The following is a 117,109-nucleotide window of genomic DNA, read 5'->3' as shown; positions in this document are numbered from 1 at the left end:
CTTAGAGCATGGAGATTAAAAATGCATATTACCTAAAACCAACATAGTTCAGATTATTATTAATTTCAATAGTATACATAAATTTTTTTCCAATATAGGGCTCTGTCCTCCCCCCCATCGTGATATATTACCTCACAAATTTTTGCTTATAAACTCAACAATGCAGTTTTATAATTATTATTTCAAATAACTGCCTTTTAAAATGAGCTGAGGACTATTTAAAAATATATTCGTATTTTCTATTGTATTTTCTTGTGTAATTACTTTTACGGGTTTTCTTTGTATAGATTCAAATACCATCTAACATTTATTTTCCACCTGAAATACTTCCTTCGATATTTCTTGTTGAGTAGGTCTATTGTAGATTAATTACTCCATTTTTATTTACCCAGGAATGTCTTTACTTCAGTTGCCTTTTGGAAGGATAGTCTTGCTTGATCACAAGTCCTTTGATGTTGATTTATTCTTGAGTGTGTCAGACCTTGGCTGTGGCGCGAGGGCTCTTCCCTGGCATTCAGACCCCAGACCCCATGGGCTCTGAGTTGCTGCAGGCAGGCAGGCTCTCGAGTTGCCGTCTGCGGTCTCAGTAGCTGCAGGGAACGGGCTTAGTTACTCTATGCATGTGGGGTCTTTGTTCCCGTCAGGGGTGGAACCCGTGTCCCCTGCATGGATTCTTACACACTGGACCACCAGGGAAGCCCCTAGAAACTTTGACTATTATTCTTCAGTATTTTTCTTCTTCCTATCTCTTTTCTCCTTCTAGGACTCATGAATATTTCATAGACATTGATCTATTTGATGGTGCTTTACACGGATCTTCCAAATCTCCCAGTGGTAAAGAATCTGCCTGCCAGTGCAGGAGACATAAGAGACGTGGGTTCGATCCCTGGGTTGGGAAGATCCCCTGGAGAAGGAAATGGCACCCCTTCCAGTATTCTGGCCTGGGAAATCCCATGGACAGAGGAGCCTGGTGGGCTATAGTCCACGGGGTTGCAAAAGAGTCGGACACGACTTAGCGGGTAAACAGCAACACTGAGTGTTTCAGTTACTGTACTTTTATTTTTATTTATTTTTTATTTTTCCGTTTATTTTTATTAGTTGGAGGCTAATTACTTTACAATATTGTAGTGGTTTTTTGCCATACATTGACATGAATCAGCCATGGATTTACATGTGTTCTCTATCCCGATCCCCCCTCCCACCTCCCTCTCCATCCCATCCCTCTGGGTCTTCCCAGTGCACCAGCCCTGAGCACTTGTCTTCTGCATCCAACCTGGGCTGGTGATCTGTTTTAAACTACAGAGTTTCTAGTTGATTCTTTTTCAAAGTTATTTCTCTTTATTGCTGTTGTCTATTTTGTGAGACAATGTTGTCCTACTTTTCTTTAGTTTTTTTATTTTTTAATTTTTTTTTAAAAATTTTAACTACAAAAACATTTTGTGTGGGGGTATAGCCGATTAACAATGTTGTGGTAGTTTCAGGTTAACAGTGAAGGGACTCAGCCACACACACACATGTATCCATTCTTCCCCAAACCCCGCTCCCATCCAGGCTGGCATGTAACACTGAGCAGAGTTCCATGGGCTATACAACAGGTTTTTGTTGGTTATTGATTTTAAGTGTAACAGTGTATACACTGTGACCTTGGTGTCCTTTAGTGCTTTGAACATATATATAAAAGCTGATTTAAAGGCTGCCACTACCCTGAACATCTGAATATCCCAAGGTTAGTTTCTTTGAATTGTTTTGTTTCCTATATATAGGCTATACTTCCCTGCTTCTTTGTATATCTCATAGTATTTGTTGAAAACTGGGCATACTAGATTATTTTAGTAACTTTGAAATCCAGTCATCCCTTCTGCTCTGCTGGTTGTTGCTATATTTTTTTATTATTGAAAATTAGATCTTTTTTTTTTTTTTTTTGCTGTTGTTTGGTAATTTTCCTTGACTGGTGTTTGTATTTCCTGTAGTATGAACTTTAATTTTGTTTAATTTTTAGTTTTGGCTTTGTAGGTGTCATTCTTGGATCAGCATAGCTCTGTGCTCTTTCTTTACTGTTCACACAGCCCTGAGCATGCACACGAGTTTCCAAATCTAGCAACATGTCAGAGGTTTTCATAGTCCACTACGGACATGTGAGTCCCTACATTATCTTTTTACATTTTTGGCTGGACTCTTTTTAGCCCCAGCTCACATCACAGCCTGAGGAGCCTGTACAGTTTACCTTCCCTAACTGCTACTGATTTTTATTGTTATCAACACCACCCTGGGAATGAGGCTTTGCTGTGGGGCTGCAGGTCAGGACAAAAGGTGCCGCTGGTCTCCACGGGTGTACACAGGGAACTGGCAGGGAGGGGGAAAGTGTCACAGGCAAAGTGTCACAGACTCCACTGCTCTCACTGAGGTCAGTAGTTTTCTTCAATAAACACTTTAATTTGTTGTGTGCCTTTAGCTAAATATCCAGAGTTCTGAGATGGTTGCTTTAACAATCGTGCCAGACTTGTCATTGCGTTTTGAGGAGAGAAGATGTACTGAGGTGCTTGCTTCACCATCTGGAAGTCTCACCTCTGCATAGTAAATTGTATGGTTATTTACCTAAAGGGTCTGCCTGCTACTCAGGCCAAGCCAATTGTTGCTGTTTAGGAGGTTGTGTTCCCAGTGTTATTATGTGGACTAGGAATAGGTTTGCAAAAATTTCAAAAATCTTATTTTATAAACTCTAACCCAAAGAGGTTGCATCACATCCAGTCCACCTACTTTCCAATATTCTCTCCCTTCATCAATTTACTGTCACTGAGCACCTGTCACTGGCCTGGAATAGTGTTCACTACTAGGGAGACCACACATAGAACATACAATAAATTGGACTTAAATTACTATATTGAGTCAATTAAACCTAATTTCAAATTTTCCTTTTTTAAAAATTTTATTTTCAATTGGAGGATAACTGCTTTACAATATGGTGATGGTTTCTGCCATACATCAGCATGAATCAGCCACAGGTAAACATATGCCGCCTCCCTCTTGAACCTCCTTCCCACCTTCCTTCTCATCCCATCCCCTCAGGTTGTCACAGAGCACAGATTTTCCTTTTAAGGATGTACACTGTAAAATGTAGTATCTGATATTTGGCATTTTGTTGTTGTGCAGAAGCTCAGCTGTGTCCAACTCTGCGACCCCATGGCCTGCAGCACGAAAGTCTTCCCTGTCCTTCACCATCTCCCAGAGCTTGCTCAGACTCATGTCTATTGAGTCAGTGATGCCATCCAACCATCTCTTCCTCCTTTACTTGTCTTTCAATTTGAATTCAGAAAAACTAAAGAAAACCCTTTCTTCAGACTTTTATATTAGGGAAATTCTAAGCAGTAAATATTTTTCAATCACAAGTTTCCGTAAAGAACCCATGCTCATATTGTAATTAGCCTCCAACTAATAAAAAATAAATGAAAAAAAATAAAAAATAAAATAAAATAAGCTACAGAGCCACTGAGATTGGAGTTGAGATATCTATTGAAAATGGCATCAACAAACACATAATCATGTAAATCTTTGATGAAATGAACCTTTTTGCACACTTCAAAAGGATTACATCACTGTAAACCTGGCAAGTAATTGCAATGATCAAAGTAATTCATATTCAAATATTCACCATGTTTGTTTATGGTGTTGATAGTCCCAGATGTGCTAGTATTGTAGAAGAGACATTAAGAATAATTTTTAAATATTTAAAATACTGTTTTCACTGAGAGAACTATAGTATTTCCAATTAAAAAAAAATAAAGTTCTTTGTGATTTCAAGCTAGTTCTTACAGTGGAGCTGTATTGCTTGAAGACTCTCTGTCATCATAGTTCTGCTTTCTCCTTGAGTAGACCCCCCCCCCCACCCAGTCACCTTAATCATTTGCACGGGTGCTCAATGAGGAGCAATCACATCCAGACACTGGGTTCTAGCCAGTCAGTGCTCCTCACTCTTTGCTCCCTGCAGCCTTGCTCCTTCCTTCCTCTCTCTCTCTGTCACATGAGGAGAGTGCTACCATGACAGGTCTATTCTATCAAGAGGAGTTTCTAAGATCACAGAAGCACAGAAATCTTATATAAGAAGGAACAGACTTAAAAGTCACATTTTCAGTATAAAAAAATATTATCCAGAGCATTCTTAATAGATAATCGGATAATCATTCAACCAGTGCTTAAAGCAAGATTTTCCAATTTAGTTTACATTTTTGTTCTAAATCAACTTCCATCTGGAGGCAATTGGATGGTATTGTGAAGCCAAATTTAGAAACTATGAGAATTGAAATATATTTTTTCCTAATATGTGATAAGATTTGAGCCAATGGATTAGCCTGTTCGTGTTTCAGTATCCTTACTGGCTCAATGGACCTGAGTTTGAGCAAGCTTCAGGAGTTGGAGATGGACAGGGAACCCTGGAGTGCTGCAGTCCATGGGGTCGCAAAGAGTCAGCATGACTGAGCAACTGAACTGAACTGATCCTTATTTGTAAAATAGACATTTCTCATTTACCTTACTTATTTCCCCTAACTTATCCCAAAGGAGACACAGAGTCTTATTCCTAAAGCATCAACATAACAAAGATATTAGGAGATTTACATAATCCTTGTCAACATTAAATGCAAGGTGTTGCTGTAGCATTTTAACTTAGATAGTTACTCTAGGAATATCTGAACCAAATTGTTGTATATAAGCATTTAGGTCAACTTTCACCACAGCCTGCCCTAAATAGACCCATCTCTTTCTGAGAAACAGAGAAGTAATACTGATTGCTGACTTATTAGAATATTCTTTCTATTTAGGGTGATGTCAAAAGAGATATGTTAAATACTCTGGTTCTAAAAGTAGGGCAGTGTAATTTATAATTATTTTCAAAAATTTTATTTCCTACCTGGTTATCATTTTTCCCAAGGTGGTTCTTCATGATATCCTCATTAAAAATAACAAACACTGAAATATCTATAGTACAAAATCAACAGAAAACTAATATGATCCTTTTCACTAAATTTTGCTCAGATTTAAGACTGAGCAGCATATAAATGTAGCAGTAACCTCAAACTGGAATTCCCCTAGCAGGGTTCTGAGGGTTTCCTGTAACAAAGGCTAGAATTTGTCAAGAAAATTATTGCAACCTAATGTTGAAGATAACATTTCCCATTAGGACTGAGATGTTCAGAGTGTTTGTGTGGAGCCTTTTAGATCCAACCTATACTATATTTTTCTCCAAACTATAATGCAAAGCTAAAATGTGAAGACTACATAAACAAATATAAATAAACAGTAAATAAAAACAGAAGTTGCACAGTCAGCATCAGATTTGCCTTTGGTTTTGGCTGATTTTATGCTGTGGTATAGTCGAAAGTGAAAATGAAAGTGAAAGTCACTGAGTCGTGTCTGATTCTTTGTGACCCCATGGACTATACAGTCATGGAATTCTCTAGGCCAGAATAATGGAGTGGGTAGCCTTTCCCTTCTCCAGGAGATCTTCCCAACCCAGAGATCAAACCCAGGTCTCCTGCATTGCACCCAGATTCTTTAATAGCTGAGCCACAAGGGAAGCCCAAGGATATCAGAGTGGGTAGCCTATCCCTTCTCCAGTGGATCTTCCTGACCCGGGAATCGAACCACTGCAGGTGGATTCTTTAGCAATTGAGCTATCAGGGTATAATGGAAAGCACAGATAGTTCTATAAATATACCACTATTTGCAAAAGAGAAACGCTTCTTGTGTGAAGTTTTAAGAGCATCCTTTTTGTTGACCTTTACTATTCTATTATGATAGCCTGAAACAAGGCAGAGAAGGGGCAATGGAACCTCTATATATTTAATGAACCAGGGATGCCATAAATGGGCACCAGTCTTTTTGAAGAATGTAGTAGTTCTGTGCATCTCTCACACTACTGTGATAAAATATAATCAGTTCAGTTCAGTCTCTCAGTCATGTCTGACTCTTTGTGACCCCATGGACTGCAGCACGCCAGGCCTCCCTGTCTATTACCAACTCCCGGAGTTTACTCAAACTCATGTCCATCGAGTCAGTGATGCGATCCAACCATCTCATCCTCTGTCATCCCCTTCTCCTCCTGCCTTGAATCTTTCCCAGCATCAGGGTCTTTTCCAATGAGTCAGTTATTCAAATCAGGTGGCCAAAGCTGGAGTTTCAGCTTTAGCATCAGTCCTTCCAATGAACACCCAGGACTGATCTCCTTTAGGATGGACTGGTTGGATCTCCTTGCAGTCAAAGGGACTCTCAAGAGTCTTCTCCAATGCCACGGTTCAAAAGCATCAATTCTTCAGTGCTCAGCTTTCTTTATGGTCTAACTCTCACATCCATACATCTATATAGGAAAATATAATACTTGATCTTGAATCCTGTGGAAATATTTCTCAGAATAAGTACTTGGGAGTTTTCAGTGAGTGGATGCTATAGGCATTTATATAATTATTCAAGATAAAAGACTTCTGAATATATGCCTTTACATATGTCCATGTCCATGTCCATGACCATATATGTGTCCATCACCCATGCCAAGGTGTATGAGTTTTTTAAGTTCCATGAAATAGTCAGTTTTGGTGCGTTTAACTTTGATACATGAACCGTGAACTTCCAGATGTTCAAGCTGGTTTTAGAAAAGGCAGAGGAACCAGAGATCAAATTTCCAACATCTGCTGAATCATTGAAAAAGCAAGAGAGTTCCAGAAAAATCATCTATTTCTGCTTTACTGACTATGCCAAAGCCTTTGACTGTCTGGATCACAATAAACTATGGAAAATTCTGGAAGAGATGGGAATACTAGACCACCTTACCTGCCTCTTGAGAAACCTGTATGTAGGTCAGGAAGCAACAGTTAGAACTGGACATGGAACAACAGACTGGTTCCAAATTGGGAAAGGAGTACGTCAAGGCTGTATATTGTTACCCTGCTTATTTAACTTATATGCAGAGTACATCATGAGAAACGCTGGGCTGGAGGGAGCACAAGCTGGCATCAAGATTGACGGGAGAAATACCAATAACCTCAGATATGCAGATGATACCACCCTTATGGCAAAAGGTGAAAAACTAAAGAGCCTCTTGATGAAAGTGAAAGAGGAGAGTGAAGAAGTTTGCTTAAGGCTCAACCTTCAGAGAACTAAGATCATCACATCCGGTCCCATCAATGGAAACAGTGGCTGACTTTATTTTTGGGGGCTTCCAAAATCACTGCAGATGGTGATTGGAGCCATGACATTAAAAGACGCTTGCTCCTTGGAAGGAAAGTTATGACCAACCTAGACAGCATATTAAAAAGCAGAGGCATTACTTTGTCAACAAACGTCCATCTAGTCAAGGCTATGGTTTTCCAGCATTCATGTATGGAGTGTTGGACTAGAAAGAAAGCTGAGTGCAGAAGAATTGATGCTTTTGAACTGTGGTGTTGGAGAAGGCTCTTGAGAGTCCCTTGGACTGCAAGGAGATCCAACCAGTCCATCCTAAAGGAGAACAGTCCTGGGTGTTCAATGGAAGGACTGATGTTGAAGCTGAAACTCTAATACTTTGGCCACCTGATTCGAAGAGCTGACTCATTGGAAAAGACCCTGATGTTGGGAAAGATTGAGGGCAGGAAGAGAAGGGGATGACAGAGGATGAGATGGTTGGATGGCATCACTGACTCAATGAACATGAGTTTGGGTAGGCTCTGGGAGTTGGTGATGGACAGGGATGCCTGGCATGCTGCGGTTCATGGGATCGCAGTCAGACATGACTGAGTGACTGAACTGAACTGAACTTTGATACCATTTGCTAATAGTCATAAAATCCCTTTTATGAGAGGAAAAAGAAACTGTTCCTTTCATACATGTTATCCTCTAACAGTAAACAGATGGTCTACATGCATTTCTTTGTATCACTCTTCACAAACAGCAGAAGGAAAGGCATGGAGGACTCTGCAGTAACCTTACCTTCAGGGAGCACTCTATCAGAGACTGGTGGAGCACTGTATCATGGAGATGCACGTGATGGAAAGAACTTCTGGTTCTACCTGTTCACCTCATGGTGGTTGAAGTCAGCTTTCTCTTTACATGCCACCCAGAATCAGACTGGAAGAGAGATGAACAGCTAAGTAAGAGGCTTTTTTCCCAAGCACTTTCATCATGATGATGGGTTTCCTTTACATCATCTTTAGAAAATGAGTCAGTACACCCACCAAAATCTGAAATATTTTCAGAAAATGACATTTTCCCACAAGATCAGTTTCATTTTTATTTTTTAATGAACATTTAAGGTTCATATACAAAAGCTTACAGAGCAATAAGTCAATCATGAAATAACATACAGGGAAATAAAAATGGAAAATAAGTCATTTACAGTTTCTCACCACTGAAGCACTATACTCTGGCTGCAGTGAATTGTGGTCAGTGTTTCAGACAGTGGATGCTCAGGTCAGATGCCAAGACTGTCATCACACTACTTTTTGTTTTAAGATCTTTTCTTTCTTGGTCATTGTTCAGTTAGTCGGTCGGGGGTGGGTGGTCAGAGGGAGAGAAGTAAGTTTCCCTCCCACTCCACCAAAAAAATTTTTTTTTAAGCAGTTAAATTTTAACTTGGGGAAATATTTTATCTGTTAATCTAACATACTATATACTTCTATTATTAAATGTCTGCATAAATATTTATTTCTTAACATAAGATCATGCAGTAGTTTTAATTTCAGAGCAATTAAATTCTTTAATTTCAAAGAATTATCAAAGGCAATTAGTTTTGTACATAAATGCCCACAGTTTCATTTTCAATGCAAAATGTGCTTTGTGATATCTGTTTCTTGTGAGAGTTGGTCAAGTAATAATCATGGAGCATTTCCTAAAATATTTATTTGCTGGGAAAATTTGTATGAAATGACATCTGAAGTATAAAAAACATTGTTAGGTAACACTTGGAACAGTTAAAAATATACCTGTTTGTAAACTATCAGTGTAAGGTGCTGAGCATCTGAGTGTCAGTGCCATGACTCCTGTTTTTCTAGAAAGTGGCTTGATTTATTTATCAATGTGTCATCTCTGAAACATCTGACATTATATATAGAAACACCAAGGCAATATTATTGGTACATATAATTAAACATGCAAAAATTTCCTGAAAGATAGTGCCCAAATAAGGGAGGCCCCCCAAGTTCAACCTCTCCTTGGTGCCGTCACTGACAGATGGCTCTCTTGGAGTTTGGGAGCACGAAAGCTCACTTTGGAGAGGTAGCCCCTTTAATCACTGGCTCCCTATTCAAATATGTTGCCCAGTAGACAAGGTTGAAAGTGCCAAACAGAACTGGGAATATAATTCGGGACATTTTGTCAATCTTGCTGATGCTGTTGTAAGTCTTTTTGTTTTCAGAAGTCTTGTCTTCAGGTTTAACTGAGGCTGAAGAGGCATTTGTGGTCCCTGCAGGGGTCTGCTCCTTCGGGATGTTTGGGGGGTGGGTCATCTTCCCAGTAGTGTAAGCATTTGTTGACTTATTTATTGTAAGTTCACGCTCCTTTTTCTGCAAAATAGAAGAAAAATGTAAGAGCATGATGTTTGCAAGCAACTATCAGTTCTCTTCTAAGGGTTTCTCTCTCTAAAGAGACAGAGACAGACAGGGGGATCAGCTGATCTCTGGTGGAGGACAGCCTTCCACAGACTTCTAAGCTCAGAACCCCCCATGGCCAGTCTTGGATGTGAAATTCTAGAACAGGCAAAATAGTTTATGGTAGAAAGGTTAGGAAATGGCTCCCTTTGGTTTGGCAAGGACAGGAATGGACTGGGAAGGGGCCTGTGGCCTGGAGTGTGACGACATGCGCTGTGTTCACGGGGTTTGGGTTATACAGGTGAGCATGTTCTCCTGCAGTGTGACCACGTGCTCTGTGTTCACAGGGTTTGGGTTATATAGGTGAGCATGTTCTCTGAGTGTGACCACGTGCTGTGTTCACGGGGTTTGGGTTACACAGGTGAGCATGTTCTCCTGGAGTGTGACCACGTGCTCTGTGTTAACAGGGTTTGGGTTATACAGGTGAAGGGTTTGGGTTATACAGGTGAAGGGTTTGGGTTATACAGGTGAAGAGTTTGGGTTATACAGGTGAGCATGTTCTCCTGGAGTGTGACCACGTGCTCTGTGTTCACGGGGTTTGGGTTACACAGGTGAGCATGTTCTCCTGGAGTGTGACCACGTGCTCTGTGTTCACAGGGTTTGGGTTATACAGGTGAAGGGTTTGGGTTATACAGGTGAAGGGTTTGGGTTATACAGGTGAGCATGTTCTCCTGGAGTGTAACCACGTGGCTCTGTGTTCACAGGGTTTGGGTTATACAGGTGAGCATGTTCTCCTGGAGTGTGACCACGTGGCTCTGTGTTCACAGGGTTTGGGTTATACAGGTGAGCATGTTCTCCTGGAGTGTGACCACGTGCGCTGTGTTCACAGGGTTTGGGTTATACAGGTGAAGGGTTTGGGTTACACAGGTGAAGGGTTTGGGTTACACAGGTGAGGGGTTTGGGTCATACAGGTGAGGGGTTTGGGTCATACAGGTGAGGGGTTTGGGTTACACAGGTGAGGGGTTTGGGTTACACTGGTGAGGGGTTTGGGTTACACAGGTGAGGGGTTTGGGTCATACAGGTGACGGGTTTGGGTCACACAGGTGAGGGGTTTGGGTCACACAGGTGAGGGGTTTGGGTCACACAGGTGAGGGGTTTGGGTCATACAGGTGAGGGGTTTGGGTCATACAGGTGAGGGGTTTGGGTTACACAGGTGAGGGGTTTGGGTCACACAGGTGAGGGGTTTGGGTCACACTGGTGAGGGGTTTGGGTCACACAGGTGAGGGGTTTGGGTCATACAGGTGACGGGTTTGGGTCACACAGGTGAGGGGTTTGGGTCACACAGGTGAGGGGTTTGGGTCACACAGGTGAGGGGTTTGGGTCATACAGGTGAGTGGTTTGGGTCACACAGGTGAGGGGTTTGGGTCACACAGGTGAGGGGTTTGGGTCATACAGGTGAGGGGTTTGGGTTACACAGGTGAGGGGTTTGGGTTACACAGGTGAGGGGTTTGGGTCACACAGGTGAGGGGTTTGGGTCACACAGGTGAGGGGTTTGGGTCATACAGGTGAGGGGTTTGGGTCATACAGGTGAGGGGTTTGGGTTACACAGGTGAGGGGTTTGGGTCATACAGGTGAGGGGTTTGGGTTACACAGGTGAGGGGTTTGGGTTACACAGGTGAGGGGTTTGGGTTACACTGGTGAGGGGTTTGGGTTACACAGGTGAGGGGTTTGGGTCATACAGGTGATGGGTTTGGGTCACACAGGTGAGGGGTTTGGGTCACACAGGTGAGGGGTTTGGGTTACACAGGTGAGGGGTTTGGGTCACACAGGTGAGGGGTTTGGGTCACACAGGTGAGGGGTTTGGGTCACACAGGTGAGGGGTTTGGGTCATACAGGTGAGTGGTTTGGGTCACACAGGTGAGGGGTTTGGGTCACACAGGTGAGGGGTTTGGGTCATACAGGTGAGGGGTTTGGGTCACACAGGTGAGGGGTTTGGGTCACACAGGTGAGGGGTTTGGGTCACACAGGTGAGGGGTTTGGGTCATACAGGTGAGGGGTTTGGGTCACACAGGTGAGGGGTTTGGGTCACACAGGTGAGGGGTTTGGGTCATACAGGTGAAGGGTTTGGGTCATACAGGTGAGGGGTTTGGGTCACACAGGTGAGGGGTTTGGGTCACACAGGTGAGGGGTGTGGGTCACACAGGTGAGGGGTTTGGGTCACACAGGTGAGGGGTTTGGGTCATACAGGTGAGGGGTTTGGGTTACACAGGTGAGGGGTTTGGGTCATACAGGTGAGGGGTTTGGGTTACACAGGTGAGGGGTTTGGGTTACACAGGTGAGGGGTTTGGGTCATACAGGTGAGGGGTTTGGATTACACAGGTGAGGGGTTTGGGTCATACAGGTGAGGGGTTTGGGTTACACAGGTGAGGGGTTTGGGTTACACAGGTGAGGGGTTTGGGTCATACAGGTGAGGGGTTTGGGTTACACAGGTGAGCACGCTCGTCAAGCCTTCTCAGGAGTACCCTTAGTGTTTGTGGACTTCACACTGTCAATTTTGCTTCAAAAGAATCAAACAGTAAATGAATATTGAACTCTAATTAGTGATATGCTTGCTGAAGTATATAGTGGGAAATGCACCATTCACTTTGAATCCATCAAGAATTAAGATGCATTGACGGACTGAGGAGGGGTGGATGGATGAAGGATAGACAGATGTTAAGTGACATAAATGACAGATAGGTGGTGAAGACACAAGCATTGTAAAGTTAATAGTAGAGGTTTTCATTCTGTAATTCTTCAAAATTTCCACATGTTTGAAAATTCTCATGACAGAATGTTGAGAAAAATTCTGTTCTTTTATCAAGTTAACACAGTCTCATTGAATTAAATTTAATGAGATTTAAATTAAATTTCTCTGTCTTGGTGATCAAGACAGAACACCATCAGCACTCCAGGTCACCATGCCCCTTCCCAGTCCATTTCCATCCTCACCACAGCAAAAGGAACCACTATTCTGGGTTTTAATACCATAAACTATTTTGCTTGTTCTAGAATTTCACATGCAAGATAATAGCAAAGATTGGTAACAACAAGTATCCATCAATAGACGAACAGATAAACAAAATGCACACACACTCACACATATATATGCATATACACCTAGCTGAAGTGACTGACCATGAATATACATATATATGAATGCACTTTGGTTGCTAAGTTGTGTCTGACTCTTTTGCAGCCCCATGGACTGTAGCCCACCGGGCTCCTCTGTCCATGGGATTCTCCAGGCAAGAATACTGGAGTGGGTTGCCATTTCCTCCTCCAGGGAATCTTCCCGACCCAGGGATTGATCCTGTGTCTCCTGCATTGCAGGTGGATTCTTTACTGCTAAGCCACCAGGGAATCCTTATACTATATACTAATACACACACACACACACACACACACACACACACAGTGGAATACTATTCAGCCATTAAAAATGAAGAAAATCCTGCTATTTACATCAGGGATAGACCTTGAAAGCACTGTTCTAAGTGAAATAAATCAGACAAGACAAATACCGTATGACTTCACTTATACGTAGGATCCAAATAGGTCAGGGTAGGGTGGGGAGCAAAGTGGATGAAGGTGGTCAAAACGTACAAACTTCCAGTTATAAAATAAATAAGATCAGGAAATATAGTGCACAGCCTGGTGACTCTAGTTTTAAAACAGAAAAGAAAATATATTAACTGTTAAAAATATGTGAAAAGTAAAAAGCAGAGAGGAAGGACATGGAAAGGGAGCAGGAAGCCACGGTGGAAAGTGAGGTTGAGTAAGTGCGCGTACAGACCCAGCCCCAGGGAGCATGAGAACCCGGGCCCAAGGCGAGGATGACCATGAGCCTCAGGGCAGAGCAGGGCCTGTGAGCAGCTTTCCAGGAGGGCCCTTTGCGGACCCTGTGGTTCTGTGTGCACACGTGCGGGGCTGCCGCCAGCCTGACAGACTAGGTCCGTCAGTGTCTTGTGCAGCCTTCATGTCCTGGGGTAACCAGGGCAGAGCAGACACTGGAGGACAGAAGGGTGGTCTCAGGAGCGGGAGTCCTGCTTGGGGGAGGCAGCGCACGAGCCTTAGGACCGCCACAGTGGTTGGAGACGGGCCCCTGGTGCTCTTTCGGGGAAGACTTGCTGCCCAGCTGAGGGCACAGTGGCCAGCAGACCACTCCCTTCACAGTCAACTTGAACTTTTTCCTCTATCCTTTCACAGGTGTTCACCCCTAAAAACTGCCTGGCACCCCCAACTCTGAAGACCCCAACAGGTAATGATGGCAAACAGATTGGTGTTCAAGTTTTCTCCGCTTATAAGTAAAAGCCAGTTCACGCAAAAAGAGTAATGATACACTTCCTTATTCGTGCTCACCACACGTCTAAAGTATGGCTTGCTGGCCGGGATGCCTGCAGATACCCTGATGCCTCCACTGGCCTGGGGCATGGGACCCCCTGCTCCACACCTCTGGGGGCAACACGCAGTCTTCTGGGAGATCAGTGCTCGTCTGGAGTGAGACAAGCTACTTTACCTCCAAGCCCTCCTCTCCCTTCTGGTCTGTGTCCAGACCTGTGATGAGTGGGAAGGACAGGGAGGCCGTGTGTGGGAGAATAAGGTGGCTGACGATGATGACAACCCACCTGACAACATTCAGGGCCTCTCTGCCACTCTGCCTTCCTCCCAGGCTCACAGACATAAGCCTGACGCCTCAGCTCCTACCACACCTCCCAGCTGGCTGCCCCACTCAAGGGGGCCACCTCCAGTTGACCCTCACCAGGCCCATAGCACACATTTACCTCCCGGCAACACAGCGCCGGGAAGCCCCTCTCCCCAGACTTCAGGCTTGTCGGTGTACGAACATCCCCGTGGCTCTGCCTACTGGGACCCTTCAGTCAAGAGCCCCCTGTCTCTGCGGTGTTCTCCCAGCTCTCTGCCAACCGCCCGCTCTGCTCAGCTGGCCCCTGCCCCCGTCACCTCCCCCAGACACACCCATCTGGGAGCTTCGCGCCTGTCAAGGCCTGCCCGGGCACCTCTCCCCTCCCCTCCTGCCCTCAGGGGCCTGATACGGGCCCACTAGGGCCCCTTCCTCCATCTCCATACAGGTGAACTGGGCCTGGAAGCAGGTCTTTCTTTCATGACTGAAACCTCGGCGTGGGAGTGGACTCATGGTGCTTGGAAGTAGGAAGAATCTGATGGGCCAGGTCAAGTCAAAACTTTGGACTTTTCGTAAGAAAAGAACAGCTGTGTTGAATGCAAAAAAAAAAAAACCAGTTGTACTGTTGTGGGTGTGCACCCCTGAGTGCCCTCAGCAGCAGCAAACTATCTAGGCACCATCATGGGTCTGGGGTCTAGTCTTCAGGAAGGCCTTCCAGGACTGCCTTCGTGATGATTTCCAAAGGACAGATGGAGTTTCACATTCAAGTCTGCTCTGACAACTCTGGCCTGCTCATCTCTCATCTCTCACTTGCTCGTTTGTTTTATGTATGGTATAATTAGCGCTTTACCATGTGCTATTTCTTTTCTCTTCCATGTATGTTATTTTCTTTTCCCCAAGGACCTGGTTCAATTTGGAATATTGCACAACCTTTTTCTTCAAATATTTTTTAGATTCAGGCACCAATCTCTTTCTATATACTCAGCACTTAATTGCTCTGCACAGAAAAATGCTTCCCACAATAACTCATGCCTCGTTTAAGCAAGCCAGATCATCTCATGAGTAGAATCAGGTGTGTTTGCGGTTGTGTTGCTTTCAATAATTCAAATGCTCCCTTCATGACCTTCAGCCACCTTACAGAAGACACACTGCATGGTGAAGTGGCAAAAGAAAGAGCAGAACAACTGGGTAATTCAAAACTGGGTAAGTAGTCCCTGAACAGACAGAAGGTACTTCATCAAAAGTAATAGGCCTGAGTATAAACAAGCCCAAACCATCCACATGAAGTCAGATCTTTCCCTTGAATGAAGCTGGTGACTGAAAATAAAGTTAAAACAGGACCCGTTATAAGACTTTGTAAGGTCCGTGAATATAAGCGAAGGAATCATTTTTCAGGGGGAGGGATGTAGGGAAGAGAAACATTTGGTCTGATGGTTGGACATGAAATCCGGCCTGTTTTCTCTGGAGTAAGGAGGAAAATGAAGTCAGTACCTTAATCTTGGCTGCTTCCAAGGCTTTTTTTCCATCCCAGGCCCAGCCTCTCTTTGTGAAATAGTTGACGGTGGCAAACTCGATCAGCGCAGAGAACACAAAGGCGTAACACACGGCTATGAACCAGTCCATGGCTGTTGCGTAAGCCACTTTGGGCAGAGAGTTCCGGGCACTGATGCTGAGGGTCGTCATGGTCAGCACTGTGGTCACCCCTGGTCAATGATAAGGGGGGACAATTGGAACAAGGGTCAGCTCTAGCACCGGACCCCAGCATAACAGCCCAGCATGAGACAGAGACAGAAACAGTCTCTCAGCCCAGGTCTCTCCTCTTTGTACGATTCTCACAGCAGAACACGTTCATTTAAAATACTGCTTAGTCTGCTTATCTTGTCAGTTGTCTCCTTCGCTAGAATATAGATTGAGGCAGGCAGGGATCGGGTCTGATTTGTACACAGGCCCTAACTGCGTCCCTGTTGTCCTGACCTGACCCTGCAGAGAGCGGATGCCCAACACGGGTAAGTTAGGAGACTGGGGCATCTTTGTGTTCCTCAGAGAAGTCCAGCTGAGATGGGCAGGGACGTCCCCCCGGCTCTGGGGAAGCACTTCACAAAGACTCACTGCACCTGACAAACTGTGGGCTCCAGAAAACTCATGCAGCAGACTTGCTTTCACATGGACGAACGGAGCCTGCAGACTCTGAGGACCCGAGTGCAAGAGAAGTGCCACATCTGAATCTAGGTCTTGGCGCTCCCTCTAAGAAAGATCTGGGTCACCTTGAGGCTGCTGTGTAAGATGCCTGTAGCCATCTGCCTTGTCTTCTAGGGACATCTGCAGTGAGCATACAGCAAGTCTAGGTCCTCAGAGGGAGCTGTTGAGCCTTTATTGGGCGTCTGCTAGGGGCCAGCCCCTGACCTAAGCTACATTCTGGATGGGTGTCAATATTCACATTTGGCAGGTGAGGAGCTTAAAGATTTAAAATTAGTAATGCGCTCAAATTCACCAGCTGGCAAATGAGAGCCAATACTAGGATCCAGGTCTGCTGAACACTTACAGCCCATGTAGTTTCCACAAGCTCACAGTTTTGCTTGCATAAGGGTGCGTATCTGTGCATGGGGTGTGAGTGCAATGCAGCTGTTCCAGTGGAACTGTGTGCCACTCTCCCCAAATTCAGAGGCTGAAGTCCTAATCTCTACAACTCAGAATTACTTTCCAGATCTTACTTAGAAATATGGTGATTACAGAAGTAATCAAGTTACAATGAGGTTACAAGGGTAGGCCTTAATCCAATATGATTGGTATCTCTCTCTCACACACACACACACACACAGGGAAAACCCCATGTGAAGACCAGAATTATGTTGCCACATGCCAAGAAAAAACCAGAAACTAGGAGAGAGGCCAGACACAGAGCCTTCCTTCAGAGAAAACCAACTCTGCTGATTTGGGACTTGTAGCTTCCAGAACAGTTAACTCCAGGCAGTTGATTCTATTGCTTAAGCCCTCAGTGTGAGGAACTGTATTAGGACAGCCCCAGAAAACAGCATCAAAAGAGTGTATTGCTGCTGCTGGTCATAGCAGCTTAGTGTCCATTCAGTGTCATCCTTCAGAGATATTTACATACCCTCACTGAACATGGCACTGTGCATGGAATTGACGCTTAATGAGAAATCAGTGGTCATCTTTGATTTTTCTTAGAGATCCATTTCATCATTGTGATAGAAAGCAGTGCTCTGTGTGTGACCTTAAACAGGCTTCTTGTGTCTCCTTGAGTCTTTTAACGTCCTAACACTAGGTGAAAATCTCTATGAGGAAGCAGACTGGAATATAAGGCATTCTCCAAACTTTTTTCCTTGCCCACCTACTAATGTTCTCCTAAAGAGCTGGGGGAACACTGTCTAGCCACAAGCCAACCCCCACACCTTCCTGATGCTAAACCAGATGAGGCAGATGAAGCACGTGGTTGGAGGCAGAGAGCTGGTTGCACAGGAGGAGTCCTGGGCCCTTCCTGGGAATCTCCAGGATCCCCGGCTTCTTCCACCTACAGGAGTTTTGGCAGGAAATGCAGGGCACCTTTCCTTTTTTGGAAGAAAAAGTACAATAGGAAGAGCTGAGGTGGGAACAGTACTTTACAGTTTAGAATGATGTGAATATCCATTACAACTCACCCATGAAATCACTTTTAATGTTGAATTTGATGAAATGAGCTTCCAAGTAAGAGTTAAACATTGGATCACGTCTGCTGTGTCAAGGTACCAGCTAGCTGGATCTGGCTAAACTTGATTTATGTCTCAGGGATGTCAGATAATATTCTAGATTCTTATCATACATATATATACATATACACACATATCATATATGCATATATCTCATATATGTGTTTATTTACACATTTGTTGTTCTTGTTCAGTTGCTCAGTCGTTTCTGAATTTCTGTGGTCCCGTGGACTTTAGTCTGCCAGGCTCTTTCGTCCATTGAATTTTCCAGGCAAGAATACTAGAGTGGGTTGTCATTTCATTCTCCAGGGGATCTTCCGGACCCAGGGATCGAACCCACATTTCTTGCATTTCCTGCATTGGTAGGTGGATTCTTTATCACTAGCATCACCCAGGAAGCCCATATTTATACATACATATGGCAATATATAGAGTTTGCCTGGTGGTTCAGTGGTAAAGAATCTGCCTGCAATGGAGACTTGCGTTCAATCCCTGGATCGGGAAGGTCCTCTGGAGAAAGCAACAGCCAAGTATTCTTGCTTAGAAAATTCCATGGGCAGAGGAGGCTAGCAGGCTATAGTCTATGAGGTCGCAAAGAATTGGACATGGCTGAGCAACTAACACACACACACACATATACACAGTAATATGTATTATATTTTATATATATAATCTATTACTATCATATTATATTTTATATATATAACCTATTACTATCATATCACATGCAACATATTGACTGCAACTTGGGAGTTAATTTTGAAGCGGCATGCATATTTCAAGGAAAATTGCCTGATAACATAGAAAATAGTACTTTATGAGACTTGTGAAAATATTGTAGCAAAATCTCATGTAAGAGATTGCTGGAGATTTCAAAAACACTGTCCTTCTCTGCCCCACCCCCCACCCCCCCAAAAAAACCAGGCTACTGGTGGCAGGCTTTTCAGGAGGGAAACGATGATCAAATTGCTCTGAATCCTCGTTCAGAAAGCAGCCCTAAATCTAGTCCTTAAGACTGAATTTGTTTTCAAGGCCACAGAATAGACAGGCAGCTCTAGGCTGTTGTTTTGGGATGTTAGGCTAGGCAGAACACAGTCTGCAGGCCTGGGTCAGGTACACTCACCAAACACTGTCCTGGCGGGAACTGATTCTCGGTTCAGCCAAAAGGACACTTGTGACAAGATCACGGTCATTATGCAGGGGAGGTAGGTCTGGATGACAAAGTACCCGATCTTCCTCTTCAGATGGAAATGAGCTGTCATGATTGTGTATTCACCTGCAAATAAGCAAGTCTGTGCGGTCAGCCACCTAAAGGAAGCCCTACAGTCCCGCCCTGTGGTTCCTGCCCCGAGTCACAGTCTGCTCGGGAGTCTCCCTTCTCTCCACCTTCTCTTTGGACAAGCATTTAATCGTGTTGTTCGGGTGAAGGAGAGGCTGGTTGTTTTATGAGTCTCCTGACCCCCAGCCTCTGAAGAGCCTCTGCTGGCGGATGCTTTTCTGGGGAAAATCAGATTTGTGTGTTTTCCTAATCCCTGGATACAATCTGTGCCGCTCTCCACCTGCCCCCCTCACTGCTACTGCCCTCGGGATTTCAGGATTTAGCCTCTCTACATACAACTCAGGACATCACAGAGCCCTGTCGCGGGTGGAGGGTTTTTCATCATTTCCCAGCCAGAGAGGGCTGGTAGGGGTGGTGGGCTTCCAGGCCCCCACAGGCTCAGCGCCGTGCCCCTGGCTGGGGGTGAGAGGCAGCAGACCCAGAAGGCGGTGGGTCCTGACTGCGCCGAGCTCCCGCGCCTCCCAAGGAGAGCGAGGGTGTCTCCTCGGCGATGCCCCAGTGCCTTCTCTGGATCTGCCTGGTGGTGTGGGAGGCGAGCGCCGACCTCCCCTTCATCGCGGAGAACGACGCTGCACTGACGGTGAACTGGTAAGGAGCCAAGGCAGCTAGAGGGGGAGAGGGTGAGATGGGATCCTTTGTTGTGTTGAGTCTGCATCTCCCTGGGGAGACGGGAAGGAAACTTCCAGACGTGAAGGCAGAGCTGAGTTGATCTGAGGACAAGAGTCCTTTGACTGATTGGAAAAATCAGATGGTGTGGCCAGCAAGCCTGGCAGAACTGTGGACGCGGGTGGAGGGTCGGGGGCCTCTGCTGATGTGGACCCCAGATGGGGCCATCTGTTTGAGGTGGTCAGACTGCAGCACGGGCACAGTGTTGAGACATTTGAAACTGGTTGAAACGTGGACGCTCGCTGCTGGAATCAAAGCCCAGTGCTCAGTAAGGTCAGCTGTGCACGTGTCCCTATGTGCCTTGCCTCACAGCACGAATTAATGTCACGTGTGGCAAAACCTGCTCCCTACAGAAGAGGAGACCACAATTCCCGCAGGGTCGAAACGCACCACGCCCAGCCCACAGCCCCAGGAAGGGGAGAGGAGGGGAACAGGCTCCATCCCGCAGAAGGAGACAGGGACAGAGAGAGGGAGGTTATGTTAGTAGCAAAGACATCTTTACCATGATCTGATTTTGCCTCTCAGTGCTTGAGAAGAGGGAAATCGCCATTCTGTTTCTTTGCATTCGGATTTGAAGTGACTCTCCTACTTATAAATTCTTTTGCTGTATGGTTCTTTTCGTTCTGTTTTATTTTTGTGTCGAGGATAGCAATATAAGATAACATTCAAAAAAGGTCATTTTTTCTAATGCAAATAGGGGCGGAATCCCATTGAAAAATGTTCACAGAATGACATGAAACAGTAGCACTCTTTACTAGCATTGCAGCCATGCCACCTTCCCACTTGTTCCCGTAAAACTGGGCCTGCTGACTCTTCCTTTCCCTTGAACGCAGCAGCCTCTTCCCAGGCCTGCCAGGCCCTTTCCGAGGAACCAGCCCTGTCCAGTGGACCGGCACGGAGTGGAAGGCTGCAATGTGCGTCCCTTGCTTCCGGCCAGCTCCCAGGGGTGGTGATGCTGACAGGGCGATGCTGGATGCTGACTGGGGGACCATCTGGGGCTTAGAACTCATGCTCCAAGCAGGACTCACTCCATCCTTGTCCCACATTTCTCCTGCCATTTGGCACCCTGGAGGGCCCTCCCCTGCTCACAGCCAAGCTGGTGACTGTGACCACTGGGGCTGGGGTGTGAGGACACCACATGTCGCTGTAGGCCAGGAATGCACTGTGTTCCTTTGGAGACCCTGCCCACTTGGCATCAGGTGAAGCCAGGCTTGTGCTGCCCTGCGGGTTCAAGCCCGCCCGGTGCCTGTGGGAGTTAACTGCACCCACAAAGGCCTTGGCTATTTCTACGCAGCTCACTGTGATTTCCAAAATTCAACCCCTGGGGAAATCCCTGAAATGTTCAAACAGGGAAACAGCAGAGCAGGTAAACGGGAGGATGTGCAGGGAGCTCTCTGACTTTGCTGCAGAGGCTGCCGCTGGCGGTGCTCGGCAGGACTGTTACATAAGCAGGGCCCCGGGTCACTGATGCTCACATGTGGGCAAACGCACTTCGGATTAACGGCCCTCGTGACCCTCAGTGCCGGGACGCCACAGCTGTGCCTCCGTGCGCGCTGGAGGAAGGGCTGGACGTGGTGGCTCCCTGTGGCTCACGAGAGCCGGGGCTTCCCCGGGCGTGTGCCCGCGCAGGGTGTGCGAGAGGAGGGCTACTACCTGTGCTGGTGCTGATGTTCTCCGTGCCCACGGTCTGCCCCATGAGGTGGTACTGGTTCAGCCTGGAGCCGTCTTCTGCCACCACCACTGACTTGGCGGTGCCGTTGGTCCAGACATAGACGACTTCGGAATTAGGATATGCGTCTGCATGGCAGGGGACAGAAAATGGTGCAAGCCTGGAACCGTTTGCAGCCTGGCACAACCACACATGTTTATAAAAGTAGTGACAGGGATGACTGAAGAGTGGGATGCCCTACAGAAAGCACAGGCAGGCAGACCAGGGCAGACAGCTACGCGGTCGCAGCCCTTCTCGTTTCTACAGGGCTGAGCGCTCAGAAGTCAGGCCCGGTGCTTCCCACGGACTGTGCAGGGGCTGACCACAGGGCCTGAGGCTCTCCCAGCTCCATGGTCTGGGGCAAGCCTCCTGTTCTGTGCTCAGTGCTTTTACCTGAGAATGGGATTGTGACAATGCCCGCTTCTTAGGCCAGCAGTAACAATGCCTGCTGTCCACTGTTACAATGGAGCTGGCGAGAGCTCCGTCAGGGTGTAACTCGTAGAGCACCTTGTCCATGGTTCATTAAGAGTCAAAGTAAACACGATGAATCACCCAAGAAGCAATGAGTCAGTTCACTGTGCACACACCAAAAAGACAGTCTGCAAACCCGGAGCACTCAAATCAAAGCATGGACTGAGGCTCAGAGGTACACTATCATAACGCAGCTTGTGTAGCTGGAAAGAGTTGATGGTTTATCCAAAGTGGTTGCTTACAATATTAGAATTTTCTTAAGTGATACAGAATCGGTCAGTAGTTACCTCACATCAACCCTGGGAAACAGTTTAAGTTTTGCTTCTAATTCTTAGAGTTCAAGTTAGCCTTACAAAATAAGCTAAATTAAGCTTCATTTGTAGGACGAAGCTGGTTGTCTGCTCAGTGAGTTTTCATGTCTGGTCTCCATTTGTTTGTGGTTCTAACAACTTGGAGCAGCGGCTGACTACATCAGCTCCTCTAAAGGTCTCACTTTGCAGAAGGCACTTGTCTGATTGTCTGCACTGTCCTGGCAGGCAGGTGACGCAGGCAGCAGGAAGTTTAACCCTGGTGTCATGTCTGTGACTGTTTCCTTACATTGCAAAAGGCACTGTGCAAATGGGCCTCAAAATCAGGAAATTTCCTAGATGTTCCCAGTGGCCCCAGTATAACCACTTTAGTCCTTAAAAACAGAACTTTCTCAAGTTGAGGACAGTCAGAGAGACCCAGCTCCTAGAGATTCGAAGAAGAAAGAAAGGACTCAACTTCTATTGCTGGTTTTAGAGGTGTAGGAAGGGGCCATGACCCAAGGCATGGGGGTAGCCCTTCTATGGGCAAGAATGACTCTTGGAGACAGCCAGCAAGAAACAGAGACTTCAACCTGCCGATCATGGAACTGAATCCTGCCCGCAGCCTGAGGGGCTGGATGTGGACTTGTCCCTAGAGCTTCTAGAAGGGAGGGCAGCCTTGCCGACACCATGATTCTGGCCATGCGAAACCCAGAGCTGAGACCCCAGGCAGATTCACTGTCTGACCTGTAGAACTAGAAGATAATACAAGTGTTGTTCTGTTTTTTAATGTTTTAACTATTGAGATACAATGGACACATGTCATTGTATAAGTTTAAGGTGTACAATGTCATGATTTTATACATGTATATATTATAAAATGATGACTACAATAAGGCTGCTTAATAAATACATTGTTTCAATTAAATTGCTAAGTTTGTGATAACATCATGGTAGCAGAACACTATAACAGGTGGATGGAAAATAAACAGAAGACTGTCTCCCAGAGGAGAGAGACAAATATACATGAACATGTTATATGTGAGGTAGTAGTGAGTGCCACAGGGAGACAGACGCTATGCCAAGGGGAGAGGTGCAGTTCTCAGGGGGCAGTCTGAGGAGGTGAGGAGGTGACATCGTGGGGCATCAGCACACGGACATCATGGGAAGCAGCAGCTGGAGTGTGTGTTGGTGGAGGGGAGGGGACTGCAGGGCCCAGACGCTGGGAGGCACAGTGGCTCCTGCCCTGGGAGAACCAGGAGCATGCTGCTGGGGACCTGGGTCACAGGTTTCAGGGGACAGCTGGGGTCGCCTATGCATGAGCAGCTCCTGGGGAGCGGCTGGAGTGAAGGAACTCGCACGCGCGAGTGCACCTTGTGTCTCTCGAGGCCCCCGATGGTGAACCCACACACCACAGCCTGTGGATCTGCACGGCTGCCACACACAGCACTCAGCGCCTGCTGCACAAGCCTGTGTCCTTGGCTCCCTGCCTGACGTTGACCCCAGACACAAAGAGCTGTGTGCCCTTACAGGGAGGCCTCGCAGGCATCTCCGGAGACGGGCGGGACGGCAGGTTCTGGGATGCCACCAGCCAGGGCCTGGTGCACGGCTCATGGGCCCTGTGCAGCCACTGCTGGGCAGACAGGCAGGGGTGCACGTGTGGCCACAGGCCTCCACAGAAGGTGCCAGAAGAAGGGTCACGTCAGTGGTGAGCAGTGCTCCTTCCTACCAGTGTGCGAGTTTCTCTGCTGGTGCACATCACTACCCGTATCCTTGATTTACGTGTAAAAGAGCATTCCTAGTGGTCATGTATGGATGTGAGAGTTGGACTGTGAAGAAAGCTGAGCGCCAAAAAATTGATGCTTCTGAACTGTGGTGTTGGAGAAAATTCTTGAGAGTCCCTTGGACTGCCAGGAGATCCAAACAGTCCATCCTAAAGGAGATCAGTCCTGGGTGTTCACTGGAAGGACTGATGCTGAGGCTGAAACTCCAATACTTTGGCCACCTCATGCGAAGAGTTGACTTATTGGAAATGATCCTGATGCTGGGAGGGATTGAGGGCAGGAGGAGAAGGGGACGATGGAGGATGAGATTGCTGGATGGCATCACTAACTCAATGGACATGAGTTTGAATAAACTCCGGGAGTTGGTGATGGACAGGGATGTCTGGTGTGCTGCGATTCATGGGGTCGCAAAGAGTCAGACACGGCTGAGCGACTGAACTGAACTGAATATTTGAAAAATAATAAAACAAACAAGTATGGAGCAAACACTGAGTTAACACAGAGGGAACTTCCAGGCCCTCTGTGAACTCACTTTCCCCCCACAGATTCTATTCCAAACTTGACGAAAATCACATGATCAGTGCATTGTTTGCTCTGGAGTTTTACAGACATCACTAAACAAAAAATTTTTTTTCCTATATTTTCTTCATAAAATCTGATTGTGTTTTTTACCCATTTGAATCATGTTTTCTTTACATATTCTGATATACATAATTCTTTGGTTCCATGTGTTGTAAACGTCTTCTTCAAGTTGTGCCTATATCACTTTGCTCACTTAAAAAAAAATTTTTTTTGATAAATGGTAGTTTAAGTGAGTTAAATTTATCAACCTTTTAATCTCTGCATCTTATTTCGGAGGCCCTCCTGATGTTATACATTTAGGATCAAAGCTGGAATGCTCCATCTTTAACCATTAGGGCCTTGATACAGGGAGCTGACTTCTGCACATATTTTCCTTTATAAGTATCCAATCGCACCCTCTCCATGAGATTTTCTGTGCTGCCACCAGAATCATTAAGCAGTTCCTCCCACCCACATCCTTGCAGGGCCTGTTCTGACAAGTAAGGTCTCCTTCGGGCACAGACTCTCTCTGTGGAATTGTCTGTTCTGCCTTCTTTTCCTATCACTGTTTCAAGCCCCTCGTCTTAACCACACAGAGTGTAGAATTCGAGAAACCAGCAGCTGGAAGAGCAAGGAGTTCCCTTTTCATCTTCACCCACACACATGTTAGAATCAGGCTTTCCCCAAAATATTCTGATGAGATTTATGCTGGACCTGAACTGGATCTACAGATTTAGATTGGGGTGACATCACATCTTAGGTATCGAATCTTTTTACCAGGGCCATGATGTGTATGTAGGTCTCTGGAGTGCCAGTGACTGATAATAAGCTTTTTTTAGTTGTAGTGTTAAGTGCCTGGCACCAAGCTTTCAATTGCTGATTGCCAAGGCCCTTGTTTAAAAGGCACTCACCTCACATGAGCATGTTCCCAGATACTCCACTAGATAAAGGACCAACCCACCCATGCAGTTCCCCTTCAGGAAAACCCAAGGTGACCTAGATAACTGACCGCTTGAGGACCCCAATTCTCCCTAGTTAGAACACCGAATTCCCCTTCTTACGTTTTGAGTTTGCCAATAAAAATGGAACTGGTGAAAGCCTAAGCACCCTGCCCTGGGCCCCAGTGAAGGCAGAGCCCCACGTCTGTGTCCCTTCTCTCTCCCTTACCCGTGACGGTGCTGTGTGGTCTGGCTGTGCCATGTGCTGTCTGAGATCTCTGAGTGATAAACCTGGTCTTTTCAAAGCTCCCTCTTCCTGGCGGTTGCTGCTGAGTGTGTCATGCAGTCCCGAGAGGAAGCACGAAGGCCCGTCCAGCTCAGCGCTGGATCCCGTCAGAGAATGTGTGAGTGAGCTGCCATACCTCATATGGGCCCAGATGGGCACCCCAAGCATTCCGAGTCACAGTGTGTGTCTGGCTGCTAATGATGACCTGAGGGCAATGCAGAACAGTGCTCTAGCCGGACACAGCTTCCAGTGAAGTTGCATCACTTTCCTCTTTCACTGGGTGTTCTCCCCTCAGTGTGTTATTCAACATGGTTCCAAAACCCAGCGCGTCCTGTCTCTGAGAAAAGCCGCAGCTCCCAGAGTTGGGAACCCAACTTCTCAGGAGGCTCCTTGGCGAGGGGGGAGTTAGAACCCTGAGAATTAGTGACACGATTCCAGTGCCATATGTGTATTAGTAAGATATCAAACAGAACGCCATAAATAGAGCAGAGTGCTCACCAGTTAATGGGATACCAGGGATGCCACACTTGAAGGGGAACAGCAAGTGGAGGCTGAGTGTTCTTGTCATGTGTTTTTAAAGTCCATGACCTTCCAAGTCTCAGGTAACACAGAAGTGTGTTTTCACATGGGCTGCACTTGAGCCCTCCAGCACAAGTGCGTTCTGCTGCAAGTTCCCTTCTCTGTTGGGGGGCATGTGGCCGGGGTGGCGTGGGGGGCTGATGATGCACTCCACCCTGGCAAGCTGCTTTCCAAGTGTCTGGCCACAGACACAGTCAGGCTTATGCTGATGGCTCCCTGAGTGTCCTGTACACAAGGTGAGATTGCCCTCTTTCTATTACTCACACAGTACAGCACCCTGAAGACTGCAGGGCCATGGCCTGAGACATGGACTGGAGCAGAGTGGCCACGCCGGGTTCTGGCTGGGGCTGAGTGTGGAGTGGGTGGTGGACGGTGATGAGGCTCCCCGCTGTCCCCAGACTGGCACAGGCAACTTGCATCCTGCTGTCTTGAGCCCCATCCTTCCCCAGCGCCTGTGCCCCAGGGAAGGCCGGGCTGCTGCTCTGTGAGGCTGGCCCCACCCTGGCCACGTTCACACGGAGGAGGGCTGCCCATGTCCCACCAGCACCCCTCATCCCGGCCCCAACCCACAAACCACAGAGGCTGTGAGTCTGTCCCCTGCCCCAAAGAAGTATGGGGGCCCCCACAACCCCTGGAAGATGTGAGCTGGCTGGCAAACGTGAATCCCAGAGCTCAGAAAGGACTGCAAACATTGGGGCAATAGGTCTCAGTGACCTGGGCAGTTCTGAGAGCCAAGGATGACTGGGTGCAAAACGTGTCAGAGCAGAGAGCACAGAAAACGATGCTTCCCCTGCACCTTCCCTCCTCCCTCAACCTGCGGAGCTACCTACTCAATGCCCAGTGTCCTTGAGGAAGATGGGGAGAGAGCAAAGAGCAGGTGACATGGGGAAGAGGGGGGCCTTTGGGACGAATGAGGCTTTCGGGAGGGGAGAGGGTGCCCGCCTGGGTGGCCTGGAGAGAAGCCAACTAGGATGCGGGGATGTGGGAGCTCTGGGGTCGTGGAGGTGCAGCTGTGGCAGGGTACAGACCGGACTGCTGGGCACACGGTCCTGACTCTGTGGAACTGGGTGTGGCTGGGCAATGGTCCTGACTCTCTGTGGGACTGGGTGTGGCTGGGCAATGGTCCTGACTCTCTCTGTGGGACTGGGTGTGGCTGGGCAATGGTCCTGACTCTCTCCGTGGGACTGGGTGTGGCTGGGCAATGGTCCTGACTCTCTGTGGGACTGGGTGTGGCTGGGCAATGGTCCTGACTCTCTCTGTGGGACTGGGTGTGGCTGGGCAATGGTCCTGACTCTCTCTGTGGGACTGGGTGTGGCTGGGCAATGGTCCTGACTCTCTCTGTGGGACTGGGTGTGGCTGGGCAATGGTCCTGACTCTCTCCGTGGGACTGGGTGTGGCTGGGCAATGGTCCTGACTCTCTGTGGGACTGGGTGTGACTGGGCAATGGTCCTGACTCTCTCTGTGGGACTGGGTGTGGCTGGGCAATGGTCCTGATTCTCTGTGGGACTGGGTGTGGCTGGGCAATGGTCCTGACTCTCTGTGAGATTGGGTGTGGCTGGGCAATGGTCCTGACTCTCCGTGGGACTGGGTGTGGCTGGGCAATGGTCCTGATTCTCCGTGGGACTGGGTGTGGCTGGGCAATGGTCCTGACTCTCTGTGGGACTGGGTGTGGCTGGGCAATGGTCCTGACTCTCCTCGTGGGACTGGGTGTGGCTGGGCAATGGTCCTGACTCTCTCTGTGGGACTGGGTGTGGCTGGGCAATGGTCCTGACTCTCTGTGGGACTGGGTGTGACTGGGCAATGGTCCTGACTCTCTGTGGGACTGGGTGTGGCTGGGCAATGGTCCTGACTCTCTCTGTGGGACTGGGTGTGGCTGGGCAATGGTCCTGACTCTCTGTGGGACTGGGTGTGGCTGGGCAATGGTCCTGACTCTCTGTGGGACTGGGTGTGGCTGGGCAATGGTCCTGACTCTCTGTGGGACTGGGTGTGGCTGGGCAATGGTCCTGACTCTCTGTGGGACTGGGTGTGGCTGGGCAATGGTCCTGACTCTCTCGGTGGGCCTGGGTGTGGCTGGGCAATGGTCCTGACTCTCCGTGGGACTGGGTGTGGCTGGGCAATGGTCCTGACTCTCCGTGGGACTGGGTGTGGCTGGGCAATGGTCCTGACTCTCCGTGGGACTGGGTGTGGCTGGGCAATGGTCCTGACTCTCCGTGGGACTGGGTGTGGCTGGGCAATGGTCCTGACTCTCTGTGGGACTGGGTGTGGCTGGGCAATGGTCCTGACTCTCTCGGTGGGCCTGGGTGTGGCTGGGCAATGGTCCTGACTCTCTCCATGGGACTGGGTGTGGCTGGGCAATGGTCCTGACTCTCTGTGGGACTGGGTGTGGCTGGGCAATGGTCCTGACTCTCTGTGGGACTGGGTGTGGCTGGGCAACAGTCCTGACTCTCTCCGTGGGACTGGGTGTGGCTGGGCAACGGTCCTGACTCTCTCCGTGGGACTGGGTGTGGCTGTCCTTGAGTTCTGGGGCCAAGGGGCATGCAGACCTAGAAAGCCGGTCTGTGCTTCAGGCTGAGGAGAGGCTGCCTCTGTTACCTGCAGGCTCACTGGCCTCCAGGCCTCTTTCTCCACTGCTGATGGGGATGGGGTGGGGTGGATTATACCACTTATCTTATAATAAGGACCCCAGAAAATGAGAATTGTAACTAGATAAAAGTTACTTGAAATCACAAAGTAATGCATGAATGTCAACTACAATGCTCACTAATAATTCATATCCTCTTGTTTTTCAAACTGCTAGTATTAAATGGCCTATTGATATCAATGACATTTAGCAGCACTAAATTCTGCTCTTTGTGTCAGATGCGTGGCAGCCAATCTCTTAGCTGGTACAACAGTAAACGAGGCCATCAAGTTTGCCATGGCACCATCATCTGTCATGATTTAGAGCACCAAAAACATAACGCTTGCCTTCCTCCAACTATACATCAGCAGAGCTAGGCAAGAAGGTTCAAAACATTTTCACCCACAGCCAACTTGGCAATTCATCACTGCTTCCTGAGCAGCTCTGTTCCCGGGTTGACATTTCCTATCTGTGCTCTTCTGGTGCTGCAAATCCTGAATTAAAGGCCACAATGGCACATCAACCCCTTGTTTACAAAGCCTTTTAGAAGCCGCGAGTTTTTGTCTAACTATGAGAGGAACATTTTGGCATAATCCCGACCTTCACTGTGGGATGACCTTCCACAACCTCTTTATGCTCTAAGCTCTGCTTTCTCATCTGCAGATGGAGAGAAACAATCTGGAGGTGCTTCACGGTCACATGAATTCATGACAATCAAGTATTTACCATATGCCTGATACACAGTAGATCCAGAGTAAATAGCAGCTGTAAGGAACACAGGCACAGGTTGGATAGGAGTTTTGTTTGCTGTCAAATTCAGTCTCATGAGAAGATCTTTGTACATGAATTCACTTTCTAATTGTCTATCAAAAGCAAACCAAGTGTGTGGGAACTGCTGGTGAGTCTTATGTGACAGGCTACAAGACAGCGAGGAAACCTCTTCTGCTCTGGGCGTTTACTGCCTATGTTAGAAGAAATACAGGTTATGAGGTAATTAAAATTGTGATGATTTACAAAATGTATAGGATTTTAGTTTTCTGACACCGTGTCCTCAGTGTTCCTCCTTCTTCTAAAACTTCGGTAGGAATAGGCAGAGTACCTGTCCCAGGGGACCTCACCAACCATCAGCTGTGTGACCCACCTGTCTTCAACCATCAGCTGTGTGACCCACCTGTCTTCAACTGCCCAGTCAGTCTCCTGAACCGAAAACCAAATCAACACATGACACATCAATTCCATAATCTAAATGAGAAACTTTGTAAAACGTAAATGTCTGTGGATACATGATCTCTAATGACCTATGAGACATTCCGCATCCCTCCTTTCAATCAAGCAGGTGCCAATGAGATCAGTGGGGCTCTGCCAGGCCTCTTTCCTTGTCCAGAATCAGCTAAGAAGTGAGTGCAGCTCTCTGCAGATGGAGATGAACAGTTAACACTGTTGCTTTGTTACCCAGAAAGCAATAGTGGAAGAGTGAGATTTGCTAGTCAAATGGTCCATCACCACCCCACAGTTGGGTCTCTGTAAAATTACCTGGGGTCACTGACTACCTGCTGGTCTGAGGCAGAGTTGAGAGACCATGCTGTCTGTGTCTATAGACTTGAGTGGAACCAAGTCAGGGAAGAAAACAGACTGTCACCCTCAGAGTAGAAGGGCTGCTTCCTTTGTGAAGAAGAGAGGGAAGCAGGTCAAAGGCCAGGAATATGAGGATCAAACCCCTCCACACACTTTCCTGTCCCCTTCATAAACCAATTAGCTTTTTACACATTCATACCAGTAGCTCCTTCCAATCACTTTCCAATTTCTCATAGAAAATAGTATTTTGCAAGTCACTTGGTCTTAAACCACGATGCTGTCTTTAACTCATACATGGGCCTAGAGCCCATCTCGTAATCCACTTCTCACACCGGCCACAACCCTGCTCTCAGCTCTCATCACCTCCACTGCTTCGTGACATTCCAAGCACTTGTTTTCACTTCCAAAACAATGACTTCAGCACATCCTCCTCTTACTTCACATCACTGCTCTATTTCTACATTTTGGAATTTAAGGCCCTTTCTAGCTGGGAGCAGAGAATAAGATGTTAGATGGCATCACTGACTCAATGAACACAAATTCAAGCAAACTCTGGGAGACAGTGGAGGACGAAGGAGCCTGGCGTGCTGCAGTCCATGGGGACTGACTTGGCGACTAAACAGTAACAACGTATAACAACGACAACAACAACAACAGCACCGGGTCACAAAGAGCCATGACTGAGTGACTGGACAACAATGACAACATCTGAACCGTGACGCTGCCCTGTCTCTTCCCCAAAGGGGGGTGTCCAGTGCCTCCACGAACTGATCCTTTATCCATGATGCCTTCTTCCATCCAAACCCTCAGGCTCAGTTCAAAATATGACCCCATGAGGAGCTTCCCTACACGGCCCTCAGTTTCACAAGGGTTTTCACCCGGTTATTTAATCTGCCCAGCATTAGCTCCTGGAACACTGGCCACGCCTGTCTCCCACTGTACCTCACAGTTGCGGAGGGCAGACCACACCCGACACCGCTGCTGGATGGTCAAGGGCAACGAACGCACAGCACAGACAAAGCTTCACCGTGTCTCTGAGGCCCCACACCAGGCTCTCTGAAACCTGCACTCTAGACACCCGCGACCAGCGGAGTCGCTCCGTCCTGGCATGACCAAGGCAGTAGCAGCACTGTAATCTCACATGTCTGAACTCGAACAGCTTGACCTCATGACACTTACCCCTGACGGCCCGAAATTCTGTCTACTGGAGATCCACCAGAATAGTGTCCATGTCCACTTCAGAATACATTTTCATAAATCCAGATGTTTTCTCATGACACTTGGTCTAATACTTAGGCATAACTTCACAAATAAAATGAACAACAAAAAAAGGACCGTTTCCTCCTTCGCTAAATAGTCTTGATTTGTATAAGCACTTGCTTCCAAATTTAAGCCATGCCATTAGATCCTGATGCTGGGCAAGATTGAGAGCAGGAGGAGAAGGGAACGACAGAGGATGAGATGGTTGGATGGCATCACCAACTCAATGGACACAGATTTGGGTAAACTCCGGGAGTTGGTGATGGACAGAGAGGCCTGGCGTGCTGCAGTCCATTGGGTCGCAGAGTCAGACATGACTGAGTGACTGAACTGAACTGAACTGAATTATCTTTAAGGAATTTCCTTATAGACTGGGAAATACAGCTCTAGAAGCCAGGACTAATTTCAGTAACTGTTTGAATTCTTGAGAGTAGATATAACAATAAGAGAAATGTATGTTAATTCATTTCTGCCTGAGAGAAGCCAGAGCATGTGGCTCATCAGAATAATGACGACTGTCTGCATTGCTTTGTCTCCTAACAGCAGAGAGCTGTTAGATTGCGTAATTTGAAACTCATTATCACATTTAGCCTCTGCAGCCTTGGATGCCAAGGGTAGAAGTGAGCTATTTGACCAAGCAGCTATTTTTAGTAAATCCAAAAGATAAAAGAAAAGTAAGAAAAACACTTCACTGAATAGTATTTCTCCTCTTAAAACTAGTCCTGAGCTGATGAGGAAAATCTTTTAAGCTGCCTTATATATCATAGTAATGGTAGTAACAGCAAATATAAATAAGTGATCACATCTATTTCAAACCAATTTTAAAATATCAGGCAGATAAAAAGAAATTTGGTATGAGAGTTCAGTATCGCCACTGAGTTCAAGAAATGTTTATATTGATTTTGTCTATGAAGTTAAAGAAATGAGTACATTTGTGTATACACAAATTTATATATATATATATATATATATATATATATATATATAAAAATTGATCTTTTTTTGTTTGGTTGAATGTAGAAATGAAGAGGTCCTATTAGATGCATATTTTAGCTTTGAATATGATAAATTATATACCCATAGTTGGGGAATCGCTGAATATGAGATGATATGAAGCAGGGTTAAAAGCTCACATACGTTCTTTCACCAAAAATTGCTTTGTGCTGCCTGCCCTGCACATCAATGCCATTAAATCTGAACATCACATTGACTTGAATTTATTTAGATAATGATGAAAAATAACAATCTTTGACTTTTAGTGTTCTACCTTTGATCAAATGAATAGCGCAATTTTCAGGTGCAAAGAGTGGCAAGATTTTAAGTGCCTGCCATAATGACTCAGTGTTTCCTAAATGAGGTGCCCTAGGGATCTTTTGAAGAGTTTGTCCCAACTACTGATGTGCACAGCCACCCCACGGCAGTAAATTCTGGTGAGAGTCTCTATTATACTACTTTCCCCAAGTAAATGTATGTGCTATCTCTATATGGCATTTGAAAAAAAAAAAATGATTTATTCCCATGCGACTTAATTTTGGTTCATCATACATACTTACTTCTAATCCCCCAAATCCCTTTGGAACTATAGAAGGAAATTAATTTTAAAGGAAACCCTCAGAAATAAAGGAAGCTCCCTGCCAGTAATGGCAGAGTGGCTATTAGTAGGTAATAAATATTAACTTTGGACACCACATGAAACATAACCCCTTGAAGGCAATGGAGAGTGAACAAGGGCAGGAGGGCCCCAGAGAGGAGCTGGTACTTAGATGCAGGGAGGGGCTTCTCTTCAAAAAAGACAGAAAATAATCACTTGACTCCAGCCAAATACCACAGAAAAGATGCTGCCCTGCCCCAACCCAGGCCCCCAAAGAGAGTGGGGAGCTAGGCTTTCCCCTCAGCAGGTATGTAGACAGGTCCAGCCTGAGGGGGCAGGGCAGCACAGAACCCATTCTCTGCAGGGGCGAGAGGACGAGGGGAGCCTGGACCCCCACCAATGAGCAGGAGCAGTCCTGCTGATACTTGCTGGGGCTGCATCACAGGAGGCTCAGTGGAGGCTCCGACGCCTACCACCCCAAGGCCCCCCTCCCGTGTCAGGGGACACGGGTACAGAGCCTGAGCTCCTGTATCTACCCAGCAGCAGCCAGAACCCAGGCCCACTTCTGTCAACAGAAGCTGAGGGGAAGCCTCAGTTCAGTTCCGCTCCGTTCCATTCAGTTGCTCAGTCGTGTCCGACTCCTCGCGACCCCATGGCCTGCAGCACGCCAGGCCTCCCTGTCCATCGCCAACTCCTGGAGCTTGCTCAAACCCATGTCCATCGAGTCGGTGATGCCATCAGACCGTCTCATCCTCTGTCGTCCCCTTCTCCTCCTGCCCCCAGTCTTCCCCAGCATCAGAGGGGAAGCTTACCTGGCAGTAATAAGGCTGTGCTGTACCTTTCCCTGCAGAGCAGTGATTGTAAGTCTAGCCAAAACACAAGGTGTCAATAAATCTAGAGTGTCATAAAATACACAAAATGTCCAGGTTCCAATAAAAACACATATGTCCTAATCATAACCAGGAAGATCAAACTGGATTTTTTGAAAAATCAATAGATGTCAAGGAAGATATGATAGAGACGTTAGAATTACCTGCCAAAGAGTTTTTGAAGCAGCCACCATAAAATGCCACAATGATCAATTACAAACATGCTTGAAACAAATTTAAAAAAACAGTCTCAGCAAAGAAATAAAAGAGAGAAACAAAAACTAAACATAAGTTTTAGTATTTGTGTTGGTCTGCTTGGGCCACCATAACGAAGTATTATAGACTGGTTGACTTAATCAAATTTATTTTCTCACAGTTCTGGAGGCGGGCAAGTCCAAGATGAAGGTGTTAGCGAATTCTGGTGAGGACTCGTCCTGGCTTACAGAGGGCTGCCTTCTCTCTGTGTATTCATATAGCCTTTCCTTGCTGCATGCATGTGGAGACAGAGAGATCTGTCTCTTCCTTTGCTTATAAAGGCATTAATCCTATCAGATGAGGATACTTTTATGACCTCAATTAACTTTAGTTACAAAGGCTCTAGTTCAAATGCAGTAACACTGAGGATTAGGGTTTCAAAATATGAATTTGGGAGGCATAATTCAGTTCATAACATTCTACTACTGGCCCCCACAAAATTGATGTCCTTCTCACATGCAAAATATACTCATTCCATCCTAGTAAGCCCCAAAGTCTTAAATCATTCCAAGCATCAACTCCAATATCTGAAGTCCAAAGTCTCATCTAAACATCTAAATCAGATATAGGTGAGATTCAATTCATCCTGAGGCAAAATTTGTCTCCAGCTGTGAACTTGTGGAACAAGTTATTTTGTTCTAAAATACAATGGTGGGATGGGTATAGGATAGACATTCCCCTTTCAAAAGGAAAAGAAGGGCTGATAAGTCTCAAGCAAGTCCAAAACCTAGCAAGCCAAGTTCCACTAGATCGTAAAGCTCGAGAATAATGCTCTTTGGTTCCGTGTTCTGGGGAGCAGCCTCACTCACACTGCCCTGCAGGGAGCAGCACTCGGAGCTCTGCCGATGGCAGAGGAGAGGCCGTCTCGCTGCACGCTGCACCTGGGCCAGGACTGGCAGCCCTGAGGGTCTCTGAATCACTTCGGGGCTCATTCTTCCTGCTTCTGTTGAGATGGCTTATAACACCTTGGGTAACCTTTTATTTTGGTGTTCCGTCATGAACAAACTTCCTCATTTTTGCAATGTGAGTATAAGAATTTCCCAAATCTTTTAAGTTCTGGAATTTTTTTTTTTTTTTCATTTTGGCTTAACAATTCCTTCTTTAATTCATCTGTTGTCTCTCAAGAGGAACCAAACAACTTCTCCAGCACTTCACATAGAAATTTCCTCAACTAAACATCCAATTTCATTACTAACAAAGTTTACCTTCTACAAAACACTAGAATACAAAGTAGTCAAGTGCTTTGCCAATTCATAATAAGAAGCATCTTTCCACCATTTTCCAAAACCTGTTTCACATTTCTTTCTGAGACCTCACCGGAAAACCTTTAACATCCAAGTTTCAAGCAGCATTCTATTCATGATTATTTGGGTATTCTCTAAGAAGATGAAAATTTTCTCTCTAGTGCTTTTTATTTTTCTTTCTGAGCCCTAACCAGCATCTTCAATATCCTCATTTCAGCCAACAACCGTCCCTTCATAGCAATCTCAGCTTTTTTAAACATTCACCACAAACTTTCCAGCCTCTATCCTGTACCCAGTTCTAAAGCCACATCCACATTTTCAAGCATTTGCTAGAGTAGCATCCACTTCTCAAAACCAAAATCTATATTGGTAAGGGTTCTCCAGAGAAAGAGAAACAATAGGATATGTGTGTGTATATCATCTCTATATAGACATATGTGTGTATATATATATATATATATATACACATACACATATATATGATCTATTATAAATATACACATTTATGTATTTGATTTATTATAAGGTGTTGCCTCATGAAGTAATAGTAGCTTGAAGTCCCAATCTGCAGTCAGCAAGCTGAAGACCCAGGAGAGCTGATGGTGTAGTTCCAGTTTGAGAACTGTTAGGTTGGAGACCCAAGACGAGCTGTTTCAATTTGCATCCAAAGGCAGGAAAAGTCCAACATTCCTGCTGAGGGCAGTTAGGTAAGGAGGGGTTTCTTACCCATGGGAAAGTCAGCTCTTCTGTTCTATTTCAGGTCTTCAACTGATTGAACAAGTTCCACCCACATTAGGGAGGGCAATCTGCTTTATTCAGTCAACCAATCTAAATGTTAATCTTATTAAAAAATATCCTCACATGCACACCCAGAAAAATGTTTGACAAGTATCTAGGCATCCTGTGGCTCAGTTAAGTTGACACATAAAATTAAAGAAAATAATAATCATAACAAGAAGCTCACTAAACGGGTTCATCAGCAAGGTGGAGGGAACAAAAGAAAGTATCAGTAAAATTAAATATACAACAATAAAAATTAATTAAGTTTATCTGAAAAATAGAGTATTGGCTTGCACCTCTTAGGCCTAAGAAGCCTGTACTCAACCATCCTCTAGACTGGAGAAACAGTCAGTGACAGAGATGTCAATGGTTTAAAGGATGGGGGAGCTTACACGTCTGAAGCAAGGTCCTGGGGCAGCACCCCACCATGTGTGCTGGGTAGCCAGCAGGACATGGCAGCCACCTTTGCTTAGGGGGAAGGGGAGACCACAGGGGGAAATAGTACCAAGTTGGCTCATCAGTTACCAGGGAAACCACCAAAGGGACCCAGTCCCCACCACCCCTTTGATAAGAGGAGTGGAGTTCTGACCTAAAGCTAGAACAGTCATTAGCTGGGGCCTGGGACAAGTATGTAATTCCATCTTGTGAGTTGGGTGTAGGTGTATATCCACTGGTCAGGCAGGGGATATACACAGAACAAGAGAACAGCCATCCTGAGGAGCCTGACCATACACAGATGCAATAGAGAAAAATGCAAAGAGCCTCAGAAGTTTCAGGAATATAACAAAAGATTTAATATTCACGTCATTGGAATCAGGAAAGAAGAAAAAGAGGATGGGGCAGAAAAAGTATTCAAAGTAATAACTGCTGAAACTTCCTAAATTCGACCAAAACCTATAGATTCAAGAAGTAGAGCAAATCTCAAATCAGATAAACCCAAAGAAATCCACACTAATACACACGATAGTCAAACTTCTGTAAAGACAAAAAAAAAAAAAAAAAAAAAAGAAGAAGCTGGAAAGCAACAAAGAGAAAAGATATCTCACCTATAAGGAAAATATGATTTGAATTACAGCAGATTTCTCATCAGAAACCATGGAGGCAAGAATAAAGTAGCACATTTTTCAAATGCCACAAAACTGTCAGTACAGAATCTTATATTCATTAAAAATGTTCTTCAGGTATGAAGAGAGAAATCAAGGTATTTTCAGATTAAGAAAAAATTAAGTATTTATTGCCAGAAGTCTATCCTAAAAGAATGGCTAAAGGAAGTTTGCTAAGCAGTTATAAAGGAGCCTGTAGCCCCCCAGGCTCCTCTGTCCATGGGGATTCTCCAGGCAAAAATACTGGAGTGGGTTGCCAGGCCTGCCTCCAGGGGATCTTCCCAACCCAGGGATAGAACCCAGGTCTCCCGCATTGCAGGCGGATTCTTAACCATCTGAGCCACCAGGGAAGCCCAGTTTTAATATAACATTTATTTCAAAAATGTTTTCTTTTATTTTTATGATAAAATAATTTTTAGTTATAAAATAAGATATTTTGGGACACTGGGAGTACAATAAAAGACCACCACAAGTAAAAATAGAGAAAAAATATCCATTTTCTCTTGAGCTTTCAGAATTAAGTTTGATGGTTCAAATGAACACCACAATACTCTATGACATGATTCTAGGTGAATACAGACAAAATGTTTCACTATCTTAGGATAAAGGAACTTCGCTTTTCTATGAACTGGTAAAATAAGAACAGTAAACTGTAATAAGTCATGTATGTATAAAGTAAAACCTACAGCAATAACTAAAAATATATATAAGAAGATACAAGCAAAACATTATAAATTTAAAAAAATGGAATCATAATAAATGTTCAGCTAACCCACATGGAGTCAGGAAAAGGAAAATAGAGAAACATAAAGCACAGCAGAAAACCAAAAAATCAAATAAAGTGGCAGACAGGCCTTCCAGAAAGTGTAAATTATGAGAATACACCAATTAAAAGATAAAGACTGGCAAAGTGAACTTAAAAATATGACCCAAATATACATCAACTACAAGAAATTCATTTTAACATGATGATTAAGCAAATGGAAATATATATATATATATATATATATATATATATATATAATTCAAATGTAATCAAAAGAAAGCAGGAGTGGCCATATAGATTTCAGGTAAAGTAGACTTCAAAAAAAAAGAAAATTACCACAGACAGAGAAGAACATTATGCAATCATAAAGGGTTGAGTCACCCAGAAGAGACTATAAGCCTGAATGTGTGTGCACCAAAGAACAAGTGAGAAATACATGGAACAAAACAGTACTGAACTGAAAGTAGGAACAGTTACTTGCACAATTAGTCAGAGACTTCAACACCTCTTGCTCAACAACTGATGTAGACAGAAAATCAGGAAACAGTATAGAACTCACAACAGCATAGTCAACAGGATCTAATCAGTACTTGTAGAGCATTCCACCAAGTAACTGCAAAATACACAAGATTTTCAAGTGTTCAAAGAACAAATGCCAAGATGAATCCTCTGGGTCATGAAATAAACCTCCATAAATGTAAGAAAGGTGAAGTCATATAGAGGTGTCCTCTGATTATAATGGAATTAAACTAGAAATCAATAACAAAGATAACAGGAAAATCCCAAACTGTTTAAAAATTAAATAACCACATACAAATAATCAAATGTTCACATGGATCATCTGAGAAGTGACTCAACATAGCAACGACTACCATGCATGAGGAGTTCTGAGGTGGGTAATGGAGATTGAGCCGTTCAGGGCCCTTGGAGGAGGTGACCTGCAATCTGAAAAGTGAAAACAAAAAAGAGCAGCCTGCTGCAGGTCTAGGGGTAAGGCGTTGTTTCCCCAGGAGCATGTTCTAGAGGGCGAAAGCCTCCACTTGCCTTCTCTGTTACAGGCGGAAAAATCAGTCTGAGAGGACAAGTGTGTGTGCCCTACTGACTCTCCAGCTTTCCCAAGCAGATGAGACTGAGGCTCATCTTGAGTTTATTTACATATAGTATCTAAATGCTTCTGAATGAATGTGGAAATAACACCAAAGTATATCCATGGTTCTTACTTGTGAAAATAACTTACAGCTGCCAAATTTCAGAGGGCAGGCATGGGCATCCATTGGGAAGTCTTCAAGTTGCATTGGGCACTCTGCAGAGATGGTCAAGCTGAAAAACAAGAGATGGGGACCTTTAAATGACTCATCAACTCTGTTTATTAGACACCATGCTCCAGAAGGAATGTTAAGTACTCCACTCATTTTAATTATTTTATCAAATTGTCTAAACTGTTGCATCAAATTACATAGGATTGTATTGTAGGTAAATATCATTTAGAAATAAGGTTTAAATCAAATCTACTCAGGAGTTCTGTGGCTTGATGTATCTGTACATACATTACCACTTGTAAAGCAATTTGAGATGCTTTTAAAAATAATTTATTCTTTTATTCTCCCATCACTTACCAAGAGTAATCTAAAAAACTTCCCTTGACAAGACTGAAAACATATTTTTTCTGAAATAATTTATAAGCTCAAAAATATAAATGTGGAATAAATGCACAGTCCATGTTTTGACCCCTGAATATTCACTGGAAGGACTGATGCTGAAGCTGAAGCTCCAATACTTTGGTCACCTGATGAAAAGAGTCAACTCATTGGAAAAGACCCTGATGCTGGGAAAGATTGAGGGCAAGAGGAGAAGGGGGTGGCAGAGGATGAGATGGTGGATGGCATCATTGACTCAATGGACAGGAGTTTGAGCAAACTTTGGGAAACAGTGACAGACAAGGAAGTGACCGGCAGACAAGCGTGCTCAGTGCATGGGGCTGCAAAGGGTCGGACCCGGTGAGTGACTGAACAACAGCAAGAAGCTTTAACCAGAAGCTGGCTATAATTATCAGGAACTGGGCTTCGGCCACTGAACTTCAGAGTAAGTGAAAAAACAACTTTCTTACTGTTTTTAATCCAAGGCTGGTCTTCCAGATAGCAATACCATCCATTGCCATCATCACTAATGACTAAAACAGCACTGGTCATAAAACATACTGGTCTGTGCCAGGCACTGTGTTAAGTGCTTCACCTGTATTAACACATCTAATTAGAATAGCATGATTTATTGCTATTATCATCCCAGTTTCCAGGTAAGAAAGTAAGACACGGATGTTAAGGGATCCCAGCAAGAATACACAGACTCTAACGACAAGTCCTCCCACAGGCTCTGTGACCTGAGTCTGTCTGTATTTGCAAAGTTGTCACTGTGGTGCTTTTATTTCTCTATAGAGCTACTAATTAGGTAGTAAATATAAATTTCTTTAGGAGTTAATCTTCTGTTTCTCAATGTTTAATTCTATTATTTAAAATGAAAAATAATTACATAAAATGAAATCAAATTGCACAATTTTCTCTTTCTTTTTCATTTATTTTTATTAGTTGGAAGCTAATTACTTTACAATATTGTAGTGGTTTTTGCCATACATTGACATGAATCAGCCATGTATTTACATGTGTTCCCCATCCTGAACCCCCATCCCACCTCCCTCCTATGGATGTTACAATTCTATTTTGTTATATTAAGTCTGGATCTTGCCTATGTGCCTGGGATGAAAATCAAAATATACAATCATTTTTGTCTTTACTGCTTCCTTCTTTCAAGGTAGATTAACATTTTTCTCTTTAATTGGGCACATAATTCACACTTGACAATTCCAGATGGAGCAGTCAACGCATGTATTCTCTGAATGGAGCTAAAACATGTGTCAGTGGAAGGAAGGTGTGTGTCCATCACAGAGATGAAATTTTCTGGTGGTCTGGGGGGGACCACTCTCCCCAAAATGGAGTCAGTTCCAAGGGATGTGAGAGCGCATGGATGAGAATATACCATAAAAGTTTCATATTCAGGCAGGGAGACGATATTTAAAATTATATGCCACCAATGTTCATATAAGAATATGGAAAATGCAGAAAAATTATAAGTAAGAAAATTATAAATATATATCATTTCACTTATAATTTCACCTTATACATTTTGTCCAGATTTTTTCACAGGTATATACATTCTTGTTTCATTTTTCTTGGTTTATAAAATTCAGTCTTTTGGTTACCCAACATTACAGTAGAGGTATTTCCCAAATCATTAAAATCTCTACAGAATCACAACTTTGAAAGGTGCAATATTTAATTGTAGCATGCAGATGTGTAAGTATGTGTAGGATATGGATATATCTGTATATGTGTGGACATCTTCAAGCACAAACTATATAAAATGGATTATTATTAGAGACTACAAAGTAAGTAAGGTAAAGGAATATTTATTTAGTAGAACTAAGAAAACAGGACTTAAAAACCACAGCCTGTGAGGAGGACATTCAGCCAACATAAAAGAAAATAGTGTTACTTTATTCATTTGTTAGTAAACTTAAGCCATTTGTTAAAAGCAATAGTGGGACACAAAACTTCAGTGAGTCAAATGTGTTCTAGAGAATAAAATCACAATGACCCAGTAAATTTAGAATTTTCTTGAGAAACAAATTCATAGCAGGGAAATAGAAAGCAGATACAAAGCTACAGTGCCGTGTACAAAGCAATAAATGTGAAAATAAGCACATGAAGAAATGGTGATGTGGGAGCTCAGAGAACGCTGATGACTGGGAAAGTCTGTCTCATAGACAGCCTTCGTTCCAACAGCGGACGGCCCTGGTGTAAGGAAGATGCTGGGCTCAGCCCATGGGAACACTACAGGGCGGCGGGCGGGGTGCTTCAGGTGGAGCCGACTGTCCTAGCCCTGCTGCTGGGCGCGCAGACCCCAACCAGCAGACCCAGTGCTGCAGTCGCAAGTCGCCCCCACCCAGGTCAACAACTTCTGGCTGCACTCCCACCACCAGAGTAATGTAGAGAGGGTCCTTGCGTGGCAGAATCTCCTCTCAGGACACCAGCATGTCTGTGAGCTCACACAACTGGGCTTCCGTCCCTTGGAAACCATCCCTTGGCCCACTGGGTCTGGAGGCTGCCTTGAAGCCAGATGTGTTGTCTGGGTTCTTGATAATGTGGTGAGTCGTGGTTAACTCCTCTGCCCCTTGCTTGGAGCTGGTTCTCTGCTTCAGTATCCAGGCCCACGGGGGCCCCTGCATTCCTGCTGTTCGCCCTAATCTGTCAGAGAAGACCCCCGCAGGGAGACTTGGGCTCCCACCTTTGTCACTCTGCCCACCCCTGACTTTTCTCCTTTTCTTCACATACTCCTTTTTCTTGGCTAACACCATGTGTTTACAAGAGAGGTGAGGAGCCATTCCTTCTGTAACTGTGGTCTTAGCATCTCATGTCTTGTTTTATTCTGGCTGTCTGGCCCTGAGATCTAGGCCAAGACTACTGCACTGACATTTTACAATGGCAAGAATTGTATACCAAGGAGTCTGCTTTTAGCATACAGCAGGAGAGAGGGTGGGTAGAGACAAGCAGAAAGAACTTAACTGGATCTAAAAAGAAAACTCTTTTGAAGAAAAAAAATAATTCCAGTAAAAATATAAAAAAGATTCTACAATTACCATCTCAATAAATGCTATCATTAGAGTCTCACAGATTGTTTCCCAATTTAATAGACTTCCTTAGAATTAGAATTCCAAACATCAAAAAAATATACTTCATTTGTGGTAGCATCTCTCCTCTAAGGGATGAATGTATTATTCAGATAAATTCCCCAATAGCAAATGTTTCAACCTTCAACCTTAGTAAGAGAACATTTAAAATTCTGATGCCTTTAAACATTTTTTTTAAAGGCTTTTATAGTACTCAAACAATATCTCTAAATAAGAGAGACCCTTCCATTCACGGGATCCTTAAAATGTAGTGTCCCTTAATGTATAATCAACCTTCTTCACACAAAATTGAGATCAAAGCAATCCACGGAATACGGACTGTCCTAGCAAAGGAGCTAGTCAGGGCACCTCCTAGAAACACTTTTCTCAAAAGGTTAATGAATGTGTTTATGGAAAAACTTCAGTGAATTACTGGTAGATCCAAGAATATGGTTTTCTTCCCCAAAGGTTATATTTCTGTTTTACTTCCAATTTCTAAAGACATTCAAGCATTAACTTATTGGAACATAAGGTTCATTTTTAATATCTTAATTTTAGGGCTGGGAAAAGGGCATTTTGTGACTTAAGCTGTTTGCTTCAACTTGGATGTAAACTCCTTAGAGAGCTCTTTGTTTGCGCAGGGGCAGCCCACAGTGCAGCATGCTTTAAGATGCTAAAACAGCCAAATTCTAGAGTAGCTTTGCCATTAAGGAACTGTGAGACCTTTGTAAACTGCCTAACCTCTCTGGTCCAGCCTTTCCAAATGGAAAAAAAAATAACAGCTGCTTTATTCTCTGGGGGAATAAAAGAAAAGTTAATAGGTGTGAAGAGAGATTTCTACCCAATATGCTCTTCAGATCCAAGCCTTCTTCATTTACATGAAAATACTGCATGAATGCAATAGAAGATGTCCTGGCAGGCAGCATAATGTTCCTGCAAAGATGTCCATATCCTAATCCCCCAAACCTCATGATTTGTAAATATGTTACCTTAAATAGCAGAAGGGCTTTGAGGATGTGGTTAAGTAAAGGCCTCTGGGAGATGGGAGATTATCTTGGATTATCCAGATGGGCCCAGCAGAATCACACAGGTTGAGTGTCAGAGGCAGAAGCCATGCAATGGGAGATTGGTTCAAGATGGCAGAGTAGAAGGGTGCATGCTCACCTCCTCCCGTGAGAGCACTAAAATCACCACTAATCATTGAACACTCATCGACAGGAGGATGCTGGAACCCACCAAAAAAGATACCCCATGTCCAAAGACAAAGCTGCAAGAAGATAGTAGGAGGTGTGCAACCATAATAAAATAAAATTCCATAACCACCAGGTGGGTGACCCACAGATTGGAAAACAATTATCCTGTAGAGGTTCTCCCACTGTTATGAAGGTACTGAGCCCCAGGTCAGACTCAGCCTGGGGATCTGGCAAAAGGATTAGGAATCCCCAGGGAATCTGACTTTAAAGGCCAGCAGGATTTGATTGCAGGATTTCCACAGGACTGGGGGAAACAGAGATTCCACTCTTGGAGGACACACAGAAAATCTTGTGTGCACCAGGACCCAGGGAATAGGAACAGTGACCCCACAGGAGAAGGAACCAAACCTGCCTGCTAGTGCTGGAGCATCCCTTGCAGAGGCATGATTGGCAGAGCCCCCCTGGGGACAAGGGCACTGGCTGCAGCAGTTCCAGATGTACCTGTTGGCATGAGCCCTCATGAAGGTTGTCACCATCGCCCCTACGATAAAGCCTGTTGAGTCCAGGGCTGAGTTGTCTCAGGTCAAACAACTAACAGGGAAGGAGTTCAACCCCATCCATCAGCAAACAACTGAATTAAAATTTTACTAAGCAAAGCCCTGCCCTCCAGAACTAGAACCAGTGCTATCCATGGTCAGTCTCTCCCATCAGGAGCTTCATCCACCAGAGGGCAGATAACTGAATCAAGGCTAAATTACTAGAGCTGCAGAATAAAAACCACAGTCACAGAAAGTTAACCAAAATGACAAGGCAGAGGATTATTTTCCAGATGAAGGAAAAAGAGAACACTTCAACTAAGTGAACTAAATGAAGTGGAGATAGGCAACCTTCCAGAAAAAGAATTCAGAATAAGAATAGTGAAAATAATCCAGGATCTCAGAAAAAGAATGGAGGCTATGGAGGAAAAGATTGAAAAGATGCAAGAGATGTTTACCAAAGACCTAGAAGAAATAAAGAATAAACACACAAAGATGAAAAATACAGCACAATACCTGAAATGAAAAATACACAAGAAAGAATCAATAGCAGAATAACTGAGGCCGAAGAATGGATAGGTGACCTGGAGGACAGAATGATGGACATCACTGCCACAGAAGAGAATAAACAGAAAGGATGAAAAGAAATGGAGACAGCGTAACAGACCTCTGGAACAATACTAAACAAACCAACATAGCATTATAGGGGCCTCAGAAGGGAAAGAGAAAAAGGACCTGATAAAATACTTGATGAGATAATAGCTTGTTTAACATGGAACAGGAAACAGCCAGCCAGGTCCAGGAAGTGCAGAGACCCATGCAGGATAAACCCAGGGGGGGCATGCTGAGACACACAGTAACCAAACTGACAAAAATTAAAGACAAAGATGAAGATATAAAAAAACTGCAGAGGAAAGTTCCCAAACTCATTCTATGAGGCCACCATCACCCTGATACCAAAAACAAAGATACCTAAAAAATTATAGGCCAATATCACTGATGAACATAGATGCAAAAATCGTCAATAAAATACTAGCAATTCAAATCTAACAATACATTAAAAGAACATAAAGGGAACATACCTCAACACATAAAGGCCATACAAACCTACAGCTAACATCATACTCACTGGTTAAAAGCTGAAAGCATTTCCTCTAAGATTAGGAACAAGACAAGGAAGTCCACTCCTGCCACTTTTATTCAACATAGTTTTGGAAGTCCTAGCTATGGCAGTCAGAGAAGAAAAAGAAGTAAAGGGAATCCAAATTGGAAAAGAAGAAGTTAAACTGTCATTGTTTGTAGATGACATGATACTATACGGGCTTCCCAGGTGGCGTCAGTGGTAAAGAACCCATCTGCCAATGCAGAAGACATAATGAGACATGGGTTCAGTCCCTGCGTCAGGAGGAGGAAATGGCAACCCACTCCAGTATTCTTGCCTAGAGAATTCTATGGACAGAGGAGCCTGGCAGGCTATAGTCCATGGGGTCTCAAAGAGTCAGACATGACAGGAGCAACATAGCATGCATGATACTATACACAGAAGATCCTAAAGATGCTCTGAGAAAATTACCAGAACTCATCAATGAATACGGTAAATTGCAAGTTACAAAATTAACACACAGAAATCTGTTGCATGTCTATACACTAACAAGAAAAGACCAGGAAGAGAAATTCAAGAAACAATTACATTTACCAACACATAGGAAAGAATAAAATAGTAGGAATAAACCTACCTAAGGAGACAAAAGACCTGTACTCTGAAAACTATAAGAAACTGAAGAAGACTCAAACAGGTGGAAAGATAAACTGTGTACTTGGAATGGAAGAATCAATATTGTCAAAATGACTATACTACCCTAAGCAATCTACATATTCAATGCAATCCTTATCAAATTACCAATGGCAATTTTTTAACAGAATTAGAAAAAAAAATTGTATAGAAAGGCAATAGACCCTGAGTACCCAAAGAAATCTTGAAAAAGAAAAACAGAAGTGGCAGAATCAGAATGGTCTCTGACTTCAGATTATACTACAAAGACACAGTCATCCAAACAGTATAGTACTGGCACAGAAACAGAAACATAGATCAATGGAACAGGGTAGAAAGCCAGGCATCTATGGTCAATTAATCTCTGACAAAGGAGGCAAGGCTACACAATGTTGGAAAGACTGTCTCCTCATCAAATGGTGCTGGGAAAACTGGACAGCTATATGCACAAAACAAAAGCATATCCTTCTCTAACACCATAAACAAAAGCTCAAAATGTCTAAAGACCGAAAACACCTGAATGTGAAACGAGACACTGTAAAACTCCTAGAGGAAAACATAGGCAGAACACTCTCTGACATAAACCACAGCAATATCTTTTTAAATGCCTCCCATAATAATGGAAATAATAACAAACATAAATGGGACCTACTTAACCTCAAAAGCTTTTGTACAACAAAGGAAACAACAACCAAAACAAAAAGACAACCACAGACTAGGGTAAAAAGATTTGCAGACAATGTGACTGACAAGGGATTAGTCTCCAAAATCTACAAAGAGCTCATGAAGCAAGCCAATCAAAAAATGGTCAGAAGATCTAAACAGATCTTTCTCTAAAGAAGACAAACAGACGGCCAAGAGGCACATGAAAAAGTGTTCAACATCACTAACAATAAGAGAAATGCAAATCAAAATTACAATGAGATATCACCTCACACCAATCAAAAGGGCTATCATCAAAAAACCCACAAGCAATAAAAGGTGGAGAGGGTGTGGAGAGAAGGGACCCCTCTTACACTGTTGGTGGGAATGTAAGCTGGTACAGACACTAATGGAGAACAATATGGAGGTTGAGCCAGACATCCTGGAATGTGAAGTCAAGTGGGCCTTAGAAAGCATCACTATGAACAAAGCTAGTGGATGTGACGGAATTCCAGTTGAGCTATTTCAAATCCTGAGAGATGATGCTGTTAAAGTGCTGCACTCAATATGCCAGCAAATTTGGAAAACTCAGCAGTGGCCACAGGACTGGAAAAGGTCAGCTTTCATTCCAATCCCTAAGAAAGGCAATGCCAAAGAATGCTTAAACTATCGCACAATTGCACTCATCTCACATGCTAGTAAAGTAATGCTCAAAATTCTCCAAGCCAGGCTTCAGCAACATGTGAACTGAGAACTTCCAGATGTTCAAGCTGTTTTTAGAAAAGGTCGAGGGACCAGAGATCAAATTGCCAACATCCACTGGATCATTGAAAAAGCAAGGGAGTTCCATAAAAACATCTATTTCTGCTTTATTGACTATGCCAAAGCCTTCGACTGTGTGGATCACAATAAACTGTGGAAAATTCTGAAACATATGGGCATACCAGACCACCTGACCTGCCTCTTGAGACACCTGTATGCAGGTAAGGAAGCAACAGTTAGAGCTGGACATGGAATAACAGACTGGTTCCAAATAGGAAAAGGAGTATGTCAAGGTTGTATATTGTCACCCTGCTTATTTAAATTATATGCAGAGTACATCATGAGAAACGCTGGGCTGGAAGAAGCACAAGCGGGAATCAAGATTGCCAACAAAAATATCAATAACCTCAGATATGCAGATGACACCACTCTTATGTCAGAAAGTGAAGAGGAAGTAAAAAGCCTCTTGATGAAAGTAAAAGAGGAGAGTGAAAAAGTTGGCTTAAAGTTCAACATTCAGAAAACTAAGATCATGGCATCTGGTCCCATCACCTCATGGGAAATAGACGGGGAGACAGTGGAAACAGTGTCACACTTCATTTTTCGGGACTTTAAAATCACTGCAGATGGTGACTGCAGCCATGAAATTAAAAGATGCTTACTCCTTGGAAGGAAAGTTATGACCAACCTTGATAGCATACTAAAAAGCAGAGACATTACTTTGCCAACAAAGGTTGGTCTGGTCAAGGCTATGGTTTTTTCAGTGGTCATGTCTGGATGTGAGAGTTGGACTGTGAAGAAAGCTGAGTGCCGAAAAATTGATGCTTTTGAACTGTGGTGTTGCAGAAGACTCTTGAGAGTCCCTTGGACTGCAAGGAGATCCAACCAGTCCATCCTGAAGGAGATAATTCCTGGGTGTTCATTGGAAGGGCTGATGTTGAAGCTGAAACTCCAATACTTTGGCCAACTCACGCAAAGAGTTGACTCATTGGAAAAGACCCTGATGCTGGGAGGGATTGGGGGCAGGAGGAGAAGGGGATGACAGAGGATGAGATGGCTGGATGGCATCACTGACTCGATGGGCATGAGTTTGAGTGAACCGCAGGAGTTGGTGATGGACAGGGAGGCCTGGCGTGCTGTGATTCATGGGGTCACAGAGAGTCAGACAGGACTTAGCGACTGAACTGAACTGAACATTAGAGCTACCGTATGACCCTGCAATCTCATTCTTTGGCATATATCCAGAGAAAAAAAAACTGGTCTGAAAGGATACATGCACCACAATATTTATTGCAGCACTGTTTACAATGGCCAAGACATGAAAGGAACCTAAATGTCCATCAACAGAGCAACGGATAAAGAAGATGTGGTACACATACACAATGTAGTATTACTTAATACTACTCAGCCATCAAAAAAGAATGAAATAATGTCATTTGCAGCAACATGGATGGACAGCATACTCAGTGAACTAAGACAAAGCAGAAACATCACATCACACCCCTTTTATGTGGAATCTAAAAAGACATGATAGAAATGAATGTATTTATAAAACAGACTCAAAGATTTAGAGAATGAACTTGTGGTTGCCAAGGGGAAAGGCTGGGGGGAAGGGAAAGCTGGGGAGTTTGGATGCACGCGCACACTGCTGCATTTGAAATGGTTAAGCAAGGACCTACTTACTCTATAGCAGAGGGTGCTCTGCCCAACGTTGTGCAGCATCCTGGATGGGAGAGGAATCTGGGGGAGGATGGACACATTTATATGGGTGGCTGAATCCCTTTAGTGTCCATTTGAAACTGTAACAACATTGTTAATCCGTTACACTCCAATACAAAATAAACAGTTTTTTTTTTAAGAAGAAAGTTAGCAGAAGGGAAAGTCAGAGAAATTTGAAACATGAAGACTAGACCTCATCATTGCTGGTTCAAAGACAAAGGGAAACATAATGAGGAATGTAAGTGCCCTGAAGGAGCTGAGAGAGGAACCCAGGTGACAGCAAGGATACATCCTCAGCACCACGACCACAAGAAACTGAATTCTGCCAACAGCCCTATACTGCTGATCCTTCCGTGATAACCACTGTCTGGTTCCCTACATTTCGCTGAAGGCAGGTAGACCAGGCGCCATCTAAGAGGCTGGAAGGAAACTCGAGGAGCCGCGGGAACTGCAGAGGCATCTATTCTCTCCCGGCTGGCGCAGCAGGCGTGGCAGCAGACACGCTATACTCTCTCCTCTAGTGGCTGACCCACGGACACAGCGCGTTGCAGCAGTAATGCCGCTGTTTTCTAGGTGGAGCTCACATGCGCCGACAGCAGGAAGTAGCTCGTGAGCAAGAGAGTACTTCGTGGCGTGCACGCGCGGTGCTGAAAATGATCTCAGCTGTTACCTAGCCATTATCGACAAAACGTGGGGTGAGAGAGCTGAACACGCCATCCTGGCCAATTTGCTTTCTCCCCACAAAGCCGAGTGAGGTTGGGAACAGATTCTGCCCCACAGTCTCTGGCTAACAGGCTAGATCATCAAACATCTTGATTTCAGCTCTGGGAGACCCAGAACAGAGGAACTAGATTTCTGACCTACAGACCCATGCTATAGTAAATTTGTGCTGTTATAGGACACTAAGCATGTGGTCATTTGTTATTATATTACAGTGAAAGGAGAGTATTGCAGCAGATAATCAACCCAAACTTTCCTTCTACTTCAAGACCCATCAGAATCTACGCCTACTTGACTAAGCTCAGCTAATTTCCCTCTGTTCACAAACACTGGCTTTTGATTTCTGCCAGGTCAGGCTCAGCTCTGTACACAGAACTTTTGTTTTTTGAAGGAGAAAAACAAAACAAAACAGTAGATGATGACTGTATGGTACAAATTCAGAGAGTGTGTGGCGTATGCAGATCTGTGCTGACCAGATCCCTTTCAAGGAAGGCCTTCTGCCCCGCTGCAGGGGTACAATCAGTGGACAGCCCCGCTGTCAGCTCTTGGAGGATCCAGTTGAGCTGCAGGGAGCCAACTTCCTCAAGGCCATACTCTTCCCAAGGAAGTCTGTACCTGTGACTAAGCAGGGAAGTGGACAGAGAGAGGCTCAGCCATTTGGGCTCAACATGGGCCACTCTGACAAGTTCTTCATGAGGCTGGCTGACTCCCTATAAGGCCCAAGTTGCAGGCTGTGTCCAAACCTGCTCCTCACTTTATTCATCGGTTAATTCCTAATAAACAATTTGAAACTTGTTACCCTCCAAAAGAAGTGATGTGATGGCAAAAGCAGAAGTTAACGGAATTGCTGTCACGAACCCTCGGGATGCAGGTGGTTTCTTGAAGCTGGAAGAGGCAAGGAAAGGCTTCTCCCCTAGAGAGTCCAGAAGGAATACAGTCCTTCTGCCTGAAACTTGATTTCAGCCTCATAAGACCTTTTTTAGCCTCGTTTTGGACTTCTGATCCAAAGAACTGTGGGATAAATTGTGTTTTAGCCAATAAATTTGTGATAATTTGTTACAACATCAATAGGAAAATAATACAAAATCTGATACCTGGAAGTGGGATGCTACGGTAACAAATAACCTAGAAAATGGGGAAAATGATTTGGAACTGGACAATAGGAAGAGGCTGGAAGAATTCTGAAATTCATCACAGAAAACACCTGGACTACACTGAACTTGAAATGTGAATGTTGATGATTCTGTAATGAGAACCTGTAGTGAGAAGCAAGGTAGTTGAAACCTACATTAATAAACACACTGTTTCCTAGCAATATGAACATTAAAGGCCCTAATAATGAGGGCTCAGAAGGAAATTAGGAAACTGGAAATTGGAGGACAGGCGATTTCTCGCTGTACAGTGACAGAAGGCTTATGTGGAAAGCAGAACTTATAAAAGATTATAGTAAGCTAAACAATGACCCTCAAAGATAGCAGGTCCTAATTCTGGGAAGTTGCAAACATTACCTTATACGGGAAAAGGGTCTTTACAGATGTGATTAAGTTAAGGGTGTTGAGAAGGGGAGACTGACAAGATGGTCACGAAATGCATCATAAAGACACTTAACAGGGAAAGGCAAAGGAGATCTCACACAGACAAAAGAAATGTGCTGGATGAAAGCGCGGCTATTTGAAGATGCTGTGCTGCTGGCTTTGAAGATGCAGGAGGGTGTCCTGAGCCAAGGAGTGGAAAAGGCAGACTCTGGCCCAGAGCATTCAGAGGCCTGCCAAAACCTTCATTTTGCCCCAGTGACACAGATTCCAGACTCATGGTCTCCAGAAATGTAACAGAATAAATGTGTGTTGTTTTAAGTTGTCAAGTTTGTGGTAAAATTTTTTGTAGTAGCTACAGGAAACTGATACAATAATGAAATTAGACCCTTACATGAGGAGAGTGCAAGTGAAGTGTTAAAGTTGTAGCCTCTTCCTATTGCTCATAGTAAAATGTGAGAAGAAATAGATTAAGGCAAGAACTGCCAGTGAAAAAGGGATCAGGACTCGATTTGGGAAAATTCTCAGTTTATCCAGGTTGCAAAAGATGCTATAATTAGGTGATTCATTGTGAGGAAAACAAATGCTTAAGAGGAAGCCAAGGGTGTGGTTGGACAACCTTCTGCTACTGCTTCAGACTCATTGAGGAAATTAGGTGTGTGATTCACGGATTGTCTCAACCATGTTAGCAAAAGCCAGGAATAAGGAATGAATTATTCATAAAAGATTTATGGAGGAGGTCTAGTGGTATAAATTCTTGAGACATATGCAGAAGACCTACATGATTCTTAAAAATTTTTACCAGCGGAAACACTGTCAGTTTAGACTGAAAAGGACAGACAGAAGCCAAAATGAAAGAAGGGTATCAGAACCCCAACATTCTATATGCAGGAAATAGGTAGGAAATAAACTACTCAACTGGAAACATGTGCTATCTTTCATGAAAAAGAAAGGATGACTCCAAGGGCAGAGTTTTAGTCACAGGTAATTAGTCCCAATATCCGCTGGATCATCGAAAAAGCAAGAGAGTTCCAGAAAAACATCTATTTCTGCTTTATTGACTATGCCAAAGCCTTCGACTGTGTGGATCACAATAAACTGTGGAAAATTCTCGAAGAGATGGGAATACCAGACCACCTGACCTGCCTCTTGAGACACCTGTATGCAGGTCAGGAAGCAACAGTTAGAACTGGACATGGAACAACAGACTGGTTCCAAATAGGAAAAGGAGTATGTCAAGGTTGTATATTGTCATCCTGCTTATTTAACTTATATGCAGAGTACATCATGAGAAATGCTGGGCTGGAAGAAGCACAAGCGGGAATCAAGATTGCCAACAAAAATATCAATAACCTCAGATATGCAGATGACACCACCCTTATGTCAGAAAGTGAAGAGGAACTAAAAAGCCTCTTGATGAAAGTGAAAGGGGAGAGTGAAAAAGTTGGCTTAAAGTTCAACATTCAGAAAACTAAGATCATGGCATCTGGTCCCATCACCTCATGGGAAATAGATGGGCAGACAGTGGAAACAGTGTCAGACTTTATTTTTTTGGGGCTCCAAAATCACTGCAGATGGTGACTGCAGCCATGAAATTAAAAGATGCTTACTCCTTGGAAGGAAAGTTATGACCAACCTAGATAGCATATTAAAAAGCAGATACATTACTTTACCAACAAAGGTCCGTCTGGTCAAGGCTATGGTTTTTCCAGTGGTCATGTATGGATGTTAGAGTTGGACTGTGAAGAAAGCTGAGTGCCAAAAAATTGATGCTTTTGAACTGTGGTGTTGGAGAAGACTCTTGAGAGTCCCTTGGACTGCAAGGAGATCCAACCAGTCCATCATGAAGGAGATAATTCCTGGGTGCTCATTGGAAGGACTGATGCTGAAGCTGAAACTCCAATACTTTGGCCACCTCATGAGAAGAGTTGACTCATTGGAAAAGACCCTGATGCTTGGAGGGATTGGGGGCAGGAGGAGAAGGGGACGACAGAGGATGAGATGGCTGGATGGCATCACCGACTTGATGGGCATGAGTTTGAGTAAACTCCGGAAGTTTGTGATGGATAGGGAGGCCTGGCGTGCTGCAATTCATGGGGTCACAAAGAGTTGGACACGACTGAGCGACTGAACGGAACTGAACTGAATTAGTCCCAGGCCTTGAAAACTGCTGTTTGCCTAACTGGATTTAGAAATTTGGGAGGAACACTGCTTCCTTTTGTCCTATTAGTTTCTTTGCTTTCAAATGGCAATATCTTTAACTGCTATCCTATGCTTGTCCTACCATTGTATTCTGTGGGTAATATCTTGTGGGCTGAAGCTGAAGCTCCAATACTTTGTCTACTTGATGCGGTAGAACCAACTCCTTGGAAAAGACCCTGATGCTGGGAAAGGCTGAAGGCAGGAGAAGGGGGTGACAGAGTAAGAGATGGTTAGATAGCATCACCAACCCAGTGGACATGAATCTGAGCAAATTCTGGGAGATAATGAAGGACAGGGGACCCTGGTGTGCTGCAGTCCATGGGGTCACAAAGAATCAGACATGACTTAGCAACTGAGGACAGTGAACAACAACAAATTTGTTTCTTGAGCTCCACAAATTCACAGATAAGAACCGTGCCTCAGGGAAGCTCATACAGCTGATTTAGATGATTCAGATTTGGAACTTGGGAGCTGATAAGATTTAGTTGAGATTATGGACTTTAATTTGATTCTGTAATTGCTTGAGACTTTGAAGGATACTGGCATGTGATTAATGTTTTTTTCATGTGTGACAGACATGAATTTGGTGGGCAGAACATAGACTGTGGTAGGCAAAACAATGATTTTGCCAAAGATGTTCATGTCTTAATCCTTCCTCTTCCTACTTATAAACATAAAACCTACTATGGCAAAAGGGACTTTTCAGATGAGATTAAATTAAGGATTTGGGGATGGGGAGATTACCCTGATTATCTGGGTGGGCCCAGTAGGCACCAAGGCTACTGATAAGGAGACAGGAGTGTCTGAGTTGGAGGGGGAGATGTGGTGCTGGAAGCAGTGATGGTGGGAGCAGTGATGCTGGACCATGAATCGAGGGGGGCAGGCAGCCTCCAGAAGTTTGGGAAGGTAAGAAAAAAACTTTCCACTAGGGAATCTGGAACAGACACAAACCTCCCAAAGTGAGACATGTTTCAGACTTCTGGTCTCCAGAACAGTGAGATAATAAATGTGTACAGTTTAAAACTGTACAGTTTAAAACTGCCACTAAGTTTGTGGTAATTTGTTACAACAGCAATAGGAAACTAACAGATTAGTTTCAATAAAGTAAAATAATAATTACTAATCCAATAACCAGCTGCCAAATAATTTTCACAAAGTTGAAAAAGAAATTTTCATTTCATCAACTTATAAATAGCTCACAAAGTGTTCAATTCTGTATAGTTCAGTTCAGACACTCTTATGTCTGACTCTTTGTGACGCCATGGACTGCAACACGCCAGGCCTCCCTGTCCATCACCAACTCCAAGACCTTGCTCAAACTCATGTCCATCAAGTCAGTGATGCCATCCAACCATCTCATCCTCCGTTGATCCCTTCTCCTCCTACCATCAATCTTTCCCAGCATCAGGGTCTTTTCCAATAAGTCAGTTCTTCGCATCACGTGGTCAAAGTATTGGAGCTTCAGCTTCAGCATCAGTCCTTCCAATGAGTATTCAGGACTGATTTCCTTTAGGATGGCCTGGTTGGATCTCCTTGCAGTCAAACGGACTCTCAAGAGTCTTCTCCAGCACCCACAAAAGCGTCAATTGTTCATCAGTCAGCTTTCTTTATGGCCCAACTCTCACATCCATACATGACTACTGGAAAAGTCATAGCTTTGACTAGATGGACCTTTGTTGGCAAAGTAATGTCTCTGCTTTTTAATATGCTGTCTAGGTTGGTCATAATTTTTCTTCCAAGAAGCAAGCATCTTTTAATTTCATGGCTGCAGTCATCATCTGCAGTGATTTTGGAGCAGAAGAAAATAAAGTCTCTCACTGTTTCCCCATCTATTTGTCCTGAAGTAATGAGACTGGATGCCATGATCTTAGTTTTTTGAATGTTGAGCTTTAAGCCAGCTTTTTCACTCTCTTCTTTCACTTTCATCAAGAGGCACTTTAGTTCCTCTTTGCTTTCTGCCATAAGGGTGGTGTCATCTGCCTATCTGAGGTTATTGATATTTCTCCTGGCAACCTTGATTCCAGCTTGTGTTTCATCCAGCCCATAATTCACATGATGTACTCTGCATATAAGTTAAATAAGCAGAGTGACAATATGCAGCCTTGACATACTCCTTTCCCAGTTTGGAACCAGTCCATTCTCCATGTCAAATTCTAACTGTTGCTTCTTGACCTGCATACAGATGTCTCTGGAGGCAAGTAAGGTGGTCTGATATTCCCATCTCTTGAAGAATTTTCCACAGTTTGTTGTGATCCACACAGTCAAAGGCTTTAGCATAGTCAAAGAAGCAGAAGTAGATGTTTTCCTGGAATTCTCTTGCTTTTTCTATGATCCAACAGATGTTGACAATTTGATCTCTGGTTCCTCTGCCTTTTCTAAATCCAGCTTGAACATCTACAAGTTTTTGGTTCATGTTCTTTTGAAGTATAGTTTGGAGAATTTTGAGTATTACTTCGCTAGTGTGTGAGATGAGTACAGTTGTGAGGTAGTCTGAACATTCCTTAGGATTGGAATGAAAACTGAACTTTTCCAGTCCTGTGGCCACTGCTGAGTTTTCCAAATTTGCTGGCATATTGAGTGCAGCACTTTCACAGCATCATCTTTTAGGATTTGAAATGCTTCAGCTGGAATTCCATCACTTCTACTAGCTTTGTTCATAGGGATGCTTCCTAAGACCCACTTGACTTCACATTCCAGGATGTCTGGCTCTAGGTGAGTGATCACACCATCGTGATTATCTGGGTCATGATGATCTTTTTTGTACAGTTCTTCTGTGTATTCTTGCCACCTCTTCTTAATATCTTCTGCTTCTGTTAGGTCCATACCATTTCTGTCCTTTATTGAGCCCATCTTTGCATGAAATGTTCCCTTGGCACAGAGTGTTCACTACCATGAAAATCACAGCCTGGGTAATGAAAGGTACTGGATGTCTCATGCAGAGTACCCTGGCTTGATCAGTGACTGAGGTCCAGGCTGCACCTCCACCCTTTTTACCCCCTCCCTCCCCATCCTCCTTGGCAACCACAGGTCTGTTCCCTATATCACTAAGTCTGTTTTGTTTCTTAGATATGACTTGTGTCATATTTTAGATTTCACACATAAGTGGTATCATATGTATTTGTCTTTCTCTGTCTGACTTACTTCACTCAATATGACAATCTCTAGATCCATCCATGTTCCTGAAAATAACATTATTTAATTCCTTTTGACAGCTCAGTAATATGCCTTCACGGGTCACTCAGTGGAAGCATCACCTTCCTATCACAATGCTGCAGTGACTCTCAGGTAATATGTGGAATTTACTTGAGGACTCTTGAAATTCAGTACTCACACAGTACTTAATGATTGGTGTTATGGGGAAGAGGCAAGGCTTAATTTGGCTGTGACATGTTTCCAAGTGAGCTTTCGGAAGGGACATGCATGTGTGTGTTAAGTTGCTTCATTTCTGTCTGACTCTGCAACCCCATGGACTTTAGCCCACCAGGCTCCTCGGTCCATAAGATACTCCAGGCAAAAATATTGGAATGGGTTGCCATGCCCTCCTCCAGGGGATCGTCCCAACCCAGGGATCAAACCCCAGTCTCTGTATTGGTAGGCGGATTCTTTACCACTAGTGCCAACTGAGAAGCCGCTTGGAAGGAACACAGAAATGCCTAATACACAAGTTTCTACTGGCAGTGCCTGCATCCATTGGAAGCGCGGCTGGGGCTGGAGGTGGCGGAGGTCTGGCACTGCAGGTGGCGTTACCACATGCAGCACCATCACTGTTGTGTGGCCTCCCCGTGCTGCTCTGGTTATTCCCGTCAGGTGGGGCTGTGCAGGGCCCCTTCAACGCTCCGGAGACTCTTCCTTGCTCTGCACCTGAGTCACGTCCTCAGACAGAAAGCTGCAGATTCATATCTGCATGAGGAACATATTTTGTGCTGGGTAGAGACGGGGGAGGTCTCTGAAAGAAGCCTAGCTCTGAGAATTATATGCTTCTTTTCCTTATATTTGATTTACCACTAGACTAGCAAATAACAGAGGTTTACTCAGGTATTACAAATAGTTGGTCTTTTTACTAGTATAATATGTGCTTATTTACATGTCCATATATTATGTATTTATTAATTCACTGGTGCTAGGTACAGATAGCCCTACTTCTGCTTCAGAAACTTCCCCATGAGCCCTGCTTAATGTAAAAATCTTATTTATTGGAGTTTTCTCCTTTATACTCCTATGCTTAGAAGAACTGCAAACTTCTTCAATGAATACAAGAATACATGAATGCATTTCTCTTCCTGTAAACAATCACTGTTCTGTGTGTCGTGATAAACACTGAAATACCAAGTTCACTATCTGTCAGCTAGGTATGGCTGGTGTTCCCAGAAACTAACTGTGATTCATAATAATGTTTTGAGGAAAATACACTCTAAAGCTCATGTATAAAAAACATATATATATATATATATAAAACTAAAGCTCAGTTCTCTAAAACAGAACTTTTAAGCCCTAAACAGTAACAAATTGGGAGCAATGTATGTTGGAACCCAAAGGTCACTGCCAGGAGCAGCTGCCCCCACCCTGTCTTTTCACTAACTAACCTGTGCAAACTGGTCCCTTCGGGGACAGTCATAGACCTACTGAAATTGTGTTTGATCCAAATCAGAACTGCAAGCCTAGTTTTATTCCGGGTCTGGCTATGATGCCTGTTCTGGTTAGTTGCCCTCCTGAGGGATCTTTGCCTTAGCACTTACCCTGGCCTAACCAAATCTAACGAAGGGGTTTGGTCTGTGATAAAGATGAGAAGAGATACCAAGTTTAGCAGGTACAGTCCAGGTGGGGGTGGGGAGCAGTCCATGAACAAAGGGTGCAATGGCTTGTTTAAAAGCAACAGAATTTAAATTCAGTGGATAGCCTTGTAGAAAGAAAAACTTAGGGCCTTATCTGAAAGTTCCAATAATACTATACTAAAATGATCTGTGTTTTTGTTTCTACAACTGTAAACTTCCACACTTAAAAAAAAAACTGTTATTGAAATAACATAATGAAACTCTTCTTTTTAGCAATGAAATTAAATGCTACAACTTACTTCCAGTTTGAGTTACACTTTTCATGTCATCCTAAAGCTAACTGATTCATTTTGTGCTCTTCAATGTAACAGGAATGTACAAGGGACCAATCATCAGAATTATATTCTGCTAAAAATCCTCTTTGAACTTGCACTGTTCATTAGGACTATCATTCCCCTTCAGCTGTTGGAAAGAAGATGCCAGAAATTCTTCTATCTTTTTGGAAAACTAGTAGATGAGTGACAATTTTACAAACAGTTATATTTCTTAGCAAAAAGGGATATAAGCTTTATTGATCTACTTGGATTAACATAGCTATTTCTTTTTTAATGTTTGTGTTTCTCAGGAAGACACTATGATTGATGTGAGATTGGAAAATTTTGGTTAATTTTTTATGTGTATCCACACACCCAGCAATAAACCGTCTTAATAAATCAAATGTAGGAAGATAAACACAAGCCTGGGCAATAAAAATAATGCTTCAAAAAAGAAACAGCACAAATATGCAAAGACATTCCTTTCTCAAAGTGAAATTCAAGTACATCTCTAATCACAAGGCATAATGCAATCAACAGTGTCATGGGAGAATAGATAGTAAAACGGAACAGACCCAGCTCCAAAGCTCAGCTCAGTCTCCATGTGCCCACATTCCCTATAAAGGGGATTATATTGATATAAAGCTTATCTTACAGTGTTAAGTCCCAACATACCAAATACCAATACAGATGTGTTGTACAAAGGCTGACAAACAGTAAATGCTTTGAAAATTCTAGAGGAGAAGTAAAGGTAACATCAGTAGAAGTGAGGGACTAGGGAACAAACACAGTGAATAAACTGCAAAAACGGTCAGCATCAACTTTTTATGAAACTCGGGCATCAAAAAATAAAAAATAGCCAGAGAATATTTTGTAAAAAAAAAAAAAAAAAAAAGCCTGAAAACCTGTAAGCAAGTTCTGTAGCATTTTAATTTTCCCTGGTACCAGGCCCCACTCTCCAGCTCTGCAGTGCTCTTGAAAACAGGAACGCATGTTCCTGGTGCAGGTTACTGGTAACAGGAAGGATATGGACCTTATTCTTACAGAATGTTAGTTGCTTCTTTTGATCTGTCTTGTGGGTCCTGCAGGACTGGCTCAAAGGCTTGCCTTTGTTTCAACTGACTTAGAGATGTCCTCCTAGGGTATTTAGGTTGAAAACATCTGAAGGTAAATGTATTCAGCACGGTCACAGGGGCAATGGATATAGACGGGGCAAGCAAGAAACAGATGGAAAGCCTAGAAGGAGAAGCTGAAGGGGAGATACTTGGGGACAGAGGGGGTGTAAAGTGCCCACATATTCCAGAGAGTCTAGAAGGCCATGTGCATGCTCAGGACTGAATACATGCTCAGAAGAGACTCAAGAAGACCCTAAGTTCTCATATCCAGCTGACCCTCAGGCTCTGAACATGCAGGAAGTGAAAACTATGGCAAAGTTGTAAACTGCTTGGCTGAGCTTTAAAAAGCACTCCAACAGACACATGAGCTGATCCACAAAGACTGAAAGAGTTTTTATTTTCTGTTTTTTTGCTCCAGGTTATTAAGGAATCTCTATCAAACCACTAGTTGACCATTAATCTAATGAGTGACCACACATGACAAAGAATACAGATTTTTAAAAGTTGTTGAGAAAACTCACTAAACAATACCACAGAAAGCAAAGCAGGAAACTCTATTTATGGAGCAGGATTTGATTTCCTGAGATACTATATTTTGACAATCAAAACATCCAATTTCAACAAAAATTTAAGAGGCATAAAAACAGACCCCACAAAAATAGATATCCCATTCACAAGCGAAAGAAAAAATGAACAGATGCAGTCCCCGAGGAAGCAAAGACACTGGACTCACCAAAAATCCCTTTAAATCAATTGCCTTAAATGTCAAGGAGCTAAAGAAAACAATGGGCAGAGAAATTAAGCAAACCTAGAGAACAACAGCTCAACAAAGAGAAAATATCAATAAAGAGAGAAAAGGTATCATAAGAATCAAACATAAATTTTTCAGGTCAAAAGATATCAATAATTGAAAGGAAAAAGTCACAAGAGGGTTTCAATAGCAGATCTGAGATGGAAGAATCAGCAAACTCGAAGATAAGTCAAGTAAATTTATCCAGCTCAAGAAAAAAGAGAAAAAGATTGAATGAAAATGAATAAAGCCCAAGAGACCTCTGGGAAACCATCAAAAATATCAAAATAGAGACTTCCCTGCTGGTCCAGAGACTAGGACTCTGTGCTCCCAATGCAGGAGGTCTGGGTGCAATCCCTGCTCTGAGAACTAAATCCCACACACCGCAACTAAGAGTTCCCATGCTGCAACTAAGATCCTGCAAACCACAACGAAGATCAAAGATCCCATGTAACACGACTAAGACTTGGCACAGTCAAACAAATAAACTGATTACATTTTAAAAAAGAATACCAAAGTGTACACAGTAAGAATCTCAGAACAAGTGCAAAATGAGAAAGGGGCAGAAAGTGTATCTGAAGAAATAATGACCAAAAATGTCTTCATTTAATCAGAAATATCAACATCAAAGTTAAAAAAAAACTCCAAGTAGGATAAACTTAAAGAGATCCACACTAAGACACATTGTAATCTAACTGTTGAAAGCCAAAGATGAAGAGAGAATTTGGAAAGCAGCAAGGTAGAAGTAACTCATCTTGCCCTGGATATCCTAAATAAGGTTAACAACTGATTTCCATCAGAAACCATGGAAGTCAGAGGCAGTGAAGGAACATGTTCAAAGTGCTGCAAGAAACTAAGTGTCCTTCAAAACTGAAGGAGATACTAAGATATCCGAGATAAACAAATGCTGAGGGCATTCACTGATGATAGATCTACTCTATTATAGACACTAAAGGCAGCTCTTTAAGTGAAAACAAAGGAGCACAGGAGTAACTGCGAGTCACGTGAAGAAATGAGGAACACCAGTGCTAACAAAGACACAGGTGAACAAAACATAAAAGCCAGTATTATTCTTATTTTAGGTTCATAAACCTCTCTATTATATGATTTTAAAGACAACGAAATGGTAATTATAAATCCATGTTACTGGGTACTCTCTACTTAAAGATGCAATTTGTGACAGTAACAACATACGAGGAGGACAGAACTATAGGGTCAAACTTTTATACACTATTGAAACTAAGTCAGTATCAATTTGAACTAGATTGTCATAAATGTAGAAGCTGATGTAAATCCCCAGAGTAAGCTTTAAGAAAATAACTAAAAAATATACAGTAAGAGAAGTGAGATAGAACTGAAATAGTGCATTATAAAAAAATAATTAAATACCAAAGAAACCAATAATGGAAGAGTTGAGGAACTAAAAACAATTAAGGCATAAAGAAAGCAAATAGACTTAATCACTTCCTTAAAGACCCTATCCCCCAATACAGTCACCTTCTGAGGCACTGAGGATTAGGATTTCAACATGTGAATTTGGAAGGACACAGTTCAGCCAGTGACAACATCCCTTACTACATTATTTTGAGTCCTTCCTTGTCAGTAATTATATTAAATCTAAATGGAAACAAACACTTCAGTTAAAAGCAAGAGATGAGTAGAATCAATAAAGAAATATGAACTAACTATATACTCTCCATAAGGGATTCACTTTAGTTCCAAAAATTGAAAGTGAAAAAAGTTGAAGTTGAAAGTGAATGGATGGGAAAAAGCAAACATAGCCAAAAGAGAGATCAAGGTAAAAATTTTTACAAGAGACAAAGAAGGACCCTATATAATGACGAAAAACTCAATCAGTTAGAATATATAGAAGTTATAAACAAAAATGAACCTCAAAAATATATGAGGCATAAACTGACAAAATTCAGGAAAAATAGACAGTTTTACAATAATACTTGGAGATCTCAACATCCCACTTTCAGTAATGTTAGAAAAGCCAGACAGAATAATAACAGGGAAGTAGAAGGTTTAAACGACACTATAACCCTAGTAGACCTACCAGACTTATACAGAGAACTTTATCCAACAATAGCCCTCTTTTCAAAGGCACATACAACATTGTCCCAGACAGACCACACGAACAGCCGTAAAATAACTCTCAAAAAATTTCAAACTATTGAAATCATACAGAGCATTTCCCTTGACAGCAATGGAAAGAAACTAGGAATCAGTAACTGAAGAAAAATGGAAAATTCCTCAAATATGTGAAAATTAAATAATACAGTCCTAAATAACAAATGGATCAAAGAATAAATCACAAGAGAAATGAGATAAAACTTTGAGATGAATGGAAAGAAAAACACAGCATTTGAAAACTTATGGGATGCATTAAAAAGAGTGCTCAGAGTGAGATTCAGAGCTGCAAATAGCCTGCTTTTAAAAAGAAGAAAGATTTAAAATCAGTAAACCAATTTTACATATTAAGGAACTAGAAAAAGAAGACCTAACTAGACCCAAAGCTAACTGAAGGAAGGAAATAATAAAAACTGGCTAAGTGAAACAGCAAATAGAAAAACCTCAGCTTTTCTCCCAGAGAAGTCAAAGGCTGTGAGCCAGTGAGGCCACAGAGCCAGTCTTCCCCACCGCAGACGCCGTAGTTTTCCATGCCCGAGTCTCTTCTTCCAGAATTCTAAACGCTGTGAATAACAGACATTAGACCAGGATTTACTATGTTATCTAACATATTTTAACAACCCAGAATCTTCCAAATGATGACCACATCCTTCCTTGGGGAGCTGACAGGAAGGGTGGTGTTGGAGCACGCGGATAAGTAGGTGAGACACTTGCTAAACTGGGAGGTGCTCGGTGTCTGAGCCCCATCTGAGTGGTGGCTGCAGCCTCCTTAAAGCAAGGATTGGGTTAGATTTTCTGTTGGCCTCACGAACAGTGGGCATGTCTTTGTTCAGACTTAGAGACTCGGTGATTTTCTTCCTAGACTGTTCATGGAAAGAGAGTCTGGAGACCCTTCCTCCTGGGGGCTTTGGTTTTTGCTAAGGACACAAAGAAGAATCAAAGGTCTTTACCAGATGCGAGAAAGCTTATTAACAAAAAGGAGAGAAAGAGCAGGTCAGAGTCCAACACAACTGAGTGACTGAGCACACACAGAGAAAGAACAGAGAGAATAGCTTAAGGGTGAACTGCGCAGGTGAAGGGAGGCAAATGGCCCTGAAGAGCTGGGGTGCAGATCTTCTAACACAGGGTTACCTGCATAGTCCAAGGGGGTCACTGGTTGACAGCTGCATGTTATATAACATGATGCTCTACTGAACATGCACTTCCAATAATTCAGTCTGTTATAATTAGATGTATTTATTCATGGCATATTAATAAGCAGTTAATAAGTCCAACAGCTGCCGAAGGTTACTTTAGTCAGGATAGTGTGAGCCCTGCATATGTGCTAGACTAGGGAAAGTCCTGCCAGTTGGCCACGGGGGTTCTTCCGGCCCCCTATTTTTGGAGTACTGTATTGGAGGCAGGGCTGGTAAATTACTTGGTGGATTAGGCTGCGAGGGTCGGTTAGCTGAAGGGGCCGCCTCTCCTCGCTCGCTGCTAACTTCCTGCCTGTCAGGACTGCCCATCAGTATCATTCCTCTCAATTTCCATGACTGCGGTTTGGCCATCACTCTCTTCTTTTCACTTCACATTTCAGAATGCTCTACTCTTTACTCTGGCAACTCATTTTGTGACAGTCTATCATTTCCAGAAAGTGGCCAGACAAATATTTTGGAACTGTGTGGAGTTTCTGTGAATCAGGAAGAGTTTCAGGTTTTTTTATCATTTAAATTTCTGAGCTCAAGGCTACCAGTCCCCAAGTGTCATCAACTTATGGAAAGTGCATTACTTGTAGAAAACAGTATGATAAAATGTGCCCTAAAAAGTCCCTTTTTGGATTAGTTTTTATCCCCAGCACACAGCGAAGAGCCTATAAGTAACACTGACTAGTCTTCATGATGCAACTTTGCAGAGCAGAGAATGAGATACTTGTAGCACAGAAGCCGAGCATAAAACAGGAAAAGTGACAAGAGGTTCTGCTTATCATCAGTAGGCTTATCATAAAAGATGTATGCATTCTGAAACTCTAGATTTACCAGTGAGTGAGCTGCACTTCTCCAGGTCTGTACGGAATTCAGAGTGCGGTGAGGAAGCCGTGCGTGGTGGGTTGGCGTGGTTTGTACCGCACTGTAGCTTCTCACTGATGTCTGGGTGTGTTTGCTAAGAGAGCCAAAACAAAGTGTCACAGATTCAAGGGCGAAAACCACAGACATAAATTTTCTCATGGATCTGGAGGCTGGAAGTGTGAGTTGGAAGCCAGCCTGGTGGCTGCTGAGGCCTCTCTTCTTGGCTTACAGACGCATTCTTCTCCCTGTGTCCTCACAGTCTTTTTGTGCGTAGCTGTGTCCCCATCTCTTCCTATAAAGACACCACGCACAGAGGGCCAGAGGGCCAGGATTCATTCTAAAGACCTCTGTTTAACTTAATTATCTCTTTAAAGGACCTATCTCCAAACACAGCCACATTCTGAGGAATCGGGAGTTAGGGCTTTAACACACAAACTTGGCAGGAAGGACACAATTTGTCCCACAATAATAACAAAATCACTTGCTTCTTACCTTCAACACCCTCCCCCACCTTTCTGACTTAACAAAAATTGTGGCATACAGACTAAAACAATGAGGAAATCTACCTGAATTGGTGAATTTGGATTGTTGAAAAGTGACTTTACAAAGGGGGGTGAAAATTTGGCATTTGTGAGACATTATGTTTCATTTCATATGCCTTTTATGAGATCTTCTGAACAGTTTTTTTTATGGCTGCTTTGCAGAGACACCAAGAAACTTTTGGTTCATTTGGGGCCAACATTAATGCACATACCCAGAGACACCTCAGAGCCCTAAGATATATATATATATGTGTGTGTGTGTGTGTGTGTGTGTGTGTGTGTGTATATATATATATATATATATATATATATATACAATCTATTCCAAATAGCCTTTCTACTCTTGTGTGACTCAAGAGAAGGAGACCCCAGAAGTGCTGGGTTCTGAGGAAATTCAAGATCGAGGAATGGCCGAGGGTGGGAAGTATGTAAACTGATGACTCTAGAGGAAAAACGTGTAACGAAAGGGAGGTGGGTGGGGCCCCCTCCATCCCTTCATAGGAAAGTCTGAGCAGGATCTGCTTGGCTTTCACGGAGACGCTGACCAGCCTGGCTGACAACTAAATGACTTTCTCCTCTGGCCAGTAAAAAAGAAAGCTTTTGAAATGCTGTGAAAAAGCTTTTCTCACTTGTGTTTACAAAAACCCTAGAACACGGGTACTATTTTTATACCCATCTTACAAATGAAGTTACAAAATCTCTCCCATGTCTCACAATTAATGGCATAGTTAGGATTCCAACCCAAGCAGAACAGTTCCAGTATCTGCACACAAGTTGGCGTCAAGTCAGGAATTTGCAAGTCAGTTAACAAGCTCTGTATCCCTAACAAGAGACACTCAGTGTTTCAAATTGTCTTGGCTTCTGTGTTCAGAAGGACTCCCTGAGAGCCAGGGGCCGACCAAGTGCCAAGGCAACATTCCCAGTGGAGGTGAAGGGCCCGCGTGGCCGAGCGGACAGGCAGGACAGGAGGGCCAGGCGGCCCCTGGTAGCCAGGGCAGGAAAAACCAACAAAACACTAGCGGAGCAGTTGCTATTTGGGAAGAACTCTGGGCCACAATCCAGACCTTGACAGATGAGCCTGAGGGGTGTCCTACAGGTCATCATCGTGTGGTCAACGTGGGACCACACAAGATGAAATCAAGGCTTGTGTTTTACAGAACATCAGCAAATAGACAGGCTGGACCATGGAAACAGAAGAATTTTCAAGGAGGAAACTGGGGAATAAGAAGACGAGATACCCAAGGGCCTGAGGCTCTGCTGGCCAGGCTGTGCCTCTGGATCTGTGTGGCTTTAAAAGTTACCAAGTCTCAGTTCAGCTCTTCAAAAGAGGGAAAAATATACTCCTAACATCTCTGAGGGAGAGCACACGCACCTCGAATGGCTAAAATAACAGATATTAGCATCTTCCTAATGTGGGAGGAAAGGAAGAGTCTGGTGAGCACAGAGCCCAGGGAAGCACAGGTTTATGCAGCGAAGGACGGTGAATGCCTGTAGAGGGGGATCATGCCCCAGCGTCCGGAGGCCAAGAGATTAAGATGAAGGCCAGTGAGGGCAAGTGGGTCTCACCGGGTTCATCCTCAACAATCAGGGACCGGCTTTTATAAACACATGACAGACAGAGGGCAACAGCCTAGAGCCGCGTGTTCGACATGTTGCTGATCTGCTGCAGAGAGCAGCAGTCCCTACTCCAGGGCATCTGAGAAGGAAGGAGAAGGCTGGTCAGTCGAGGGGTCAGGAGAGGTTCTGCTCCTTGCCCTAGAATTCCCAGGGGCCCAAAGCAGAAGGAACTAGCCTTGTATACAGGGAATCGGTTCTTGCCCGCCTTTTATTCTTCTGAGATATCATCACACATTTTCAACACTATTTCACTTGGACTGCTATTTCCATATTTTTGCACATTTTTGTCCCTAAGTTTAGAACACTCTTGCAAATCTTCCCCTCAACCCACAAAGCCATGCCCCCCACAACTCAGCTCAGTCTTCCATCACTTCCTCTAATAACCCTGCCTCCTGCCCACCAGCCCAAGAAGGCAGGTCCCCATGGTCCTGTTCCCAAATATGCCTGCCTCCACGTCCATGACATCCAGGGTCTACGGATGGTATTTATGTGCCATCTAAACTGGAGCTGGCCTGTCAGTCGGTCTGTCTCCTGCCCTCCATCCTTTTCTCCCCTCTTGCTCCATCCCTTCATCAACTGAGAGAGAAAGGGGAGAAAAGGATGGTTCAGTGAAGAGCTCATAGGGTGAAGGGCAGGAGACAGACTGGCTGATAGGTCAACTCCAGAGATCGCTGCTTACTTATCTAAACTAACACACAGGGAGACAGCAAAACCAACCTTCCTCTCGCCTCCCCCTCCGGTTTAATAGTTTAATGATGTACTTTCAGCTTCAAGATTAAGGCTCATCCCCTCAACGCCCCCCACACACCCACGCAGGCTCACACGTTGCTCTGGCTCTGGCACCGACATCCTCTGTAACGTCCTTCCACAAGCTCAGTCTTGCACCAGGAAAACAGAGAGTAGGGAAGGAGGAGAATGACCTCCAGACGTCTGTGCAACTGTCTGTTTTCCAGCCCGGGGATGAGTACAGCTTGTGTGCTTGGCGGGGAGGGATCACTGTCCGTGCAGGGGTGGGGAGGCCCGCAGAGCCCCCCGGAGACAGCTCTGTCATCTGCCGGCCCTTCAGACCCGCTGTTCAGGGCGAGGCCTCTGCTGCTCAGCACCCAGGGAAAGGGCTCAACAACGTGTTGAAAATCAAACCAAAATGTCGAGCGCTCGCATCTTCGTGTGCAGCCTCAGAGCCACACGATCTGAGTGTAACGAACATGGAGTTCAGCCTTCCTCTGGCCCTTTCAGGAAACCCTGGTGCCCTTCAGGCATCCTCATGCACGCATTCCTGCACACTGTGACCTCAGAACAGCGCTGCTTTGCAAGGCAAACCTGGGAATCATTGCTGACACTTGTCATGCACATATCTCTCCGTTTCAATTCCACCAGCAAGTCTGTCAGTTCGCCTCTAAAATGACTGTTTCACCTCATTTCTTTGGTTTGTCTCCCAAAGATCTGCCCTCATCTCCTGCCTGATGTGGCAAACCCCCTAAGAGCACTGTGTGATTCCACTCTGAAGCCTGATTCCTCTAAGCCCTGTTCTTTTTGCAAGACAGCAGATACCTAAGCTTAACCCTCTGCACTTCACTCCCAGCTTCAGCCTTTCCTTCACTCCTTAAAATGCTGGTTCAGGACACCAAGCCAATGCCACCTTGTCTTTCTGGCTAAAATTGCAAAGAGACTTAGAGAAGCCTTTCCTGGGCCCATCCCCAATCTAAAGGGCCTTTCCTGTTAGTCTCTCCCATGTTCTTTTTCTTCTCTGTTTTAATAGTAACAGAGAATAACATTTTCTATGTCTATATTTAAAGGTGTGAGCTTCCTGGCTGGCTCAGTGGTCAAGAATCCACCTGCAATGCAGGAGACACAGGAGACACAGGTTCGGTCTCTGGGTCTGGAAAGATGCCCTGGAGGAGGGAATGGCAACCCACTCCAGTATTCTTGCCTAAAGAATCCCATGGACAGAGCAGCCTGGCAGGCTACAGTCTATGGGGTCACAGAGAGTCAGACACAATTAAGCACACACACATTATTGGCCTCATTAGTACTGTCTGAAGCACTGTGGGGAAGAAATAGGTTCAATAGTAAAACCCAGATTTGCAATGTTTATTATTTTTTGTTGGATGCCTTTAAAAATATTTAGAATCTACTTGATTTTTCATATGTTTAAATGCTTTTTTAAAAGTCACTTTATTAAAAGAGGAGTGACATCATCACATTGAAGGCCCAGTCCCTTTCCCTCCACAAAGATCAACAACTGAATTGCTCTTCATGAACAAAAACAGCTCTGAGAGATATGGAGCCCACACTCCACTTCTTAGGAGAAAAGATCTGGGTGAGCGATCAGGTTCCACAGCTGTTCTCAACACTTTGCAAAGGTCCTATTTCACTTACATGCAATGAAGACTGGCCAAACCAATATACAACATGGCTAGACACAGGAAGAAAAACAGGGGCTACTAGGAGCAGCCACACAGCAGAATGACCGTGTCTCACAGCGACTGCTCTGTAGACAAAACTGGCAGTCACCAGTGAGGGAAGTGAAGGCAGCACAGCCATCATCGACATCCTGCAGACCTCACCAGCCTTCACCCCACAGGCATCTCAGTGACACAGCTACCAGAGTCTTCCCCAGTCCCACTCCTGTGTCCCCGCCAGAGCCTGGGCACCACACCAGCAGCCGGGCCAGGCCTCTGTGTCTGCACGAGTTCCCGCCGAGACGTCGCCACTGACGCCCACCACCATGGACGCACTGAGGCCAGCCCACCCAGCAGGACTGTGAACACTGTCAGCCTCCGCTACAGTGAGGCTACAGGAGAGCACACCAGAGCCAGGGGCCCCACCACAGCTGGTGGGCCCGGACTGGGCCCTGACTTCTGCCGCTGACCTACACCACTACACTCCCCTGCAGCTGGCCCTTCTTTCCCGCTGTGTGCCACCACGCCCCCAGCCTGACCATCATGCCACACCCATGGCATGATCCAGCAGTCACAAGCGCACACAGACATTCAGGGCCCCTGTGGTTGGCCTTGCCCCTCCATCATTACATATGTGTCTTCAGCTGGCCCCGCAGGTGAGGGAGTGCATACCACCAGTTCTGGCCACCACCACAATCGTTAAGTCCTTATCCAACAACAATTACTTGATGTGAATGTAAATGGATTGAATTTTCAAATCAAAAGGTACAAAACAGGTGGATGGACAGAAAAACATGACCCAATCATATGTGGCCTATAAGAGACTCACATTAACTTTAAGGACACAAACTGGCTCAAAGGGAAGGCACAGAAAAAGATATTCCACGAAAATGCAAACTGAAAGAAAGCAGAAATAAGTGTACTGATATCAGAAAAAAACAGACTTTAAACCAAAACTGTAAGAAGAAACAAACAAGGTCATTACATAATGATAACAGCTCAATTCACCAACATGATATAACAATCCTGAATATGCATGCACCCAATATCAGAATACCTAAACACACTGATCAAATACTAACAGACCCGAAGGGAGAAATAGACACTACAGTGATAGTAAGGAACTTCAAAACCCCACTTGGAACAATATCATTGCTTCAACTTTCACTATCCAGACAGGAAATGAGTAAGGAAAGTTGGACTAGAAATATACTTTAGACCAATGGACCTAACATCCACATACAGAACATACCACCCAAGAGCAGCAGGACAAACACTCTCCATGAGTGCACATGGAACATTCTCCAGGATAGGACACAAGAAGTCTTAGCATACTTGAGAGGACTTCATTCATGCCAAGTGTCTTTCTGATCATGATGGTATGAAATTAGAGATCAACAACAGGAGGAAAACTGGAAAATTCATGAGTATATAGAAATTAAATAACACTCTCTTGAATGACAAAAAGATCAAAGAAGAAATCAAAAGGAGGGTCAAAAATATCTTGAAGCAAATGAAAATGGAAATATAACACAAAATCCTATAGGCTCTCTAACTGGTTTCATCTGTCTGCATTTCTGTTTTTGTGCCAGTACCATACTGCCTGGATGACTATAGCTTTGCAGTATAGGCTGAAGGCAGGAAGGCTGACACATCCACCTCCATTCTTCTTTTGCAAAATTGCTTTGGGTCTTTTGTATTTCCACACAAGTTGTGAAATCATTTGTTCTAGTTCCGTGAAAAATACCATTAGTAGTTTGATAGGTATTGCACTGAATTTATACATTGCTTTAGGTAGTACAGTCATTTTCACAATATTGATATTTTTCAATGCAAGAATATGGTATATCTCTCCATCTGTGTGTGTTGTCTTTGATTTCTTTCATCAGTGTTTTATAATGGTTTTTTTTTTTTTTTGCATACAGGTCTTTTGTCTCTTTAAATAGGTTTTAAAGTGAAAGTGTTAGTTGCTCAGTCGTGTCCAACTCTTTGTGACCCCCGTGGACTGAGTATGCCAGGTTCCTCTGTCCATGGGATTCTCCAAGCAAGAATACCACAGTGGGTAACCATTCCCTTCTCCAGGGGATCTTCTCAAGCCAAGGATCAAACCCAGGTCTCCTGCATTTCATGCAGATTCTTTACCAACTGCTCCTAGGTACTTTAATCTTTTTGTTGCAATGGTGAATGGGATTGTTTCCAGAACTTATTTTCCTGATTTTTTAGTGTCAGTGCACAAGAATGCAATGGATTTCTGTGTATTACTATTAAATCCTGAGACTTTACAATTTGGAAGAGCTCAGAGATAAACCCATGCACCTATAGGCAAATGATATTTGACAAAGGAGGCAATACTATACAATGGAGAAAAGACAGTCTCTTCAATAAGTGGTGCTGGGAAATCTGGACAGCTACATGTAAAAGAATGAAATTAGAACACTTCCTAACACCATACATAAAAATAAACTCAAAATGGATTAAAGGCTTAAATATAAGGCAGAAACTATAAAACTCTTAGAGGAAAATATAGTCAAAACACCCTTTGACATACAGCACACACAATCTCTGACCCACCTCCTGGAGTAATAGAAATAAAACAAAAAATAAACAAATGGGACCTAATTAAACTTAACAGCTTTTGCATAGTGAAGCAAATTATAAACGGGGTGAAAAGACAACCCTCAAATGGGAGAAAATAATAGCAAATAAAACAACTGACAAAGGATTAATCTCCAAAATATGCAAGCAGCAAATGCAACTCAACCCCAGAAAATAAAAAAACCCAATCAAAAAGTGGGCAGAAGACCTGAACAGACATTTCCTCAAAGAAGACATACAGATCACTAATAAACACATGAAAAGATGTTCAACATTGCTAATTATTAGAGAATGCAAATCAAAAGTACAACAAGGTATCATACCCCACACTGGTCAGAATGGACATCATCAAAAAATCCACAAATAATAAACGCTGGAGAGGGTTTGGATAAAAGGTAATGTAAACTGCTACAGCCACTGTAGAGAATAATATGGAGATTTCTTAAAAAACTAGGAATAAAACTACCAGACGACCCAAAAATCTCATGAATGAGCAGATGCCTTGAGGAAACCATAACTGAAAAAGACACATGTACCCCGATGTTCATCACAGCAGTATTTACAATAGCGAGGCCATGCAAGCAAGCTAGATGTCGACTGACATGTGAATGGATAAAGAAGGTGTGATACATATATACAATGGACTATCACTGAGCTATAAAAGGAACACATTTGAGTCAGTTCTAATGAAGCAGATCAACCTACATCCTATTATACAGAGTGAAGTAAGCCAGAAAGAAAAACATATCATACATTGATGCAGATATATACACATATATATATGGAGTCTATATACAGTCCATGCACATGAATACATGGAATCTATAAAGGCGGTACTGATGAACCCATCTGCCGAGCAGCGAAGGAGACACAGTCATCGAGAACAGACGCATGGACACAGCCGGGAAGGAGGGGCGGGCAGACTGAGGGAGCAGCACTGAAACACACGCATTCCCACGTGGAAATCAGACGGTCCATGAGACTGCCACATGACACAGGGAGCTCGATCCGGGGCTCAGCGCGGGCGAGAGTGGTGGGATGGAGAAGGCAGAGGGAGGGCCAAGAGGAAAGACACACAGGTATATCTATCACTGATTCATGCTGATGGATGGCAGAGACCAACACAATTTTGTAAAGCAGCTATCCTCCAATTAAAAATAAGTTTTAAAAAATCCTATGGAATGCTGCAAAAGCAATGCTAAGAGGAAAGCGTACGAATGCCTCAACTAGAGAAAAGAAAGAAAGAAAGATCTCAAATAAATACCCTAACTCTATACCTCAAGGAACTAGATAAAGAACAAACTAAGCCCAAAGTTTGCAGAAGAATGAAATAACAAAGATCAGAGCAGAAATATCAAAAAGACAGACCAGGAAATAACAAAGATGAACAAAACTAATGGGTTTTATTTTTAAATGGGAACAAAATTGACAAACTCTTAGCTAGACTAAGAATAAAATAGAAAAGACTCAAATAAATAAAACCAGAGAAGAAAGAGAAAATTTTACAACTAATATCACAAAATACAAAGAATCATAAAGCTACTATAAAATGTATGCCAAAAAATTGAATAACTTAGAAGAGCTGTATAAATTCTCAGAAACATACAACCTTCCTAGACTGTTATAGGGAAAATAAAAAGTATGAACAGATGAAAAATTAGCAAGAAAATTTAATCATTATCAAAAATCTTCCAACAAAGAAAAGTGTTAAGACCAGATGGTTTCACTGACGGATGCTACCAAACAGTAAAAGAACAATGAAAACAATCTTTCTCAAACTCTTCCAAAAAACTGAAGAGGAAAGAACACTCCCAAATTCATTTCACAAGGTCAGCATCACCTTGATACCAAAGCCAGACAAAGATACTATAATGAAAACTAGACAAAGTCCTAGTTAATCTAGATGCAAAAATTCATAACAAAATATTAGCAAACCAAATTCAACAGCATATTAAAAAGAGCATACATTATAATCAAGTGGGATTTACTCCAGAGATGCAAGGAATCAATAAATATGATACACCACAGAAACACTTTGGCCACTTGATGCAAAAAGTCGACTCACTGGCAAAGACCCTGATGCTGGGAAAGATTGAGGGCAGGAGGAGAAGAGGGCGACAGAGGATGAGAGAGTTGGATGGCATCACAGATTCAATGGACATGAGTTTGAGAAAACTCTGGGAGATAGTGAAGGACAGGGAAGCCTGGTGTGCTGAAATCCACGGGGTTGCAAAGAATTGGACATAACTTAGTGACTGAACAACAACAATCACATAACTAGAATAAAAGATAAGGATCTTGCAATTAACAGAAGTATTCACTGAAAATGAATTCATCCTTCCATGATAAAAATAAGATCCTATCACAATAAAAACACTGAACAATTTCAGTATACAGTATGTCTCGTCTCAATGTAATAAAGGCAATATATGACAAGACTGGGGCTTGCCAGGTGGAACTAGTGGTAAAGAACCTGCTGACCAGTGCTTGAGATATAAGCGGTGTGGGTTTGATCCCTGAGTCAGAAAGATCCCCTAGAGGAGGGCATGGCAGCCCACTCCAGTATTCTTGCCAGGAGAATCCCATGGACAGAGGACCATAGGGTTGCAAAGAATCAGACACAACTGAAGCAACTTAGCACACGTATGTGACAAGACCACTGCTAGCTTCGCATTCAACAGAGAAAGTCTAAAAGGCTTTTCCTCTAATATAAGCAATAAGACAAGAGTATTCACTCTCACCACTCTAATTTGACATAGTTACTGCATGTTCTATCCAGAACAATCTAGCAAGAAAAAGAAATAAAAGGCACCACATCGGAAAGAATGAAAATTGTGTTTGTGTGCAAATGATATGATCTTATATATAGAAAAACCTAAAAACTCCGCATCAAAAACTTATTGGAACTAATCAATGAATTCAGTAAAGTTGCAAGATGCAAAAACCACAAGCAAAAACTGGCTGTAATTCTATACATTAATGACAAAATATCTGAAAAATAAAAACATCTCATTTTGAATAGCACAAAAAACAATAAAATACTTAGGAATAAATTTAACCAAGGAGGTGAAAGATCTCTTCACTGATACTACACTTGATCTTAGCCAAAAGGCCAAGAAGCAATTAGATCTCTTCACTGAAAAGAACATGATTTTGAAGAAAGAAATTTAAAAAGACACAAACAAATGGAAAATTTTCACATTCATGAATCAGAAAAACAAATAGTTAAAACATCCATACTACCCAAGATTGTCTATATATTCAATATAATCCTTTTTAAAACTTAAAAGGCATTTTTCACAGAGATACAATAACAATCCCCAAATTTGTATAAAACCACAAAAGACACTGAATAGCTAGAGCAATCCTGAAAAAGATGAACAAAGCTGGAGGCATTCTGTTTCCAGACTTAAATTATACTACAAAGCTATAGCAATCAAAGCAGTATAGCATTGCCTTAAATACAGCAACACAGACCAATGGAACAGAATTGAGAGTCCAGAAATAAACCTTCTAACATAGTCAGTTAATATACCGTACGCGAGCCAAGAATACTCATTGGCAAAAGAATAATCTCTTCAATACCTAGTGTTGGGAAAACTGGATAAACATATGCATAAGAATGAACTCAGAGCCATATCTTACACTATTCATAAAAATTAACTCAAAACAGATCAATGACTTATACATAAAACCTGAAAAGAAAAAACTGCTAGAAGAAAACACAGGGGAAAAGCTCCTTGACATTGGTCTTGGCAACCACGTTTTGGATGTAACAACAAAAGCAAGCAAACAAAAATGCTTCTGCACAACCAAAGAAATAATCATCAAAGTGAAAGCACAACCTACAAAATGGGAGACAATATTTGCAAGTCATATATCTGATATGAGTTTACTTTCCAAAAAACATAAAGAACTCATACAACTCAATAGCAAAAAAAGAAAAAAGAAATCCAACTTTCAAAATGGGCAGAGGAACTGAAAAGGCATCCTCCCAAAGAAGATACACAGAAGGCCAATAGGTACATGAAAGGATGCTCAACAACTAGTTGTTATGGAAATGCAAACAAAACAACAGTGAGACACCACGTTACACCTATCAAAATGTCTATCATCAAAAAGATAAGAGATAAAAAGTTTGGAGAGGGTGTGGAAAAAAGGGAGTCCTCCTACACTGATAGTGGGTATATAAGTTGGTATAGCCACTACAGAAAAAAGAGAAGTTCCTCAAAAAATTAAAAATTGAACTACCATATGATCCAGCAATCTAACTTTGGGGAATATTTCCAAAGAAAATGAAAACTAACTCTAAGAGATACTTGCACTACCTGCAATTCTTATTGCAGAATTTCTCACAATAGATAAGTTGTAAAAACAACCGAAGTATTCATCTCTGGATGACTGGATAAAGAGAATGTGATATATACTCATATTTACACATCCAAGAGAATATTATTCAGTCATGAGAAAGAAGATAATTCTTCTATTTGCAACAACTTGGATGAACCTTAAAGGCATTATGTCAGATAGAAAAAGGCAAATATTGTATGAATTTAAAACTCCAAACTTCCAGAAATGAGAGTAGGCTGGTGGTTACCAGGGCTGGAGGGCAGGTGAATTGGGGAGATACTGGTAAAAAGGTACAAACTTCTAGTTAAGAATGAATCAGTTCTAGGTATCTAAAGTGGAAGGATGGTGATTACAGTTGTAATACTGCATGACAGGTTTGAAAGTTGCTAAGACAATAGACGTAAAATGTTCTCTCTCACCACAAAAAAAGATATGGTAATTATGTGACACAGCAGAGGTGTTACTAACATGGTGGTGGTCATCATGGTGCAATGCATAAGGCATCAAGTCCACCCGCTGGACGCCTTAACCTTACACAGCATTATATGTCAATTACTCTAATAAGACTAGAAACCATATATATTTGTCTATATAAAAATACAGTTTTAAAAATATTGAATCATAAAGGCTTTAACTTTTTCAAAGCTATTCTAAAATTTTACTTAGGTCTGAGGATTCTCGGTGTCCTCTGCCAATGGAAAAGTGCGACCCCTGAGAAACATTTCAGCTCTGTTGGATTAAGCTGCGTTTCCACCTGAACTTTCTGTGATGATATGAACGGCCTATATTTGTGCTGTCTGATACTGACTCCCTTCTTCACGCTAGTTATTGACCACTTAAAATATGGCCAGTATGACTTAGAAGCTGAATTTTCAATTTTATTTAACCGTAAAATTAACAACAAGATACAGTAGCTACTGTTTGAGGAAGTACAATTACAGGAAAAACAAAACCCCAAACTCATGATCCCACGCCCCTTGGGAAATATCTTTAGCATCGAGGACTCGATGCCTTCATTCTTCTCCATAAACATCAGACACGTGCATAATCCTTTTCAGGGCTAACACAGAAATCCTCAGGGCATTATCCACGTATCTAAAAGACAGTGGCCTCTCTGATTTATGTGATTCGCAAGGTGCTTGTCTGAGATTTATGAAGCGAAAAGTGGCAGTGTTAGTCGCTCAGCTGTGCCTGACTCTGTGACCCCGTGGACTGTAGCCCGCCAGGCTCCTCTGTCCATGGGATTCTCCAGACAAGAACACTGGAGTGAGCAGCCACTCTCTTCTCCAGGGCATCTTCCTGACCCAGGGGTCCAACCCTGGTCTCCTGCATTGCAGGCGGATTCCTCGCCATCTGACAGATTATGCGTGAGATGAGATTACGCACAGGTTACGTCTGAGATGAGACCACCAATTTCAGCATCCTAGAAGGACCCTTCATGTTTCCCCAGGCGAGGAGACGGAAGCACTTCCTCGGGAGCCCTTCTGCTCTAGAGTTAGCGCCCTGGCGTCCCCGTGGCGTGTAGGAGGCACAGACCAGCTGTGTGCCAGTGAGGGTGTGGTGCTAGGACGGACTTCCTGACTGTGAGAAACCTCAGGTCAGTCGCAGACACACCAAGTGCATCTCATGGCAACACTGTCCAGAAATGCAGCACTTTACTTTCCCTGAACGAGTTTCGGTGAGACCAGAGCTTCCCTTGGGTCTCACACAAGGCCCTCCTAAACTGATTCCCAATAAATGCAAGTGGGTAGGGCACCACCTGCTGGAGACTTTTCACGCAGGTTGGCGGAATAGCATGCGTACTCGACCGCTGTGTGTTTCTTAGGTACCGTGTAGATATAGTAGGTATAGCAGGTAGGTGAGTTGGGCATTTGGACTCTATTGATGGGCTAATTCCTGTGTATTCATTTTCATCTGCTTCATATGCCTCATCTATGAACAGGGATGATGATGGTACCAAGCTGTTAGGGGTGACTTGAGGATTAGATGGCTTTATATTTCTAAAGTGTCTGGCACATAAAAAAGGCTACATAGTTTTTTTGAAAAGCAATTAGCAGCCCAGGTCAAGAGGTGTTCTCCGTTCAACATTACTCAGGGCCTGGGCCTTACCTTTATGAGGCTGGGGATGGGTCTAAGACCAAGTCACTAGCCAGCAGCTGTCTGGGATTTGCCGCCCACCGCCTCCCACCCACTGCCTCCAAAGAGAGGTCATAGAGATTCCTCAAGACTGTGGGAGCTGTGGCCCTGAGCTTAGAGTCCCTGCCTGGACAGGGAAGCCCGAGACTCCAGCCCACAAGAGAACAGTGGAAGGAGCCTAGAAGTGAGTGTCTGACAGCTTTTGTTGGTTCCGAATCTAAGAAGACAAAAATTCGCTGGAGTTGTCCATCTGCAAAGGATGAAGTAATCCAATTTAATGGTCTAAATTGACACTAACTGCAGTGAATTGACCCAGGATAATTCCAGTCACGTTTTCAAACCAAGTATCCAAGAAACCTGTAGTAAGATGGCCTCATGTGGCCCCAAAGTACAATTTGTTAGCCAAACATAAACTTGAATCCATATAAAACTGGCAGAGACTCAAGCACTGAGCAGGTCTAGGGAAACTTTCCAGGTCTCCCTTCCAAATCTGTCAAACTAAGGGCTGAGCAGTGAGATACCCTAGATTAAGGGAGGTGTTTTGTTCATCATGGTTTGTGTATGTGTGTCAGTCACTCAGTCGTGTCCGACTCTTTGTGACCCCATGGACTAAAGCCCACCAGGCTCCTCTGTCTATGGGATTCTCCAGGCAAGAATACTGGAGTGGGTTGCCATTTCCTTCTCCAGTCACTATGTTTGACTCTTCACAAACGTAAACTCCTCTTGAGGGCCAGGAGCCCTCCAGAGTCCACGGACTAAGAAATCACAGAGAATCATGCATGATCAAGACATAGGCCCTTCCCCAAAGATGCTCCAAAGTTCAACAGGGATGTCAGATGTAGGTGGCAAACGCTCCAGGCAAGATTACTCGGAGGCTGTGAGTGGGGACCCTGAGATGAGCCGGGGCCAGCGAGCTGGAGAGCAGGAGGCTTTGGGGTGTAATCTGGGAAGTCTGGGGCCCAGTGCTGGAGGAAAAGGAGGGACGCTGGAGGTGCACACTGACAGGGAGATGGAGTGGGAGCGGCGCAGGACAGCCAGGTCCCCAGGCCCTCTTTTAGGAGGAGAGGTCGTCTTCGGTCACGTCAGTTCACAGGCTGCTCTGAGATGCGTTTCCCGCAGGGAAAGAAGGCTGGTGTGACTATACCCTCAGACTCACTGTCACACGTGCACTTTTCTATCGCTGATCGCAGCCCATGTAGCAAAGCGGGCTGCTGCTTTGTTTTCAGCTCCACAGGTCAAATGTCAGCCAGGAGGTAACAGAGACCAACCCTCCTCCCCTGTTGGAGGGAGGGAGCTTGGTAGGGTTTTTACAGAGTAACATGGAATTAAGTACTGAAAGGCTTATCTTTTGACCAATTCCTGGAATTTATCCAATGGATAGAATTATGTGTTTGCATTACAGTGTTTATCATACAGGAAAAAAATTAAAATGACATGCATTTCTTTAGAGACTATATAATGACAGGATACTGACCCGATGGATGTAATGGATCACAAACTTGAGAATAATGTTTAATGAGGGAAAAAGGTGCTCAATATACTTTACATCATAAAGCTATTTACAAAACAATTTTCAGAGAATGAGACCACTCAAAATCTATAGGAGAGCATGTGTGGACACACTCAGATAAACACACATGTATGCAGGTGTGCCCACACACGTGGACACACACATGTGATACAGGCCAAACCGCTGACATAGATTTTCTTTGGTCTTGGTGTCATAATTGTATTCCATACTTGGTGATTTTCCTTGTTTTACAAATATTTAAATGATACATTGATTCTAATCATTAAAATAAATGTTATCTTAAAAATTTCAAGATCTGGCCAATATATCTACTGGGGTCATGAAAGACAATGGTATTACATGTAGTGATGTAGACACTCTTAAACACATACCAGTGGTTAAGTTACAAACTTCTAGTTATATATGTATAATCTCCTTCAAATACATTACCCATAAATCAAACATACATAAACGTGTACATAATTTCATTCAAGTAAGTTACTTATACTAAATGGTCCCTGCCAATCACTATGAAAAACTGTGACTGCGTTGCCTCCCAGTGGCCATTCAAGGAATAGCTGTATATATGATTATGTTCTCAAACTGACATTCTCAGAGCCTACAGGTACACGGTACTGAAAGAAAGAAATAAACAATAACAAACAATGGTTCTAAGAGATTAAAGTAAAACAGGCATGTGTTCATGACCACTAAATGATCAAGTCAAGATCTGAACTTAAGTGAGCCTGCCTCCAAAATCCATGCTCCTTTCTCTTCCTATAGCTCTGATTCGAAGCAATGATTTCTACTAATAATGAAAATCCAAACGGGGTGTAAACAATCATAAAAATATGCCTTTCTCAAAATATAAACAGCACAGGGAAATGCATAGTGTGCCAAAGAGATAATGCAGAATGACTCTGCTCTGCCTAGGGCCATTTTCCCCGATGCGGGGCATGGTATGACCACGATGGCAGGCTCAGACACCTGCCCACGGTGTGGACACAGTGATCCTAGGCCCAGCAGCAGCCAGGATTTCTGACACCACATGATACTACCAGGCCCACTTCCTTGTCAGTGCTTTCTCACCTGCTGAGGTTTCCTACACCACAGATTAGAGAGACTGGCTCTTCCGCCAGGGACCCAAAGACCAGGAAACTGAGCCCTGTGTGGTCCTCACAAGTCTGCACCTTCAGCAGGGATGCAGGAAAGAGATGAGAGCTGGTCACTATCTCCCAGCTCACCTGTTATAAAGAAAGTGTGTCACGAGGTTTGGCACATGCCCTCCTGTGGTCATGTGCGAGCTTGCAGGGGAGTGAAATCAAAATTCACTCAATGATGACCTGAAGTTGCACCCAGGGAAAAACCCCAGGTAATTAGCAAGGCCGGCCAAAAGGGCAGTGATTCGGGCCCTGGGTGGACAGAAGCCATGCTCTGCATTCTGTGCCTCTTCTCTCCCCAGCTCTGGCAACAACAACCCACAGAAACTGCTGCACTGGGGGTCCCCTTAAAGATGCCAGGCCACTGGCCTGGCATCCACAGTGCACCTCTGGGTATGGCTCTGTAAAACCTATCACTTTTATTTGCTACAAGATCATCCTGAAGGAAATAGCAGAGCATTTTAAGTTAAGGGTCCTCTCTTCGATGCTCCAACAGGAAATGTCTATGGCTCTCTCTGGACTTACCTTTTTATCATCAGACCCTATAAACAGACTATGCATGGGTGGTAGAAAGTTCTTTGGGACTGAAATTGTAGATAAGCTCTAGGCAAGCACCAAAGGCTTTTTAGAAGACATTTTTGGAGCAAACGGCATCAATAGCTTATGTTCCCTTAGCTTCTTTGGAATCACCTAAGGAATTTCATCCATCGAATTGTGTCTTTTAATATTACCTTAAATGATTTTGGGAGCATGATGGGGATTTTACATAAATGAATCCTGCCCATGTACAATAATCACTATAGAGTTACTTTTCAGAAGTTGGTAACAGTACTTTTCAAATATTTCTCAATATGTATCTCAGGTTAAAAGTGTAGGATGTGAACCCTAGTTTCTTCTTCATGTTCATGTTTCATCTTTTTTTATTAGATCCAAAGTCTGAATAAAAATTTTTAAATACAATTTTAGTTGAAAAAATGTGCAGAATTTTTATATTTTTCCCAGTGTTTGGTATCATAAGTAACATGATAGTAGAAACCTTTGCGCATAAAGCTTAGTCCTTACTCCTAGCTGTTTCCTTAAGACGGATATTACATGGAAATTACTGGGTCACAGTGTACCGCTGCTTTTATAAGATCTGGTAGGAGTGACCAAGGAGCGAGACAGAAAGGCTGCACTTCTGAGGGCCCAGCAACGGGGTGAGGCCTGGGTGGGGCTCTGTGCTCTGTCTAGTGAGTTAGGGACGCCATCTCACCATCTCTGCTAAATCTGTAGACTAAAATGCTCTCAATTATAGCTACAGATGCATCATACTATAATTCCTAATGCTTTCAAGTGTAGCTCGTTCTACTTTCTACATGTTGTATAAGAGTGAAAAAGAAAACTGGTTATCAACTTTGCAACTCATTAGCAGCAGGCTTCCTCTGCATGAAGTGAAGTGAAGTCGCTCAGGCGTGTCCGACTCTTTGCGACCCCATGGACTGAAGCCTGCCAGGATCCTCAGTCTATGGGATTTAAATCATTGCTAAGTTGCTCTGGTTCTCACCACTTTCTTCTGGGCATGACACTTTAACAAAGGCAAAAAGGCGTTTACATGTCTAATAACGCTGCATCCTTCCAAACAAGGAAATTGCTCATACTGGAACTTAAATTCCTGTTGCCATCACCCGCTTCATAGCTGTGTGACCTTGGGCTGATTACCAAACATTTCTGACCTCTGCCTTTTTGTTGGTTAGTGGAAATGGTGTCCCCTAGCTGGCTGGGCTGTCTGAGGACTGAAGGGCTGCACGTATTTGGGAGGTGTTTGGTGCAGAGACACTTGGTAAGAGGCCCCTCTGCTGCCTCCTCCCCTTCTGGACAAGAGGCTTATCTCACTGCCCTGTCCATGTAGCCGTGCACAGGACGAAAGCATCCCATTGTTTTAGGCAATGGACCAAACTGACCCCTGCAGGGCAGGAGCCACGTGTGAATCAAGGACAAGAATCTATGCAGACTGGGGTATTTTTAACCTAAGAACAGAACACAGGTGCACGGAGGCCCACCCAGGGCCCCCTCTGCGGGGGACCCCAGCCCCGGCCAGGACGCAGGACTCCACGCTACTCTCTGCTCACAGGCTGAACACAGCGCTCTTGGTGTCACTGCCCAGCCTTCCTTTCCACAGCATGACGACCGAGGACTGAATGTCAGTCCTTGAGATATTCCTCAGCTTTCTACATAATTTCTGCATGAAAAAGGCACTGATGTGATGTTCAGGTATTGATGTGATGCTCACAACTCCTATCCCCATCTATGGGTGAAACACCTTCCAGATCAATGCAGGGAAAAAGGAAGAGTAAAGACTGGAACAAAACACCAAGGTGTGTGTGTGCAGATCACTGATCAGAATCCTTACTGGGTTGGTATAAGAAAAATCATGGCCTGTTGTCAAACGGGTTTGGGACACAATAGGCCAAAGTGTTCCTCAGAATTATGTTAGGACAAGCAGTCTTTGAAGATGACTGTATTAACATTATTTTCCACTACAATTATCCTTTTAAATATAAATTTTATTGTGAATAATTATAACTAAGATATCTATAACAGCTACCAAATGAATGTACCTTTTTAAAAACTTGGATTTTGTGCTTTTTTATTTCCTTTTCTCTTTTTCATTAATTTAAAAATATCTTCTAAAGTCTACTTAGACCCACCATGGAAGCTGAAAAGCTATAAAGGCGTCTTTCTCACTGGTCAATTTATTGATTTACTCAGATGCAATGAATAATTCAGAATTTTCAAAAAATGAATAATGATCATTTTAAATGACAAATGCTACCATTCAACCTCAGTGCTGGTAATGTTATCAAACCATACAATAAATAGACTTTTAAAACTTCAAAATACTGGATGATCACAACAAAAATGGGGTCACCTTAGACTTTTAAATAAAATCTGTTCAATTTTCCCTAACTTACATTACCACTTTTCTAAAGATGCCCTTGATCTTGAATCAAACAAACAAGTATAGATAAATACTACGAACTCATAGTAGCCCAAAGAAATAATCTACATGGACATTAGTACCGGCAAGTCAGAAGGTAAAAAGCACCCATCACACACACACACACACACACACACACACACACACACACACGACAAACCCTCAAACTAGCCAGCTTCTGCTAGCACCCATCACACACACACACACACACACACAGCGCCCTCCGGCGGCACTCACCGCATGGTGCAGAGCAGGGTGCCGTCGTCTCTCACATACACACACACACACACACACACACAGCGCCCTCCGGCGGCACTCACCGCGTGGTGCAGAGCAGGGTGCCGTCGTCTCTCACACACACACAAACACACACACACACACACAGCGCCCTCCGGCGGCACTCACCGCATGGTGCAGAGCAGGGTGCCGTCGTCTCTCACACACACACACACACACACACACACACACACACAGCGCCCTCCGGCGGCACTCACCGCATGGTGCAGAGCAGGGTGCCGTCGTCTCTCACATACACACACAAACACACACACACACACACAGCGCCCTCCGGCGGCACTCACCGCATGGTGCAGAGCAGGGTGCCGTCGTCTCTCTCACACACACAAACACACACACACACACAGCGCCCTCCGGCGGCACTCACCGCATGGTGTAGAGCAGGGTGCCGTCGTCTCTCACACACACACACACACACACACACACACACACACAGCGCCCTCCGGCGGCACTCACCGCATGGTGCAGAGCAGGGTGCCGTCGTCTCTCACATACACACACAAACACACACACACACACACAGCGCCCTCCGGCGGCACTCACCGCATGGTGCAGAGCAGGGTGCCGTCGTCTCTCTCACACACACACACACACACACACACACAGCGCCCTCCGGCGGCACTCACCGCATGGTGCAGAGCAGGGTGCCGTCGTCTCTCACACACACACAAACACACACACACACACACAGCGCCCTCCGGCGGCACTCACCGCATGGTGCAGAGCAGGGTGCCGTCGTCTCTCTCACACACACACACACACACACACACACAGCGCCCTCCGGCGGCACTCACCGCATGGTGCAGAGCAGGGTGCCGTCGTCTCTCACACACACACAAACACACACACACACACACAGCGCCCTCCGGCGGCACTCACCGCATGGTGTAGAGCAGGGTGCCGTCGTCTCTCTCACACACACACACACACACACAGCGCCCTCCGGCGGCACTCACCGCATGGTGCAGAGCAGGGTGCCGTCGTCTCTCACACACACACACACACACACACACACACACACACAGCGCCCTCCGGCGGCACTCACCGCATGGTGCAGAGCAGGGTGCCGTCGTCTCTCACACACACACAAACACACACACACACACACAGCGCCTTCCGGCGGCACTCACCGCATGGTGCAGAGCAGGGTGCCGAGCAGGGTGCCGTCGTCTCTCACACACACACAGACACACACACACACACACAGCGACACACACACAGCGCCCTCTGGCGGCACTCACCGCATGGTGTAGAGCAGGGTGCCGTCGTCTCTCTCTCACACACACACACACACACACACACACACACACACAGCGCCCTCCGGCGGCACTCACCGCATGGTGCAGAGCAGGGTGCCGTCGTCTCACACACACACACACACACACACACAGCGACACACACACAGCGCCCTCCGGCGGCACTCACCGCATGGTGTAGAGCAGGGTGCCGTCGTCCTCCAGGCGCAGCAGCTTGTTGGGTGTGGTCATGTTGTGGGCGATGGACTTCTTCCCGTTGTGGAAGAACGTGTCTGGAGTCCAGATTTTGCTGGCGAGGAGATTGTTGAGAGGAAGGCGCTGCATGGGCCCTTTAAACCGAAGCCTCTCGTCTTTCCAGCTTTGTCGGAAAAACACGTCGATGGTGTATTCCTAGCCCAAAGGGAGGCAACCAAGGGACCATCAGCAGGGGCAGCTCTGGGCCGGCGCCGGCAGGGTTTACAGTGGTCCGGACCGGGCCGCAAGCGAACTCACCATTTCCGTGTCGGACACGGGTCCGAAGCTGGTGACGTAGATGTCCGTTCTCACCTGAGTGATACGCTCTGAAACACAGATACAGGTTCCTCGCCAGGGCCTCAGCTCACAGTTCAGGGGGACATAAGTCAGGGTGCAGTAAATGGGGTCAGGGCGCCTACGTGGACTGTTCTTGTCAAAAAGGAGAGAGGGTCAACTCATGGTTTAAGCAAATGTCCCTGATGAAAATGCAAATAATGAAGAAGGACTAAACACTTTCCTCTGGGGGTGGATTCGTTAGGGGGCCCTCCTCACCTAACAGAGCAGGTTCAGATGCACACATGCAAAGCTGGTGGAGCCAAGGGCCCTGCACATGCCTGAAACGCACGGGATTCTCAGCACACAGTCAAGCCAGCTGCACTCTGACAGCATCTTTACTACTCATTTACTTTCATCAGCTTTACAGGGTCAAAGTAAAAACTAATTACAGTTCTAGTGAAAAATTAAACCTGTAATATGCAACGTGTAAAGAACACTTGCACTAAAAGTGGTTTTCTGAAAAGGACTTGCAGAGACAGGAGGGTATGAGGTTGATGATAAAGTATTTCCTAACATAGGGCAACTTCAGCTTCAGTATCACCTAAGAAGTGGTTTCTCCTTAAGTGGACTGGAATGGATGTTACCGTTATCTGGGGAGAAAAAGGAGTTCTCAGGGAGACCACTTCCCCTGGCTTCTTGCATCTGGAAAATGACAACGTGCAGCAGCCTTGGCAACACCACCAATTCAAATTCCTAGCAGGGAAGCCCTTTGAGGAATTGTTTGAATCATGGCAATCGTAAGCTTGAGACTGGGTTTAAGCAAAAATGTGCCTTGGGCCTCGAGGGCCTCGGCCAGGGCCCACACCCACCTCCGAGCCCGGGCCTCAGTCTGTTGTCGTAACCATCCAGCAGCCCATCCAGGATCCTGGTGAATATCGTGATGTTGTCATCGGTCTCCGCTTTTACAGAGCTGGTTGGCATTTGTGAAAAGCTTTTTAACAGAGAAACAAAAGAAGGAGTTCAGACTTTGTTAATTGTTTCTTACAATTTGTTCTCAAAGTATAGAAACGGGGAATGATATGTTGACTTGTCTTGGAGGGAGGACATCTAAGAATGATCTCCTGTACCATCCAGGCTGTTTTGCTTACATAATCCTTATTCTTGAATATCTTAAAGTGAAAGTGAAGTCGCTCAGTTGTGTCCGACTCTTTGCGACCCCATGGACTGTAGCCCACTGCTCAGTCCATGGAATTTTTCAGGCAAGAATACTGGAGTGGGTTGCCATTTGCTTCTCCATTGAATATCTTAAACAGCCCTAATTCTTGAATAGCCAGTCTGAGAATGCTGGCTCTGGGCTGGTCACCCATCAAATCAAACTCCATGCCTCCCAGACTCTGAAGAAGTCTTTGAGTTGATGGTGCAGCCATTTTTAAGGCATATTAGTCACTGCACATGGGCTGGCAGCGCCTCACCCACTTGTGGGGCGTTTCAGCAGTTTGGTTCAAATACAGAGAACTGAGCCTTCATTTTGTTAGTTACTCCACTGCAATGGGCTATGGGGCACCGGGGGACATTAAAGGTTCTGTCTAATTTGAAACCTAAGATTGCTGGGCCCACATTTTCCTGCATCCTAGACTGGGACCACTTGTGCTGTGAGCATTATGCCGGCACCGATCACTGGTGGGGGGCGGTGGGGGGCTTCCGCATCGTCAGCTCTGCCGGCTGCTGGCACGATCCTCTCAGTCAGAGCAGAAGCTCTGAACCCAGGCTGAAAACCCTGACTTTACATGATGTGGCCCCAGAGCTGAGACTCTGGGAGCACAGTGTTCTGTGACCAACATGTCAACTTACAATAAAACCCCAAGTTTTATTGAGTGGGTGGAACCTTGCAGGAGGTTCACAGGAAGAACGGTCTAATTTGTACAATTCAGCAACAAACTTACTCAGGCCTCAAAAGTCTATGTCAAAAAAACATGTATGCCGATGGAGCAGGTGGAGATGAGAACCAGCCCTGAGCAGATGTGGGCAAGCTGAAGAAGTTATCAGCAGGGAAAGAAAGCCATAGTCTAGAAGATGACTGAACACCTGAACATCAAGGGTTCCACTTCAGAAGTCCATCCATTGCTACCTGTTCAGACGTGCAGATAGCAAGATGTGTGTTATCACCAAGAACCTGACCTGCCATCTGGCTCGGCTTCAAGGGGAACTCATCCTGCTGACAGCCGGCTGTGGCTCCATGACGTCAGCACCCCTGGTACTTGGGAGGAGGACAGGGGGCTCCTGGGGCCCCTCTGGTGTCACTGTGAGGCCCGACTCTGCTCACACGCGTTCTCTTCTGACATAGCTGCAGTGAAAGCTGAACCTCGCCATCAGCAGGAGGTTCTCAGGCAGCACACATGTGTGCTGCCCCACCTGCTTCTTGAAAATTGGTCCTTTTCACCGACTGCATCTAAACAGATCAATCCTCTAATGGCCTAAAGTGTCTCCCTTTTGAATGAACGACTATAATGTTCTTTGGATCTAATTTTCTCATCACCATTAAAATGCATATAGTTGAAGCTCTAACAACCTAAAATCCAGTCCTGTTAGACTGAATTATGAACCTTTGGAGCCCACAGACACATTTTTTTTTCCTTTACTCTGTGACTTAGTATTTAAAAATACTGAATTCCCTTTTCTCTGACATCCATTGTAGTTTCACACAGAAAGACAAAGCACTCAGCCTTGAAAATCTAATGTCAGAATGAAGGGCCTTAACACTGTCCTCCAAATTTATGAAAGAAAGTTTGTGCATGGGCCCAGCTGAGCAACAACAGAGCAACTATTGCTCAAACTAACTCTGGCCTTAACGTCCACTTCGTGTGAAGCTCACAACAATCACCAGTTTGGTTACTCAATTCTAGGTTTTGTCCAGGTGTCCAACTTTTGGAAGGTTCCTGTTGGTTCTTTAACTTAGAAGAGAGGTGACAGCATGCAAGCTAGCGGAAAAAAGCTATCACTTGTATGTGAAATCTAAGAAAGCCAACTCGTAGACACAGACAGTAACCAGGGGCTGGGCTGATGGAATTCGGGAGATGTTGGTTAAGGTTACAAACCTGCAATGAGAAAAAAAATAATTTGGGGGAATCTAATGCACAGCGAAGTAATTCTAGTTAATATTATGTTATAAACTTCAAAGTTAATAAGAGGCTAGCTCGTTTCCATCACAAAAAGGTAATGACTTAATAATTACGTGACATGACAAAGGTGTCAGCTACTGCTAAGATGGTAATCACACTGCAATACATTAATGTATCAAATCAACATGCTACATACCTCAATTTACACAATGCTACATATCAATTCTATCTTAATAAAAAATATAAAAGTCACAATAAAAAAAAGAAGAAGCATACCTTAATGTTTCAAGTACATTTTAAGAACTGTTGCATTATCTGTTGTGAAAATATCCTTAAATTATATTTGCTCTGAATAGCCTTGACTGTCAGGAGACAGAGACCATGGGGATGGCCACAGACCACTTAGACCCATCATGTCTCCAGGAGCACTGCCTCCTAGACACCCTTGCAGGAATTTCAGTATTTGCCCCCTTTTGCTATAACTGTTTCTTGCATTTATCTGTGGACTTTAAAAAAAAAAAAAAAAAAAAAGGTGCCACGGCTGGAGATTTGCCATGATTTCTTCTCTGTATTTACTGAAGGTAGGGCCTAGGATGTCACAAATAGTTTCTTTAGAAGTCCTTAAAAATGCCCATCAGGGCAGGAGTAGAGGTTCTGCTCATGAACAACTGGAAAGTCCTCCTCAGTCCATAGATCCTTCTCCGAAACCATTCCTTTGTAACTCGTGGTTACAAAACGCACCGTCTTCACAGCTATGGAGAGGAAGGCCTCCCCTTACGACTGAAAGCAAATGGTGTGCCAGCATACAGGAGACTCTCAGAGTGGCCTGGTGAACTTTCTCATGCATATCAAGTTGTATAATTTTTACAGACTGCTCCTGATATACAGAGTGACTTCAGCTTGCTTTGTTCCATTTGGGCTAGGAAAACAAAACAGCACACAAATACAGGGATGTGCCTTCAGCGAGCAGTTCCATTCAGTGAGCGAATCCACAAGGCCTCCAGGTGGAAACACAAGACACCCTCAGCCCTCTGGGGTACAGTAAGCAGGCTTCAGCTTGCGTCTTCACGGTTCTGGGTAAAACCAAAGAGCTCTGCCGGCCCTCAGGTCAGCTGTGAGTGCACGGCCACTCCTAAGGTAAGCTGAAGGCTCTGTTCTTGCGGGAGGCAGATTCTGTGAACTAAGTAAGACTAGCTCCATCATTTTTGACAACAATTTTATATAAAGTAGAAATCCTTGAAAAATGTGGTGATTTTCCCTTCAGTATCAGGATTAATAAACTAGGTTGTCTGAAAATTTGAACTATTTTCTTAGAGTTAAGTGCATGTTTTCTACAAATAATGACACTACAAATAATGTCCATGAAACAGCTGCAATATTTTCATATTACTGATGTTTCAGAAAAGGGACAATAAAGGAAATACAGATCCAACCAATCATGTTAAAACATCCTCATTTTTTACATCTTCTATACAAAAGGCAGGTGGACTTGATCCCTAAGCTTGAATGCTGAGCCCCACGTTCCAGGCTGAGGAGGGAAGGTGATGGTTGGGACATAGGCAGGGACACAAGTGGGACCCAATGCTCAGGCGGTGGAAGGACTTCCTCAGACGCCGTGACTGGCCCCTGCCAGGCTTAAAGGTCTGGGTCTTTCAGGGACTTCTGACGAGGTGGAGTAGGGAACAGGCAGCCATAAATGTGGTCCACTAATGGTTTATTTCACAAGCAGAGCTTTCAGAACAAAAACATGCATGACTTTAGAAAGACTCAACTCCAGTAATTGTGCAAACTTCCCTCCTGCCCCTGTGGTCTTACCTCTGGTGTCTTCAGGGCATTTGAACCTGTGACTTTTGCATTAGCTTCTTCTGGATTTCTAGACCCTAGAGCCTCGGCCTTAACTGACCCAGGAGGAACAGGCTCTGGTATTTTTTAAGGTCCCCAAATGATCTTCATGTGAAGTCAGAGGGGAGAGGGACTGTTCTAAGAGGGACCTAGATAGCTAAGTTGGAAACAGGCTGCTCTGTGAACCAGCTGCCAAAGTGACTCCAAATGACCCCAGAGAGCACCTGTCTCCATCACATCTTCACAGAGGTTCACTGTCCCAGCAGCTCAGCTCAGCAAAGGCATTGTGGATGGCGACCGTGTGCCTGGCATTGTGGCGGGAACTGTGACGATGACAAAGGTGGCATTCCTAACCTTGGGGTCTAAAAGAATGGGTCATGTTCCCAGAGGATTCCTGAAGAACATGATTGCTTCAGGAGTCTTATATGCAGGGCATCCTAGGACCTGAAAGTAGAGAGATCAAGCTTTGTATGAGGTCAGAAGAAAGGAAAGCAGACCCGAACCTTCGAGCATGAAGATCAGGTCTCAAGCCAAAGGAAGGGGTCTGTGAGTAGTGGCACCAAGAAAAAAAATTGGTAGATTGGGATTGATATATACACATTATTATATATATAACAGATAACTAATAAGGACCTACTGTATAGCAAGGGAAATTCTATTCAATATTCTGTGATGACCTATATGAGAGAAGAATCTATAAAAGAGTAGATATAAGTATATGTGTAACTGATTCACTTTGCTATACAGCAGAAACTAACACAACATTGTAAATCGACTATACTCCAAAAAAAATTTAAAAAAAAAGAAAAGAAAAATATTGACATTTGCAATGGGCATGTAAGAACCCTAGTGAGAAGAGCCCTGTGTGGGGGTCAAATCACAGCATATTCAGGTGACAAGCTCCACCTCCAGGATCTAGCCTCTCAACAGGGGCACTGTCTTTCCTTGTGGCCTCAGGCACCTCGGGGATGATGGGCTTATCAGAGGCAAGACTGGAGGTGGAGAGGGCCAGAGTTGAGGACGTGCAGGGCTGCAGAGGGGGGATGGACAGGCCATCAGCAGGGTTTCTGACTCGAGCCAGGGAGAAACAGGGAGGGAGGAATCTGAATGCAGCAGGACCAGGATCCCGAGAGCGCTTTCTCCAAAACCAGGGATCAAGGTGGGTGAAACCTGCAGTAGAACCCATGCGTTACTCTGAAAGGAGAGCATTGTATTAGTCGTCAAATATAAGAGTCTTTTTGTTTTTGAGGAAACTTTACTCCAGTGTAACTTTTCTATCAGGGTGAATGCCTCTACTAGTAATAATAACATTGCAGTAGAGTCCACCTTTAAAGGTGTTTCACTTTACCAAGTGATGCCTGATGATGCCTCCTTATTTCAGTATTTTAAATGGTTCAAGTTGAACAGTTACATCATCATTTCTGGGGAAGAAAAATCTTTTGAGTCTTGTACCACAAATGGTGCTGTTGATGGCAATGTGTGATGCATTTCTTGTGATCTCTGCTTATGCTGACAGTCATTTTCGATTTCCATAAAATGGTATAGATAATTGCATCTGCAGACCAGCTTTAATGTGAACTTACTTTGGGACTTGAACAGAATTGCTTTTAAGCAACAGCTTGTCTGTCTTCTTGAACTGCATTTCTTTTTGCATTCTTTCTCCAGTATATAGTTACTTCTGAGAGAAGTATCTTCAGTTTTGTTTGCTCATTACTTTAAGCTCATTAAATAAGTACCTCTAAATGGCACTGTTTCGTGATGTTTTCCTCAAATTTCCATTACAAACCACTTTAGTTAACTATGTTAAAATATGTAAACTTTTAAAAATACCATGGTGGATATAACCAGACATGAAAATAAAACTCAAATTTCCAATTAAATTGTTTCCTCTTATGATGGAAAATATGGATCAATTGGCACGTGTGCTTTATGTGGATAAAGGTGTGTCCATAAAGCTTTATGCCAGAATTCTTTGGTGGCTTCCACGTCAAAAGTGCCCATGGTCCTGCCCATCACTCTCTGGACAGAGCTCAAGCCCACCCCACCCCTGCCCACCACCCTGCATGTAGATGCTCCACGCTTGTCCCCACTACTGCAGCCTGTTTCAGGATCCTACAACCTGCAAGGTTGGACCCAGGTGCCTGCCTTACAGGCCACACCCCCGTCATCTGACCCCAGACTTCCCTAGACTCCTCCCCTTCCTTTCCCCCAGCTACAATGGGTGCTCCACAAATGTGGTTATAAAGCACATGAATCATCCCGGTGCTTATTACACGTGGGTCTCCCTCCTCCCTAACCAGTCCCACCAGTAAGTACATCAGGTCTTTGAAAAGTCTCTCATTCACCCTATATTCCCTTTGAGGTACCGCGCCATCCTCAGCCGCTCATCTGGAGCGGCTCTCCCACTGAAGATCTGTCTGCTCAAAGGTCTCTGCTGTCTCTGCCCTGCCCTTGCCCCGCCTTTCCCAGGATCCCAGTGGAATCTTCTGTGGCTGCTCCTCTCAGTGCCAAACCCACAGGGCCAGTCTCAGCCCTCAGCTGACCCCATCTCCTTCTTACAGTGCAGGACATGCTCTCTTTCTTCTTAACCTCCCTGGCCTCTTCTCCTTAAACCTGGCATTTCCCAGGGCTGTCTAGAGACACTCCTTCAGTCTAAACTCAATCTCTAATTGATCTCCTTCAATCTAATGGCTTTAAGTATCTCTCTCAAGTTCACGTCTTCAGTCCCAAACTCTGTCTCGGACTCCACACCTGTATGCCCAATGGGCTGCCTGGCTGCTTGGATATCTAACGAAGCTTGCACAGGTCCGGAACTGCACTCATGATTCTCAGAGGCCTCCTCCGCTGCTGTCTCTTCCAGCTCAACAACAGCCTATTGAACCCACCACCTTCTCAGGCCTTCGTTCATGTCCACGACAGCCCATCAACCGATCCTGCTGGCCAAAACGCCCCTCCCCTGGGGCACTGCCTTTGCCTCTTGATTGCCTTTCCTGGCCCCTCCTTTACTAAGCCTCCCCACCCAGACTCTGAGTTTACTCTCCACTTACAGCCAGTCAGCCTTACTGTAATTCTGCTGTCACATCTCAACGGGACCAGATTTCACCCTTCAACGGCCAACTGCTTGTCCCGATGCTACCCCGCATGGCCTACAGATGAACTGACTATCCCCACCCATGCTGCCTCTCTGGCCCTTCCTCCCACCCACCTTCCCTGTCCTCAAGCTGGCCTCTTCAATCACCTTGCCTCTGCTGCTCCTCTCAACTGTCCAATCATTGCCACCAAGATAGGCTCATTCTTCAGACGTCTGCTTGAGTACATCTCCCAGCACATTCACTACCTCCTACTCTGAACTACTCTGAACTATAGCAATCCTTGTGACCCAATTGATAAGTATGTGTTTACTTACTGCACCAGGAGCCCTCCTGGCAGGCAGGCTTTGCTCTGCCCATCACAGGGTCTCAGCATCTAGGACAGTGCCTGGCACGCAGGAAGGACTCAATAGACCCTGACGCAGCTACAGGGCACCATCCTGCAGAATGCCCAAACCCCGACCCAGAACCTGTAACTGACTGTGTGCCCTTACACAGGAGGGAGACTGCCAGCGGGACTAAGCTTGTGGACTTTGCTGTGCCCAGCCCATGAGTCTAGCAAACCTTGGTGCTTCTTGGTCACAACGCCCAGAAGGACACTGAACTTAGCACTCCCTTCTTACCTGGCCATGTTTCAGCACTTAGCATACACGCATTGATCCTTCACATCAACCCTGTGGCGTAGGATCTGTTATTACTTTCACTTGGAAATTAGGAAACTTGAGCTGCAGGCAGGCTTAGTAACTGCTGCCGCAAAGAGCAGCTTCACTGTCCTCTGTCAAAATGATACCTACATCCCTGAAGTAGGAACTAAATTGATTATGGAGTGATGCCCCAATTTCTTCCTGTTGTTAAAAGTGAAAATGAACTGGCCCTGGGTTTCATTTATTTTTAGGTTTGCCTTTTGATCTTATCTTGAGATAAATTATTAAATAAATACAAATAAAACACAATTTTCAATGAACTGCTAAAGTCTTTTTCATTGTATATCTTAATTTTCCTATAACATGGTTCCCTCTCTATTACATTATATTTCATAGCATATATTTTGTATTTGATTTTATTCAGGCTACAGAAGGCTATCTTTAGAGCAGTGCTATTTGAGTTCTAGGTTAGAAGATTCCAATGTACAGATTTTTCCCCATTCTATCCCTTTTTGTTGCAGCTTAAATATTCAGACATTCTGGAGAAGGTCCTGCATTGATGGTGCTAGCCCAGGCCCTCAGCCTGGGGATGGACCCTGAGTTTCCCACTTTTCAATGATGAAACTTAGACATGTTTCTCTGTATTCCATCACCTTAACTCTTTTAACCTACAAAGAGATGATTCTGTGAAAATTAAACAGTACATTTCTTTTGAAAATGCATTCTGGAAATGAAGAAGTACTCATGTAAGCACTTATAACTATTGTTGCTGCCACCAGAATTCTACTTTTGATTCTAATATTTTCCTTTGAAATTTCACACCAATTAAAATATGCATGTTATGCAATTGTACCTTTGTATAAAAAATCCCAAAGCCCACATTCTCCTTCTCCCCTTGAAGCAAGCCAGTTACTCATCTTGGAGCTGATGGCCAGAGAAGGGCTGGCTGGGTCGACTCTGGCTGACTGTCCGTCTAATCTTTGGTTAGCAGTTTTAAGTTTCTAAGCATGTAATTTGGAAGTATTTTGTTTTGGTGTCTTAAAAAAGTGTTGGCATTACTCTGTAGCAGGGTCTCAGTCGGGCTCTCCTGCAATGCAGAAGACCGCAGTTCCATCCTGTGTCAGGAAGATCCCCTGGAGAAGGGATGGGCTACCCTCTACAGTATTCGTGGGCTTCCCTTGTGGCTCAGATGGTAAAGAATCTGCCTGTAATGCGGGACACTTGGGTTTGACCCCTGGGTCGAAGGGCAGATCCCCTGGAGGAGGAAATTGCTACCCACCCCAAAATTCTTGCCTGGAGAATCCCTATGGACAGAGGAGCCTGGCGGGCTACGGTCCATGCAGTCGCAGAGTTGGCCACAACTGAGTGACTAAGCACAGCTCACACAGGGTCTTGGTCACCTAAGAAGTTTACCATGTGCGAGGTCTCTGGCCATCCCTGCAGCCTCCACGTAATGTCTTCTCACTGTGAGTGTCCTATCTGCTTCACAGCACTGCTCTGCGGTTTTATAACTGTCGTGATGACCATTCGTCCTGGTCTTGTGAATTTGCAGCTATAAGCAGGAAGAACTTTCCATATGGGGATTTCCCTCTTGCCACTTAAAAAGACATCGTGAGTTGTGAATGACTCAGAGAGAGTGCACTTTCTGCTCTAGTTGAGTAGAGAACTGTCCTTGAGAACGTGTATGAACAGACCCTCTTCATGAAATCAACAGTCCAGGTTAGCATGCTTGTGTAGACAGATAAGCTTTTCTTAAGCTACTTCTACAAGAACCTGCCTATAATTGCCAATTATAGAATACTGTTTTCCAAAAACTATTTGAATGATAGTACCCATGTGATAAAATTCTAATGTATTTTTTACTTTCTAATAGATAAACCTCTAAAGAGTGTTTGATATTATTAAATGAATCACATTTTACCATATAATTGAATTGATAATCCTCAAATCTATCTTACAATTATCACTGATCTAATCAAGTCTGAAAAGTATGATTTTTCAGATGATGATAAACTAACTTCAGATTAAATTATATTTTGACCTTCCATTGATGCAAACATCATTTTTGTGCTGGTGTCTTTACACCATGTATGCGTGATTACTGGTTAAAATAACTATAATCCCTCAAATTATACCATGCCTCTGAATGTGACATCACACAAGGCCAACAGTCAGATATGTCTCTGTTCTGTTATACACTTGACTCATGCTCTGTTATATAACCCAAAACTAACAGAAGAATTACAAAGGCTACTGAAAATGAGCTACTGGTGGCTCTGATCAAATTTAGAAAATAAAAGGGAGAAGAAATGAGACTCATATTTTCAAAGCAATTTCACCTTATCTTATATAATCACCAAATACATTTTACTTACCACATATAAATTTCTTGATCGCCAGCTCCACATATTTTTCACAAACAGTGTATGATTTTGTACTGCACAGAAGCACAAGCGTCCTTCCTCTTTCCTCTGCTCTCTGACTGAGAGCAGTTTCCTATCACTCTCTTTCCCCCTCACCAGTTGTCTGATTTTCTTTACGTATTTACAGGTATCCACATTTCTTTTGTCCCACAATGTGCAAATTACGGCCTTTCATGCTTCCCTGTTCACCTTTCTTTAGAACAAAATCACATAAACTCTTCCTTTGGAGGAAGATAACAGAGCTTACCAAGCTCTTTTTCTCTGTTATCTCAGAATGGAAAATTCTCTCTACCCTGATGCAGAGAATTCCTTTCAAAATTATGCCCCCTTCCTCTATAGATCAGTCTGACTTAGACCTTCCCTGAAAACCATGTGCAGTCAAGACGAGAACCCCAGGACCACCCGGCAGGCTTCCTTTGAGGACAAAACCCCAGCACAACCAGCGTGGTAAACCCCCCAGTTAGCCATCTTTTCCTCTCGTCTTCCTGACTGTAAGCCAGGGCTAATGATGCTCAGCTCATAAGTGTCCTCTAAAACAGACAGTGTTACAATAGGCACTGCATATTGCAATAGATATTATTTTGTCAAGATTTTAAATCAAATAAGTGTTCTGAAACTTTCTTTGCAATTTGATAAAATTATTCTTAAGCTCATTTACAGTAATAACCAAGTGAGAGGAGCCTTGTATGAAAAGGGAAATTGATAGGGCCTTGTGCCCCTAGACGTCAAGATGCCTTCTGCTGAAAACCATACCCTACTTAACTTCCCACTTTGCTACAGATCTTGGTCCCCAGAAGCAACTGGACGCACAAAGCCAAGAGCTAAAAGCACTCAGGGGAGCTGACGTAAAATTCTACTTACAGAAAGATCTTCTAATAGAAATGATCTCAAATACTTAAAGCAATTGTAGGATGGATATGTTCACAGGTACGTAGGAAACCAACACAATCTGAAACAATGCAAACACCCCTAACTAGGGAAGTAGCCCATGACAAAGCGTTTATGCACTGCAATACACTTGTCCATTCTACGTAATACATTTTAAGACCTTGTGGTAACAAAGTATTGGTGTGAAGAAAGCACAAAAATACAGAACTGAAAGTACAGTATGATCCCAACTGTATAAAGCTAGGCATAGAAGCAATAGAAAGAACCACACCAGAATGGGAAGGATGATTGTATCTGTGTGGTGGAATTAAGGATATTTTCCTTTTTCACATACAATCCTGTGTTTCATTAATTTCTGCAGGTGTCATTTTAGGATGGATTATTAAACTTGTATCTGACAGGTTCAAAACTTCTCCAACAACTAACTGTCTAAGGAGATTAAGGGGTATTCTACTACTCGTTCTGTATTAGCTTCTAGAAATTAAGAGTTATCTCTCTATTTTGAAGATGACCTCAGAAAGTCATTAAATTGAGTAAGAAATTAAGTACAGCTGCTTCTAATGGCTAAACTCCATATGCACATTTCTTTATACTTCAGACTTTCATCCACCAGGTAAGCATAGTACCTTCTTGACTATAGAATATGCAGATTCACAGAAATATATTCGACTAAAATCTTAGGAAAAAAATACATGTTTCCAGTCCTAGCATATTTCTTACCTCTGAAATATTGATAAATATATGCAATATATCAGTAGGCAAACTACCTACCTAATGTAGTAACTTGGAAATTTAAAATATTGTGTTTGATTTCATTTCTAAACACACTTCTCAGGCAGGAGGGATGTATGCAGGATGTATGTGGGAACACTAAGGTTAAATCCTAGAAGATTTAGCAGCAGGGAGAGCCCTTGGAAGGGAAGACATTCACTGAACAGACAAGGAAACCAAAGGCACAAGTAGGGAAGTACCCATTCAAGACGAGCAGCAAGGCAAGAATAACAACCGACACTGTCCCAAGGGAAGGCCCTGACTGGCTCGAAGGCCGTCCCACGGGCATGGGTAGCATGCTCACTCTGTCCCCTTCACGGTGCAGAGGGCCGGACAAGTCTCTGATGGAGCTGGAACACAGCCCCATGCCGTCATGTACCGGCCACACACCTGGGGATGGGCCCAGGCCTCTCTCTCTCTGCCTTCTCGTCTGTACAGAACTGGGAATGTCAGAAGTACAGAAAATGTGCTGAGAACAAGGAGAGAGGGTCATGGACTTTGGAGGGGCCTTCTTCCTGCCAACTCATGGGGATGTATTGCAGAGCCATTGTGCCCTGCAGATGCCTCCATGATTCACACAAGCGCAACCTTCACCACTGATTTTCACATAAGGGGTGTTTGGCGACTTTTGTCCTAAAATTTAACTTCTTAATTACACTCCACCAACTTTAAGTTGGGGTCTCCCTGGTGACTCAGGGGTAAAGAGCCCACCTGCCAAGGCAGGAGACACAGGTTCAATCCCTGGGTGGGGAAGATCCCCTAGAGAAGGAAATTGCAACCCACTCCAGTATTCTTGCCTGGAGAATCCCATGGACAGAGGAGCCTCGTGGGCTATAGTCCAAGGGGTTGCAAAGAGTCGGATACGACTTATCGACTAAACACACCACCAACTTCAAGTTAGAATCCTTGTGATTAGCCACAGCAATTTTGGGAAGAAGAGGACAGAGTCAGCACCTCACAAGAAGTTTGTCAGGAACGTGGGTTATCACTGGTTTGATGAAAAACTATTAGAATCAGTACACTGATACTAAAGGCCAAGATGAAAGAGCTTAAAGGCACTGGTAACTCCAAATGCCCTGGTGTCCTGCAGATCAGACACATGCAGTTTCTGGTATCTGCGTCTGCATTCCGATGGCCACAGTTCAAGTCCTTTGGCTCAGGTCAGGACCACTGCGAGTCCTTGTCAGTGCCACCTAGGCTAGGCGTGGCTTTAAAGGCAAATTCCGTTACAGAATGGAACTAAGGACAACAAAGAATGTTGCCCACTGCTTTGTCCAACAAGCAAGAAACGTCCTTCATGCAGGTCAGCTTTTGAATCCTGCTTTAACCTGAGTGGGAGGAAACACAGCTTACTCTGAAACCAGCTTCGGTTTCCACTTCTGAAAACATAATCTGCTTCTTTTCTCTGACTGACTTCAGAAACCTCACACTTGGAGCAGCCTTGCTCGGAATGAAGCGTGGGGTAAGGCAGGGACTCTTATAAGGCTATGGGACTGCAAAGGTGGTCAAGGAGGGCTTGCTGATACACTGCTCAGCAAAGTTTCTAAAAGGTACTTGTGCCCTGAAAATTGGAAAATCAAAGCATAGACGATAACTTACCCAAAGTGACTGGCTAAGTTCATGGAAATACAAAAGAGAAGGAGGTTTTTGATCATGATAAAGCTAGAGAACATTCCATTGTCCATTCCCAGTAAGAATAACAGCTGAAGCAGATGAATTTGGAAGAAGAGCTATTCCTTTCTCCACCTTGATCTTGAAGCTGAAAGGGGAAAAAACATAAACATGACTGTTGTCATGAAACAGCTTCTAGAATCAAATCACACTGCTAACACACACAATTCATACAGAAAGGAGCCTGGCTGTCCTTGTCCATCATGGCTCCATATCAGGAGTTATCTGTGTTCAATGGCCAGTAAGGTGGGGTGTAAAAAGAAATTACAGTAGGCTTAATTTTCACCTTTACTCAAGGTGCAGAATCATTTTCCTAATTTGTCTTTCCCATGTCGCAAATTCTTTATTTTTCCACGTGATCAAATGACCCTCTAGTCCTATGATTAGAATCAATGCCTGAAGTTATCTAACTGTATTTTACATCTGTCAAATCCACAAGTGGAATAATTTTACCTTTCTGAAATATTTGCCACGCGTCAAAGCCAGCAAGCTACTCCTTGTTCTGCAAGGTGCTATGAGAAAGTATGTGGAAAGAGGGGAAAAAAGGCACATTTAAACAGGTCTTCTGCAAGATCACGACAATATAAGAACTGCTTATAAAAGAAGGCTGCCACTTTCTCAGCAATCTGTCCCCATGACTAAAGAACTTAGTAATCACTGCATTTGGGAAAGTCTTTCGGCTCTGGGTTATATGCTGGGCCCTAATTAATGCATCTGAAATCCAAGCAGGCACAATCCCTGGGTTCTGCAACTAACCCTAGAGAAGGGATATATTTCTCAATATGCGCATAATGCAAATGGATAGATATCATATAGGAGCACCGCGTGTTCAAAAGCAACATTTTCCCGAGGAGACCCCAGGCCAACTCCGGAAGAGAAAAACACACAACAGGTACTTCCACCTCTGAAACCAAGGCCCTCGAGTCGAGAAAGGCAGGGCGGGGATCGCCTGAGTGCGTCCAGGGGCTGCTCTCCAAACCCCGGGCCGGAGTCCCGGCGGCGAGCACGCGGCGCTGCATGCGGGAAACCCGGGCGGCACCTCCTGCCGCCCTCAGCCTGGTGAGAGTCGGGACCAGGCTTTGGGGGAGTCGGGACCCCCAAAGACAGGCTGGCTCCCACGGTCCCAGGACCGCCGCGGGGGCTCGCGAGTGCGGGGGTGGCACTGCAGAGCTGCAGCCTCCGCGCCCGGGCGCCCGCGGCCGGGTAGAGTCGGCCGCCCGCCCGGTCCGCAGCGGCGCGCCCAGCGCCAACCGTTTGCCCACCCTCCCCGGCTCGCTTCTGGCCCCGGCAGACCTGCCCTGCTGCCGCTCCGGGTCCGAGCGGAGCGTCCTGCCGCGTGGCGCTTTCCTCCTCGGCCCGGAGCGCGCTGTGCAGCGTCGGCTCCGTGTCTCCCGGCCTCGAGCCGCCAGCGCGACCCGCTCGCGCCCCCGCCCCAGTCTCGAGGCCGAGCCCGCGCCCACCCCGCAGGAAGCGCCCAGCCAGCCGCGCCTCGGAGCCCGGCGGCTGGCGTGGCCCCCGGGGGGCGTTTTCGGCCCTCGGCTCGGGTGACCGCGGCGGGAGCCTCGTGCCCCAGTTCCTACCGGCAGGTCCGTGGGTCCTGCGCCCTGCCCCGTCCGGCGGCGCCGCGCTGCTCTGGACGCCCCTGCCCTCCCGCGCGGGCTGCGCCTCCGCAGTCGCCGGGGGAAAGTTTGGGCTCCCGGCCGCCAGCGGCGCCCCGCCTGCGTCCACCGCCCTCCCCGAGCCAGGCAGCCTCGAGGAGATAGCTGCGGGCCGAGCCGGGGCCGCTTGCCCTCCCGCCGCCGCCCGCAGCTCCTGACCCCACGGCCCCGGTCCCGCGCGCCCGGGCTTACCCCGCGCGCCGGCCCGGGAAGGCGAGCCGTCGGCGAGGGCGCATCCTCCTCCCCCGTCTGCTCTCCCCGGCTGGCAGGCGCGGAGGCCGGTGCGGCGTCACCGCCCCGTGCAGCCAGCGCGAACTTCCCCGGTGCTGCCGGGCCGAGCGCCTCGGGCGCCCCCCGCGCTCCCGCCGCCGCCCTGCGGCTCAGCTCCGCGCCCGAGGCCGCGCGCCGCCCCGCTGCAGAGCCCCCGGCGCCCCCGGCGCGCCGGCGCGCGCTCTCACCTCGCCCGAGCGCTACATGTCGGCTCCGGCTCTGAGAAACGCTCCTCTGAGGAGGCGCTCCGGTAGAGGCCGCCAGACTCTCAGCAAACGCGCTCTGGCCCCGGGCCGGCTGCGAGGAAGGGGGAGCGTTCGGGGACCCCGGCTTGGCCAGCTCTGGGACAGGCCACGTTTCTGATGAAGTTTCTTGGTGGCCTGCGGGAGTGTATCGGCGCCTCGTGTCCCTCTTTTTAGGACTGAGATGGAAAGGGGGTGTCCAGGCAGCCGCCGAAGGCCGGGGCGCCGAGAGCTTTCCTGTCTCAGGACCAACCCTGAGCGCCTTTCTGGCCGGGCCTAAGTCCTGCCTCAGTCCTCCACGCAGTCCCCTGTGCCTGCAGCTCCTGCTCTCTATTGGAAGAAAACTGGCCTCTTTAAAAAATTGTAATTCATTGCTATGGGAAGGAAAGTCCGTAAAATGGATTAATTAGAATTAAACGCTTACCTAATTGCTCTGTACATTTGGGGAGGCTGGGAAGTTCCCTTTCCGGACAAGCCTGCTGGTCAGTGACAACAGGACTTAGGGTCTGCAGAATTGAGAGTGGGTCTCGGACGTGAATTCCGCTGTAGGGCGTTACCCCCCGCACCCACGAACACGTGAAATTCCGTTATTGCGGTCATGTTCGTCTCTGCCTCGGCGTGCCTACTCTGAGCGCTGAGGCTAGCTGGCACAAACGACTCTTGAGGAGGGTTAGGAGGCCAAGCAGCACAGTTCTGGTTATAAGACGGCAGCGTCTGATCTTCTCCGGAGGGGATGCCTCTTGGCTATGAGAACACCCGGGGGCAGATGTTCAATATTTAAATAAACCCAGCAAGAACCTGATGGGCAGTGTAGTATCATTTCTGTGTCTCTGACAAAATACATAGAAAGACTTTGAGAGTCAGAGTCAAAAAACTGAATTGTTTACAGTCTCTCTTAACAGAATAATTGTGGGAAGGGCAAATTTCTAACTCTCCTCCAGAAAAGATCTTTAATCATTCAGTGTGTGAAGTCACACTATCCTTAGTTATGTTTAATACAACGCAGTCCAAATCTAAGCTAACTGCTGGCACTTTTGCACATGCCAAAAATTCTAAGATTTTCTAAAAATAGCAGCTTCTAGATATATTTCAGAAATAGGACAGAAAAATACATAAATGTTCCAAGTATAAGGAAGTGTTATTCTGAGTATACACTTAGTCATAGTATTAAATAGCTCTGATTCCAGTGGTTCTGCATGAAATATAAATTAGATAAGATGCTTATTTGAAAGGCTTTTCTGATTCTGAAGTGAATAAATTGAACACAGACATTTCTTAATTTTCTAATTACTCAAAAATCATATCACTAAGATAAAGTTCATTGAAAATCAAAATCATTAAATTTAAAGCAATAAAAATCAATATAATTGTAACCTACTAAGTGTTAGAATTCTAGGTTTAGAGATACCAGTGATAATTACTCTTTTCCCAATATTAAATAACATAAGGCAAATCAAACAGTTCAAATAACTAGTGAATTTAAAGCCTTAGAGATTACCAAAGGAAATCATTTAGTAATTTTTGCAAAGAAATGCAGATCAACCAGGGATTATTTTGTATTAATGTGAGTTACAGATACTGATTTTTAACAATAATACTTTAATGGATTTAATCAACTGTAAGAGAATTTATGTTCTTTTCATGAATTATTTTCAAAATTTCCATGCCTTCCCTATCAGTCTAATGTCAATGCATATTATTGAACACATGGAAATTATGTTTATTGAGAGCTAATCTTTAAATTTTATTTAACCGTGTGGCTTAAATACTTAATTTCTCCATGTGATGAAATGGTAACCCCATCTCTTCTCTTAATATTTATGAACATATAAAGAGCCATAGGTTGGACCTGAAAGGATAGTGAAATAATAAGGCATACCTTATAGAAATTCATATGTTAGAAGAATATATATTACCATTTCATAATATTTGTTTTAATATGAAATTCAGTGTTTGCCCTGGGAAATTATGGTCTATCCACTTAGCTCCCATTTGGTCTATTAGCATTTTCCCTTGTGTTGAATGACAGAAAGCAAAGTAGTCATGGTTCTGGAAAGCAGTAGAGGGCACCACAGTTCCACATAACCTTGAATAAGTCTCCATAAAAGCTTCCAAGTGAGAGACAGCCTGGGGAAGCCAGGCAGTGGATAGACACCCTCTATTCCATCCAGAACAGAGGCAGCACAGCTAGGCTGTGTCTGTGGCAGTAGGTGAAGTAGAGATGGCTAAACAGAAAACAGTATTGCCATAAGGAAGCAGAGCTGGTTGAGAAGTTGAATGCAGAGTCTTCTAAGCTAAGAGTCCACTCGTATAAGATGTTCATTGAATTGTGTGTAATTTAGTATTTAGGAAAATTCAAGTGCAGGGTAAAGACAGAAAGATAAGATGAGTCGGGTTCAGTACAGTCCAGTCACTCAGTCGTGTCCGACTCTTTGCGACCCCATGAACTGTAGCATGCCAGTCCTCCCTGTCCAACACCAACTCCTAGAGACCACCCAAACTCATGTCCATTGAGTCGGTGATGCCATCCAACTGTCTCATCTTCTGTTGTCCCCTTCTCCTCCTGCCCTCAGGATGCCTTTCCCAGCATCAGGGTCTTTTCCAATGAGTCACCTCTCTGCATCAGGTGGCCAAAGTATTGGAGTTTCAGCTTCAGCATCAGTCCTTCCAATGAACACCCAGGACTGACTTCCTTTAGGATTGACTGGTTGGATTTCCTTGCAGTCCAAGGGACTCTCAAGAGTCTTCTCCAACACCACAGTTCAAAAGCATCAATTCTTCAGCACCCAGCTTTCTTTATAATCCAACTCTCACATCCATACATGACCACTGGAAAAACCATAGCCTTGACTAGATGGACCTTTGTCGGCAAAGTAATGTCTCTGCTTTTTAATATGCTATCTAGGTTGGTCATAACTTTCCTTCCAAGGAGCAAGCATCTTTTAATTTCATGGCTGCAATCACCATCTGCAGTGATTTTGGAGCCCCAAAAAATAACTGGAAGACAAAAAAATGTGGAGCCAAGGAATCAACTTCTTACAGGGAAGGTGTCATTGAATAGTTTCATTGGTCAGGGAAGTACATGTTCCAGAACAGATTCCCCATAGCAGCTGTATACAGAAAAAGTTTTGGGAAGAGACAAATCTAGGCTAAAAGCATGAATGAACATTGCAGGTCCAGTCTATGGTGGGGGGAAATTTAATAAATGTTTGAGTTTTTTCATTAATGGAATCATAACCATATTGATTCACATGTACTCCAAGTGGATTTATTAGTGCTTTGCCCAAGCAGAAGCAAGAGGGTCTTGATTGTTAAGGAAACAGAAATGTCAATTCTGACTAGAAGAAGAAACAAAATTCCTAGGATAAGATGGCAGTTTGTTGGTCCTTTAATGGACCAGAACCTGGTGGTCCGGAGTCGATGATGAGAGAGTGGAAGAAAGAAAGAGGCTAATATTCCCTGGGTTACGCAGCCGGCTTCCGCGCTCCAGGGAATCAGCCAGAAGTAGAGAAATAGAGAAAGACAGAAAGAAGAGAAAGAAAGAGAGACACGGGGACCAAAGCTCTGATGGAGCAAAGGTGTTTCAATCACATGGCCTGGGCATATATCCTGTCTCACAAGGTGGTTATTCTCAGCAAAGATAAAGATTAAAATTCCAGACTTACAAAACGTAAGACGATCCCTATCAAAGAGAGAGTTGCAAACAATCACCTCTTACCATTTGGCTCATAAAAAGGAAGAGGGCACTTATCACTGTAATGAGAAATACCTGGATTCCTCAGCCCCGGGAAAGGCGTGCCTCTCCTCTTAATTCCTGAATATTCAGGAATCAATAAGGACCAGAGGGTTCCTGACAGATCCAAGACAGCACACAGGAAGCCTCTTGTTAAATGCTTCCTGACAGCAGTTGATTTGGATTTTGAAAAAGAAATTGGACAGAAAATATCAGAAAAAGGTAAAAGTAAGAGCAGGAAAAAAAGTAGGACAGTATGGGACACATTAAGTGATAAATGTTCCATTCACCAAAATCACACTCTGTATTTATAGTCCATCATTGATTCCTTTTATTGTTCATTTTATTTATATTAGAGTTATCATATTAGTTATCTGAAGGCTACATGTAGACTAAGATGTGTTTAATTAGTCGGCGCTATTTTAAAACAAAGACAACTTAAAAACCAGAAGATTTCACATGAATCAATGAATAATAGATGAATTATTCTGTTCATAGATTAATTGCATCTAGATGAATAGGTAAATTGTATCTATTCAATGGATGAATAAATAGATTTTTGGCTTTTCTTAAAAGAAAAATAGTTAAAATCAAATTTAGCAATAGTGGACATACATTACCACCTTCTCCCCCAACTGTCACCCACTTATACTGGGTGCGGGATCCTCAGAGAAACATGGTCTCTTTTGTTTTTACACCTAGGCTGACTCCTTCACTTATGTTACCTGGCAAATAGAAGCACATGAGTCTCTGTTTTGGATTCCATTTTATCTTCTTTATTGGCTTGTTAGTCATATCTATTTATTTTGCTTTTATTAGTTTCTCTAAGGTTGAGAATAAAAATCTCTAAATTATTATGCATGCACGCTAAGTCACTTCAGTCATGTCTGACTCTATGACCTTATGGACCATAGCCTGCCAGGTTCCTCTGTCCATGGTATTCTCCAGGCTAGAATATTGGAGTGGGTTGCCATACCCTCCTCCAGGGGGTCACCCCAAACCACATATCAAACCCAAGTCCCTTATGTCTCCTGCATTGGCAGGCACATTCTCTACCACTAACACCACCTATATCTACCTTTAAGTGACATTATACCATTTCATGTGTAGTATATGAATCTTACAATCTTATACTTGTATATTGTTTGCTGTCCTATTTTCTGTTGTTGTCACACTTTACTTCTACATGGTTAATCAGTCAATTTTTACTTTGTCAGAAACCTACTTTTAAAATTGCAATAAAATGCACATAATATAAAATTTACATTTCGATTCAGTTGGTTAGTCATGTCCAACAATGCAACCCCATGGCAGCATGCCAGGCCTACCATTCCATCACCAACTCCCGGAGCTTGCTCAAACTCATGGCCGTCAAATCAGTGATGCCATCCAAACATCTCATCCTCTTGTCCCCTTCTTCTCTTGTCTTCAATTTTTCCCAGCATCAGGGTCTTCTCCAATGAGTCAGTACTTTGCATAAGGTGACCAAAGTATTGGAGTTTCAGCTTCAACATCAGTTCTTCCAATGAACACCCAGGACTTATCTCCTTTAGGATGGACTGGTTGGATCTCCTTGCTGTCCAAGGGGCTCTCAAGAGTCTTCTCCAACACCACAGTTCAAAAGCATCAATTCTTTGGCACTCAGCATTCTTTACGGTCCAACTCTCACATCCAAACATGACTACTGTAAAAACCATAGCCTTGAATAGATGGACCTTTGTCAACAAAGTAATGTCTCTGCTTTTTAATGTGCTGTCTAGGTTGGTCATAGTTTTTCTTCCAAGGAACAAGCATCTTTTAATTTCATGGCTGCAGTCACCATCTGCAGTGATTTTGAAGCCCAAGAAAATAAAGTCTGTCACTGTTTCCATTGTTTCCCCATCTATTTCCCATGTAACGATGGGACTGGATGCCATGATCTTAGTTTTTTGAATGTTGAGCTTTAAACCAGCTTCTTCACTCTATTCTTTCATTTTCATCAAGAAGCTCTGCAGTTCCTTTTTGAGTTCTGCCACAAGGGTGCTGTCATCTGCATATACGAGGTTATTGATATTTCTCATGGCAATCTTCATTCCAGCTTGTGCTTCACCCAACCCAGAATTTTGCGTGATATATTTTGCATATAAGGTAAATAAGCAGGGTGAGAATATACAGCCTTGATTGTAATCCTTTCCCAATTTGCAACCAGTTCATTTTTCCAAGTCTGCTTCTGTTTCTTCTTGAACTGCATATAAGTTTCTCAGAAGGCAGGTAAGATGTTCTGGTATTCCCATCCCTTCCCAGTTTGCTGTGATCCACACAGTCAAAGGCTTTGGCATAGTCAGTAAAGCAGAAGTAAATGTTTTTCTGGAACTCTCTTGCTTTTTCTATGATCCAACAGATGTTGACAATTTGATCTCTGGCCTCTCTGCCTTTTCTAAATCCGGCTTGAACATCTGGAAGATCTCTGTTGTGTACTTTTGAAACTCAATTGGAGAATTTTGAGCATTAATTTCCTAGTGTGTGAGATGAGTGCAATTGTGCCATAGTTTAAATATTGGCACTCCCCTTCTTTCAGATTGAAATGAAAACTGACCTTTTCTAGTCCTGTGGCCACTGCTGAGTTTTCCAAATGTGCTGTTGTAATGATTGCAGCACTTTAACAGCATCATCTTTTAGGACTTGAAACAGCTCAGCTGGAATTCCATCACCTCCACTAGCTTTGGTTGTACTGATGCTTTCTAAGGCCCACTTGACCTCACAGTCCAGGATGTGTGGCTCTAGGTGAGTGATCACACCATCATGGTTATCTGGGCCATTAAGACCATTTTTTGTATAGTTATTCTGAGTAGTCTTGACACCTCTTCTTAATATCTTCTGCTTCTGTTGGGTCCATACCATTTATGTCCTTTATTGTGCTCATCTCTGCATGAAATGTTCCCTTGGTATCTCCAATTTTTCTTGATGAGATCTCTAATCTTTCCCATTCTATTGTTTTCCTCTATTTCTTTCCACTGATCACTGAGGAAAATTTTCTTATGTCTCCTCATTATTCTTTGGAACTCTGCATTCAAATGGGTATATCTTTCCTTTTCTCCTTGCCTTTCACTTCTCTTCTTTTCTCAGCTATTTGTAAGGCCTCCTCAGACAACTATTTTGTCTTTTTGAATTACTTTTTCTTGGGGATGATCTTGATTCCTGCCACCTGTACAATGTCACGAAGCTCCATCCATAATTCTTCAGGCACTCTCAGATCTATCCCTTGAATCTGTTTGTCTCTTCCACTGTATAGTGGTAAGGGATTTTGATTTAGGTCTTACCTAAATGGTCTAGTGGTTTTCCCTACTATCTTCAGTTTAAGTCTGAATTTGGCAATAAGGAGTTCATGATCTGAGCCACAGTCAGCTCCCGGTCTTGTTTTTGCTGACTGTACAGAGCTTCATCTTTGGCTGCAAAGAATATAGTCAATCTCATTTCAGGGTTGACCATCTGGTGATGTCCATGTGTAGAGTTGACTCTTGTGTTGTTGGAAGAGGGTGTTTGCTATGACCAGAGTGTTCTTTTGGCAAAACTCTGTTAACTTTGCCCTGCTTCGTTTTGTACTCCAAGGCCAAACTTGTCTGTTACTCCAGGTATCTCTTGATTTCCTGCTTTTGCATTCAGTCCCCTATAATGAAAAGGACACCTTTTTTGGGTGTTAGTTCTAGAAGGTCTTGTAGGTCATCATAGAACTGCTCAACTTCAGCTTCTTTGGCATTAATGGTTGGATCATAGACTTGGATTACTGTGATACTGAATGGTTTGCCTTGGAAACAAACAGAGATCATTCTGTCATCTTTGAGATTTCACCCAAGTACTGCATTTCAGACTCTCTTGTTGACTTTGAGTTCAGTTCAGTTCAGTCGCTCAGTCGTGTCTGACTCTTTGTGACCCCATGAATCGCAGCACACCAGGCCTCCCTGTCCATCACCAGCTCCCGGAGTTTACTCAAACTCATGCCCATCGATTTGGTGATGCCATCCAGCCATCTCATCCTCCGTCGTCCCCTTCTCCTCCCGTCCCCAATCCCTCCGAGCATCAGGGTCTTTTCCAATAAGTCAACTCTTCGCATGAGGTGGCCAAAGTACTGGAGTTTCAGCTTTAGCATCAGTTCTTCCAATGAACACCCAGAACTGATCTCCTTTAGGATGGACTGGTTGGATCTCCTTGCAGTCCAAGGGACTCTCAAGAGTCTTCTCCAACACCACAGTTCAAAAGCATCAATTTTTCGGTGCCCAGCTTTCTTCACAGTCCAACTCTCACATCCATACATGACCACTGGAAAAACCATAGCCTTGACCAGACAGACCTTTGTTGGCAAAGTAATCTCTCTAATTTTTAATATGCTATCTAGGTTGGTCATAACTTTCCTTCCAAGGAGGAAGTGTCTTTTAATTTCATGTCTGCAGTCACCATCTGCAGTGATTTGGAGCCCCCCAAAATGAAGTCTGACACTGTTTCCAGTGTCTCCCCATCTATTTCCCATGAGGTGATGGGACCAGATGCCATGATCTTACTTTTCTGAATGTTGAGCTTTAACCCAACTTTTTCACTCTCCTCTTTCACTTTCATCAAGAAAGTTCCTCTTTACTCTCTGCCATAAGGGTGGTGTCATCTACATATCTGAGGTTGTTGATATTTCTCACGGCAATCTTGATTCCAGCTTGTGCTTCCTCCAGCCCAGCGTTTCTCATGATGTACTCTGCATAGAAGTTAACTAAGCAGGGTGACAATATACAGCCTTGATGTACTCCTTTTCCTATTTGGAACCAGTCTGTTGTTCCATGCCCAGTTCTAACTGTTGCTTCCTGACCTGCATATAGGTTTCTCAAGAGACAGGTCAGATGGTCTGGTATTCCCATCTCTTTCAGAATTTTCCACAGTTTATTGTGATCCACAGAGTCGAAGGCTTTGGCGTAGTCAATAAAGCAGAAATAGTTTTTCTGGAACTCTCTTGCTTTTTGATGATCCAGCAGATATTGGCAATTTTATCTCTGGTTCCTCTGTCTTTTCTAAAACTAGCTTGAACATCTGGAAGTTCATGGTTCACGTATTGTTGAAGCCTGGCTTGGAGAATTTTAAGCATTACTTTACTAGCGTGTGAGATGAGTGCAATTGTGTGGTAGTTTGAGCATTCTTTAGGATTGCCTTTCTTAGGGACTGGAATGAAAACTGACCTTTTCCAGTCCTGTGACCAATGCTGAGTTTTTCAAATTTGCTGGCATATTGAGTGCAGCACTTTCACAGCATCATCTTTCAGGATTTGAAATAGGTCAACAGGAATTCCATCAGCTCCACTAGCTTTGTTCATAGTGATGCTTTCTAAGGCCCACTTGACTTCACATTCCAGGATGTCTGGCTCTAGGTGAGTGATCACACCATTGTGATTATATGGGTCATGAAGATCTTTTTTGTACAGATCTTCTGTGTATTCTTGCCACCTCTTCTTAATATCTTCTGCTTCTGTTAAGTCCATACCATTTCTGTCCTTTATCCAACCCATCTTTGCCTGAAATTTTCCCTTGATATCTCTGATTTTCTTGAAGAGATCTCTAGTCTTTCCTATTCTGTTGTTTTCCTCTATTTCTTTGCACTGCTCACTTAGGAAGGCTTTCTTATCTCTCCTGGCTATTCTTTGGAACTCTGCATTCAAATGGGAATATCTTTCCTTTTCTCCTTTGCTTTTTGCTTCTGTTCTTTTCACAGCTATTTGTAAGGCCTTCTCAGACAGCCATTTTGTCTTTTTGCATTTCTTTTCCATGGGGATGGTCTTGATCCCTGTCTCCTGTACAATATCATGAACCTCCGTCCATAGTTTATTAGGCTCTCTGTCTGTCAGGTCTAGCCCCTTAAATGTATTTCTCACTTCCACTGTATAGTCATAAGGGATTTGATTTAGGTCATACCTGAATGGCCTAGTGGTTTACCCTACTTTCTTCAGCTTAAGTCTGAATTTGGCAATAAGGAGTTCATGATCTGAGCCACAAGTCAGCTCCCAGTCTTGTTTTTGCTGACTGTATAGAGCTTCTCCATCTTTGGCTGCAAAGAATATAATCAATCTGATTTCGGTGTTGACCATCTGGTGTATCCATGTGTAGAGTCTTCTCTGGTGTTGTTGGAAGAGGGTGTTTGCTATGACCAGTGTGTTCTCTTGGCAAAACTCTATTAGCCTTTGCCCTGCTTCATTCCATACTCCAAGGCCAAATTTGCCTGTTACTCCAGGTGTTTCTTGACTTTCTACTTTTGCATTCCAGTCCCCTATAATGAAAAGGACATCTTTTTGGGGTGTTAGTTCTAAAAGGTCTTGTAGGTCTTCATAGAATCATTCAACTTCAGCTTCTGCCGCATTACTGGTTGGGGCATAGGCTTGGATTACCATGATATTGAATGGTTTGCCTTGGAAACAAACAGACATCATTCTGTCATTTTTGAGATTGCATCCAAGTACTGCATTTCTGACTCTTTTGTTGACCATGATGGCTACTTCCATTTCTTCTAAGGGATTCCTGCCCACAGTAGTAGATATAATGGTCATCTGAGTTAAATTCACACATTCTAGTCCATTTTAGTTCACTGATTCCTAGAATGTCAACATTCACTCTTGCCATCTCCTGTTTGACCACTTCCAATTTACCTTGATTCATGGACTGAACATTTCAGGTTCCTATGCAATATTGCTCTTTACAGCATCGGACCTTGCTTCTATCACCAGTCCCATCCACAAGTGGGTATTGTTTTTGCTTTGGCTCCATCCCTTCATTCTTTCTGGAGTTATTTCTCCACTGATCTCCAGTAGCATATTGGGCACCTACCAACCTGGGGAGTTCCTCTTTCAGTATCCTATCATTTTGCCTTCTCATACTGTTCGTGGGGTTCTCAAGGCAAGAATACTGAAGTGGTTTGCCATTCCCTTCTCCAGTGGACCACATTCTGTCATACCTCTCCACCATGCCCCGTCTTGGGTGGCCCCACACAGCATGGCTTAGGTTTCATTGAGTTAGACAAGACTGTGGTCCTATGATCAGATTGGCTAGTTTTCTGTGATTGTGGTTTTAGTGTGTTTGCCCTCTGATGCCCTCTCACAACACCTACCGTCTTACTTGGGTTTCTCTTACCTTGGACGTGAGGGTATCTCTTCACGGCTGCTCCAGCAAAGCACAGCCACTGCTCCTTACCTTGGACAAGGGGTTATCTTCTCACGTAGCTCCTCTCAGCCCCCCTGCACCCCACAGCAGCCACTCCTTGGAGGTGGGGTTGCTCCTCTCGGCCGCAGCCACTGACCTCGGTCTCGGGGTAGCTCCTCTTGGCTGCTGCCCCTGGCCTCGGGCGTGGTAGTTCCTCTCAGCCACCTCCCCTGACCTCGGACATTGGGAAGCCTCTCTCGGCCCCTGCTCCTGCGCTGTCGCAGCCTGGCACTCTCGGTCGCTACCCTGTTGACTATGAGGGCTACTTCATTTCTTCTAAGATTTTCTTGCCCACATTAGTAGATATAGTGGTCATCTGAATTAAATTCCCCCCTTCCAGTCCATTTTAGTTCGCTGATTCCTAAAATATTGACGTTCACTCTTGCCATCTCCTGTTTGAACACTTCCGATTTGTCTTGATTCGTGGACCTAACATTCCAGGTTCCTATGCGATATTGCTCTTTACAGCATCAGACTTTACTTCCATCACCAATCACATCCACAACTGAGTGTTGTTTTTGCTTTGGCTGCAACTCTTTATTCTTTCTGGAGTTATTTTTCCATTCTTCTTCAGTAACACATTGGGCACCTACCGACCTGGGGGGTTCATCTTTCAGTGTCATATACTTTTGCCTTTTCATTCTGTCCATGGGATTCTCAAGGCAAGAATACCGAAGTGGTTTGCCATTCCCTTCTCCAACGGAGCACGTTTTATCTCCCCACAATAATCAACAACGTTTGTTTTTGTTTTCATTTTGTGTTTACTTAATAGTCTCCTATGAGGAGAGAGCAAATTAGCCAAGATGGCATGTTTAGGCTCCCTCACCCCATGTTTTCTAAATATTGACTGTGTAACAGTTGAGATCATTTATAGCACAGAGCATGCATTTCACAAGGTACTCACTTGGTCACAGATTGTATGCAGTGTGCATATATGTGAACTCCACCTGGAAAGCGGTGGCATGTTTCTGCTGCATCAAGGCTGTGACCATTGCGTCAGCCATGAGATGAGAGAATATAGTGTGTCTACATCTGTTGCATCAGCCAGGAGAGCATAAACGTGTCTGCAGTTCCCAGGGCTCCTCAAGTCTCCTTCCAGCCTCTTAGCTCACACCTTGCCTCCCCTGGGTTCAGTGAACAGTGCGGACAGTGAGATACAGAGAGACAGCACCCTAATAGGTTTGCAGAGTGTTACCTTATTGTTGTTTTGCTTTGCCTTTCCTTAATAGTGATATTGAGTATCTATATGTACTGGTTGCACATTTGTATATCTTCTTTCAAATGTCTCCTCAAGAGCTTCGCCCCTTTTTGAAATGGGTTGTTTGACCTTTTGGTATTGGATTATATACTAGTATTAATCCCTTAGCAGATATATGATTTAAAATATTTTTTTACTCTGTTGATACTGTCCTTTGATGTTCAAAGTTTTCATTGTGATGAAGTTCAGTTTACCTCTTTTTTCTTTTGTTGCCTGTGCTTTTGATGTTCAAGCAGTCATCACCAAATTCAAAGTCATGAACTTTTAGCTTATGTTTTCTTCTGATAATTTTATAGTTTTAACTCTATGTTTACATCTTTGACCCATGCTGAGTTCATTTTTGTATGTATTGTTAGGTTATAATTCAACTTCATTGTTTTGCATATGAATGTTCAATTTTCCCAGCATTTTTTTTTTTTTAAATCCTATTCTTTACCTCAGAGAATGGTCTTGGCATCCTTTGGTAAGTCATGTGACCATATATGCAAGTATTTTTCTCTAGGTCGTTTACCCTGCCTTTAATCTAGTAGTATGCTATTTTGATTGCTGTAGCTTTGTAACAAGTTTACAAATCAGTAAGTGTGAGTCCTCAAATTTCGTTTTTCTTTGTTTTTCTTTTTGAAGATTTTTTAGCTATTCATATTTCCTTGGATTCATCTGCAACTAATTAAATGTTTCTCTAATTCTGCAAAAAAATGTCACAAAGATTTTGATAGGAACAGCTTTAAATCTGTAGATTCGTTTGGATAGTATGGATATCCTAGAAATATTGAGTATTCCAGTCATTGAAAGTGGGATGTTTCCCACGTGTTTAAGTCTTTCATTTTTTCACTAATATTAAGTAGTTCTCTTGTATGTGTGTGCGTGTTGTCAGTTGTATAGTCACACCCGACTCTTTGAGACCCTGTGAACTATAACCTGCCAGGCTCCTCGGTCCATGAAATTTTCCAGACAAGAATACTGAAGTTGGTTGCCATTTCCTACTCCAGGGGATCTTCCTGACCAGGAGATTGAACCCGTATCTCTTGCATCTCCTGCATTGGCAGGTGGATTCTTTACCACTGCACACACTGGAGATTTATTATTGCTAGAAAAAAGGTAAAATGAAAACACAATATTCTTAAAACTTATAGGATGTAATGAAAGCAATGCTAAGAAGGAAATTGATAGCTGTAAATACCTACTTTAAAAAACAAGAAATATCTTAAATCAATGGACTAACTTACAGTTTAAGCAACTTAAGAAGAACAAATTATACACAAAGCTATCAGAGGAAGGAAATAATAAAGATTAGAGCAGACATAAAAAAATACTGAGGGGAGAAAAACAGAAAGAAGCAGCACAGTCAAGAGTTGGTTCTTTGAAA

The 117,109-nt window shown here is 44.1% G+C and overlaps 1 protein-coding gene and 1 pseudogene across 9 annotated transcripts; both read right to left on the bottom strand.

The window, feature by feature from the left end:
• Positions 1-8,240: 8,240 nt before the first annotated feature.
• GABRA5 (gamma-aminobutyric acid type A receptor subunit alpha5) lies at positions 8,241-103,995 on the bottom strand. 9 transcript variants are annotated; one of them, XM_020914544.2, is made up of 11 exons: positions 103,231-103,490; positions 101,834-101,892; positions 101,309-101,468; positions 87,803-87,924; positions 86,916-86,983; positions 86,593-86,813; positions 39,853-39,935; positions 21,592-21,735; positions 19,057-19,209; positions 15,721-15,932; positions 8,241-9,524 (listed from the first exon to the last, which is right to left on the bottom strand). In XM_020914544.2, the coding sequence occupies exons 3-11, from the start codon at positions 101,392-101,394 to the stop codon at positions 9,225-9,227; spliced, it is 1,389 nt and encodes a 462-aa protein (XP_020770203.2). In that variant the 5' UTR covers positions 101,395-101,468; positions 101,834-101,892; positions 103,231-103,490; the 3' UTR covers positions 8,241-9,224. The 9 variants fall into 9 exon arrangements, with proteins under 9 accessions (XP_020770203.2, XP_020770204.2, XP_070334217.1 ...); XM_020914545.2 differs by lacking the exon at positions 103,231-103,490 and adding an exon at positions 102,961-103,170; XM_070478116.1 differs by lacking the exon at positions 103,231-103,490 and adding an exon at positions 102,674-102,782.
• On the bottom strand, positions 75,771-75,861 carry LOC139038875 (U2 spliceosomal RNA; annotated as a pseudogene).
• Positions 103,996-117,109: the final 13,114 nt, after the last annotated feature.

This window comes from Odocoileus virginianus, chromosome 16 (assembly GCF_023699985.2).
Source record: "Odocoileus virginianus isolate 20LAN1187 ecotype Illinois chromosome 16, Ovbor_1.2, whole genome shotgun sequence".
NCBI classification, from domain to species: Eukaryota; Metazoa; Chordata; class Mammalia; order Artiodactyla; family Cervidae; genus Odocoileus; species Odocoileus virginianus.
Note: the sequence above shows the minus strand (reverse complement) of the source record. Positions and strands in the feature narration are given on the sequence as shown.

Coding starts and splice junctions, on each gene's coding strand:
- GABRA5 (XM_070478121.1), bottom strand. CDS start 101,394: ATGGACAATGGAATGTTCTCTAGCTTTATCATGATCAAAAACCTCCTT. Junction 86,984..87,802: donor ACTGAGGCCCGGGCTCGGAG/GTGGGTGTGGGC, acceptor TCTGTGTTTCAG/AGCGTATCACTCAGGTGAGA. Junction 9,525..15,720: donor TGGAAGCAGCCAAGATTAAG/GTACTGACTTCA, acceptor TCTATTTTGCAG/AAAAAGGAGCGTGAACTTAC.